Below are 144,179 nucleotides of genomic sequence, written 5' to 3' on the forward strand. Positions count from 1 at the left end.
AAACAGCCAATGAAATCCCGTAGACTCTCCTTTCTTCCCGTCTTGGTCCCGCCTCATGTCACAATTTACTGCCCACTGGAGCTCAATCCCCCCCCCCCCAGCAGCAGGGGATCTACTGTGAGTGAGCGAAACATATGAAAGGGACGGAGGTAGATGTGTGGCACAACTGTCGACCAAGTCAAAATCTCCTGACATGCAACAGCAGCTCAGGACTGAATGCTCAACGTGACTGTGATCAAGCAGTTGAACCACTCTATTGTCTGGTCATCCACTACATTCATCACTATGGCATGAGTATATTGTTGACATGCCTGTGTGGATTTGCTGAACAAGATCCTGTGTGATGGAACAACTGGAAACATCTAAAAGAAACTTAAAGCTTTCACAAATGTTTAATTACAAAAAAAAAAAAAAAAAAGGATTTTTGGTTTTGTGTGTTATTCACAAAAAATAAAAAAATCCATTGTTTAAATCTAAAAGTGAATGTCCCTTTCAAAGAAACACCAGGAAAATAGTGTAAAAGGGAAGGGTGAGTGGATTTTCGAGCTTCTATACTGTCCAGGTACAAAATGTACACAATATACACATGCCAGGACTCCAGCAAGACCAGGACTCAACAAAGATGTTAAATGGTAAATGGCCTGTATTTGTATAGCGCTTTTCTAGTCCCTAAGGACCCCAAAGCGCTTTACACAACCTGTCATCCACCCATTCACGCACACATTCACACACTGGTGATGGCAAGCTACAATGTAGCCACAGCCACCCTGGGGCGCACTAACAGAGGCGAGGCTGCCGGACACTGGCGCCACCGGGCCCTCTGTTAGTCTCTGCTGGCCCTGCACACAAACTGACAGCATAAAAAGAACAGCATAAAAAAACCCCACACTGTACAGTGAATTGAATTTAAATTACCCCCCCAGTTTAGATTACAATTTCTTTTGTAACATTTTTATCCAAAGTCTTCACCCTTATTCATGCTCATGAGTTTGTTAGATACAAAACTGTCCTTCTAGGCGTTTTAAATGTCACACTGCTCATCAGGCGCTGCTTCATGAGCAAGTTTTTGTTTTCATAAGACGCTGACAACTTTTTTTGTTTTTCTTTTTTGGAAAAAAAAAAAAATCATCTGCAATAAGGTGCCACAACAAACTCAGTCAACTTTCTAACTTCAGACAATGTTAATTAGCCCACTATCTCAGGTAATAATCAGCTGTTTGCTTTGGAGATGTTTCTTCGCTCCGTGTTTGTGAACACGTGGTGAAAAGTCAAAAACGTATCTGAATTAAGTTTGCGCGAATTAAAAGTGACAAACAGCTTTACCGACACAGCGCGGCGATTCCAGTTGTTATGTCACAAAGTGATCGTCGTGGACGCTTGTTCATCATCAGCGCTCATGTCTTTACCTTTTTCCTCTTTTAAAAGTATGGACTGAAGATCGGCGTGCTCACCTGCAGCTGTGCGGGGGGTTTGCGCAGTACGGGGAGAGTCAGCCTGCATGTGTTTTTATAAATTGCGCACTGTGGGCATTTTATAAAGTCTATAGGAAGCCGGGACGTGGTCGGTATGGAAGGGGGTGGGGCACTGTGAGACAGACATGCCAATGTGCACGTGAAATGCACAGAGCCCCACGTTTAGGAGGAATGGGCTCGTCCGCTATATGTGCGCTCGTATTTAGCGCTGGAACATTTTGTCTTTGCGATTTATGGATTTGTTTTATGTAACAGCAAAACAGACTGTAGGTACCCGGACATGCCATGTGTAGCATACGCTTCGGGGTATTTTTAGGTTTGAACACTAAACAAACGGAGAGGCTGTAGTAATATATAGGCTGGCTGGTATTAAATTTGTGAAGTAAAGCATAAAAATGTCTATATGCTCAACATCCCTCATATTTAAATTATTTTTGAAAGAACAAAAAATATGACTTTGTAGATTTTTTAAGTGTTTGTTGTCCATACCGTATATGACATTTGCAAAATGTTTAGAAATCAGACTGACATAAAGTTGTTTTGATTGTTTAATGACAGTCATCTTCACTACATGCTGGTTTCATTGCATGTTTTTGTCAGATTAAAACATCTACTTCAGCTTTTGTGACCAGTGTGAAATTTGCTTTTTTGGCAGTGAGAATCTGAACAAGTTTGGATTAAAAGTTTCTTTTTGACTCGGAACAATCACATTGATATCAGGTCAAACACTTAAAAGATCTCTAAACTGGGTACTTTTTGCCATGTAGGTGGACTGAAAATGTAGGTGCTTTTGTTGACATTATGGGTGAAAAATGACCTAAAACACTACAAATGAGGGCATTCAGGAGAGTCATCATATCTAATTTTGATGGCCTTATATCTTGTCACATGAAATATGCATAACCCTTAGAAGAATGTTGGAAACATTTTAGAGATAAGTTGTCTTGATTTGTCTTCATCTGGTACTCAGTGTTTCTCAAACTATAGAGCAGGCCCTACAGAGCCACTGTAGGTTTTATATGGAGTGATATGAAGTCAAATGAATATGACTTTTGAAGAAACTTTTACCAAAAAAGGTGGAGGGGTGCTGATGTTGCTGTGCAGACAGATTTATTCTTTCTTTCTTTTTTTTTTTGCATTAATGATGGATGGAAATTTGGGGGTTTGGGGACTGAATGCTTTTCTGTGTTTGAAGTGGGACATACAGGAAAACCTTTGAAAACCACTGAGGTAGAGAAGGGAAATAAGTCTGATGAGATAATTAGTTCAGAACTAAATCAGCTTTAACATGAAAGCCTGTCTTTTACTGACTGTAGTTAATCACTGAGTCATTTTGGTTAACACAGTCGTATATTTTTTTATGTTACATTATTTTACAATAATGTCATTATTTCACATTATTGGACATAATTAAACTGTAACTTTCTTTCTGTTATGTTAGTGTTTGCAGTGTAGAAGGTGATAAAGTTAAGAAGGATTCAGTTGCATTTGGATTTGAACCAGTGATTTGAATAAATGACCTCCTGTGCGAGGTGGCTGGGGTCACGAGCATTCCCTACCTGGGAGAGAAAGCACACGTCGAGTTACCATGTAATTTAAATCAGTAAGCTATTAATTTACTTCAGCTGCAGGAAAACTTCATTCTCCATCTTTTTGTGTCATATGTGCTCTGGAGCAGAAAAATTGTGTGCTTATCTCATTAAATTTGATTTATAACTTTAAAATGCTGCGGCATGGTTAAATATACCTGTGGTTTCCATTGTGTTATTAATCATCTTCAGTTGCAGTTTAATAAGTGTCGCCCTCTTGTCTAACCCCTTATCTTAGGTGATTTGTTGCTGCCCACTGACATAGTTTTCAAGGCATCGTCCAGGCATTAACACAGGAGTGACATAACAGTTAAGTGATGTGACATATGTGGTTACCTAACAGTGTAGGGAGGCCATTATATATATGACCACATATGATCCCAACAAGCAGATGGAGGGTTTTTCCCTGCATTAACACATTCATTGTATTTTATCTGCTGAAAACAATTTTGTATATTTGGTGATAAACAAGCAAACTACCAAAGGAGACGTAATTAAGAGATAACTAATGGACTTCTTATTGTTGGCCCGGCTTCCTGCAGATCCATGTGGTTTACAGTGCACACTGTCGTTTTGTGGTATCTAACCTACAGTGGCTTGCAAAAGTATTCTGAACAGCCACAAACATGAATCAATTTTATTGGAATTCCTCGTGAAAGAGGTGTACACGTGAGAAGTAGAACAAAAATCATACATGATTCCAAACATTTTTTACAAATAAATAACTGCAAAGTGGGGTGTGCGTAATTACTCAGCCCCCTGAGTCAATAATAATAATAATAATAATAATAATAATAATAATAATAATCAGATGAGGTGGACAGCGTTTGTGAACAGCAGTTTTCAGATCTTGCCACAGATTCTCGATTAGATTTAGATCTGGACTTTGACTGGGCCAGTCTAACACATGGATATGTTTTGTTTTAAACCACTCCATTGTTGCCCTGGCTTTATGTTTAGGGTCATTGTCCTGCTGGAAGGTGAACCTCCGCCCCAGTCTCAAGTCTTTTGCAGACTCCAAGAGGTTTTCTTCCAAGATCACCCTGTATTTGGCTCCATCCATCTTCCCATCAACTCTGACCAGCTTCCCTGTCCCTGCTGAAGAGAAGCACCCCCAGAGCATGATGCTGCCACCACCATATTTGACAGTGGGGATGGTGTGTTCAGAGTGATGTGCAGTGTTAGTTTTCTGCCAAACATAGCGTTTTGCATTTTGGCCAAAAAGTTCCATTTTGGTCTCATCTGACCAGAGCAGCTTCTTCCACATGTTTGCTGTGTTTTCCACATGGCTTGTGGCAAACTGCAAACGGGACTTCTTATGGTTTTCTGTTAACAATGGCTTCCTTCTTGCCAGTCTTCCATAAAGGCCAACTTTGTGCAGTGCACGACTAATAGTTGTCCTATGGACAGATTCCCCCACCTGAGCTGTAGATCTCTGCTGCTCGTCCAGAGTCACCATGGGCCTCTTGCCTGCATTTCTGATCAGCACTCTCCTTGTTCGGCCTGTGAGTTTAGGTGGACGGCCTTGTCTTGGTAGGTTTACAGTTGTGCTATACTCCTTCCATTTCTGAATGATCGCTTGAACAGTGCTCCGTGGGATGTTCAAGGCTTGGGAAATCTTTTTGTAGCCTAAGCCTGCTTTAAATTTCTCAATAACTTAATCCCTGACCTGTCTGGTGTGTTCTTTGGCCTTCATGGTGGTGTTGCTCCCAATATTCTCTTAGACAACCTCTGAGGCCGTCACAGAGCAGCTGTATTTGTACTGACATTAGATTACACACAGGTGCACTCTATTTAGTCATTAGCACTCATCAGGCAATGTCTATGGGCAACTGACTGCACTCAGACCAAAGGGGGCTGAATAATTACGCACACCCCACTTTGCAGTTATATATTTGTAAAAACTGTTTGGAATCATGTATGATTTTCGTTCCACTTCTCACATGTGCACCACTTTGTATTGGTCTTTCACGTGGAATTCCAATTCCAATGAAATTGATTCATGTTTGTGGCTGAAATGTGACAAAATGTGGGAAAGTTCAAGGGGGCCAAATACTTTTGCAAGTCACTGTAACACAGCATATCTCTTTAGAGAAGATGCATGGCATAAACATTAATACACCGCATAGGATGTAGATGAGCAGCCTTCCATTTTCCATGAAAACATCTGTCTCTCAGATCAAAAGCCAGTATTTTGTACAGATTTGTATTCAACAATGAATACTGAGCATTACTCTGAAAAGTGTGGTAATCCTGTTACACATATTTTTGTAATAATTGAAACTAATAAAATCAACTGTACTTTTGCCTTGCTCTATATTGCTTGTTGAGAATGAAAGAAAGAAAAAGAAAGAAAGATTAAACCTGCACCATATCTGAATATTATTATCATTTGCTGCTTTGTCTGTATAGAAGCACTAATACACTAGCCTAAAAAAAGGGATGACATCCTCAGAGATACGTCAGCACCCTCAATAATGCGTCATGTTTGACCGAGTTCAGGAGCTGTATAGGCCAAAGGAGAGGGAGACCCCCGCAGGAACAACGATATGCACCTCATCTCTCTGTGGTGATGTGGCACTGACTCCTGCTGGTGCTATGGAGCAAAGACAGTGATGAGGATATCCAGAGGTGTAAACCCCTGAAGCATCAACATCCAGTAGTTATGTTATGTAAAATATTCCAATTGAAGTGAAAATTAAAACTCACTCCAATACAAAATGTGGAAGAGCAAAGAACAAGCTAAAAACAAACAAAATTAAAAGGTACTTTTAAGGTTGAAGGTAAATGCAATAATTTCATAAATGAATCTGTGACTATACACTGATTATTTTTGTTTATCGGACTTAAGTGGCAAATTTTGTATTCTTTAAGTTTATGTAGTTTTTAGGTGACAGTAATATAGTTGTGTTTAAGGTGGTGATCAAATGTGGCATTTAGTGTATAGCTTTAAGGCGTTGCAGGCTTTTGTGAGATAACTTCCACTTGAATAAAATATTTTTCTAGCGCTCTACATTAATGATTGCTCAAGTTACCAATAAACATTTACACGTCACACTTTGCGTATTTTAATGGTTAATGCAATGAGATCACCTTGTCTTAAGGTTTATTTTTTCTCTCATTATAGTGCTAACAAGTTTAAATATACCCAAAACAGGTACAAAAAAAACACTAGCAGCTGCTTAAAATTTCATTTACATGACAACCTTAAATAAATATTTAAAACCTTTAAGTGCCAGTCCTTGGGTGATAATTTAGTAACAATTTATATTAAATTACAAATTATACCAGTAACATTTCCACATAGAGAAGTGTGAAAATTAACTAGCCTGTTGAAAATAGAAAGCCAAGCCTAACAGCAATACCCAAGCAGTCACAAGTAGGGACGAGACCCCATGGATGTAAACTAAAATGGATGTCCTGCCAAAATGGTGGAGCCTGCAGTTTGTTTATGATGAAACCTTTTCAAGGTCGCTGTATCACCTTTTCAAACGTCGTGTCGCAGCATTTCCATTTTTCTGCTCCTTCATCGAGGATTTCCATTTCAACAGTGACCCCAAAAAGGACATTTTGAAAATTTTTATTCAAGAACATTAAGATCAACCATTGGAGTCAGAAAAGCAGAAAACAGAAACATAACTTAACAGAAGTTTTTATCAGATGACTGGGTTCACATCAGCCATTTTTTTGGGACGCATCAAACTTAAACATTTTTTTTGACCTAATAACAGTATTCTTTTTTTTTTGTCTGTGGCATTTTACATCAACATACAATGTTTTTAAAACATTTGGAAAGCAATAATTTTATTAGTTCAACATTAAACTACAAGGAGATAAGCGGCAAATTCATATTCTCCTGCAAGATTTTATGCTTTAGCTGCCTTATGTTTACAATTAGATTCAAAATCCAACTTGTTGGAAAAGCTGTTACATCTGTTGTTTAGAAGTTTAAAACAAATCTGGATTAGACAAACTAAAAAAAATGCCACGACTACAGGATATGGACGGTATCCGTTTTTAAAATTGATATAAAATGGATATGAATGTGAAAACAAAATTTTGTTACATCAAGTGCAAGCCAAAAACAAAACTATAAATGACATTTGTAATATAAAACTTGGTAAAAAATACTTATTTAAAACTGTACAATCACCAAGTACACAGAGTGAGCACATCAACCACTATTCATTTGGCTTCAGTGGCTTCAGCCTTGGGCTCCTGCGGACAGAAAAACAAAAAACACGCCAACAGCAATGTCAACTGCATTGTTTTAGTCACATGACAACTTATTCTTAATTTTATTGATTATATTAAAAGGAGTCCTTGCAACACTTATCCATTATGAGAACAAATAAAACAGTAACTGCCTCACAGGTTTCCAGAACTCACACACATCATTTTTTTAATATCTAGTTCTTTTTTTACTCATTTAATCTTTAAACTCATGAACAATTAAAGCAAATAAGTTAAGATAACATAAAAAAGGAGAAACGACCTGGAAAATATAAGAACATCTGTTTGATGTAACATTTATTAATTTGCAGTGTAACAGAAACAAACCTCAGCCTTGGTGCTCCCATTCTCAGCGGGTTTGGCTTTCTTTGTTTTGGGTGCCCTCTAGAAAATAAAATGATAGTAACAAATTAATCACAGAAATGAATCAAGCAAACATGTGGCAAACATCTTACAGAGCTGTTCCCCCATAGTAAGTGTGCAAGATTTTGGTTCAATACCTTTGCAACAGCCTTTTTCTTAGCCTCCACTGCCGCAGGTTTCGGTTTCTACAAGACAAGAAAGAAGATATTTAAATCAGTTTGAGATAACAGAATATAGATCCGTGAAATCCTAGGTAATAAAAGCTTATTACAAGTTAATAAACTTCTTGATCATGGGCTACATCCTCATGTCACATTAGGTAAGAGTGTAAGAGAACCTTTAATATATTCTTAAAAAATGTAAAATTTAAATTTAATACACACATGATAGACTACTTCAACTTCAAGTGGTTGCTTCTTACAAAAAATAGTGAACATTTAACAAAAACGACAGGATAATGCACATTAAATATACTGAGTACATCTAAAAATGCTTAATTGTGTTTAAAAAGAACTTACTAATGCCAGCCGTGCAGAGGTTCTCTTAGGCTGTAGAGCCACAAGGAAGTGAAAGTTAAAACAAACAGTGTCTTATTTTGCATCAATATTAATAGCTTTGTTTATACATGACCTTTAAAGAGTATGCAATTGCAAAAAGTAAGTTAAAACAAAAGCAAAAAAAAGAGATGAAAATGGGAGTAGAGTTTGAATAAATATATTAACTAAGTACAACACTCATCATCCTAAATAAGGGCACAAAATATATTATATCAGTGGCAAAAAACATACAAACGATACATCAAAAACAAGCATTTATCCACAAATTCTAAATGCAACTGCTGCATCAACACAATATAAAAATATATTCATTTTAGACAAACCTCAGAGGAAGCAGGTGCCTGTAAGACAAGGAAGGGGAAAACATTACAAACTGAAAAGTAAAACTACATAATAATAATAATAAATACAGATTTAAATAGCACAAAACGTTTTTTTTTATTTTCTGTGTGCACTATTTTACATTGTTTTAATATAAAAATGTTCACAGAAGATCTAATATATATGTTACATTTTTTTAACACTGCTCTTGATTTTTCAAGTTCACAAAGAGCTTTCCCGCGCATATTTGAATTCAAATTTGGGCAGTCCTGTCACCATGACACCGCCTTGGCGCCCTGACAGCTTCCTTTGTTTTGTATCAGTGCGCGCCTACAGACAGCTGTTGGGAAACTGATAAGATTACTACTTTACTAATCTGTACCTACGACAAATGGAGCTCAACGAATGCCTGAAGAGGTTTCAAGGAAGAAAAAAAAAAAAAAAAAAAATCACGGATGAGACTGAGATTTTCATCGAAAAACACCCCAAACAATCCTGTTGTGATAATTTAATTTTAAATCGTTAAATATGCATTTTTTTTAATAGTATGGCCACTCACTGCACCTTAAATTAATGTGTTGAAAATACGATAAAACGCACACAAATGTGCAAAAAAAAAAAAAAAAATCTTATTTTTGTATTTATACGTTTTTTCCTGCTGCGCACTTGCAAACTGCAATCCAATCGCGTTTGACGTTTTTAATAAATATTTACTACTGTTAACAAACCCATTTCAAACGACGATGCAAGAACCAGGCTGGCACATATTATTCAAAACCTGAGCGGAAAAAAATAATAATCGCCACCTCCCCTCCCCCAACTCCTTCCTCAAATTTGCAGCCTGCGTTCGAGCTTATTTTGATTGCTTGATAACGGCGCAGTTCATATTTATCTTCATTAATTCGGATCCCAAGTTATGCATTCAAGCATCGACGCGCAGGTTGAGAAAAAGAATAAAGAAAAACAGTCATTGTCCATATCGAAAGTTTGTTACTGCGTTTACAACAGCAAGATTTGTGCCCTGCCTACTGCCAAAGAGAGGGGGGGAAAAAAGATGGTGTCAGAAATTTTGCACAACGCAATGTCAACGGCTGGACTAACCAGAGTTTGGCGCTGGAAGACAAAAAATTTACAAAAATACACGCAACTGTGCGCGTTTAACTCATAAGAATAATTTAAAACCATGAGCAAAAATTTCAACTTTTGTTTTCGACGAGTGGGAGGATGCTTGCGCTCCTCTCCACTGTCAGACCGCCATTGCTAAAACGCTTGTTAGGGATGATGACGTTCTTCTTAAGCAGAAATATCAGGCGCAGTCTTGTGTTAACTTAATGCTACGAAAACGATTCCAGTGCACAGACTTAAATTAAATTTAAATTCATGTTTTTTTTACCTTTGCTTTGCCCATGTTCTCAGCGGGAAACGAAGAAAAACGTCAGGAAAATACAGCTGCGAAAATGGCTTTTTTCGAAGCGATAACAGACGCCAACCAAGCGCGCACAGCGGAAAATGGCGAATGTATAATGCAAACGAATGTTCTTGTAGTTTATACACTGAAATATAAGAACGAAACCGGTTTGAACCAGTTTTGTGTTTCGAATCTCGCCATTGGATAGAAAGGCGTCACGTGGGTTGGAGGCGCCTCCCATTTGTTAAAAAGGCAGACGGCAACTTGAAGGAATACGGATTATAGTCGCGGGGTGGCGCTGTATGAACGACTGATTCGTTCTGCTGTACCGAAAAAATAAATACGCAGATAATGGCGCGTCAAAGTCGTTGCACCTTTTCTCACCGTCTATCGAATAAACTGAACAATTTTTGCTCACAAAGTCCGCCAGAACCAAATTTTATGGTGTATCTAATATCCCCGCGTTGCAACTGACCAATCACGTTGTTTGATGTCATAGCTTTGAGGCAAAATACGGTCGCGGGTGAAGATTAGACTATGGTGCTTTCTGTCAGCTTGTGGTGGATGAATGTCTATTTGGCTTGGGCATGTAAGACTGTAATTTTAGCCCTGTGTAAAACCAAAAATCAACATTTAGTTATTATTATTATTACCTGAGGGATTGAGGGTCAAACCAAGCGTTGTGTGAAGAAATACTAATACAGACATATACAATTTGTAACTGGTAGATGTTTAGTGGATTTTAAGCTGTCTGACTATATATTAAATAGCTAAAAGTAGGATACCTATTCAACACTAAAATACTGTTCACATGTCTGTGCATTAGTAGTAATATTCCAGAATATTCCAGGACTGTATGCCTGATGAGTAGTATAAATTCATGCTTATACCTATGTATGTGTATATAAGCATATTTTTGTGGGGCAGTATGTTTATAGTATGGTGTTTCTAGTTCTACCAAAGTTTATCAATTCTTCTGTCAGTGTATAGATGATGCAAGTTAAATAAAATTGGTTCCTAGAAGTGTTTCCTCTGGAGGGACAAGATCCAAATATGATGATTTGATGAAGAGATGTCTTGCATTTGAGTTTGTGATTTAAAGACTGAGGACTTCTTGGATAAAATTGGGACATTTTTTCTTCAATTTTTTCCCAAATAAACAAAACCCAACAAACATCAAGCTGGAAAAAAGTAAAAGTGGTTCTTTCCTTGTGTTATACCACCAACTGAGATGCAGAATAGCAATTACAAGCAGTTATTTAAATTTTTGCAATACATAGCGTATTAGTAGTTGATAAGCTTTAAGGCTCAATACTTCCAACAGGTAGCAGCAGAAATTATATCGGTACAGTTTTATGTGCTGAAAGTCATCTACTTGCAAAAACGACTCGTTAATCCAATAAAACACCATCACCAGTTTTCCCCCTGAGAGTCCATATATATCAGCAGCATGGACCACACACATATTTTTTGCTGCACAAGTTAAGACAATAGATAACCATATTTTGGAAGCCAAATGGAGACAAAAGCTTAGACTTGTAGTATGTAAGTACAAAACAGAGAATTTCACATCATTTAATCATATCTGACATACAGTAATCATTTTATTTTGTTCCAGAAAGCTGGTCAAAATATAGTTATGTAATCAAAATCACAGTCAACAAACAACACTTTATGCTTCAACAACAATTTAAAAGTTCTGTGGACGAATGTTTTGGAACCGAAACACAGGATCCGTGGCTTTCACTCACATAAAATGACCTTCCGTTCAACGGCATGCATTTAACTGACAGTTTATACGATGATTTAACTACATCTTGACCAGTCATTTCCACCTATTAGAGTTTTTAAATCTACAATCATAAATAGCAGGATTATTCTACAGCCCCATAGGGGTAAAACTGCCCTCTTATATGAATCAGCAACAAAATAAAACCGCTCCCAGTTACTGCTTGCTCTTCCCTTTTCCACAGAAGCCCTTTTGGGAAGAGGACATAGGAGAGGCTTCGTCCCCGCTTCAGAGGATTTGTTCTTCTATGTATTCTTAGGCCAACAAGGATTCACTGCATAAGTCAGAAAAGAAAGAGTCTCTTTTGTGCTTCAGTGCTTTTAGGAAGTCTCGAACTCGTTCTTCCCGGCAGGAAGTGTAGTGTAGTAGCGCCTCTTGTCTTCTCTGGCTATCGACGGGCTTTCCATTGCTGTGATGCTGCAAGAGCTCTGCTACACAAGCACGATCTGCTTCTAGCTGCTGCAGAGCCTGATGCTCTCGATGGAGGTCTCTAGCTTTCTGTAATAACAAACACACCAAATTAGACATACATTTAAATATATACATAGATACAGGAGTTACTTTAATCTTTCTCTGCCTGTTTAACAACACTGTTTCACAAAGTAACACTGATCTACATTAATTGCTACGGTTAACAAGTGATGAACCTGCAACTCACACAGCCAAAACATAAGCCCTTTTCAGATATGGGATGCATAACACAGCTGCTTATTGCTGCTTATGATTCTCCAAAACAACTAACCAAGTGCCAGCGTGTCACAATCTAGTATACTCATAGTGCTTGTCCAAAAGCTCTGATAAATGGAGGGTTTCATCAGAAAAATTGCAACCTCTGTGCCAAATCAAACATGGGGATCTTTCCATTGTAGTGATCCCTTTGGGGTGGGTGGAGCAGCTGGAAGTTCTGTTCCAAAGAACTCACAAAAATGCAGGGAAGACATGCAGTCATAATCATGCACCGCATCCATGCCCCGTGTCTCACTTGCTTCCCTGTGTTTGCACTTATACTTGAACATATTTGCCAACAAGTCCATACACCTCTTTAAGCCACTGATACTGACACATTTATTCCTATTAAGTTAAATAAATATTTGTTCTCTTTATTCTTCTTTGCTGCGGCCTTTGAGTCAGTCATAACAGCGACCAGGGTGCAACATGGAGCTGACACAGTCAGCTGCCATCACATTAATGAAAAGCAGAGCATGGCCGACAGTGGGTGACAGGGGTCATAACTACAGTAGTACCCAAACAGCTAAGCCCAATTAGGTTCAAAACCAAAAGAGCGGTATGGTTCAGTTATATTAGACATCTGAAAGTACATTTTTGTGCTGCTTCTAAATAATATTATTCTAGTTATACAGGACCTTTAGTCACATTTAGATCCTTCCCAGCAAGGAAATAAAGGAGGCCAAAAATAACAAACATGATGACCCCAAAAACACACCGTATTCTTCGACTGCCTCACTCTACACAGCCCTTCCAACTCTGGGGACAAAAAGCTATGGAGTATTCAAACTAAACACGAAAAACTGACACATACTGTTGAGACTGCACTTCTTTTTTCTTATAGTGAGTTTCACTGATCTAGCCTACTTCGGATCAAAGTGGGCTGTATGTGGCCCACAATGTAAAATGAGTTTGACATCCCTGGTCTAAACAAATAAACTCCTTTCTCATGTTCGTTCCCTCTTTCTTACGTGCACACATGCTTTTGAAAATCACTCTGGGAGAGCACATTTGTTTAACTGGGGCAGTTCTTGGAAGCTGTGACTCAGGGTTCCCTCACATTATAGATTCATCACTAAATGCAGATTTTCATGGAGATAGCTTTAATTGGGAAAAGACTGAAATTCCATGAGTGAACCTGAACTAGTTACTTAACCTAACATGAGTGATGACTCTTGTCAAATGCGCTCGGACACACCGCGTGGCTCACACAGTGTGAGTAAACCCTAATTCTGTCTCAGTATTATCCTTACCTGGATGGATTTGTGATTTAATTGATACTGCAGAATGGCTTCACACAGGTTCCAGAATGAGTACTCTGGCCACAGAACGGACTGAAATACTAGGCAGGAGTGAGAGGTCTGCAGAAAGAGCACACACGAAAACCAATACAAGTTTACAGGGTATCTGAGAAAAAACTGGAAGAACAAAATAAAGCTTTTACAATTTGTGCTGTAACCCAGTCATTAGGTTAATACTGTCTTTCAGTGATTGCACCCCCAAACTGGAAGGGAGACTTGTCACAGGCTTTAAGGAATGTAGAAAGAAAATCTTACGTGCAAATAAATCACTAAAGATATATATAGAAAGATAAGTCAGAGGAGATACAAAGAATTCTCTCGGAGTCTGTTTCAGCTGTTCAAGACTATTTTTTTTCTCGTAAAACCCAAGTACTTACCATCCCTGATGGTCACTAGATAAAAACACTGATAGTGAATTAAATATAAACTGTAACTGTACTCATACAATGAAACACTCATCACAGATTGGTTTCTTTTGGCATCAGACAGTTTTGCTGGATTATTTTCACAGACAGCTTTGAAGGTTAACATCATGAATGACCAATACATCTTGCAAAACAAGTCCAACCACCAGTGTTACTCTGTTCTTAATTCACAAAAAAACATTACTCATCAAGCCCTTTCTTGCGATAAAAGGGGTTGGAATAAAACACACATGTTTATTAAAAGGCCAGAAATTAAATAAAGTAGTACATCTCAATACTTGAGCAGTATTCAGATTTTCGTTTGGAGCCAGGAAAAACCCTGCTCCTAAATCATCATGATCCCTAAAGACTCAACCAAGCATAAATCGAAATCCTACTTTGCTGTTTTCATAGTTTCATAGAAAAACAGCCCTATCTTCAGGGGTAAATCAATTCAAGTTTATATATGCAGCACCAGCTGGCAACAACAGTCATTTCAATGGGCTTTATATTGCAACATTCTCAAATTGGGGACATCCTGACTGGAATTGTTCAAACAAACAATTCCTATGCAAATTATTGCAAATGACTAATTTGTAAGAACTCTTGAGCATTTGAAATAAAGGCCAGGATGGCCTGTAAGTGGCTAAAACATTTGGATTAAGTGAATGCTTTACAGGTAGTAAGTAACTGCAGTCACCTTAGAGCCCTGTGGTACGGAGCCAAATAAATTGATCATATTTAAAAATTTTAAAATGAATTATAACAACAACACCTCACTGAAGAGCTGAGGGAAGATTGGATAGTTTATATGATGTAAGTGTTAGAGTTGCTTAGAGATCAATAGGAGAGAATCAGTCTAAATGAAGATGAGGTTTGTGGGAAATGCGGTCCCAATCAAAAGTTTAAGACCATTTGAAAAATGGCTAAAATATCATATTTTGCATGGTTGGATCTTAACAAGGTTCCAAGTAGAGCTTCAACATACAACGAGAAGAAATGGGAGTGAGACAAAACATTTTTTTTAAGCATGCAACTAATTGAAAACAGCGATTAAACTGAAACAGGCTGTTTTACAGCTGATCACAAGTTTAGGACCACACCTTCAAAAAAAAACAAAAAAACAAAACCACACAACCAAAAAACATAAACTACCTCAAAACAGAAATCAAAGTTCCAAATATGAACTCAGCAATGAGTAGCTTCACCGTTATTATTGATTAATGCAAAAATTTGTTGCGGTATGCTTGATGCAAGCGTTTTCATCCAAAACACCTCTTGTCACGGCAGTAATGTTGGAAACCATCGGGATCATCTTCCACTTGACCTTTGCGTTTCATAACCCTCAGGATCGTTTAAGAAATTCCAAATGACTGTCTTACTGCATCCCACCTTAGCAGCGATGGCGCACTGTGAGAGACCCTGCTTATGCAGTTCAACAACTTTTTGCCTTTGCCATCAGAACGTGACGACAGTGTGACTACCTCACAGAAAATGACAATGAATCCTCATTTTTGCACAGATTTGGCCTTTTAAAGGCATGTGGTCCTAAACTTTTGATCAACTGTAAAACAGCCTGTTTCATTTTAAGCGTTGTTTTCAATCATTTGCATGCTCAAAAAAAAATGTTGTGTCTCACTCCCATTTCTTCTTGTTGCATATTGAAGCTCTACTTGAAACCTTGTTAAGAACTAACCATGCAAAACATGATTTTTTTGCCATTTTTCAAGTGGTATTAAACTTTTGATTGGGACCGTGTATGGTGAACTTTATTAGCTGTTGATGACACCCATCTCACTCTCACCTGCCAAAGAAGGAAGTCGCTGAGGCGCACCTCTCCAGAGGTGCGGATGAGCAAATCAGGATTTGGCGAGTTATTGCTGTACAGACACTCACTTAGCAATGCCTCCGACACATCACTACACATCACAGAAACACAAACAGCTTGTTAACACAATGGCTCTCCAGGACACCTTTCTACAGAGTATTTAACAAAGGATGACAAGATGAACTCATTGCTGTTTCGTTTACCTTCCTTTGATCAGGCCTTGCTCTACTCCCCATGCCATTTCCCTGACTGCATTGGTGATTTCATATCTTGATGTGTAGGCAAAACACACATTGACAAAACACCTACAAAACAAGAATTTGTGGTGCTGTGGTCACTTCTAATGTACAGGATATCATGCACAATGAAAAACACAAGCTACTAAGCATACTTATTGTGATTCCTGGTTGTGAACACGGCTTTGGCAATAAGCTGTTGAAGGTCAAGTGGCAGCATATTCAAGTCGCCCAGCACTCGGATACAAACGCCATGTTTCTCTAGATTTTCACTGCAAAACAAAGCCGAAAGACATTTATAGGAAAAGCATGAAGATGAACAGGATATACAGAAAGACTACTCAGGATCCTGAAACTTGTCTGTCTGCATTTTCTACCCAGAAAAACACAAAGGAGACTCCGGAGAATTTTGAGTACTCAGTGTGTACAGTGGACTTGAAAGAGTCTGCTGTCCAGCACTGTGCAAAAGTGGTTTGTCATAAGGATGTCAATCGTTCGAAAAATAATAACCTTGTATCATAAACAGCCAGCAGCCTCATAAACAAATTTGTCCAAATTTTGATAGACATAATACAACATCCAATAGAAGGGGATTTTTTTTTTTTTTTACAGTGTTAAATTCTTTAGACAGGTTACTCAGATTAAAAAAAAAAAAAAGGAGCAAAACATGGCATTTGAACAAGTGAGCTACTTATACCACAGTCTTGTGTGCAACAAATACAGACTAAAGGGCAATATTAAGCAATGGATTAGTCAGCAAGCTCTTTGTTTTATTTCTCCAAAGTGAAGAAATAAGTCAGCTGTAAAATATTTCATACTTGTGTGGAAACAGAGAGAAATGGCTTGCAGACTAACAGGCCTCCACCTTAGCTTGAAAATGTATCTGCAGCAGTCATCAGCTGCTTAATAAATAAATAGTACATGCACCACAATGACCACAGAGTAAAATGAAAAGAGAATCCACGTTAGTTGACTAGTCTGAGCTTGACATACTGCACTACAGTGAAAAAGTAAGCACTATTGAAGAGACCAGTGGAAATAACAGACTCCCTTGCTTCCTCTTGGCCATCCCACCATTAGCACACTGCATCTGACTCAGTGTCTGATGCATTGCATTAGTAAATGTTTCTGTGTCAACACTGTTGTTGTGTCTGTCTGAACCAAAAGTAACAAACAAACAAATAACAACAGATTTCCATCCAAGCCCACCCTAAAGGTGAACTCCAAGGATCTCGTGCCTCTGCTGGAAACAGGTCGTCAAAACTGGTTTAAAATTGTTTTCTCATGTACAGACCCTCATTTACTTTAACTTCAGATTTATGCTTGAGCGCTGCAAGTCACTCTTTCTAAACTTTACTTTAAGGAAGCAATGAATCATATGATGTACAAACTGTGACCACAAGCAAAGTGGAAAACTCAGCTCGAAACTCACTGTTCCTCCAGCAGCCTTTCAAACTTCTGCCTGGCGAGCTCCATCAAACCATCCACCTCATCTTCGGTGCGCTTGAAGTTCTCAATGCTGAAGGCATACACCGTCACCTCTGGGATGTTCAGATGCTTGCACCAACGTAGTGTCTGGTGTGGAGAAGACGAAGCATTTTGACACACATCATCAATTTGTTTCTGCCCATGTGACATGCATTTCCTATAGCCGAAACCCCCAAACTCACCTCTGCCAGCTTGTTGAAGCCCTGCATGTGTCCTTCCTGCCGTTCCATGTTTTTCTTACGTGCAAAACGTCGATTACCATCCATGATGAAGGCCACATGTTTAGGCATGGGTCCTGCCTGAAAGACAACAGTCAAAAGAGTCCAAAGAAATGCAGAAGAAAAAGCATTAATGCAATCTACGGTAATCCATAAAAGACCAACACTGTCTAATGCTATGTAGATATCTGCTGATATCTTATCACAAAAATGTCACGTACAACTTTTTTTCGAAACATTTCAAATTTAAATAAAATAGCAATTTCCAGATTAAAAAACCTCCCCTCATCACCATCAACTAATATGTTTGCATTTTGAACGATAACTAATAAGTCATTCCCTGTGGCCCCCTCAGGGGTTACAGACAATAGCACCAGCTCATGCCCCTAGATATTTAATTAAGAACTATTATTATTATTATTATTATTATTATTATTATTATTATTATTATTATTATTTGTAAGCTTTTCTTTATGGTATTTTCTGAATCTTAACCTTGTCAAACAAATAAATAAATAGTTTGATGTTTTCTAAATGGCTCAGTTTGTCACTCTATTTTCTATCCAGATACTCTGAAATGACATACTTGATATTTTTGTCAAGGCACACATATTTGGTATACATATATGCATTCGTATAATTCTCAGATTCCCTTTCTTATATATTGCACACCTCTGTTGCTTGTGAAGCCTGCACACAAGAATTTCACTCGTATGCGCTGTACCAGTGTACCAGCACATGTGATGTGACAATAAAAGTGATTTGATTTGAGTCACAGAAAGGCAGAAGACCGACAAAAGCGAGGCTGGAAAAGACAGCCAACTTATAACGTACAGCTTACCTTTAGTATATTGGCAGAAATCTTTTCAAGCAGGGACAACTCGCCTTCTTTTATCCACGACATATCCGTGCTGCCGAAAGACAGAAAGGTTTATTTATAAAAAGGTGGTTGGGGGGGGGGGAATTCAATGAGCACTCCTACCGCACACACTCCCTCTTCCAGAAGAAAAAAAAAAACTTCACCAAGTTTTAGCTTTCACGAAAGGGAAGGCATCTGGTTCCCACATTAACGTCCCATTTTTAGAAGATATTGCATTACATTTGCAGCCACTTATGGATTTCACCGTTAACTGCAAGCCCGGCTCACGAGACCTGCAGGGAACTAAACCGCCGCGAGACTGGAAAAGGACTGACGGGCGCCCTCGTTGCCCAGGAAACACATACAGTGCTTCATTCATTCAAACTACTGAAGCACGAGCTGTTCTACTCACAAACTGCGATCGTTTTATCACATTTCACATACCTTCCAACTCACAGCCTTAACGATGACGACCTCTTCCGTATTGGAGTGAAGTGACGTATGAGCGTGCTGACGACTTCCTGTCAGCAGTTAGTAGATTTTTGAATCATGCGGATGGACGCACGCTACGCTTCAATCAAAGGACTGACTGTGATTTCCTTAACTAAAGGGAAGTGGTCTTCTCAACGTTTACTGAAGTAAAAACACCACAATATGAACTAAGGGATGACAAGTAAATTAAAATCTATTATTTTTAATATCTTTTTAATGTCTTTTTAAAAAAATATTAAATCGAACATAAAAAGCCAAAGACATCAATGGGGTTTGAGAGTGTGTGTGTGTGTGTGGGGGGGGGGGGTTGTAATATAATAATCCAATAATAAATAGGAAAAAATCCAACAAACACCTGACACTGGACCTGAGAGATGCACCTTGCCCTTCAGCTGATCCATTTACTGTTCACTGAGACCTCATCAGCAATCGTGTCAGTGGAAGGGTGGCTGTCAAGAAGCCATTCTTAACGAATGGAAACAGTGAGAAAAGGCGGAGGTGTGCCATATTATATAAGAAGTGGACTGAAAATCGATGGAAACAGATGTTATGGAGCGATGAATCCAATTATAAAATGTTTGGTTCAAATTACTGTCAGTACTGAGGAGGTCGTGAGAGCAGTACAACAGTCTGCAGCTATCTGCTGGTGCAGGCTATAGTTTTAGGCTGCATTGCAACCAGTGGTGTTGGGGATCTTGTCAAAATTGATGCAATTATGAATGCAGAAAAGTACTCTCTACTTTTGAGCCACCATGCAGTGTGGGAATATTTTGACAGAGAACAGAACAAAAAGCAGCCAACATCTTAAGAAGAGCTTCAAAATGTCCTTTAAGAAGCTTGGAGAACTATTCCTGAAGTCTACTAAAGAAATTACATGAATATTTGCCTAACAGAGTTCAGGCTGTGTTGGAAAATAAAGGTGGTCCTACCCAATTATAACTATCAGGCTCATAAACCTGTACAAACTCTTCCATTGCCTAAAGGGCTGGATTTCCATGCGTTTTCCATGCGTCAATAAATCGTTGCACTTATTTCACATTTTCATAGAAAAACATACAAATTGAGCGGTGATTCAAGACTTTCATACAATATTACAGATATAATAATACAGCTACATTATTATATTGATCAAGTTAAAAACAAGGTTTTACGTCATTAGTGGAAAAAATATATATTTGAAATGTCAGCATGTTGAATTTCAACTACCCTAAGTGATTTTCATACCTAACCAACTACGTGTGGGACATGAGAAAAAATATAATGGTTTTTTTTTAACAGTTTTTTTTAACAGTTTTCCATTATATTTTATAATATAATATATATAAAAATATATAAAAATAAAATAATATAATAAAAAAATAAATAAATAAATAAATAAATAAATAAATATCCATTGTCCCATTTAATTCTTTAGATATTCTCATAAATATATCAACCCTTATTGTAATATTGTATTGTAAGAATTCAAATGTTCAATTCCTTTCATTCATTCCTTTATTTCTAGCCCCTAAAGTTTATTGGAAATGTGCACATTTGTTCTTTTTTCCTGTACAAAATAATCAATGTAGGACTGAAAGAATAAAAACTCCATGGTAATTTATTAAAAAATAAAGTATTCTTTCTCGTGCTTTTACTTCTTCTTCTTCTTTTTTTTTTTTTTTTTTTTTTTTTACAAAGGCAAGCCATGAAAGCATTAAAGACTTAGATATAAATATTGGATTAAAGACTTAGATTAAAATATGGTTATTAATGCCTCAAAAAGCAAATATGTAACAGCAATAAAATTTGTAATTACAGATCAATAAATTAATCATTAAGCCCTTTCCTTTACTAAAATAAACATAAACCAAGACAAATGTATAGTTGGCAATACTGATCTGCGACAATTTCTAAAAGAGGATGAAAAAAGACAAGTGAAAGACTTGGTGTTCACATATCAAGCATGTAGGTTGACAAGTTTATCAATTAAGGTTAAATGTTATATTTCAAGATTGCTAATGGCACAACTGCAATAGCTGTTAATGTGAACATGACGAAGCCAAATGGTCCACTTTCTGCTTTGGTTGATGCATGTGATGGAAAGGTCTTGAAGTTGAGAACTCTTTGACTTTCAATCATCTGTTTCATAAAAGAATGTTAGAATAAATGTGTTTCACAATGTTCTTTAACTTCTTTACACCAGCAGATATATAGGTTATTATGCTCTAGGTTGTTATTATAGATAATTTTACTGATCTTCCCCCTTTGAGATTAAACTGATCAAACCCCTGATGTAGCACCTTTAAAATGTACTCAGAATATGTTGGCTGTATTTTTTAAGACGAGTGATCATTAGTTTTAAACCTCAGCGTTGAGCACACAGTCTCTGACACGTGAAACATAATTTGGCTGTATTTGCATATCTGCAGTGTAGTTCCACCTTCGACCTCTGGGGTGTGACAGCAAGTTCGTCAACACTTCCTTCACACTTTCCAATGGCAAAGAAGAAGTTTCAGATTTTTTGAGGGGGGCGAGGGGCTGGCCTTTTTTGTTCCGCTGGAGAGTCCTGCTTGAACGGTGAGCAGGAGCACAACAGAACGGCAAGAAATTACAGCGCTGCGGACCATCGGCTAAATCAGAGCACCGGGAAGGATCCCGCTGCGCCGCCGAGGAAGAGTGGTTTGAAATAGGACGGCATCGCCCTGCAGCTGCGCCGTTACTGGCTATAGGGTCAACGGGCAGACGAGCAACTGGCAGCTATCGGCGTTAGCCTTAACTCCTCTGCGGGTCTGGGGGGGTGTCTGGTAGGGGCAGGGGGGGGGGGTACACCGAGAAAGGAGAAGACTGCACGCCGAGAGGAGGGGGCTGGAAGTCTGAGACGCTTCCAGCCTGAAGGGGGCCGGCGGTTTGGCCACAGCACCCCCCGGACTAGCTAGCTTGTACCCGCGCGGCTAAGTGAATGGGATGGAGCCGGGACCGTCTGGCGCTGGTAGGTTTATTTTTACTTAAGTGGTTTTAAATGCAACCAATCCGGGTCTATACTGCGGGCCAAACTGCAGCTGATAAAACTAGACACTGTAGCTTGGCCTTAGCATCGGGGGGGATGTACGAGGATGCTTGGTGTCAAGCCTCTCTGTTGCATCGAACGTTTAGAGAAGAGAGGGTGTGAGATGGAGAGGAGCTGTCTTGCTGTCTGCATGCACTGCACTCCATAGAAAGCGTTATTATTTGTCCAGATTTATAGCTGCAAATGAGCCTTTTTGGAGTCTGACAATATCCTCAGCCATGCGCGGGGGCAGGGAGGTCGTGGGAATCTTGGTGAGGAGGGACGAGGTGAAGCCCGCCTTCAAGCAGCAGCAGCAGCAGCTGGCTGCACCCGCACGCCCCACGGAACAGACCAGCCTCCCTTTCACTGACAGGTTACGTTTGCTAATATAGTTAAGGTTGTCAAGAGAGAGTTTAGCACAGTGTCCTTAAATGCACACATTAACGACAACCTCGGGCCTACCATCTGCAGCGATAACTGAATTATTTATCTATGTGAAATAAGAAGGAGGGAAAAAGGCTTATCTCCTCTTCCTGTTCGAGATGACATAATCTGCGTTTAGACTGAGAGAAGCATGCAGAGCATTATATTTATGTGTTGCGGTTTGATTCTGTATCTGCAGACAGTGCCAGTCAGATCAGAGATGGGCTTCATTTGGTAGTTTTCTTGTTTGATACTGAGGTGTGGAGACCTGCAATTAAAGCACTCACTGGACTTGACTTTATGCCCAGGTCTAAAGTCTGTTTACTGTGGAACGTCTTGAGTGCCCGGCATTAATAATGCAACCATGCCATGAATGTCTTAAATTTGTTGAAGGCATGGCTTTTATAAAGACTTGTATTTTTAATTGATGCAAAATGTTTTGACATGAACTCGTTAACGATCCCTGAATCCTCTTTGGATATCTTCAGGCTTGTGTTTATGCAAAGCAGGCCCTGATGGTAAAATCACGTCATCATTTCAGATCCTGAACCTTGAAATTAGTTGAATAGGCCTGTTTTAATTTCTTAGGATGCGGGGGGGCTCTCTAGAGGCCCCTTATTTCAACGTCTCCTTTTGTGTTTCAAGTGTGATGATTCAGTTTTCTATTTTGAAAGATTTTTCTGGTTACATTTGGCTCACTGTCAACAGCCAAATACTTGGAGACACACAACTGATTTGGCCAACACAAGTGATGCCTAAATGAATCTTTCTTGTAATTTGTGTACTTGGCTTATAATTTAGCTTATAAGCCAGTATCTTGTATTTTTGGAGCCTAATTGTTCTCTAGTTTAACTTTTTTTGTGTGTATTTGTATAGCATCACCAGCCACACATCTTTGCCATTACCAGCAAACTTAATGTGGAGTTGTTTAAAAAGTTCACATTGAGATCCTTTATTTGTTTTATTTGTTGTCCCGCAAAGGAAGCCAAAACGAAACACACAACAACAACGTGTTATCCCAGGTATGACTTTAAAATAGTCATTCCCATGTGACTTGATGTTATTGCGTATTACGTCATTTAAAGGATTCAAGTAGCGAGTGTCTTCATGTTGTGATGCAGCGCCAAAGCTCCGCTTTAAGTCTTACCGCCCGGGAAAGACTGCTATTGTGTTGGGATATGTGAGAGGGCTGGCTCCGCTTCTCACCATCTGCCTTCACTGGCACGAGGGCGAAGTGTGTGTCATTGTGTGTGCGTGCGCAACAATCAAAACATGGTATAGACACTCACGCATTCACACGCGTACATGCTTTCTTGCACATAAAGTACGTGCGGGCACCACATGTCTGGTGTCTGTGTTTACAGTGCTTGTCAGATGTGTTTTAGGGACTTGTGATTCTACACTTTGATATTCATATGAACACACACACACACACACACACGGATAGGTGACAGATTAAAGGAAAAACCAGAATACTTGACCCCCTACACTGAGGATATTACGTGGTACAGTTGTGCTGCTGGCATGGTTTGTGAGACATTGAAAATCAATATTGATTTCTTCTAAGATATCATCTTAATCTGTTAATCACTGTCTTGACGACAGTGATCTCTTCCAGGATGACAGTACCTACCTTCCGTAGAGCACAAGGGCTCACTGGATAGTTTAGTGTAAAACTGATGTGAATCATATCCTGAGATTTTTACTTGCAGTCACCAGATCTCACTGAACCCCAAATTGAACACCTACGTCAGACCTGTGTTTGAAGTGTTAGACATTGCTCCACCACAATCATTAAAGGGAATATATTTTGAATGAAAGACGTCTAATCCCTTCACTAATCTTGTTAAACCAATCCAGTGATGTATAAAAGTTCTGATGGTCTAAGATACAATGATTTTTACTTTAATCTGTCATATACCCGCTAAGAAGAGAAAACAGTGTTTTATGGCCATTACTCTTCCGATTCCTTTAGCATGTTCTGAATAGTGAACATGTGATGGAGTGGCTATTTAAAGCAGAGCTTTTCCAGTTGAGGATGCCGACGCCTTGCCATGATGTGGGAACATGCTCAGTTCAGGACCACAAAGGCCAAGGTCTCTTCAGCATGACCACAGCAGCACCCTGCCTCTTCTCATCTCCTCCAACAGCCATACACATACACGGGTCCCCTGATATCCATGACAATACTGTGTTGCCTTGGTGTCTCCATGGTGAGGCTGGGAATGTACAGGGGGGCCCCCTGTGTTTGTGTGTATGAGTGTGTTCATCGTAGCAAGGGCGCTCCCTCTGTCGTACACCCGTGAATTTGTGTCTGCGAGATGGAGGCGCAGGGCAGCTGGGGTCTTTGTTTTGGTGAAGGAGGGCTGTTCTCTGGGGACCCAGAGGTTAAGGCAGTGGGCCCCTCTCAGGCAGGAGTCACAGCAAGCACCCAGTTTAGGACCCCCTCTATGTTAGACCTCCTGACTTGATGAGACTTTAACTTTGAAACTAGTATGGGCATAATGTATACTGTTAAAAAGACTGCTTCAGGCCTAGAATATACAAGCTGGAGCTAAACTTAACCAACTCGAAAGGAAACTGGACATGTGAAGTGTCTCTTGCACACAGGCAGTAGTTTTATTTTGAAAGTAAAACCCACGACCATTAAGATGCTGGGTGTATTGGTTCAAATCTTACTATAAGTGCAGTGCCCTCCTGGGTAGTGTGTAACTGATGTTAATAAATGTGATCTATGTGTGTAGTAGATGTAGTGAGTGAAGAACAGACAGACATGCTTATAGAAATTTCTTTTATTCTCTTATTATAGAAGAAGAAGCAGATAAAATATGCAAATAGAAAACTGGAAGCTAAGAATAATTGACATTTTTCACTATTTTTTTTTCTTGCAGAATGTCTAAAATCATTGATTCTCAAAATAGCTGCTGTTTATTTCCCCCTTGCTACACTAATCATTTTAGTCACATAATTAATCTCTTTTCCCCCCAATTTAGTACTTTTATTAAATGATATGCATATAGCATCAAATGTGTGTTCACACAGGGATGCTTCTGAAAAATTTAGACGAACCCAAACCCCCAAAATACAGATTTTTACAATACAGAATTCAGCTAAAAAAAATCTTAAACATAAAGAAGCTGGATGACTCTGATCCATCTAATTGATTATCATAGTTCATAATTTGCATGGTAACCATGTGATCAGACAACGTGATTTCGTGATAACTGGTGAACAGCAAAATTAAATTAAAATTAATCATATTTTCTTTTACTTAAGGAAATATTTACTAATTTATTCATGTTTTTCTCCCTTTCTCCCTATTCCCTTTTCTCTTAACCCCCCCACCCACACCCCATATATGACCTCATGTGGCTGCTCTTACTGTTGTTAATGTTCGATCACACCTTGCTGTACATACTTCTGTGTCTCTTTCTTTGCTGCCCCCAAATGCACAATCTGCCTTTTAATATCTTCCTTGTTTATTTTTTTTTAACTATCTTCCCTCTACCGGCCTTCCTGTCCCTGCGAGTGACTCTTGTGGTGTTCTCCTTTCCCCTGCCTACGCTTCCTTCCTGGCTCATGCCCTCCTTGCCCTGTCCTCTGCTGTTCACCACTGCTTCCTTTGCCACCCCCTCACAACCGTTGATTCTTTGCTTTACCTTTGGTTTTTTCCTGTGTGTTGCTTTGTATTTGTGCACTTTTCCAACTTCAAACCCTTTTTGCTCTGAACCACATTTTTCCCTGTTACCTGTCTTTGTCTGTGGCTGCCTATGTTGTATCTGTCCAGTGCCCATGGGGGTCTTCCCCCCACCCCTGCAGCAGGTGTTCCATGCCCCTCGCCGGCCAGGCATGGGTACCGTGGGCAAGCCCATCAGGCTGCTGGCCAACTACTTCGAAGTGGAGATCCCAAAGATGGATGTCTATCACTATGAGGTGGACATTAAGCCTGACAAGTGCCCACGACGAGTCAACAGGTAACATATTTCAGTCACAATATTTCTCTGCATTTCTTTTCTTTGATGTCTCACATTAATGGAAAAGATCAGCACTTGTCAGTTCTCATTTGTTATAAGCAAATAACAAAGTTACTCATTTGTAACAGTGGGTTTGCATTGAAGAAGTCATCAAGTAGCTGAATTGCCTCCTGTGTGGTAATTGGATAATGAAAGCCCAACAGCCACCAACCAGTAATGTGTGTGTTGTCTTTGAAGAGGCAGCGATAACAGCTACTTGAAGCATGAAAAATGTATTTCTTTGCAACATCTATTTACGATGATTAATTTGGGGTTCTTGTATTGGAAAAATAATAAAGTGTTGCCAAAGCAACGCTCTTTTAATTTTAACATCACCTTATGTGAGAAAAATCAGTATGGAGTTGTGGTGCATATAAATAGATATCAAGTTAAAAAAAATTGTACCTGTTTGCATGTGTCAGATATTTATATAACTGACAGCACATACATTAACAGGAGGTTGTGCTGCTATGTAAGTCATTTTAACTACAACTCTGAGGAACATGAAGAGCACAAAAAGTAATGCATCTGTGTAAAACTGAGTAAAATATATAATTTACCGTCTTCCCTGGATGGGTTTCAGTTTTATATTAGGCAGAAGACAATTTTCCTTCCTGCAGTAGCTTTACCTTCTTTACCTGCTGGTGACTGGACAGATGGTTGAATCAAAACTGAAACCAACTTGCTTGAGCTGAATGTTGTGCCTCCTGATGCAGCTTAAAGCCAAATGATTGATGCAAACATTGGAAGAATATCACCTGTATAACACCTATTTAAATTGGAGTAACTTAGTTTACTTACAAAGTATTTGTATGCTTTAGTATTTTTCATGAAACCTGTAGTCCCTGTCCATGTTTTTACTGGCCCTGTTTTTAGTTATAACAAAACTAATGTGATTTGTCACATTCATTACTTTAATCCAAGAAATAAAGTGTACATAAAAAATATATATATTTCAAAGTTGAGGAGAGAAGTGTGCTCTTTCTACCTTGCAAACTTTCCATGGCTCAGCAAAGAGCTGCTTCCTGTGAACGGTCTGTCTTGTCTCTGCAAAGAAAAATGTCACAGTATACATATGTTTCATTATGTTTGATCCAGGTGACTTCATTCTTTTCACAAAGGCCTGTTTTTTTGGGGGGGGGGGGGGGGGGGGTGTTCATGTTGCATAGCGATCTCTGCTTTTTATACCATCCTCAGATGGTGTCATCTGTCTGACTTTGTGCTGGCTGTCAACAAGATGGGATTGACCTTCACTTTCCACAGTTGTCTTATATGTGGAGTCATACATCAGGGGCTGGTTTAAAGCCTCAATCAAATATATGGCTGTAAATGCCAACAATTTCTAGACTGAAAAACAAATTCACTCCATTGTTACATCAGCCTCTAAAGAGGTCACCTGTGGAGTACTAAGCTACTTGTGATCAGAAAGTAACAAACATAACATCAAACCAACTAAATAAAAGCAAAGCCCAACTGCACTGACTTGACAAAGGGAAACTTGTATGCTGACTGATTATACCAGCTTAGAGAACAGGGACGTTGGGACATTGCACGTTCCAGGTTGCACTTCCTGTATTTAGGAGTGCTGAAGTCACAGGTATGTTTGATTTAACACCAGGTGCCTTTCCTACCATAACCCCAAAGGGGAAATCAACATAGCTTCAACAAAGTCTAAATAAACAGAAGTTATGCAAAATCAAAGATTGTGTCATCATTTATCTGTTTGTATTTCAATGCATATCACATGTAAAATATGTTGTCCAAGTACTGGTGCGTGAATTCATGTGGCTTCACATGCAGCCATCACACACCCACTCTATAAAAGGTTTTCTGTGTTAAACTGTGACAGCATTGTTGTTGTTGTTTTCAGAGGTGTGTTGAACTTTGAACTAGAATGGTTGTGTGGCAGACTTCACCAAGTCATCTCTACACTCGTGCCTTTCATCTTGTCTAGTTAGTATAGTGCTTTATGATCACTGTTAGCATTTAAAATGAATGATAGAATTAGGAGAAGTTTGAGTGAAGCATTTCAGCAACATAAAGACAGGAAAAGTGAGTAAAGTTCAGTGCTAGAAGCTTCATAAAAAGGACTTTCACTTTCTCCTACCAATGATGAATACATGGATTACTAGACTTCCTGGGTTGTGCATGCAAGTCTGCATTACAGAAATGCAAGGTACAGAGAGCTTGAAAATGCCCATTTGTACATGTAACTAGCACCTTTCACAGCAACAATAAAGCTTTGTAGTAGTTTCAAGAAATCATGGGAGGACTGGCAGATAAGCAGAAGCTACAGGGATAAACCAATTGTTCCCATCTCCAATCAGATAGAGCTGTTCTTCCACTTTTTATAGTCAGATGAATCATCAACATTTATATGAAAACTGGCACCTCTAGCATTACCAGTCAGCAGGTATATGATGGGGGAAAAAAAACCCTGTCCAATCCAATTTTTGGCTCCTAAGAGAATTGTGATTCTCTATAAACTCTGCAGCCGTCTTCTGCTAGGTCTTTACCTTGTTCCTCAAAGAGAGGAGATATGACCTACACAAAAAATAAATATACATAAGAACAAATAGTTAAATATGTAGCCTTCTAAGTTGACCAAAAAAAATTAATGACCCGGATAAGGAAGAGTGGTTGACTTGTCAGGGCGATAAACGTACACAGGTGAGCAATCAACCCAGGTGTTACCCATGGGTCTCAGCGAGCCACTGCACAGATCCCAGCAACTACAAAATAAAAGAAAATGATTTTGGTAAAGTTAAGTTATTTGGTACTAACTCAGTTTATGAAGTTCACTATTTAGCGGTGACTTACTTATGTTGTCAGACTGGAAACACTCCACATGCAGGAGTCTTTCCTGGGTTGTGAAGCTAAACGCCTCTGCAGGGTAACACTAACCACTGAGTCACCATGTTTTCCTCATAATAAGCCTCCATCTATCTGACTGAGAAAAAAATATTTTTGCAACTCTCCTTTTAAGGCCTCCATCCCTTTAAGCCACCTTTCTTTTGATTGGCAGGCCCCTTGCAGCAGGTGGGTGGGGCTTCTTTGATCACAGCCACAGCTGTGTGCCGGACATGACCATATTAAGATATCCCCTCTCACTGATGTCACACGGTGCCCAGACTAGAAAAAACCCCCACTGAATTGAATATTTAGAGCAGCCTCAAATCTTTGCTTTTGACTCATAATTACATACACCAAATGTATTATTTGAAACTTTAGCCACGATTAATATGATCAGCCACTACACTAACAATACATATGACAGAAAAATAAGAAAAAGCATCAAAGGTTCACCTAAGTACAGTCTCATACATATGAATTAATTTTGTATGTCTCCTAATAGGAACTTTGGTGATCTCAAACCTAAAATACATTGATAGTTTTTACTTCTGTCTGCTAAAACATAATAGTACCCTCATAAAATGTTTGATTACACAAATGAAATTTTGTTAAAATCCTCAGCACAGGCCGTCTGCGGAACCCGGAAAGAGAGCCCTTGAGCTTTGTTGTCCTTCAATTTAACAAGGTCATGGCCATAAACAGAAATAAATGAAGCAAATTGGTATTTTTTTTTATTAGTGGTAGATCCTCAGAAAATCCAAACTCTAAATGAGGATCCCTGAGCACTGAGTGTTCTAGTACCATCTCCTCTGATATTAAGAGAGGATCTTTTAGAATCAGAAGGAAATGGAGCTCAAACACAAAGGGTCCAAGAAGGCATGCAAGGGTCAAGCCCTTCGACCTTTCCTTTTAGAAAGACCTCCTCATCCCCCACACTTGAGTGAAGGTCAAGGCACCATGCATTCAAAGATAGCCCCCCCACCACCACCTGCACCCATGCTCTTTGTCCTTGCTTCTCCCCCTGTGACCACCAGATATTGAACTCACCAGCTGTATCCTGCCTACTCTATATCAATATCTCAATAACTGCACCTCCTCGTGACAAAAGCAGCATCCTGATGAGGGAAGAGGTTTAACTGGCAGAGGGGGATTTGCTCTGGCTTTATTGCACATTAATCTCATGTCATGTTTGCATGTGTTGCTGCTTACAGAGAGGTGGTGGAGTACATGGTGCAGCACTTCAAGCCCCAGCTCTTTGGTGACAGGAAGCCGGTGTACGATGGCAAGAAGAACATCTACACAGTGCTAGCACTTCCTATTGGGAGTGAGAAGGTAAATGTTTGGAGTGTTTTTTTGTGTTACACAGTCACTCAGTGAAGTCTCTCCTAAGCCCTGTTCAGCTGTGATATATTGAGTTTTTTAACAGGAAAGCAAATATTTGAATGACGGTAAAAAGATGCCGTGGTAAAGCAGGATAGGTTGTCCACTAATAGCAGGGTTAGTGGTTCGATTCCTCCTCATCTGTCCGTGGGCATGACCCTGGCTTGATTACCTGAGAGGTTAAAAGTTTCTATAAAACAGCAAAGCATTTAATATGTGTGTATTTGTTGTAATTAGTCATGTTATTTTCTATACTTAAAGGATCTATTTGATTAGGAAATGTGCTTGGTTGCCTTAAGTAAATGAATTAGAAGATATCTGATGTGTAAAGAATAGGGTCAGATCACCTGACTGCCCCTGACGGGCAATTAGAAAAACATCTTTCCAAAAGCATCTCTGGATCTCGTCTGTGGTAATAAGACAGGAAGTCACTGCTCCTTCCCCAAACATAGTCCAGCATTTTTTTCACTCACTTTTTAACACTGTAATGTGTTATTTAGAGAAATTTAGGATTTTGCACTTCTGGATACAGACAGCCCAGCTACCAAACTGCTTTGTATATTTTTATACTTTCCATACAGGTGTGAGGAATTGTGTCTCCAGCTATTGCCTAGAAAGTAAACTTACATACAACATACAACATACAGTCACACCTACAGGTATGGAGACATGCAAAAACTATGCAAAGAAATGTAAACCATACAAGCGCAGGGTTAGTGAAATGTCAGCTTCCAATAATATATTCTGCAGTACCTGAAAAGGGCTACAGTTTACTGCAGAGCTTGAGGATTTCATTTTGTTGCTACAGGTGTGTCTTTATTTCATTTGTTCTTTACCTTTTGCTCTCTCTCTCTCTCTCAGGTAGATTTTGAGGTGACGATTCCTGGCGAGGGAAAGGATCGAATCTTCAAGGTGTCCATCCGTTGGCTGGCCAAGGTGTCATGGCGCCTGCTGCAGGAGACTCTAGTCAGTGGCCGACTGCAGGTCCCCCTTGACTCAGTTCAAGCCCTGGATGTGGCCATGCGTCACCTGGCCTCTATGAGGTCGAGTATATCAAAGTTTCTCTTATAGGTTCATAACAACACACACCAGTATTTACAGTCTGTCAAACAGTCTGTTCACACAGATAATCAGCTATTTCTAAGAGTTTTGTGCATCCTGAAAACATTTAGTAAAATTACAGGGGTTTTTTTCACATTATTTTTTTGTGATATTCTAACTTTACAGCTTAGCGGTGCTTACTGAGTCCTTCCCTCCACAAGCATCAGATCATCATCGCTCCAGGCATCAGAATTACTAAATAAAAGACGTGTTAGTTGACACCTGTGTGAAAGTGTCCACTGAACAATGCTAAGCAAAGTAATAATGATAACTGGCTTGAAGACTTAACCTGAAAGTGCTCAAAAGGAAGTCATGAAGCCACAGATATTAGATCAGAGATATAGTATCCAAAGAAAAATAGCCTTTTTCCTTAAACCTCTTGTTTGGGTGTTGCAAGTTTTCTGCTTTTCTTGAGGTGACCTGTTCTGAAACATCCACATCACTAGACATGAACTCATGCTGCGGTCGTGCCCTGAATCAGAACATTGATTTCCACCTCTTCACCCCTTCTGATTAGGTACACACCAGTGGGCCGATCATTTTTCTCCCCACCTGAAGGATACTACCACCCACTTGGTGGGGGAAGGGAAGTTTGGTTTGGCTTCCACCAATCAGTGCGTCCCGCCATGTGGAAGATGATGCTTAACATTGATGGTGAGTCACTGAACACAGGCTCACCAGAGTGTGTAGTCAGCCAGTGATCTCAGTGGGTTTTACCGACATTGTGTGACTAGGCAGAAACATGGAGGGTGGGGGGGTGGGGGGGTATTTTGAAAAGAAAAACTTGTTCTGTGAGAAAAGATGAGCCATGAGTATCTTACAAAAGTTAAGTTATAAATTTACACTGCTGCTTTTGTTTCTATGGCTGTTTGTAACACTCATTTAGCTGTGAAGAAAAAGTGGCAGTCTTCTGAAAGTTACAGATTTTAATAAGAACCTGTTTTTTGGTACTTTCTTCTGACTTATTTCTGCTCTCTGTCTCCCTCTAGTGTCTGCCACGGCTTTCTACAAAGCCCAGCCTGTAATTGAGTTCATGTGTGAGGTTTTGGACATTCGCAACATTGATGAGCAACCCAAAACCCTCACTGACTCACAAAGGGTCCGCTTCACCAAGGAAATTAAAGGTGGGCTACTGAAAAGTGTGGAAGTACCTTCCGAAGAAATAATGAAAGTAAATGGTAAATGGCCTGTATTTGAATAGCGCTTTTACTAGTCCCTAAAGACCCCAAAGCGCTTTACACATCCAGTCACCCACCCATTCACACACACATTCACACTCTAGAAAGTACTTTGATACTTCTATGCATTTGAAGTATAGACTTGCTGAATACACACAAGCAGATGGGTACACTGTGGTCATACAGAGATGGACATGGTCAGTAAAATGTTCAAGGAGACTAAATTTAGCACAATTTAGTACTAAAGGACCAAATTGTGCTAAAATATTCCCCACACCATTACACTAGCCTGAATCGTTGATAAAGGCAGGATAGATCCATGTTTACATGTTGTTTATGTCAAATCAGAATTTGACATCTATCTAAATGTTGCTGACAATGTTGTTAAAGCTCATTAGACGAGGCAATGTTTTTGCAGTCTTCTATTGTCTGTCCAATGTTGGTGACCCTGTATGAACTGTCGCCTCGTTTTCCTGTTCTTAACTGACAGGAGTAGCTAAGAACAAGAAACCAGGCCCATCTACTATATCAGCCCATTACAGGCCATCTGCTTCATGCTTTGACATTCAAAGATGCTCTTCTGTGTATCTTGGTTGTCTTCCTCTTCTTCTTCCAACCTCCATCTCACCAACCCTCTGAATGTCCTCCTTCCCTGCAGCTCCATCTTCAACACTCTTGTCTCAGTAAATCCATCCCTCTTCTGCACATGTCCAAGCCATCTCAGTCTTTCCTCTCAGCCTTTTTTCATCAAACTGCTTAACATGAGCTGTCCTTCTGATGTACTCATTTGTAATTCTATCATTCCTGGTCACTCCCAGATAAAATCTTAACATCTGCCACCTTCGGCTCGGCCTCCTATCTTTGTTGGCAGTGCCACCATCTCCAAGCAATTCATCACAGCAGGTCACACATTAAGCTCTTCCTTTCCGACACTTTTATTTAATATTTGTGTTGCCCCGCTTACTGTCGGCAGGCCTGAAGGTGGAGGTGACCCATTGTGGCCAAATGAAAAGAAAGTATCGTGTATGCAATGTTACCAGACGTCCTGCCAGCCACCAAACGTAAGACTTTGCTTTTGTTTTTGGCATAAAAAATACACAAATTTATTTCCCAACTTGACAGCGTCTTGCTATTTTATTTTATCCTATTAGAGTAATACATTAGAAAATATTAGGTATTCATCCTTATATTGATGTCACTGGAAGAAAGTACTTTTGCTTAATTTTGCTGAAGTTGTACAAATGCAGCAATCACATGTTGGACCAATCACCAAAATTTGTCCTTGCTTGTTTGGAAAGCAATTAAAACGGTTCTAGAGGAGCTAAATTAATCTTAGTTCTTTAGCTTAAATGTAGGTAAATGTTCCTTCCAGGTTTACAGAAGGTTCTTGTTCATCTGTAAAGTTCCTATTGTAGAAATGCTCTATGATAATGGTAAAAAAGTCCCTCCTTATGCATAAACATGTATTTCTAGTATTTCGTTGAAACATTTTTTTAATGCTGAAATAATGATTTTTAATCATGTTTGAAAGAGGAGTGTTTTTCTTTAGAATAAGAAAAACCTGCTATTCTTTCCTCTGTTTATTATGAACGTAATCAAGTAGCTTAAATGGGAAATCTCTTACTGTTTTTGACAGTGAGTGCACCTTTTCAGGTTTGGTCAGAAATAACAGACAGAAACAGACAAAACCTGCAAATGAAGAGCGATCGGGTGATGACACTGACATGATGCTCATGTTCTCATTTTTTCTGTACCAGGTTTCCCCTTCAGCTTGAAAGCGGGCAGACAGTAGAATGTACAGTGGCTCAGTACTTCAAGCAGAAGTACAACTTGCAGCTCAAATACCCCCACCTACCCTGTCTACAGGTGGGGCAGGAGCAGAAACACACCTACCTGCCTCTGGAGGTGAGGAAGTGTTCAGTGATGTTTCAACTATGATGCCAAAAGTTTACCATTTAAAGTAGAGGATGACCAGAATATCGGTTTATCAACACTAGCTCATCATGTCTCTGTCTGTATTTGTGTGTATTAATAACTGGTATTCCTCCAAAACTTTTTTATTGGGGTTTTTAATAGAATCCCAACAAACTGCCCACGTGTACATATGTAAAGAATATTGGCAAATACATCAATATCAGAATACATGTTATGTTTATGTACTCAAAAATCTGCCGACATACCTTCATTTAACCTTCAAGTGACTGAGTGGGATCATCTTTGAGTCTTGAAATAGATGTGTGTTTTTTACTATTAATGTGGGCTTGATTTTATTGTAATTTTGTACTTCTAATCAATAAAATGTCACATTTGGCAATAGACCACGGCTAGTTCTGCTGAAGTAGTAAGATTTACTGCTGCAGAGGCCTTGAGGCATTTACTTAATGCCCAGAGTAGCAAGGCAAACAGGTCATGGGTCATTAATGGACACGAGCTCCTTTTTGTATAACAATGGTATCTGTCTTCGATAAAGAAAACAGTAGATGGATCATAAACGCAACTGGAGACATAAAAAAGTGTTACTGTATAAAATGTAAAGCTTTCACATTACGTTAAATGGCCTATCATTTTAGGCCCTTAAATAGCTTGGCCGTCTGAGGTGTATCGATATATATATCGACATAGAGGGTATTAAAAGATAACACAACCATGCACACAGACTAAAAACCTTCTTTCATTGGGACAGCCAATGTTTACACATTAATGACTGAATGTATTCATTCCAGGTGTGTAATATTGTAGCCGGTCAACGATGCATCAAGAAACTGACAGATAATCAGACCTCAACTATGATTAAAGCCACAGCTCGCTCCGCACCGGACAGGCAAGAAGAGATCAGCAGACTGGTGAGTTGCAGAGGGAAGTGTTTGATGGAGGCCGTGCATCATTTTGAAATGACTGATTTATAGTACAAGGTGGAGACGGTGAGATATAATACAAGTCCTTTACTCTCTACAGATGAAGAATGCCAACTTCAACCTGGACCCGTACATTCAGGAGTTTGGGATCAAGGTGAAGGATGACATGGCCGAGGTGATGGGCAGAGTATTGCCAGCCCCTATTCTGCAGTACGGAGGACGGGTAAGGCACGGTTCATTCGTCAACCTGAACATATCGACTTTTATGTTGTCAAGAATGCAGCCATTTAGTTGTGTGTGTTTCACACAGAGCAGAGTGTTGACAGATTAAAAGACAAGTTTGAAAGCTTGACTCCTTTGGTGAGGGCATGTGGTGGCTCTTTTGTGATCTCTGTGTGATTTGCTTATATGGTTTGGATGAAGGGTTTACTGCAAATCAATACAAAGAGTGATCGCTTTTATCCTATAAAGAGGCGCAGATTAGAGTGATCTCTTTGATGATTATAGGGTAGATGGGTAGAGCACAAGGAGTGATTGAATTATTTGATGTTTATTAGTCTATGTGGATCATATCCCATTTCCCAACTGAATACCGATGCAGGATTTTGAGAATTTCTGAGACAGGGCTTTCCACTTTTGGAAGAATAGTATCCTTTATCTCCAGTCATGCTTCAAGTGGCGCTCACACAGGAAGAGACTCGTTTTGACATGTCGATCACAGACTGAGGAAAATGAGTGAATTTCTGTAACTGACTGTTAGTTTGTTAGTAGACACACTAAGCTCTTGACCTTGGAAACTCTGTTTTTGCTTTAATTTGTCATCTCTCTGTACTTTTGCTATAAATGTGACCTGATTTGGCTTAAACTGTCTCTCCCGGTCCTTTCTTTTTTACAGAACCGTGCCATAGCTACACCCAACCAGGGAGTGTGGGACATGAGAGGGAAGCAGTTTTATAATGGCATTGAGATCAAAGTGTGGGCTATTGCCTGCTTTGCCCCCCAGAAACAGTGCAGAGAAGAGGTGCTCAAGTAAGTACTAATGAGCACAAGCAGATGATTTTGTCGAAGGGGAGGGGGATTAAATAATTTCTGCTCATGGCTGTTTCTTTCATAAGGTTAGTTATTTTTAAATGAGCTTTTGCACAGAAGAAAAACAATCCTTCTCTTATGTTGTTTATTCCTCCTATATGTAATATCCCAAAGACAGAAAATAATAAGTTAAAAACGTTATCTCGGAGATGCTTTATACGCTCATCTGTTTGTTCATTTCAGGAACTTCACAGACCAGCTTCGTAAAATCTCAAAGGATGCTGGGATGCCAATTCAGGGCCAGCCATGCTTCTGTAAATATGCCCAGGGAGCGGACAGCGTGGAGCCCATGTTCAGACACCTGAAAAACACATACTCTGGACTTCAGCTCATCATCGTCATCCTGCCAGGAAAAACTCCTGTCTATGGTAACTTGTATTTGATACATGTGGTTTGCCATAATTTTCTCAAAACAAATGAAATACTGTTGCTCAAAGTAGTCAAAAAACTCCTGAAGCATTTGGTCAAATGGGAGTATTAAAAAGCTCCCAATAAACTAGAATCATGTTTTGTTTTTGTTTTGTCGTGTGAGTAATTTCCAAACTTTTTCCTTTAGCGGAGGTAAAGCGTGTGGGTGACACCCTCCTCGGCATGGCCACGCAATGTGTCCAGGTTAAGAATGTGGTGAAGACGTCGCCGCAGACTCTGTCCAACCTCTGCCTCAAAATCAATGTGAAGCTGGGAGGGATCAACAATATCCTGGTGCCTCACCAACGGTGAGCTTCTGTTTGACCCGTTTTTAATTAGTTGCACATATTTATAGTATCTTGAGTTAGGTGATGAGTGATGCTGACACATAGGTGTAAAGCGCTGACAGTGGTAGTAGACTTGAGTTTTCTATCAAAATCCTGCTGGATGACATGGTGATCGTTTGAATACGTTTCAGTAATATGACTCACCAACAGCAGCCCTTCACTGCCTTTATGAGTCTGTGTAATTTGCATCACCTCCTCCATTTGCTGTCTCAGGTCAGCAGTGTTTCAGCAGCCGGTTATCTTCCTGGGAGCAGATGTCACACACCCCCCGGCTGGAGATGGCAAGAAGCCCTCCATTACTGCTGTAAGTCTCGGAGATTAGGCCTTCATAAACGACACTAGATGATTTTAAATACAATCTCAGGAAAAGGAAGGGAATGTGCAACCACGGTGTGTCACAAAGCCTGGCCACTTTTCAAATCTAGGCGTGCAGGTTAAACCCATGGGTGGGCAATACTGGTGTGCTTTTGGCTCTGGTAACTTGTGAACAGCCTTTTTCATTGTTACTGGCTAAAGTTGCTTACTTGATGAAAAGACATTTGAGTTATTTAAAAATGTGAATAAGTATAATGAAGCACTAGTTTTTGTTTGGAGAAAAAATAGACTTTCTAATTAAGCCGATAAGAAATGTTCTAGGTTTAAACTATAGCATTGGTTGTCATTTGGTGTAGATGTAGCAACAAGTCAAAGTCATACACAGAATTAATTGGCATTAATTAACACTATATACCTGCATTTAAGGACAAAGACCTTTAGATAACAAATGGATTTATACTTGGTCTTTATTATTCTTAAAGCCACTGGTTACCTTGTACCATATATATTGACTGTACAGTAGTTGCTAAGTACTCTAGTAGCTAAAAGTCATAAAAAAATGTAAAAATGTTTCTCTGGGATGTGATGGCAATCCAGCTGCTTTGTTGGCTTCGACACTCCTTTTTTTTAGGCAAATCAAAAATAGCAAGGGCATGTAAATAATGCAAATGACCCCGAGATGCCACAGGGAAAAAAAAAACGCACGTTTGTGGTTGCTTGGTGACAGTGGGACTCGATGGCCACTGTGCTCATTAATGCTGGTAAGAGAAGAATACCTCAACATTAGGTAGTAGGTTCAGAATAGAAGAGCTTAAAGCTAACTAGTTTTTACATCATTGGACAAAAGAAAATCTGTAATAACATTTCACTATATTGTAATTTAATTTGAGGAGCCCTTCTGAGGTTTGTTTTGTGGCTTTAGTAAAGTCAAGTCTTTTCAGGCACATGTTCTCACGGTTTGTGGGTTGAAAAAAAGTTTTTATTGAAACAATATGCAACAGCAGCGGGCTTCGAGGTACTTTTTCTCATGTTTGCTCGATGTGTCAGAAGTGTAACTCAGTCAGCGGGGATTTGCAATGTTAAAAAAGGAAGTCCAGATGGTGCATCAGCTGCCATAGGTGCAATGCTTAGGTAACAAAACTAGGTGTTTAAAGTAACCCTATTTTTCTATAATGAGCGATGTGAGTGCTATAAAGTGGTGTAATGAAATAAGCGTGCACATGCTCTGTTCTCAAATTTCATTTTTTATTTTCTGGATTTCAGCCGACTGCTGTTTTTGATCTTTAACAGATGAACACTTTGAGATGGCTGTGACACAAACAGGCTTATTCAGTTATGTTTTGGCTGTTTGATAGGGCTATGGTGATGCAGGGTTTCATTCAATGGTTCTCTCATAGTACCGTTTGCTTCAAACTCCACCTGTATGCACAGCCCATTTCATCAAAAGCACATAGCGCCGATATGACGCTTTGTTTGGACTTTGACGCACAGCACACGAGGCCGAGTGAAGAGAAAAAAGGAGGAGTGCGAGAGGAATTAGTGAGGTATAAAGGGAAACAAATGGCTCATCACTGACTCACATTCAAAAGGAAATGACGTCAGCTCTCGTCCGCCCTTGACCTCAGCTCGCCTATGGTTGGCTGTGTTGTTGCCTAGCAATTATGACGAATAATTGAGTCACGAGGACAGGAGAGGAAAGCAGGTCTGCGTTAACAGTACGAGCTGAGAAGAAAACTGGTGAGAAATGGTCATTGTGGTATCGTGTAAGGATTTGAGGGAAGGAAAATAAAAGGTTGACGTTGAGCTTCGCACACTTCCCAGCTGCAGCCTTTAGGGGATGCTAATGCTCAAATATGCACACGACAAAAAATGACTCATGTCTGTGAATCAATACTTCAACTACTGCACAGATTTTCATAAAGTAAAAAGTCATGAAGAATGTTCAGTGACAAAAGGTGTATTTATTTGAGAGATGACTTTAGTCAAGGGGCTCAATAACCTAATGCTCGTTTGTTGCAAGTCATATTAAGAGTGAAATCAGTGATCCACACAGTATCATGTTAAATTCCTTTTTCAATGTTTCCTGCTCCCTCTAATAGGTGGTAGGCAGTATGGATGCCCATCCCAGCAGATACTGTGCCACAGTGCGCGTCCAGAGACCCAGGCAGGAAATCATTGAAGATTTATCTTACATGGTGCGTGAACTGCTGATTCAGTTCTACAAGTCGACCCGCTTCAAGCCCACCAGGATCATTTTCTACAGAGACGGTGTTCCTGAGGGACAGTTGCCTCAGGTAGGTGGGACGTTGCGATCTTAATGACACAATGCCACCAAAATCCATTTTAACATGTTTTAATCTGAGTGCTAACTGTTACACACAGATTCTCCACTACGAGCTGCTGGCCATCAGAGATGCGTGCATAAAGTTGGAAAAGGACTATCAGCCTGGTATCACCTACATCGTGGTGCAGAAACGTCACCACACACGCCTCTTCTGTGCTGATAAATCTGAAAGGGTAAACTTTCTTTGTTTTCCCTTCAGTTTTTCTGTTTCCGACTAAGTTTTCATACTTGCTTACCTGTTTTTTTCCTTGTGTTATCTTTGGACAGATTGGGAAGAGTGGGAACATTCCTGCAGGGACTACAGTGGACACCAGCATCACTCATCCCTTCGAGTTTGACTTCTACCTGTGTAGTCATGCAGGAATACAGGTATTTATAATAGATATTTTATTGTTCCATAGAAATCTCTATTATAATATAATAAGAACAAATCTGTTTGACTTCTTTTAACCTTGCAGTTATTTTACACAAAAAAATTATTGTTATTTTAATTGCCCTTTTCTCCTCGGTCCTCAGGGTACCAGCCGGCCGTCTCATTATTACGTCTTATGGGACGACAATCGCTTCACAGCTGATGAGTTGCAGATTCTAACCTACCAGTTGTGCCACACTTACGTGCGCTGTACCCGCTCAGTCTCCATCCCTGCCCCAGCCTACTATGCTCGTCTCGTGGCCTTCCGTGCCCGCTACCATCTGGTAGACAAAGAACATGACAGGTCAGTGTGGCTACGAAAGATAGACTACGCATGTCTTTATTCTTGGTTGGTTGATGTTTGTTGGGGGGTTGGTAAGCTTGCTCCCTCTGTGGCCTCAGTAAGCACTTTCTTGACTTTCACAGTTGGTAGTTTCAGGTCAAACTGACGTTAATTTTGTAAATTATGGCCATTCTTAGAGGCAGAATTAACGATTATCCAGGGTGTGTGCACTGGCTAATGATTTGTCAATCACAAGTCATTCACAGTCAAGTCCATCCCTCCCTAGTCATGCTCAGTTTCAAAACACCAAGATAACAGGACTTCGCTAACCAGTGATTGACATCACAGTTTTTACATACATCTTTTATACTGTCTACAGTTTGTCACTGACAACTCCTACGACCAGCAGCAAGTGGGGCTGTTGGTGTGCTGCTGCTGCCAATTTTATTCTTATCAAGACATGAAATGTGTAACTCATCTTTGCTCGCTCTCTCATCACCCTCTTGTCTCTCTGCAGTGGAGAGGGCAGCCATGTGTCCGGTCAGAGTAACGGTCGGGATCCCCAGGCGTTGGCTAAGGCTGTTCAGATTCATCATGACACTCTGAGGACCATGTACTTCGCCTGAGCGTCACCAACCATCGCCGCCATCGTTCCCTCCCACCTCATTTCTACCTGAGTGGGCAAACGGCCCACCGGCACCACCTCATCCCCATCCCTTACTCCCTACAATTGCCCACTACACATACTTCACAGCAATCAGTCACTCAAATCCAAGAAACACAAATCCCCTCTCCTGTAAAACACAGGTAGACTCTGCAGCCTCATGCACTCAAAAGGTTATGAATATTACTGTTATTTTTACTTTACCGGGACTATTGATCTTTTTAAGTTGAATTTTTAAATCATGGGTATTATGTAATTGTATTGTATGCTACCTTCACACTCCTATGTATGTAAGTATGCAATACGGATGGGAGAAAAATAGAAAACTAGGCGATAAAAAGGAGAAAAGAAATCCTAAAAACTTTTTTAACTGCCACCACGATGCTGCCTCTACCCATCCAAATGCCGGATGCCAGTATTGCAAGCCCCTTGTTAGATGGGATCCTCATTAGAGGTGGTACTGGGCACGCACACTTACATGTATCATTTTAATGTTATCATGAACTACATTCATGTTTTTTAATGTTTTTGAAAACTGTTTTTTTTAAACAGCCTTGAGGAGTCCGGGGTATGGTACATTAGCACTTAGTGTTAGCATGTAGGTGCCACCAGTCCTGCACATAAAGAGTTTGTTAGTACATGCGAGGCTAGCCCTCTGGTCTTTATATTATAGCAGACAAAGAAAGAGCAGGTGTAGCATATTGTAGATCCAGGACAGGAGTCCTGCCACACACTCTGTCCTGGTTGGCCAGTCCCTTAGAGATTTCGCCTTTAGAGGCAAGTTTAGCGTAACAGTAGAGGGACCATTTGCATAGTGTGTATCTAATATACTTGCACCCCATGCACCTAAACCAGCATTGTTAACCAGCCAAAAGTGATGCCACCCTATGGAAAGGGGGCACTCAAACAGGAAGATAATCTTTTATTTCTCTATACATCGCTCTTTTAGAATTTACGAGGCACTTTTTAAACTTTACTTTTATTTTATTTTACTTCAAAATGGTGAAACTAGCCTTTGGCGAGACTTTACACTCTACATTTGAACGTTTCACACCCACACTTTCGTAGCTTTCAGAACAAAGGCAATAGGCAAGGTCAACACTATTCTGTAGAGTTAAAAGCAGGCAAATATAGTCTATGATCACTTAAGTGCTGCAAAGCTGAAGTCGCCTTCAGCAACTGACCTTGCTCCGATCCGTCTGCACATTCCAACGTGTATCAGTGGAAATGGCGCCAAGCGGCGCGCTCCACGCATCCACCCGTGCTTTTCTTTGCCTAACTGTACCAACCTATCCTGCGCCTGTCCCGCTTTTACACAGAGCTCTTCCCCTCTGCAGGCATTTACAACAGAAGCACACACATGTCTGCGCTCTCAGTCTCCTTCTCAGCATGCAGAGACATAGCTGATCAAATGCACTTGTTCCCCCCATTCCCACGTTAAGCCAAACTCATCAACCTTTCCGCCATCACCTTTTATCCTTGCCGTCTGTTCTCACTCGTCGCATAACACACCTGCAGCATCCCCTGCCCCAATCCCCTATGTTGTGTTAGCCAATCCCTATTGGTGCTCTGTGTGCGTGGGCAGCACAGTTAGGGGATTGCTACATTTGACAGGGTGGGCCTCTATCACGACTATTTAACATGCCCTGCCTTTACATCTAGTCACTTTCTGGATTTATGGAAGAAAAATGCATGTAATTATTTTTTATGACTGGATATTCTGAGCCACCTTACTTTGGTTTTCTTAGAGGTAGGAGCCTCGCGCTCACCACTGCCTGTCAGTCGTTTTGCCTCGATTGTGTAATGGTTATAAAGACTGCTTTTTTCCTTTGTCATTATTATTATGAATATTGTGACTAGTGTCAGAGTGTATCCTCAAGAGGGCACTGTGGAGACGGTCCCAAAATTCCACCTCAGTTGCCCTTTAAGCGCCTCAAATCTTGTCTGATGGTCAGACCCCCTTTTGAGTCGAAAGGGATCAAAAGATAAGAGATCAGATGAGTTTGATTTTTAAATCATGTTTATGAACTTGCATAATCAAAATGCCTTTGTACACCGTTTTACTGATCCTTCATTGTGTCCACGGTGATTTGTATATATGAATATATAATATTAACCTGTTATGTATTTTGGCCCAGCAGTTGAGGGGCTTTTCACAGTCGGGGCCAGTCTTCTGCCCCTCATTCTGCGTTTTAAAAAAAAGAAAGAAAGAAAGAAAGAAAGAAAGGAAAAATATCAACCTGGGGGCATTTCCCCAACACCACTGAAACCAGATGCAGTTCTTCACTCACTGAAGCCACAAAGCACCTTGCAAAGGGGGGAGACGAAATGGCAGTCACCCTGGAAATGTATCATGTGGACACGGGAGAGTCCGTTCCCCCTCCACGCAGCCTCACGGTCTGACTAAGCAATATTGAAGCCACTGATCAAGAACAGTCCTTGTCATAGCACTTCCCAATAGATTTGAATGAAAGGACGTGGAAGCATATTATTTTGGCTCTGTATGTGATAGTATGGGAACTCTGTTGGGGAGGGTTATTTTTTAAAGAAAATAAAATTGTTTTTTATTACTCTTGTTGCGTTTTTTGTTTGATTTTAGTGTGCGTTTAATACAGCTTTGTCTGAAAAGTAAGTCATGGGATTTATCAAGGCTTACTCTCATAGCATCCTGAAATCCACCTTAACTAATGATTCTTAGATATTAATGCATGGGTGGATGAAGAAAAAAATGCACCTCCTAAGTCTCAAACTGTAATTCATTCAAAAGGTGGGGTTACCTTTGGGTGAGGGCGGAGCTGGCGGTCTGACGTCTGGTGACACGGGCCCACCTCTTCCTGTCGGTGTCAGAAAGGCAACTTCACCATATTTAGCTGGCTTGCCGAAGCCTTGCAGAGTTGATCTGTCAACCAGACTGGAGATCGTGACACTTATCGGCGCATACATCGCGCTGTTGACAGCTTTACTTTTGGCAGCTGAACGCATACTACGGAGGACGACGTCGTGGGTGTACGGCCCTCGGGAGAAGGGCCCGTATCAGCAGCTGTTTTTAACGCAGGAAAAGTAGCCGTCGTCTGACAGAATTCCAACTCTCCGACAGCCTAGCTAGTCAGCTAGCTAATTAGGGTTGCTTTCCCGACATTAGCTTTGCTGTAGATACGAATTTATGACGTCTCTTTTAATGATCAGATATCGGTAGGGATTCATTTGGACTCCGTGACCCCGCTGTGATGATATCCTGACAGCTCCTCAAACCACTGTCCCCCCCCCCCCCACTCGAGCCTGGCTAGTGAGTTAACTTGGCTAACTAGCAGGTTTTCACTGCCACAGCGCCGCGTTGAGCAGCCAGCAGCTTTCGCCGTGGCAGTGAAATCCGATTGGATACGTTGACCGAGTGCAAACGGCGGTTTGTGGAGACTCTGAAGACCCTCGGCCGGCGAAGTGACCGTGCCGGAGGCCCCCCCCCCCCCTTCCTTTGACAGGACACAGAGAGACCAGGACCCTCGGCCACTCAGCGCTGCAGAGGCGGTGCACAGCCGAAGGAGACACCGGATTGAACGGAGGAAGAGTCCCAAACGTTTGACAACTGTGATCCGGGAAGTGAACCGGGCATTGACCTCATGAATGGAAATCGGAACTACAGGTAATTTATTCTGTCCTTACTGATTCGTTTGGTGCTTCACGGTAGTCGTAGGAGTCGCGTTTCCTGAGAAACGTAATATTAGCTAGCGTCGGTGAAATGAAACATCGGGATGTGGGGCTTTCTTCAGCCGAAGGCGTTTAACCGTAACCAGGGAGTTTTTCTTTTTGTCCGCCCTGCAGTTAATTTGCCTAAACATGCGTCACAGTTGAAATGGTTTCATTGAAAATCGCCAGTCATACCAGGCTGTATTCACAGGTTAAATACTGACCTGTCCATAACACAGCTCTGCCGGGTGATGAGGAGAGATCTCAGCGCAAAGTCATCAGTCAGATGTGGGGACAGCTGCTGAAGATGAGTCTCTGCATTATAGAAGACTTCAAATCCAGTGTGGCTTGTGGCAGAGGGTGAACTCTGGCCTGGCCTTCCACCCCCCGGTCTTGGTCAACAACTGACCCCAAACTGACCTCGGCATATTTTAGGAGCGGCATCCTCTTCCTGCATCTACGATCTAAAAGATGTGCTTTGTCATGCCCCATATTTGTGTATACTAAAACATTTTTAACCTTTCCTAATGAGGGAGTTGCCAAACTTCAGTTATGGCTGTTGAGCCAGAGATAATTGTTTTAAATTGGCCTTAAAGACTAGAAAACTGTGTTATAACACATTTTTATCTGTGACCTTATGTAACATTGCACACTTTTGAATGTCGCCGGAGATGCATGCTGTCACCTGGCTGCATCCAGGCTCTTTCTCTTGGTCTTAGTGGCAGTTAAACTGTCTGAACCACCTGGCCTTTGTCTCATCTGTAACGGAAGCTTTCCACTTATGTGACCATAAACTGAATGCTAGGTACTCTTGATCAGCCACTGACACATGATACAGCAGTTGGTTCACTGCCCACCTCCTCCTCTTCAGAGGAGATCCCTCTCTGCTGCCTAATGTCTCATTATCATCTCAGCTCCTCTCAGGTGGGACACTTCCCAGCATTGCTAGTAGAAGGGACCACAAGGTGTTTTCCTAGTAACCGAGCACCTACAGTAGAGTAAAACGTGTATGCACAGTGTGCCCTTTGAACTAGAATAAACTTGGCGTGTTCTCACAGGCCAAATGACTAGCTTGTTATCTCCCAGTTAAACAGGATGTTTAATCTGCCTCTTCCCCAAAAGAAGAAAAGTTAGCCGATTTGCAATTTCATGCAGAGCATACTGCTAGCCAGCCTAACATTAAGTGCATTAAAGAGCGTGCTTCATGCTTTCACTTTGGAAAGCATTAATGCATTAATACAAACAAATAAACAGAGGTAGTTTTAATGTGCAGGTTTGAGGCTTCAGGGTATTAATATTATTGGTCTTCATACTGGTTCACAATCCCATATCACTGACGGCTGCAGTCAGCTCTGTCTGGGTGAATAATTGAAAGAGGGTCTTCCGTCAGTCAGTTAGTCAGTGGCTTGGAGAGTGGTGTGAAAATGCGAATGGATTGCCTGCTGAATTAGAAACTGATAGCGACTCTTCTCTCCAGAACTGGTCTGAGCAGCAGCTTATGTGGTAAGGAAATCATGGCTCTGGGGAGCTTAGCACCAAGGGTGTAATGAGTAGAAGGCTTTTGAGTTTTAAATAAATCAAATCCATTTTGATGTGTTAACTCCACAGCGTGTCCCCAAACACTTTCTCACTTGTTATTGAAGTAATATTACATTATGGCTGAGTTTTTAAGCCAGAACTAGTGATAATGTTCAAATCACGGGCACAGTTATATAGGACTCGTATTTAAAGTAATCTGTATTCTTTTGACACGCAGAACGCAGAGATTTGAAGGTTTCAGTGGCACTGGGGGTGTGACACATCTGAAACCGAGACATCAAACCGCAACACCAACATCTTCCCGTACTATGATATCCATGTGGAGCTGTTAATACCTAGCTCAGATGTTTCACAGATTATATTTAAAATGCATCAGTATGATGGAGGTTTTTCTTGTGTGGCGCTATACAAGAGAGCCTTTAAATAAGCGGTGGGTATTTTGGGAAATACGTTGCTTTAGTGCTGTGATTTGTTGTGCACCCTCTTGTTTGTTCTCCAGTCATCAATCTCTCACGTAACTGTTGGCACAGAAGGAAATAATCACATCAAACACATTGCTTTGCACCTAAATTTTGCTCGCAGCAAATTGAAAATAGCAGTTCAGTCTGCTTCAAATGGGATTAATATATTAAAAAAACAACAACAAAATCCGCAAATATGACACCTGTCACTTCCAGCCGTCATCTTTCTTCTCATGCTTAATGCTAGATCAACTTCTATGAAGGTAGCATTAACCTGATCTCAGTAATTTCCACTGTGTTACTGATTTTTAACAACATTATGTAGTGTGTAGTAGTATCCTAGTCAGGAGGGATGCTGAAAGAAGGAAAAAGGGTGTGGAAGAGTGAGGTGAAAGTCAAGATGAAAAGAGGAAGACCACAACGACAGCTCATGTGGTGAAAGAGGGTGAGGGGGAGATGTAGGCAGATGATCCGCTCTGGTGTCCCGTAAAGGGAACAGCTGAGAAAAAGGCTGTCCAGCTGTTTGGTCTGTTTACCTGCATTAGCCAGTGTGATCCAACTTGACGGTTCCCCAGATTTATTCTGACCCTTCTCTAGAGAAAGAAATATTAATTAATCTTATGAAGTACATGGACCGGTTGTTATATAGCCCTTTTTTCTTTTTTTTCTACTGGAGCACTCAGAACAACATACCTCATTCACCCATTCACACTCGGGATCAGGTCAGTATCTTGTCCAAGGATACTTAGGCACGCAGACTGGAGCAGCCAGGGATTGAACCACCAACCTTCCAATTAGTGGATGACTTCTCGACCTCCTGAGCTACATGCCAGAATTTGCACAGTAAACTCATCAATTTGTGGAATTCGGTGCCAGCTGCATCAGAAATTTAAAAAGCAACTCTCTGGCTATAAACTTGGAAATGTTGACGCTCTCAAATAGATCTCCAAAGCCTACGTTAGTTTCTCTGTGAGATTAAAACATTTGTTTGCAAATAAACATAACCTGCTTCTGACTGTAAAACATTTTATGAGGAAATGCAGAAAACTCTGAATCTTTCTAACCTTTGTATTATTATAAAAGTAATGGCCTTTATTGTGTAGGGGCTGATCAGGCTCAGCGGAGTGCATTAACGACGCCCATTCAGGAAAACCCCTCATATGAAGGTGTTACAGCTCGAGGAGAGCAAAATGATTAAGTCTGTCATTCTGAAAATCCTAAAGACTTGTTGCTCATAGGGCTGCTCGCTTATGGGGGGAAATTATCTCAAGAAGAAACTTGCGTTCAATGAAATGAATTACCTTTAAGTCAAGTGAAAAACTAAAGAAATAGATCTTCGTGGACTGAAGTAATCCTGCCACAAAAATAGATAGTCTTTATGAAAAGGTCAAAACTACAGGGGGGGAAAGATGTGCTGAATAGGAAATCAAGAGAGTTACTGCCCTGCAAAATAGAGCATGGTAATGGGTTTATCTTGGTTTTCTCACTTTAATAACTGCAAAAGTAGAGTTTGAAATTAAAGATTGATTCCTTGAACAGCTTTAGTGGAAACAACTGTATATATAAACATACTGGGCATATTGAAAGATTTACTGGAAGACAATGAGACGGCACGTACAGTACAGCAGGGGGGGCTCCCCCACCTTCCAGCTGACACACTACACCGAGTAAGCAGGTGGGATTTGAGCTGGCTGGAGATGAGTCAGCTTCACATGAAAGGCATCCTTGGAAGTGGGTTTTACTGTCCATTAACACATTAATGGGACATGAACTAGTTTAATGAAGAACGACTCTGGAAAATGAGTGTTTGTTTGTCGCACCACCGTCTTGCTTTTGTTCTCTTCGTTTCGTTCCCCACTTGTTTTTCTCACACTCGTGCGTTCGTTTCCCGCTCTTTTTCTTTTCTTTTTTCTTTAAGTTCACACAGTTACCACCCCCATTCCCTCCCGGGTTACTGCTTCTGTATCCTTCTCTGTGCCCCAGTGGGAAACTCTGCCTTCCCTGTCATTCTCCTTGTACGTTGATTCTCTGTGGATTTTCAGCAGACAGTGGGGTCGGCTTTGAGGGAGGGCTTAGTACTTGATTTGCAGTCTCTCCTCATAATGCTCAGTTCATTCAAGCAGCCTGCTGACAATAGGCAGTCCCCGTCTAAAACCCCAGCCACCCATAATGTTAACATTGGTATATTGTTGCTGGTTTCTATGGAGAATGCAATTTAGCATTGCTTTTTAGTTGTTTTGTAGGGATTTTTTTTTTTTTTCTGTTGTTGTTGTTGTTTTATTGACCAAAGCTTCCTAAAAACATCTTTCTTTATTTTAAACAGAATATAATCTCTTAATGTAATATGGAAATGGTAAGTGTTGGCTGTTGTTGGAACATTTTAACGGAGTTGAGCGTCGCCACCGCTGCTGTCTTGGTTACAGAAAATAGATGCGACGAGGAGGCTTAGATCTGACTGTTAAAAGATTTATAAAATAGGTTTAATTTGACTGAGACCATAAACTCAGGAGGAAAATGTTTAGAGGTCAATGCAAATGACTTTTTTTCCATGTGCTTCTACAGGACAGAAGGTCTTTTTGTAGCCATAGCTGTTTCCATCTGGTGGCATTCAGATAAAACACTGGTTTAAGGCACTTCTGCTTCATTTTTGCGACCCGGAAGCTAGGTCTGTTTTTGGTCTGTTCATTCCTCAACTGAGGAGAATAAAGGTTGCTGTACTCTTGCCTTTTATTGTTGCGTTTCCCAAAATAAAATCTGATAAATAAGCTATCAGAACCATTTTAACATCATCCCTTAAATGCTGTGGTCCTCTTATTTTCATTGAAAAAGTGTTAGTCATGTGTTGCAGTAGTATACTGGGCGGCAACTCTGTATGACACATGTTTTGGGCTTGCAGCTAGTGGGTGTGCATTTTGTGAAAAGCTAGAGGTCTGTGATGTGTCACCTTGCCCTCTTTTCCACCTCCACCTTCCCCCCCCCCCCCCCCCCCCCCCCCCCCCCTTCCTGAGATCTGTTTTTGGGGGGAGCTCTAAGGGTCTCATTTTTCTTTGGGGGGGTGATATGGAGAGGAAGAAGGGGGCGGGTGGTGACTGAGATAGGGAAATGTGTCTGTGTGCTTTGTTTTTGAGCTCACTGGAGAAAAAACAGAAGTATATTGGTTAATCAGTTCCAGCAGACTATCTTCATTATTATTCCATTCGGCATTGACAAGAGAGCTGTCAATAGGCAGTCACGTAAGGTAGAGGTGCATTTGTTTGGAAAAGAGGAGGTTGATTTAAATGCTTCTCAGGTGATGTAATGACAGAATAATTCAGCAGAACCAGAGGGAGTCATTTAAGAGGCCAGTGATTCCCTTCATTTCTACCTTCTGCTGATATGTTAGAGGACCACATCAATTTTTCAGTACGATCAGAAGTCAGTCATTTCTGATTGTTGGCCTTTGGCCTCAGACATGTATTTAGTAGATCTAAAACGTTAAGCTGAAGACTTTAAACAGCCATTTTGAACTCTCTTTGTATAAATGTGGGAAATTAGACTAAAGGAAAAGCGTACATGGCCAGAGGCTAAACGATACGTTGATGCTTATTTCATTTGTCTCGGTTGTATCAAGGTGTTAACTGTGTAAATAATTCAAAACCTTTAGCTCTAATTATATTAACTATTATTTATTAAAGTCCAGTTTTAAAACAAACTTTTAATGTAAGCCGGTTCTTATTAACACTTTAACACAACATCAAGTGTTGCTCTGTTTCGGTTGTAGTTAAGCTATTAGATTGCTCCATCCACTTTTCCACTCAGCCTGGACTAGTAAAACGGAAAGCCCCATTTAGCCTGCCTGAATAAATTCTCCCGGTCATTTTAACACAGCTAGGACTTTTTGTGTGTAAGTACACACATCTATCTACATATGAATAAATGTATGTATAAAATATGCGTAAGCTGAGTCAGTAAGACGGCCTAATGCCAGTGAGTCAGAAGAATTTTCTCATAATAAATGATTCCTGAGGGGTGAGGGGTACTTTACCCTGACCTCTTCTTGGAACAAAACCAGTTGTTACAGTTTTGAAGGTAAATTTTTAATTGTTGCTTAATAATTTTGGGCCTTCGTGTTTATGTATTGATTTTTTTAGTTTTCCCCCTCTCTTTCAGTTTCATAGTTGGTGAATGTTATCAGTCTGTGACCTTTCTGAACACCAGCCAGGCCAGTTTGGCACGGAAACTCTTTCTCTGCACATACTTGGTATGCAAATTATGTAGTTTGGTATTTTCTTGCTGATTTTTCTTGGAAAAAATGCGTCACGTAGATGGCAGCATATGTTACCCTAAAACCTGTACATCTTGATATTCTGGAGGGAAACCTTCAGTCTTGGACCTTCAGTCCATTCACGTGGACGTTACTTTGGCACATAACACCCAACTAAACACTGTTGCACACTCTTACCAACAAGGCATTGGCACCCACTCTCCCTTCAAATTCTCGAGATCCCAATTTAATTGAGTTTCCCCGAGTTTAGCTTGAACAAACTTGAGCTACATCCACCAACAATGTCCCAGCCACCACAGAATACAGTATCTCTTGAGGTCAAAGCTGTTTTGAAGATACAAGAGGAACCGTTACTATGTTAGGGAAGTGGCTTAAACGCGGTTGGTTGGTGTACATTGTTCAGCGTTAATTGTGAATTCACAGTTATCCACGTGAACCTCCTGATCTCCTTGTCTTTCTTTGTTGAGCTTTCAGGCACAGGGAGAAAATTCAGGCTCCACAAAGAAATGCCTGGAGATCTGGTAGAGCAGGTCATTCACTGATCAGGCGGTTGGTGGTTCAATCCCTGGCTTACTTGCCCTTCTAGTTTGCAATTCAAAGTGTTCTTGGGTAAGATACGCAATGCCCAGTGCATCCACTGAAGTGTGAGCACGTTCTTGATGGTTACATTTTATTTTTATTTATTTATTTTTTAAGAGCACTGTATTTATGTGTGAATTGATGAACATAACATGTATTGGCTTTAATGCTTGGAGTAGAAAAGTGCTATGTAAGTGCTGGTCTATTTAGCCTTTTACTCTGACTTCCAAAACATGCATGGTAGCTTATTCTAAATTAGTTGTCAGCTTGAATGCAAGGTGGATTGAGCACTTAAGTACAGTTTGAATCTCTGCGAAAAGGCAAAATGTGGCTTGTAGTGTAACCTGCTTTGAGTGGTCAGATTAGAAAAGCTCTGGATAAACTCCAGTCGCTTCATTTTATTCCTCCACACAGTCAGGCTCGTAAACTGTGCGCTGATAATGAACTGGATGGTCTCATTCCTCTTTTACCTGGAAGATTTTGCGTCCGTGATTTCCAGAAAAAAACCCTCAGATTTTATTACTGACTGTTTGCAGAGGAAGTGATGTGTCTGGAGTATATTTGTGTATGGTTTGTTCTTTGCAAGTTTGAATTTTAATCTGCATTTGTGAATGTGAGGGTGTACCTTGCCTTTCACCTGTGACAGCTTGAATAGGCTCCAGCACTCCAATGATCCTGAATTGGATAAGCAGAAGAAGATGGATGGATTGAGTGATTTAAAAAAAAAAAAAAAAGTTGGTAGTAATGATTGAAATCCATTGCATTCTTGTAATAATTACTTTAATTAATAAATTACTTTAACATCCACTCTTTAGCTCACGTTCTGCTTCAGTTTGTTCTCGTGTCTGATCAGGGACTCGTCAGCCTGTCAGTATGTGGCATCTTGTTGGTGTCTATCCGTGGTAGAGAGTGGCAGCGACTCCCTTGGGTGCCAAATGCAACACTCTTGAGATTGATGAGGGTGGAAGAAGAAGGGAGGAGTCTGGCTGTGAATGGTGTGCATCAATCCTTGCTGTCAGTCTTTCTGCGTATGTCTGAGTGTGTGTGTGTGTGTGTGTGTGTGTGTGTGTTTCTAGGATCTGGGTGTTGGGACTGACGCCATTGTGCCTGGCCACTGAGCACTCTCCCTGTTCCCACAGCGCTGGCCTCTCCGGATTAGAAACACAACAGCTGTATTGTGTGTGTGTGTGTGTGTGTGTTGGTGTGTGGACATGTGCACTCGTTAGTAGCGTGGACGTTTGTGTACTGGGGGATGTGGCTGAGGGAGTTAGCAAGGACTGGATGTCAGCCGAGCTTCTCACCAGCTAGTTATTCTGGCTCTGAGCCCACTGTGTACAGTGTGACTGTGTGGTGTTGCAAAGCAGCGGAGTGAAATGAGTTCACATTGCTGAGATGTTTCTTGAAAATATTCATACTCTAAGAAAGGCATCTCAATTATTGGTTTGTGATATAATGTTTACTTGTATCTTATTCCATGTGCACCACTGCAGAGCAGTGTGGCACTGATGGCTCAGTAGGGTTGTTTACAATTAATAAAACCAAATATCTTCACTTGTCTTTGCCAAAGGTTTTCTAGTAATACAAAGAAGCCACTAAGGCATCTAATTTAATATCAATGACTGCGTGTGGATTCTTATTTATTTCATCATGATGTGACGATGTAAAAGGAGGCAGAAGTGCTTTTGCGTGAGCTGAGTTGGGAACAAATTAAACACGTTCAGAGAAATGCTCACTGTAATCTTTAATAAGCTCTTAAATAGGTCTAAATTCAGAGGAAATGGAACCAAAAAAACCAGGTTTAATCTTGATTAGTCGATCTGTGTTAATTGGAAGATTAGCTTAAGTTGTAGCAACATTTCACATAAGCCAATTTTACACATGAACCCCACATAATGTTGGCAGAATCGGTTTAAGCAATCGTCCTGTTTTCTTCACTCTCATGTAAAACAAACATGGAAATTGTCACTGTGACCAAGATTCAGTGTTCGACGTGACTACACATTACAAGTGCCACATAGTGCTAAAGTGAAGATGTTAAAGAAGTATGAATGAGAAACTGTTAAAACTATTTAAAACATGATAATGATAAACGATAAAGACGTCTGAATGCAGCGTGCTTTACATGCAAGAGATGAATTGTGTTGCAGAATGTCTGGTGTGCAAAGAAATGAAAAATAAAGCAAATGTTCTCTGAAAGCTTAAACTGTCAAGATTCACAGCTGTCTTTGGAACTTATTATATTTAAACATGGTGTAAATTGTGGATGACACATTTGTTAATGTTAATCTTTCAAAACAATATTTAAAAACTTATGTCATTGAAGAAATCTGCTATCAGTGAAACTACGGTAGATTAATTCAGGTTCTGAATTTTTCAAGCACAGAAAAAATGGAAATGGTGGCCACTAGTATTTCTCTTAAATGTGGAGATGCCTAACATCTCAGCCCTGTCTCTGGCCCCTCATCCCAAATAGGTCGCAGCGAATGGCTGCTACTCCGTGAGCCTGGTTCAGCCAGAGGTTTCTCTCTGCTAAAAGGCAGTTGTTGGTTTTTTTTCTTGCCACTGTCGCCAAGTGCTTGCTCATAGGGGGTCATCTTGGGGTTTTCACTTTATCATTGTAACGTCTTTACCTTACGATATAAGTGCCTTGAGGCAACGATTGTGATTTGCCGCTACATAAATAAAATTGTATTATGGAGCTTTGTAAGATTTGGCAACATTTTGGAACCTCTTAAATGGCAGTCCATCCATTTTCTTCTGTTTGTCTAATTCAGGGTTGCAGTTGGGCCGGAGCCTATGCCTGTCATAGGGCAAGAGGTAGATTGGTGACCTGTCCAGGTTATAATCTGTCACTCTCACATTCACACCTAGAGCCAATTTAGTGTTGCTAAGAATAACCTGACATGCATGACTGTGGGAGGAAGCCATAGTACCCACAGAGAACCCTCGCAGAAGCACGGCGAAACTCTGCACACAAAGGCTCCAGTTGATTTGAATCCAGGTTTGTTACCCAGACGAAGCCATGTTAGCGAGAAAAAATACAAATAAATCCAGTCTTTAGCATACTCATTGTCTTAAATAACTGCCCTAAAATTAAAACAAATAACTGATCCCAGGGCTTAAAAACCTTTTTTTTTTTTTTTTTTTTTTTCCTTTTTTTTTTTTTTCTCAACCAAAAAAATTAAATACATGAATGAACGTAGATTATTATTTTTTTGACTTTTTGACTTTTTGCCCTCTTTTACTTTGCACATTACAGCCTGGGGGAAAACATACTTATAGATTACATCTACTCTCTTCTGTTTAAGACGTCCTTCCTGTAATTACCTAAAAGTGCACAGTGCACAAAAACACATGCAGCGTGGTATTTTTCAACTTGCGGAGGTTTCCTCGAACGCTTACAGATGCTGAGTCTACAAAGACTTGGTAACCGTTTTGATGTACACGTCTGTGGTTCAGATTTCACTGTTTGTAAAGGCAAACTGTAACAGGCGCTCCGCCAGCAGTCGAAGACTTTAATGCCCTCTGCATATTTTGATTATCATTTCGTGTTTTTTCCTCTATAGATGTTACTGTAAATTAGTGTATCACGCTTGCGTGTTGTGGGTTGTACAGCTTCCCACACACCTAGCAAGCCCCAAGTGTCCCCAAGGTTTGATTGTCAAGGTCTGAGTCATCGTATAAAAATATCAGTACTTAGTTGTCATGAACGTCTTGCTGAGAGTTACCTCTAAATCTTTTATACTGGTACTGTGGTTTTTAAATTTTTTTTTTTTTATAACAAAGCGTGAGATTTGTACTGCTCTCACGGTCACTCCACCACCATCTTCAGTTAAACTTTCCTCTCAGGCCTTCTTGTTCCTGCTTTTGTCGATAACTCCGTTTGTTATGTCTGTCTGTGGAGGGAACTGAGATGCAGCTTTCAGGAGAGAAAGATGCAGGGAGAGATACTTGGCCTGTTGCTGAATGATCGGGGTCAGGGTGGCTATTTGGAAAATGCTGTAAAAACACATCTGTGTGCCATGCTTGGTAAATTTTCAGCATCACAGCATGGTGCCTGCCATGCGCGTAATGTTGTGAGGTCCCATCTATGTTCACAGCAAGCAGTAATCGCTGCAAATGCATACTTTGGCAGGTTTTATTCATCTGCAGAAATCTAAGTAGATTATATAAAAGGAAAAAATCTTTTGGTTTCTTTTTGCTGTGCACAAGAAGTTTGGGGCTTAAGGAAACTTAAGTTTTTTGAATTGTTTCTGTGGAGATTTTCACTTTGCATGCACCATTACATGATCTCAAAACATTTGCAAAAGTGACAGACTCGCCCATAATCGCGATTCACAGGAAGCTAAAGAATGCAGAGGCCGTCTAGCCAAATACCACAGTGATGGGACCGGTGTTTTGATTACAGCGGCACAACTTGTTTCGATGCCACGACGGCATGACTGCAGGAGGCAGGTTGATGGGACGTTTAGCTTCAAAGAACTAAACGTTTGTTTCAGGAAGACGTGACATTTGTGCGAAATGCCAGAAATGGTAACTAATTGTGTAACGTGGGAAATATAAGGCCCTTCTTTCAGCATGCCGGTGCAAAACCACAGCTACAAATTACTGTACATCCGTGTGTGGTTTTCATATCGAAACAAAAGTAAGTGGTAGGGGTGTGTGTCTGTGTGTGCAATGCCACAGCTTGTTGCTCTGTGGTATGCCTTTTTTTTGTTTTTGTTTCTTCGTTTCTTTTTTCTTTCTTTTTTCTTTTATTCACTGCAAGACCCCATCATTGCTCCTGTAATTCACTCACTGCATAATCCAGGAACAGGATGCTCAAGTATGTGTTTCTGTGCCTGTGGTGGCTCTGTGACTCACACTGAATGGAAGTCAGAGGTAGATGAAAGCTAGAAAAAGCCAACTCTGCCTACTATAATCCTACCACTCCCTGCCACCCCTCTAATACTTCCCAACCTCACTGGGACCGTAACAAAAAAGAAGCGTTCTTATTAATGAAGAGCTTCTGGAAGTTTGTATCAAGGACTGGAATTTGTGGAATTGGCACACACCTTTTCTTGCTTTCATTCAGACTGATCAGCATGTCTTCCTCCTCTTTTCTGTTTCGCCTGTGTGTCTCAAATCAGGCTTACCTCACAAGTTTCACTAAGGGGCCCAAGGGAATTACCATTACAAAGTACGTGTGCACATAGTTTTGTGTGGGAGAGACGACCACGACAGGAATTCCAGACTTCTCTTTTTCAGCATTTTACCCCAGCAGCGATTTCAAACAAGTGGCCTTTACCCTCCATCAACCCTGTTAGCCTTCACTCCAGAGCCCACCAGGGGAGCAACTGAAAAATTGAGCAGGGCAGAGAGCACCAGCTTCCAAAGCCCGACTGTAAATAAACAAGCTCACGTTGTCTGCTGATTCGTCACAGAAGGTTTCTGTTTCTGTTGTGGAGAGGTTTTTATGAACTTCCCTTCAGCTGGGCCCTCAACCCCAGTATCACCCACAGATGTCAGAAATGTGCAATGAATCACAAACGTAATATGACTCATGTTTCAGTGACACATTGGGGGCAGAGCCCCAGGCATTGAAAACTGAAAAAAGTGGTTGTGAAGAGGCATGCATAAAGCGAGTCTCTCTGGAGTTTTTGTGTAAAAGTGTCTCTTGTATAACAATATCCTAGTGAACTGTGGCATTATAAGTTGAATCCAAACAGTGCATTGGCACATCAGCATAATCGTTTGGGCCGTGTGAAGGCAAGCCTCAGCAGAGCCAGAAATAGCCCTGACATGAGCGTGGTGCATTAAGTTGAACAGAACGCTCCGTTTCTGGATCAAAGTGACTCATGTCAAAGACATCTCATGGTCTTGGTGTTGGTGTGCGCATGTTCTCTTAAGACCAAATGTGTGATCTGTGTCGCACACAGGTCAACTGCCCGACACGTGTTTTTCGTTCTCTTAGTGCTACACAACTAGCCTTCGTTAATATTGCGCGGTGCTGTTGTAGTTCCAGGAGAAAGTTGAATCATTGTTTTTTCCTGCTCCTCCTTGAGTTGGCAGATCCTGTTAAAAGTCATCTGAAATGTGACGACAGTCATGTCGGAGGGATGTGAAGTCACAACATTGAGTTTGTTTATTTTCTTTTTCTTCGCGGTCTTTCTGCTGTTTGTTGTTATTTGGATGAGAGATTTCTTATGATAGAAGCTGTTGTCTTGCATCATTGAATATGTTGGTCATCAAGAGTATTTCATCTGGTGACTCATGCACCTCCTCATTCAGATTCTGTATATAGTTAAAATGAGGCGGACACATGTTTCATTGTGAGTCGATGTGTCATGAAGCACATGTCAAAGAGCTTACATGTCTGTGGGTTTTTCTCACTCTTTTTTTTTTTTTTAAAGTATGACAGTATTCAGTACACAGTCATTACTATTTCTTTACTAGATGTTTCCCTGCGTATCTGCATCATCTCTAGACTTTCCTCTGTATGCAGGATTAAGTTCTAAGTGTTAGATGTGGTTTCACTGAGTGTAGCATGTTTGTTTATTAAAAAACATAAAAGTACCTTTTAATTCATCGTGCATCTTCTTTCTTTCTTTCTTTTTTAAATGAATAAATAATTGCTTGTGTCAAAAATGAAACTCCAAGCAAATAATGTAATATCTTCTAAGGAGTATATTGCTAAATCTAATCACCTTTTAGACTTTACTGAAGATAAACTAAAGGTCTGAAAATGCTAAAAGTTCCAGGATGTGTATCAACCTCACATCATCTTTTAATTTACCCCCCCTCAGGAGCCGTTGGGGCCCAGTCCCTGTTCTCCATGCCTCGGCGGCCTGGCTATGGCACCATGGGGAAGCCAATCAAGCTGTTGGCCAACTGCTTCCAGGTGGAGATCCCCAAGATGGATGTCTACCTCTACGAGGTGGACATCAAGCCTGACAAGTGCCCACGGCGAGTCAACAGGTAAGATTGATTCACTGGCTGCTTTCTGGAAAACCTCTCACATGCAATATTTACATTAGCTACATTTCTCGTTCTAATCCATCATGAAATATTGAGCAGCTTGAAGTGACCTAGCACTTGCCAGAGCGTACCTGAAGTTGTTGTACACAGAAGATATTGTTTGTGTTGTACAGGAGGGGCACGGGATGAAAGCAAAATCTAATGCTAGCTTTTTTAGCCTGGCTTATAGCTGCCAACTGCCGCTTCTGTCCAGTGGAGAGCTCACAGCACACAGTGTAAAGTTGTGCCTGTTACTTCTGTCGGCATGCACTTTTTACAAGAGACAGAACAACTGCAAATCCTTTGTGTTCATCTTGTGCAGGGAGGTGGTTGACTCTATGGTGCAGCACTTCAAGGTGACAATCTTTGGGGATCGCAGGCCAGTCTACGATGGAAAGAGGAGTTTGTACACAGCCAACCCACTGCCTGTGGCACCCACGGGGGTGAGCTGCAGAAAAGACACAGACACAAAGGAGACAAACGCTCCTTTTTCTTCAGTGCAAACTGAATGTACTCAGACACACAATCTCAGCTGCTCATTATCACCTTAAGTGAGAAACGATGCATCCCTGCGGTTGTTAAAGAACGTAGACGATGTTCAGAGCATCAATCTGTCTGCACTCCTTTTGTTTTGGCCCACAGGTGGACCTGGATGTCACTCTCCCAGGAGAGGGAGGGAAAGATCGGCCCTTCAAAGTTTCCATTAAGTTCGTGTCTCTCGTCAGCTGGCACATGCTCCACGAGGTGCTGACTGGCCGCAGCATGCCTGAACCCCTTGAGCTGGACAAGCCTATCAGCACCAACCCTGTACACGCAGTGGACGTAGTACTGCGAAACTTGCCCTCCATGAAGTGAGCTGCTTATTGCTGTCATGTTTTGTTTTTTGTTTTTTTTCTTGAATGATTTCCTTATAATACCATGTAAGATAACTGGCAGATAAAGTTATGGAATGAACTTAAATTAGGAACGTTTTCATCCTTAATTTACTTTTACCTTCTGTACTTTCTTTAGCTTCATCTTCAGTCACCAAACACAGACATTGTAAAATCCAATCCCTGAGATACTCATAGCAAATACAATGTATTTATTTTGTCCTAGTAGCACTAATATCAGCACTCCGATCCCAGCGGAAATCAAACACGGCTGATACGGTCGCTCACAAGCACCTTACCACCTTTCATTCAGTATCGCTTCCCTAAGGCTCAGCAAAAGCACACTTGAACACAATATTGCCAGAGCTGTAATGAAAACCTTTTTCAAAGCATTATTAAAAAGTGGTAATATCGACACCTTTCATTTAGCTGTGCTCACAGGTTCTGGCAGCCCGGTATTACATTGGCATTTTGACACATTGCAAATGTAGGATTTGCAAAGACAAATGAGACCTATATACAATACATAATGAGTCTTTTTGGACGGGTAATAGGAGGTTAATGGGTCCGGGCAATGTTACCACCCTCTCATCTCGCTGATGTACTTTCAGGCCATATTGAACAGCAGCTGAATGTGACTCCGCATAAATTCATATTAACCTACATTCTCAATTCAAGCTAATTTTACTTTTTCCTTCATCTTCAACACAGATTTCTTTTGCTCCTATTTGACCTTTTGTTTTTCAGGCATAGCCGTGAGATCATGGTATGCTAATCCATATGAGCCAAAAATTCAGGCTGCTCTAAATGCTCTGCTTTAGGACTCTTGATGATGTAATTGAGAGGGGATATCTTAATATTGCTATCTCAGGTACACAGCATTGGCCTCAGTCACTTACTTTTCTAATCTTCTGTTTGCAACTGTCAGCCAATCAGAAGAAAGCTGGCTTGATTAACAGGTGGCTTAAAGGGAGAATTGCTAAAACACCTCCTTACAGACACGGTCAGTCTGCATCAAGCTGCAGATTTATATACTGTTAGTCATATATAGAGCTACTCTACTAGAGCCCAGAAAAAAATTGTGGAGCTGGAAATGAGTATGATTGGGTTCCCTTTAATATCAAACTTATAATTCCCCGTTTTCTGCATCTAGGTACACTCCAGTGGGCCGATCCTTCTTCTCTGCTCCAGAAGGCTACGACCATCCTCTGGGAGGTGGGAGGGAAGTTTGGTTTGGTTTCCACCAATCTGTGCGCCCTGCCATGTGGAAGATGATGCTAAACATTGACGGTAAGAACAAAAACCCAGTGTTTTCCTTGCCATCATTTTTTTTTTTTTTTTTAATTCTTGACTCAAAAACAAAAGAGTAAAGTCCATATTCCTCATATTACTAAATATTGAAAAATGCCCAACACCCACAGCCTCTTCTTTGTAATTCAATTTTTGGTTGTTTACAGTCACAAATCAATTTTGCCGTTTCACTTTTGCAGCTGGGGAAGCTGGATTATAATATCAAGTCTCCATGTTACAGTTTTTATAGAGTTTTTGCACATGATCTTTCCACTTTTTATTTGAAGAAATGTAATGACTTTATTGGACAAAACTTTGACATGCTTCTTAATAGATGCATGTCAAACTTTATTTGTTTCAATAGCAATGATGGGGTCTGGCAGGCTCACTTCATGCTGTACTGAGGGCCTAATGTTTTCATGAATACCTTCTGTAGTCTAAAGAGAAACTTAGGCCACGTTCACACTGCAGGCGAAAGCGCATCAAATCCGACTTTTTGGACCCTATGCGACCCATATCCGATCATGGTATGACCGTGTGAACCGCACAAATCTGATATTTTAAAATCCCATCTGAGTCACTTTAGTATGTGGTACTGAATCCGATACATATCTGATGTTTCAGAAAGCGACTGCTGTTTGAATGGTCATGTCGCATTAAATCCATCTTTTACGTCACTGACACAAGACAGACGCCAATTATCAGCGCCGGAGAAGACATCGTGAATGTTTCCTGGCCATCCAGTGTAGATGTTAGTGAAACTGTTGGGAAGACAACATTGGAGAAACGTTAACATTTTATTTGTACTGTATGATCTGCAGATTCTGACAGAAATCTGCAACTATCCTTTGAAGCACCGCTCCTCTCTAAAACTGCAATAAGGATCATTATTAGGCCATATGTAAATAACAAAATAACTTTATAACTTAAAGCAAAATTGGGAAACATAAAGTCAGGAACAAGTCTTTATATTAAGGGCCATCAGTCAAACAATATTTTTTGGTCTGGTCTAAACAGAGTGCGTTGTGTGTGACGCCTTCTTTTGCGCATGCGGGCCGCTTTGAGGGTTCACACTAGAGCGCGTTTGCTGTCACATTTTATTTGTAGTGTGAACGAGCAGACAAAAACATCGGATTTGAGCATTAAGACCTGCAGTGTGAACATAGCCTTAAAGATGAGCTTTTTGCTCTTGTGTTGTCACGCAACCAACCTCGAAACTCCTGCTGTTTTATGTTCAGTCACCGGAAAACCGATTCGATTTGTTAGCGTCGAGTTAATTCTGTTGGCTAAATGTGGGTTGTTTGGAAATGAGTAGAACTGTTGAAAATCGAAATCAATAATTGGCTCTAGCTTGAGCTTCCTATCAGTAGAGAAACATAACACGAGACAATGCACTACAATTTCAATCTGTTGTTATTTGTGGAAAAATATGTGGCAGAGGGGATGGCAGAGAATGTGTCCTGCCATATGCACACCGCAGGAGGCTTGTGGAGATTGTGTCTGGCAGGGCTGCTGATAAGAGAGTGTGTGAGTGTGAGCGAGAGAGCGCCTAAGGAACACGGAGGAAAGTGGGTTCTTGGCTGGATGGGAACTGACTAGTTTGTTGCTGTGGAGACGGAGAGAAGCATGTATGTGTGTGCTTGTGCTGTTGTGCCTACATATATGAGACTAGTGGGTGTTTCTGGGGTCAGGAGGGTAGCTGTGTGGAGCGTTTCCTTGAGACAGCTTTTGTTTAGTTCTAAGTGCTTGAAGCCGCTGTCTCTTTTGGAGCATCTCTGCTGCTCTCTGATTTTTTTTGTCTTCTTTGGCCTCTTGTACAGAACACTTGGCCACCTGAAGTGTCTTGTCTGCTCTTCATCAGCAAACTAGAACTCCGACTCTTTGCAAACCATTCACATGCTGCATTGTATATTTGTAAAGCAAAGTAGTAAGCCTGCCTTAAATAGCCAAGCACGAAGGAAACTAACACTACCTCCCACAGTCTGCATTTTGTGCGTGTAAGTACTCTCAACAGCTACTTCATTAAGTACACCTATTCAATTGGTCTTTAATGTTAAAAATCTAATTGGCCAAATACATGTCAGCAACTACTTTAGTCGTGGTCAGAACGACCTGCTGCGGTTCAAAATGAGCATTAGAATAAGAAACAAATGTTATTTAAGTAACTTTGAGTGTAGTCTGACATCAATGGAGCATTTACAAACTGCTTCAAATCAAATGACTCAAATAGCTACTCTGTATGCAGAAGAGCACCTGTGAAGACACAACACATAGAATCTTAAAGTAGATGAGCTACAGCAGCAGGATTTTGACCCTACCCCATGAATGGAGGTAGGGTCAGAATTTGGTGAAAACAACATGAAGGAATGGATCTGTCCTGCCATAAATCCTTGGTTCAGGCTGCTGCAGGTGATGTAATCGTGTGGGGGATATTTTCTTGGACTACAGGAGTATTGATGCTGACCATGTCAATCACCACAGTATACTTCTGATGGCTGCTTCCAGCAGAATAGCATGCCATCTCACGAATCTCAGATCATCTCAAATTGGTCTCTTGAACATGACGATGAGTTCACGTATATCTCAATCCAATAGAGCAGTAGGAGATTCGCATCATGGATGTGGAACCAACGACTCGGCAGCAACTGTTTGAAGCCATCATGTAAAAATGGACCACAATCACTGATGAATGTTTCCAGCACCTTGTTGAATCAGTGCTGTGAAGAATTAAGTCAGTTCTGAGGCAAAAAGAGGGTCCAACCCGATACAAGCAAAGTGTATTTAATGAAGTAGCCAGTGAGTGTAAATGAAATTATTTTAATTGCAGAGCAGTGAAATCTTTTTAAAAGTTTTCTTTTACTTCGGTGACTCAGACACTTCTGCGCATAGATAATGAAAACAGAATGCGTGGGAAGGTAAGCTAAGCGTCATAGATGTGCGTTTTTAGTGTTTTCAGAGACGATGTTGATGACAACGCATCACTAGATTACTTCTCAAGATTCTCATCCTCACCGCCGCACTTCTCCATCTCCCCGTGTCCATTTTTGGGTTTCCTTTGATCTGGCTTTTAGTTTTGTCATACCTGTTCTTTTTTTGTTTCCCCCTCTCTCTCATCTCACAGCTACTTTTATGTGCTTATACACAAGGTGCTAATGCAAGGTAGCCTCCACATCCCCTTCTGCATGAATCATGCTTCCTGCGCTGTGTGGTTACCATGCACATTTTGAATGAACATCAGGAATACACTTTGTTCCTTTTGGAGTCTTTGCTGTTATAGCTCAGCTGGTCTTTATATGGTGATTTTGGTCCTTTACTGTCAGGTTTTGACTTAAGCTTTTATTTATTTTTTTATTCTTATCTCTACTTGAAAACAATTTCTTTGGGAAGTGCTGCGAGTGTCCCATTGGCACATACCTCCACTGCCTGCTAACTGTGCACTGAAAAGGCAGAAGTGTCACCACTTGTTCTACTCACGAAATTTGGTTTCCTGTGACTTCTTTCTCTTCATCAAATTGAAAGTGAATTTGAACGCTGGTGTCATTTTGTCACCTTAGAGGAAATTCGGTGCAGATGATGAGCTTTTCTTGACGTCATGAAACTTTCGAAATCGCTGTAAAAATGGTGGCTGTACTGGATGTTTTCCATGGGTGCACCAGAAGACGAACTTGAAAAGGGAAATTGGCAAAGAAAAAGAAAGTAATGCTAAATGTTCTTTCTGTTGATTGGACAGCCTTTTATTTTTTCTGATGTTGATTCCTGTCCAGTAATAAACAAAACATGATTTTTGACTGGATATAACTTTTTTCTCTTTCTCTCTCTTTCAGTTAGATATTGTTTGCAGTGCGTCATATTCATTTTTCTTTTTTTTTGTTGTTCCTAAATGACACTAGTTGTTTTGCTTTTTTTGCCTTTGCAGTGTCTGCCACAGCCTTCTACAAAGCCCAGCCAGTGATCCAGTTCATGTGTGAAGTGCTGGATATTCACAACATCGACGAGCAGCCTCGGCCTCTCACAGACTCGCACAGGGTCAAATTCACCAAAGAAATCAAAGGTGACGAGTTGAGTTCAAATCGGATTAAACTGGGACTCCACGAATCACAGCTCTTCATACAAAAGCAAATACTTAATGGTAACACTTTGTATTATTCACCAGGTTTAAAGGTGGAGGTGACGCACTGTGGAACCATGCGGAGGAAGTACCGCGTCTGCAACGTGACCCGTCGACCTGCCAGCCATCAAACGTGAGTCAGCCTCTGGGGCGGGCAAGGGAATAGGAGCCACTGCGAACAGTGTGCGAGTGAGATGAAGGCAGGGGAAACCAGAGGATGTGTTCACCGAATCACTACCAAAGAAACCAGATAATGGCTGACTCATCCGACAACCATGCGCTCGATGTTAGTCATCCCTTCGTGAGGCAGCTGTGTGGCTGCAGTGTCGGGACTGAACTGCTCTCTGTGCCATGACTACAGTTTGATTATTTTTTTTAAAAGGGAAATTATCTCTGTGATTTGTCAGTTTAAGCCCGACAAAAACACATGTGGATCTAAGCTTGGTAGTTATTGCTTACTTCCCTAAGCCATTTCTTTCATCCTGAAACTGACAATAAACCAAATATCTATTTAAAAACAAATAAAAAAAATATGTTAAGACTTTTAGCAGTTGAATAGCTTTGCATTTGCAGAGGGATGACCTTCTGTCTGTCACTTGCACATTAAGCAAATTAATAGCGAAATAATGTGCGGGGCGCTTGACATAGCTCACATCAATTAACATTTGCATTGCTCTTGACAAAAACTCTCCTCTCTGCAGGTTCCCTCTGCAGCTGGAGAATGGGCAGACTGTAGAGCGTACTGTAGCCCAGTACTTCAGGGAGAAGTACAACCTGCAGCTCAAATATCCACATTTACCCTGTCTACAGGTGGGCCAGGAGCAAAAGCACACCTACCTGCCCCTAGAGGTGAGAGAAAAGAAGCTGCATTTCCACTCAGTTATGGGGGGGTCCGACAGTAACTATTAAATCAAGCATGATGGTCTGGTGGGCAGCTCCCAGAGCAGCTGAAGGAAAAAGCTCCGGTTTGCCCGGGGGGGAAGAAAAAAGGAAAGCCTCTTATTTGCTTTTGTTTCCTTGCAGGTGTGTAATATTGTAGCTGGTCAACGGTGCATCAAGAAGCTGACAGATAATCAGACCTCCACTATGATCAAAGCCACAGCTCGCTCTGCACCTGACAGACAGGAGGAGATCAGCAGGCTGGTGAGTTCTGGAAATGCCCTCTGAATACGGCTCTCCTGTCTTCTACATGCACACGGTTTGAATATAGGAAATTACAATAAAGGGCTGTGTTTTAAGAATTGTCTGTTCAGTAGAGAAGAGGGGTGTCAAACATAAGGCCCACGGGCCAGAATTGGCCTGGCAAAGGCTCCAATCTGGCCCACTGGACAACCTTGGAAAAATGTGAAGGAAGTTCTAGATTTTGAATTTTTAGTTTTATTCTTACAGTTTATCCCCCCCTCCCCCCACCCAACACACACTACATTATTATTAAATAATAATATTAATATATTTTAGTGATATAATTTAACACATTTTGTATCGGTTTATCAGGCAACGGTAGCTTGAAATTTCATTCAGTAGCATATTATTAGTAATACTGCTGCATGTATTGCTGATGTATTTATGTTTACTGCTGTTAAAATTAAACCAGCAGAGCATTTCATCCCTCTGTAGTGCTTCAAGAATGCATTCCCAGTGGTTGAGTTTAGAGTAGAGGTCAAAAGTAAGAGCCTCTTTTGGGGGGTCAGGGGTGACTGGGTGCATTGTTAGGCTTGTTGATACTTGGTTGCTGTACCGTTCACTTTTTGTGTTAAATTACGGGTCTTATAAGCTCCTCGACTACATTCTCATTTTATATTGTGAGCAGAGGCAGGTCTACACGTTTCTATATCACATCTGGTCACTGCAGGCTCAACAAAATGTTGTAATCTTAATAGCTTTAATGTGGAGCTACTATAGTGTCTGCGGCATGCTGTTTAGAGAGAGGATGACAAACTATGTAGTGACTCCCTCTGGCCACGGTCAGATCAGCAGCACACATGTAATACCTGCCCTCACCTTATTAAACCCTGTCTTGCTATCTGTTGACTGTGGAGCAAAATGGCCACGTTTGCCCACAGGAAATTATTGTCGATGTCACTGCGCCGGCATTTTCATTATACGCAACATTTCTCGTAACTGAAAGAACACGGTGGTTGGAATAACAGATTGAATGTTGCAGGAGCACAAAACAAGCAGATAATCTGTGTTTGTCAGAACTACATAATGGATCCTGTAATACTTTTGGTTATTGTGGTCATGGGTCCTGTTCTGGACAGAAGTGCTGACATTTGACATTTTGTGGCATGTCAGTAATTTTCATTTAGTCTTTTTTTTCCTTTTGCATCAGCGTCATATGAGCACTTTAAGACTAACTTTGTTACGGCTCTTCCTCACAACCAGCTCTTCGAGGTTGGTTGTGGATAGCCTAGTGTGTTTAACACTTGTTTTTATATTAACACATTGAGTATAAGGTTTAAACACTGAGCTTTAAAGGCAATCAGATTTTGTTACTTCACACAGATCTGTGTATCCCCTTTGTTTTCAGTCATCTTCAGGCAGAGTGGTGGTGATGTGTTAATCATTTAAAGGCGAGAGAAAAATATGTCATTTTAATTGCAGATTTTTCAAAGGTTACTTTTAATTTGCAAAACCCCCCATAAGTGTGCGAGCAGCAGCAGAAACTTTGGGAGAATGATTGTCTCTATAGCACACCCTCACAGCACTGCGGTGGCTTTTAGTCATGCTGTCAAAAGTTACCTTAGCCTGACCCTGCCTAATTTTACTACTCTTTGCTTCCAGGTGCGCAGTGCCAACTATGAGGCAGACCCTTTTGTGCAGGAGTTCCAGTTCAAAGTGCGTGACGAGATGGCCCACGTGACGGGGCGAGTGCTACCCGCCCCCATGCTGCAGTACGGCGGCAGGGTGAGCACAGAGCACTTTATGGTACCCTTCCTTTAAATCACGCCCATTCTCTCTGTTTGTCTGACACGCTCTCCCCTTCTGCAGCCTTTACTCCACTTTCTCTATGGGGGAATTAACCCACTGGCTTCTGTGTGTGCTCCATGATGTCACCGTTTTTGGTCTTTGTGGTTCAGTCTCAGTAGTGCAGCCTTTTATTTCAATTTTTAGAAACGTTTAATAAGTTCACGATGTTGAGGCGGTCAATTGGACATTTTAACTTTTTAATCATTTGCAACAAAGATTATTTTGAATCCAAAAGATCACCCAATTCATGATTGGATCGCTCCTCAAGTACATTGGATACGGAGCAAACAACATTGCTAATGCTAAAGTGTAGAAGCGGCTTATTGAGCTTGAACCTCAATGTTGATTAACATCTTTCTGTTTATCTTGGAGGAAAGCACCAACTGTAATGTAATAATGAAACCTTTGACACAGAAATACACACTTTACTAAATGTTATGCACACAGTAAATTACATCTTAAATGCTACAGTCTGCAGCACACAGTACAAATGGCTTTGCAGTAAGATTTCAAGTTAAGATTTTAAAAGTTACATTTTACTAAAAAGCTTGTTTTTATGTAGTCTGTGTTTGTCAAAATGTGAATTTATGTACAAGTTTGGTGTGGGTCATGGGTGCGTTTGGACTGTGTGGATTTTCCGAAACTGCGTTTACCTGTATGTGGTTGTTGAGTCTGTATGAGGAGCGTGAATGTGAGTGTTTTTCTGCATAATCGCAAATACATCGCCTGAGATTGTAGTGTTGTTTCAGAACCGCACTGTAGCCACGCCCAGCCATGGCGTGTGGGACATGAGGGGAAAGCAGTTCCACACCGGGGTAGAGATCAAGATGTGGGCCATTGCCTGCTTCGCCACACAGAGGCAGTGTCGAGAAGAAATCCTCAAGTGAGATCCTGTGCTAATATATTTTTTTTTCTCATCCCAGTGGTCTCCTTTGTAGGTTCTTTTGTCTCACTGTGAATATGGTGGTGACGCTCAATCACATCACCGTGCAGTATATTTATAATATGTCATCATAAACATTTCTAAATCATGTCTTTTTTTGCCTTTCTCATTAAAATACTTAAGTTTGTTTTGAAAAATGGTTTAAATCTTCCAAAATTAACTAAAACATACACCCTAATTTCTGATTCTGTTGGTGTGTGTGTGTGTGTATATGTATGTATGTGTATGTATATATATATATATATATATATATATATATATATATATATATATATATATATATATATATATATATATATATATATATATATATATATATTATATGTGTGTATGAGCTAGCAAAAGTTAAAAGAACGGCAGCACCTTTTAACACACAAACTGACAAAACAGTGCCCCCTGGTGGTGAAAGAAAATTCAGTTAAAATTTTAAGAGGGTGGTTACAAAAAGTACCTTTGAGCTGCTTTGATGTTAGAAATGAGCCAATTTGTTTACGGGTGCCTTCCCAAACTGCAGAGCACAATCAATTCATAATTTCTGGTTCAAATAAAACCCAACTAGAAGAATCAGATCATCTGAGCAGAACGCGGATGGCCATGTTGTTTGTAGAAGAGGCCTTATGTTTCCTTTTGATGTCTTTGTTTTTACTAGTGGAACAGTGCATGTTCTGTTAGACAGAAGCAGTGTTTAACTCTCAACACTAAAATCCCATTCCTGTTATTATCTAAAAGCATTTTAACACCTACTTGAGAAATTACAGTGCTTGTGGAAACATTCCAGCTGGAGTTTCAAGTACTCAGATTTGTTCAGGCTTTCAAAATGCAGTTTTGAGACACGAATTTAGGATGAACAACAACATAAATAGACATTAGTTTGATTTTGGGCATTAAGACATAATGACTAAGCTAACTGCCTTCAATACAATATTCATGTTTTGCAGAGAAAACTTGGCACTGTTATTTTCTTTTTCCCCCTGAGCTCATCTTCAGATGCTACATTCTTGGAGCTCTACAAAAACAGTTGTCTTCATTGTTTACTCTTTGCTTGCTTCCGTTCTTCATGTCAGGGGTTTCACAGACCAGCTGCGTAAAATCTCAAAGGATGCTGGGATGCCCATCCAAGGCCAGCCGTGTTTCTGTAAATACGCCCAGGGAGCAGACAGCGTGGAGCCCATGTTCAGACACCTGAAGAACACCTATGCCGGACTGCAGCTCATAATCGTCATCCTGCCGGGAAAAACTCCTGTCTACGGTTAGAAAACTGCTTAAAATGAGGCATTATATTTGAGTCGAGAGCAGTGTTGGGTACCGACAAACAAAGTCATTTGTTACAGGTTTTGCCTACTTATAAAAAGATTACTTTTGCATTCCCCAAAATAAACACTGCAATTAAATTCCTTGCAGATGTTAGCTTTATAGATCAGGGCACGTGTTGCCTACTGCCCAGCTACCTTTTGATTGTGTTGCTTTTATCTCATTTCATAGTGAGGTAGCGTTAGTCTCATCTCCTCCGCTACTTTTCCAGTAACAAGATCTTTCACTTCCTGAAATTGACAGCTTAACCGAAGTAGAGGCTGGCCATTGCCGTGTCTTTATCTCCAGCATCACTCTTGCTATCAGAGAGCTGTGTATCCATCGTTTGTGTGCTGTGCTTGGCAGGCACCTATTATCAACCGAAGTTTATAGAGTTTGCATCTCACTGTGATGTTTTTTCCTTTTCCCCTAAAAATTCAAAGTAATGCAAATAATTCTGGGAAGTGAAGGCTGTTCTCTCTAATCTTATTTGCTGTGGTACACGTGCACACTGATGCAACCGTACGATTTGATACTAGTAGGCATAAAAATGTCAGTGTGTTGCTTTGGAATTTTTTTCTTTTTAATGGCAACAAAAGAAACAAGATAACATTTTAACAGTAAACTACGATCTGAACCCACACTTGTTGGTCTTAATATTAGTAATACTGTGACTGGATGTGGGAGTTATGAGCCCTCTTCTTTGTCTATCAATTTTTCAGTTGTAATACAGATTTGAAATCTTTGCGTGGGGTGTGTGCGTGCGTCTGCCTCTGACTTCCTGTTTTTTGCATCACTCACAGCGGAGGTGAAGCGTGTGGGAGACACTCTGTTGGGCATGGCGACTCAGTGTGTTCAGGTTAAGAACGTGGTGAAGACGTCACCACAGACTCTGTCCAACCTCTGCCTCAAGATCAATGTGAAGCTGGGAGGGATCAACAACATCCTGGTACCTCACCAACGGTGAGCTGTGGTCTCCCTCTTATTATATGGCAGTGTTATAATGCTATATTAAGACGTCTTATTAAATAAAGTCTCACGTTAAGGGTTAGGGTGACATGACACTTGGTGTATTGTTATTTAACTACCTCAGTGTTTTTGATCCTTTTTTCTGTCTCTCGATCCACAGACCATCAGTGTTTCAACAGCCAGTTATCTTCTTGGGAGCAGATGTTACACATCCACCAGCCGGAGATGGGAAGAAGCCTTCTATTGCAGCAGTTAGTTTCTTTATGTCCCCCTACTGCAGCAGTTAAATATATAAATTGTAGTTTTTGTTTTGATAATATTCCTCTTCTCTGATGGGTGTTACAACCCCAGCTCTCACTAGGGGGCGACGTGAAAGTAGTAGTAGAAGATGTAATGGATGAAGGCAAGAGTGATAATCTTTCAGAAAGTCAAATAAAGTCTTCACAGACAATAAATCCAAACACTTAAGAGTTATTTTGGGCTTCGATCCCACTCTGTGCAGAATAAATATTTAACAGAAGACTTGCTGTAGCCCTAAACCCAAATGTTAATAAGCAGACACATTCTCTAAGTGTGAGTGATGTTGGGGGTGAAATCCTATTGGGAGAGAAAACTAAACATACAATAGTAAACACCGCTGAGTGCAAACAGAAAAGTAATAAAGACATGAATCAAGTTACAGATTTAGCAAATGAATGGTCACACTTTTGTAGAAACTCAGAGACGCATAAGAAGACGTTAAATTTCAGACACCCTGACTTACAGCTCAACTGATCTTTTGAGCTGTGCAAAACAATAGTTTGTGCAATTGGAGAAGTGACAAGTCAAGCACAGGTACAGTGAGGGGACAGGACTGGGGAGGCGGCAGAAAGGGCTAGTGGAAGCACTGACCCTGGATCAGGGCTGAAACGTACTGATCTGCATGCAGAAAAACATTCAGTGGGTTAGTAACGCAAAGAGAGGAGGAAATGCTGACACTTCTATGAATAATGTGTCACTTTCCCTTCCACATAAAATCCATTCCCCTTTAATAATGGCTCCTCTGCTCCAAACTCTTTGTCAGGTGGTAGGTAGTATGGACGCCCACCCCAGCAGGTACTGTGCCACCGTACGAGTCCAGAGGCCCAGGCAGGAGGTCATCCAGGACCTGGCCTCTATGGTGCGGGAACTGCTGATCCAGTTCTACAAGTCAACCCGCTACAAGCCCACACGGATCATTTTCTACAGGGATGGAGTTTCAGAAGGCCAGTTCAGACAGGTATAGTCCCACTTTTTTTTTTTCTTCTTTTTTTTTTTAAATCTTAAACTCAGGGTTTTACTAAAGATGTGAAAAAAAAGACTAAACCAGGTAGAATTCTGCAGTATGTCATTTTATTGTTCAAGACGTTAATTGGCTTCTTACTGAATTTGGGTACGTTATAATCTTTGTAGCTGAGGCATACTGGTAAAGAACATGTTTGTGTATTCCATAAATACTTTTAATCACAAATGAGTAAAGTCGGTAACAGTATTCCCAAATTTCTTAGTTGTATAACTTTTTTTTGAAGTTGGGTCATATGGCAGCGCACACAACCAAAAATGATATTTTCATATTATTGTAATTGTCCTCTTCTTCAGGTGCTGTATTATGAGCTGCTGGCCATTCGTGAGGCCTGTATCAGCCTGGAGAAGGAGTACCAGCCAGGCATCACCTACATTGTTGTGCAAAAACGCCACCATACACGCCTCTTCTGTGCCGACCGCAACGAGAGAGTGAGTCCTCACCGCACACCAGCTCATGCTGTTGCTCTTTTAGTATGACGTTTCCGCTTAAAGTCAACATGGTGTGTTCATGTGTTCATCTGTATTTTTTTTTATGTTCTATGTTGGAACATTAACTACTGAAAATGGGCCTCTTTAATTACCTTTTTGTTGTCATTTCGGCTGTTCACCCTCCTGACTGCTGTAATTACATTCGATTAAAGCATTAGGGCCCAGTGCAAACCAAGAGCTCTGGAGTGGCACTCAAGGCCCAGAGAGTGAGACCCAGCCAGTAACAACCTTATTTTCAGCGCTCGCACTCTTCTTACAGAGCATTAGGCTCCCTGGGGCATTAGGCTTTTAATTGGTTGTTTCGAAAGCACTTGGCGAACCTTTGCCTGGGTCTCTCCATCAGCTAGTTCTTCTTTTCAATCATCAGAAATTTTAGTTCCCGACATCATTTAGTGCATTAAAAGCCCTGCTATATCTGCTTTTTTTTTTTTTTTTTTTTTTTTTAATGGCGAAAAAGGGGGAAAACAAGTTGAAAGTCAAAAAGCATTAGTATTGAGGGTAACTGAAATTAATTTTGCTTTTCAAGGTTGGACGTAGTGGAAACATTCCCGCTGGTACTACTGTGGATACGGACATCACGCATCCCTACGAGTTCGATTTTTACCTCTGCAGTCACGCTGGAATACAGGTCAGTCCAACCTCTTCTCCATCTCATATGTTGCTGTTTGTCTACAGTATTTCATCTCCTTCTCCTTCAAAAAAACATAAACGTCTGCACTTTTGTAGATAAGTAATAAATAGGATTCAGGAATAAACCAAACACAAGCGGTTTTAAAGTTTATGATGCAATTTCAACAAACTAACATGAAGCTTATAGCTGTGCGGTTTGTGCAGTGGAAGCTCCTCAGCATAGCAAAGCACATGGGTGGACAAAGAGTGCACAGTTAAAGCAAATAAAACTTTCCTTCTCAAACGTTTTGACTATATTTGAGCTATTTAGTTTAGGGGTTTGCTAATCCAGTACCTCAGTAGCTTATCAGCCCCCCTTGCATGGCAAATCGTGCAATTATTTAACCTAAAGTATCATGTAAAAGAGCAGCAGCTGAAGCTTTGTCCAGGAAAATGTGTTATTAACAGCTTTGGTACCTAAAATTTGCTGTCTGTATATTTAAGATGGCGTGGAACCATCCCATATGTCCCTTATTTCAAAACGTGAAGATTAGACTACAGATCTGTAGACGCAGAAGCTGCTTGAGTTAGCTGATTTCTACTTGCAGCATTAATGTTTTATGTATCTATTTTTTTAAACACATATCTCATATAGCTAAGCACAGTTAGGTGATGTTCCTGAGTTTTCTGGGCTGTATTTCCTGTCAGCTGTGTCCCAGTTCCGTATTGAATCTTACTTAATGCTTACCTCCCTCTCAGGGCACCAGTCGGCCCTCCCACTACCATGTACTGTGGGACGACAACTGTTTTACCGCTGACGAGTTCCAGCTGCTCACCTACCAGTTGTGCCACACCTATGTGCGCTGTACCCGCTCAGTCTCCATCCCTGCGCCAGCCTACTATGCCCACCTGGTGGCCTTTCGTGCCCGCTATCATTTGGTTGACAAAGAACATGACAGGTAAGGAGAGCGTTCTCCCCATTTAAACTTGCTCTGTGAAGCTGCTAGAGTTCACATGTGCTGGATGAATTGCCCTTTTTTTGTCACTCATCTTAACGGGTCCTTTCTTGTTCTTTCTGAAGCGCTGAGGGCAGCCATGTGTCTGGTCAGAGTAACGGTCGGGACCCCCAGGCGCTGGCCAAAGCTGTTCAGATCCACCACGACACCCTGAGGACCATGTACTTCGCCTGAGCTACACCAACTCTCCCCAACCATTGCCACTCTTAACACACACACGCACACAACCATGCACACCTGGCATGCCAGTCAAGGGATCCTCATAGGTGCAAGTCCCAGCCCCCCCCCCCCAACATGCCTAATCAAAAACGGACCTGACACTGTGCAGAGGAAAACAGGGAGGAGGGAGGGGAAGAGGCACCCCCACACTGGACTGAGGATGCAAAAGCTGCTTTAAAAAAAAACAAAACAAGAGAGAATCTCAGCACTATTATGCAATATTAAACCAGCCAACTAGTTTATTTTCACCCTTATTAGGCCCCCTCTCCCCTCCGGTTTTCACTACCCCGCCTATGTGTTCGTCCCCTGTTTTGTCTCCTTTACTTGTGGCCTAGTTTGTGGCTGTTCTTTTCCTTTTCTTTGGCATAGTCTTTGATAAATCTGCTTCTTTGCCTTCTTCAGTACCTCAAGTCAGTTTGAGCAGCAGCACTTTTACATTCTGTCAGTTTTTGTGTAATTTGTCTTTGATTTTTCTCCTATTTCTTTTTCTTAAGTTTAGGGGCAGAGAGAAAAAAAAGGACTCAGACTCTGGAGTTATTAAGAGGTGTCTGATGTAGTTTGAAGCATCAATTCATTGACCAGAGGTCCTCCCAGTTTGGTCTTTTATTTTTCCTCTTGTTTCCTTTCTTGTTCTGTCACTTTTCACTAGTGTGTGGGCACGACACCACCAGTTGCTTGTACAGAGCTACATGTTCTTTTGAGCACACTGCCACCTATTGGCAAAGAGGGATATTGCCCCTTAAAAGTCACAAAGAGGAGCCGTTTTGGTGGTCTCAGATCAGTTTCGGATTTATTCCTGAAGGTTAGCTGTCACATTTAAACGGAGGGCAGTTTATATTATATATCAATTTGCTGAGTTGCAGCCATCCATGGATTGTATTTAAAGTATTATTGACACGTTTATTTGAGTCTGGTTGCTATATTTCTTCTACATTATGTGAAACATTTTAAGAATCTAATTCTTAAAGAAAAGAGAAGATTTAATCGTGTTAGCTTTTGTTTTTAAATCGCCCTGCATTCATTTCTCTCAGTGCTTTATCTTGCCTTTCCCCCCTTGTACCTAAGACGGTGGCTAAATACAGATGATGTCGATGGTTTCCTCTTGTGCAATAATCAGTCGAACGAAGGGAAGAGGATTTTTAGGGGACTTAAGTGACTCAAAAGTACAGTTTTCACATTTCATATGAAAGCGAGTGTCCTTGAAAGGAGAGAAGTTTGCCACTTGCAAGGCACTTTCATGTGTCGCTCCTCTGTGAGCTGAATGACCTGCATGTTGTATGAGTTTGCTCTCGCTGTTGGGCAAAAAGAAAGGAGGAAAAAAAAAAAAAGGTGCAGTTTTGGTGATTTTTCGTGTTTTTACTTGAACTAAAGGACTTTGTGCGTCTCTGTGGTTTGAGAATACTTTCGGATCAGTGGGCATGATTTTAGAATTCCTGATCGTCAGCTTGCTAATGAGATTGATTTTTCTTAATTCCTAAGAATTACAAAGCTTTTCACTTGACAGCAGCAAAGTGGAGTATAAAGGCCATAAAGAGGTAGTATTCAAGTGCCTGTTGGAAGTTAAGTGTGTAATCGTCAGAAGCTGTATGAGTTGTTTCAGTGGGGTACAATGATCAAAGAGCGTACACCAACCAGACAGCGTGAAGCAAGAAAGTTTCACCCGATGCCTCTTATTCTTCTCAATAACCGTCTACTGACTTTTCTATACATCTCATTCAAATTAACCTAAGATCAATATATTTATTGTATTTGCCTGTACGGCAGTGTTAGCTGTTGGCTTTGCTTTGGAGCAGCATTCAAGCAAAGTAGGCCAAGTTGTCTTTTTGCCTAATATTCACCAGACATGGATCCAGCTGCTACAGTGTGTTTGTAGGCGATTGGGCTGGCTTCGTGGGCACAGAGTTGGCCTTCTCCCAAACTGTTTTTCTTTTTGTTTTAGATTGATTAGAACCCTAAATCTGAGTTCGGGTTTAATTCCTGCCCACGCGACCGGCCCAAAGTTGGGACTGGCTTCAGAACAAAGCCTAGGAGTCAAGTGGACGACCTTTAGTGTGAAGCGTGTGTCTGGGTAACGGGTCACCACGTAGCTGCTCTAATGCTGATGACCTGAAGTTTGCTCGGGACGTGTTTTTAAAAGTTATCTGCACTAACAGAAGCATGTGTTTCAGGAGTGAACACAGGCGCGGTGCTACTCTGAATTAGAATTTGAAGCTGAACCTCAATGCGAGACTTTAAACGAGCAGGCGGGATATGTAGGCGAGGGGGGGGAAAAAAACTGTAAACCTCACTCACTGAAGGACGAGAAGGCTCCACTGCTGCGGTTGTTGAGGGGAGTTATAGATTTATGATTTTATTTGGGATAGATCTACTCTGAGAACTTGTAAGCGGTACAACGGCAGACGTGTGGTCCTGCCTCTGCTGTTGCATTCGACTGCCTTTCACAGGCTAGCCTTTCAGTGTGGAAGCCAGTGGGTTTGAGCCTTCATGATTTCACTAGTATCTGAAAGCCTTTTTAAAAAGCCAGATCGAAAGTATATTTGTAGATTTTAAATTATGTAATGCACACCACTTATTTTTGCTAACAGAAAAAAATGTAGTCTAATTATTAATCTTAGTAATAAATGTATCATGACAAGTAATGGTTTAAAAAAAAGAAAAGAAAGTATAACAAAGTTTTATTATCGCAATAGACTGTTGACTTGTTCTTGTGTCACTGTATAACGTATAGTGTATGTGTGAACAGTGCTGGGGTTGTTGAAACTAGTTATGTGTGTTTGGACTGTCATACTGTTATTGATAGGGATGTGGACTCTAACCGCCTCTTGCTTTGATGTTTGGAAAAAAAAAACTTGCAAGATGTTGAATGCTTCTTCTTTTTTTCCTTCTTCTTTTGTAGATGATCAAACAAAGTTTTTCATAGAGAGGACAAAGTGTTAACATGCTATATCCCGAATGCCTTTGTTATCGCAGTTTTTCACAATTGCTAAGACTCTTTTCTTAAAAGGATCCCCTGTTTTCTCATATTGTGACTGAACAACATTCACAAAACCTCTGACTCCTCTGGAAGTATCAAACAATAACCTCAAACTGTAAACCAAACAATGTTTGTAGATCATAGACTCAGTCAAACAATGCTGAGCATTCATTACGCTACATCCAAAAATCCAGCGTTCTGGCTGTGTAGCTCCAGGAAAAAAATTCCAATAAATGCATATAAAAAGCATAACTCGAATAGAGTTTAAATACTACCCACTGTAAGTACAAGCAGTACAGGATTACACAGTGTCTGTGGATAAAGTAGGTCAAAAGGCTAAGAAACAAGCACATAACAGTACAGCGTGAGTGTAACTGAAAGTGAACATGTGATCTGTTCAGCTGTGTCGCGCCAGAGTGAAAAAGAGATTTTTGCAACTCAACCTGTTGCATGTGTATTTCTGGGAGTTCCTTTTTTCGAGACGCAAAACATTGGGAGGAGAAATCTTAGTGCGCTGATATTTAACGCAGAAAAAACGGGTCACCTGCTTAACCAGGTGAGCTATGCTGGTGCCCCAGATCCTGCTTATTTAAAGCTGAAACTCCAAATTGACGTCTAACACGGTGCGTTCGAGTGACTAAACGGGTGCAAAACATGGACCGTTTGGTTCAGAGAACGGGATTTAATGTCTTAGCAATTCAGAAAAGCTGTGAGAAATTACAAACCTATTGTAACAACAAACAGTAGACTAGGAGGGGGAAGAAAAAAAAAAAAAGGCGATTGATATGTTGAGCTCCTGCTCTTGAATTTTCTCGGGTTTCTTTTAACTGGTGCTGATGCCTGCTCCTTATCGAGAGGAGAGTAAAAGGAATGGGCATGTGTTGTTGTTTTCTTTTAAGTCTTGGTGATCCATTTCAAAGACACGTGTGATCAAAGAATAGAGAAACAAGGTTTAGTAGTTCTCCATTCCTTTGTGTTTGAACCCTGGGGGGGGATTTAGATTGGATTACAACCACCATTGCTTTCTTCAGACTGGTTTCCTTATTCGAGCCACTTCACGTGCACACAGATACAAAGACGTAAGTCTGCGACGTGGCAAAGCCTGTTATCTTATTTTAGCGCTCTTTCTTTTTTGTTCCAAACATTTACTCCCCTCGGTCTACATTCCACGGCCGTACAATCTCATCCAATCCCCCAGCAAGGTGTAAGGAAGGTTAAAGCTGAAGGACAATACTGAGGGATATAGTGTGTGTGTGTGTGTGTGTGTGTGTGTGTGTGTGTGTGGGAAGGAATCAAAGCTCATCAGTGAGAACTTGGTGTGGCAGGTTATATGGAAGTTGGACGTGTGTGTGTGTGTGTGTGTGTGTGTGTGTGTTTGGTGGCTGATTGACTCACTATATCTCTGCTGTCTGTAATAGATGTTCAGGTGGTGTATAAACTACACCCTCGAGGGCAGTTGAACACATGTTTACATAGCAAATGTGTTTGCCTCGCTTACATTTGAAATGTCATCAGCTCGGCTTTGCAAATATTAGCTAGCAGAGAAATGACCTAACATGAGCGAGACCTTTTAGGGGCCTGTGGAAGCGAATGCTTAATGGGATACAAAGATGTTATTCATGCAGCCGATTTTTCTTCAACACACAGCCGTGCTACACAAAAGTGGGAAGGTTTCGTTTGTCCTTCCAGTTCTGCTAGAAATGACTCGTTATATTTGACTTTAAACTAAAGGTACACTAATCTCACGACTGTGTCCTTTTAGCTCTCACTTAGGGTCGCTACGACGACTGTTTATGAGAGCCGTGAATTGGCGTCTTTAGCTGCCTGGTGAAGAAAATGTAACAAATTAACTTTAAAAGGCCGGTGCCTCAATTTTTAACCGAAGTAAAGGTGTATTTTGTCTCGAGGCTTCAATCGGTATTCCTCATTTTGGTTGCTCTATATTTGCAGTGGAAGGTAGCGAGAAAAAGTCCACAGAAAGTGCCTTTCCTCTTGATGGTGCTGTAAATTGAAAGATGAAATGTAAAAATCAAAGACGTAGAATCTCCTTTTGAAACACACATTGCAATGCAGGAGTTGCTGCATTTCTCTCTCACACACACAAACACACTCACAGTAAATGGTTTTTGTTTTTTGTTTTTTTGAGATGGCAATGCAGAGTTGTTTTTCATGTATTTAAAGATTAAGCCTACATAGTAAAAGACATTATGCCAAGTAAATGGTTGTGGTTGAGCTCTTGCTTTCTAGTGCATTTTTAGTGTCTTGGACCAATGGTGTTGTTGGTACAGTGGAATGTGTGTTTGGGTGGGTTGGCGGAGCCAGGTGGTTGGGAGTGACACAGCCCAGCCCACGAATGGCAAACATAGCACAGCACTTTAGAGACTGCCACAGTCTCTGTCCCTCCAGTCCCCTTCTTCCTCCCGCCCAGGAGGAGGAGAGGATCCAGACCTCAGCGTAAACGAGGAGACGACGAAGGGATGCGCGTTACCAAACGAGGCAGTCGGTCATTAAAAGTGTGCCTCATGCTCTTGTGACTTTAATGGCTCGGTAGAGTCTGCCTGCTCTCAGGTGGCGTGTTCTCGTCAGGACTGCCACTTTTGACACTTTGTTACAGCTAGGGCTGGGTGTCACAAACGTCACTCATCAGTACCTCCTGGTTTTTTGGAATTGGAGTTTCGAAGCAGGCTAGAACTTTCTTTTTCTTTTTTCTTTTTTTTTTTTTTGCACTGAGGGAAAGCAACATGCGTGAGGAGGCAGAAAGGTGTCTTATTTTTTTTTTAAACATGTGGTTCAGAAATGAAATGAACAGAGCCAGTGTCAGTATTGAGACTTGTCTCAAGATGCCCAGCCCTAGTAGCAGCCCCATGGCGTTCTTTCATCTTAGAGCAATGCCCTGCCATGTGTCTTGTCCCTGTCGGAGGGAATGAGTGCCCAGCAGTATCCTCGTCTTGAGCCGGTAGGGATTCGACTGAAAAACCGAGTATGGTCTGTAGTTCTGTGGGTACCTTTTCAGTCCAGGGGGTGAAATCTTTCTATTACAAGAAATCTCAAAAAACACTGCACCTCACTTACCTTGGTATGCTGCATATGTTATACTACATGAAAGAAAACTGCAAATTGCTTTTATGATATATAATGCTTGAGTAATGCCTGATTGCGATATTCTTATACGGTAACTATTTTAGATTCGAAATAAGTATAACTGTAAAAGATTCTGTTTTGTCTTAACACTTATCCAATTTTGAAATATTGTTCTTGAGCCGACTTTTATTTTGTTGTCCTATTTAAATGTGTTGTTCTTTAAATATATATATATATGAAATATATATATGCGGAATATTTTATGGTGTATTTATTGAGTCCGTTCGAGCGGCTGGAGTGTCCGCATCAATCTTGCAGCGTGGCGGGGGTGGAGCCAGGAGGGAGAAGCCTTGAGCCCCTCCCCTTCCATGTTGACGCCTTATTCTCCTAGACACGCAAGCACAACAATATGGAGGGGGGTGCGGGGTGGAGGAAAGGGTGGCGGCGGCGGATTTTGACTTGTTCCAGGTCGACTTCCTCCTCCTTCCTTTTCCAAATATTCTTAACCCTCCCATCTTCTTTTACCACCCGTGAAGGCCAGACGCCAGCCCCCTACATGTTGCAGCTCATCTCTGACGAAGGGAACCATTTCTGAACCACACTGACTTGTGTCGAATAGCTGACTTTTCATCCCAAGCTGCTAAATTGGTACGTTAGCCATGTAAATTCCCTGAGCCAGTACAGAGCAAGTAGTAGAGTGTAAAATAAGTTTAAAGAAAAATACGGGGGGAAAGAAGGAAGGATGTTGGAAAGGCAAAATTCATTGAATTACAGTGAAATGTTTTAGCAAAGGCGTTGCTTCTTTCCTCTTTAAATGTCTCTTATTTTGTTTTGTTTTGTTTTTCCTTGTGCCAGAATATTTTACAGCAGGACCAGGTCTCATTCCACAGGAAAACACATGCCTCAGCCTTAAGTGCGTCCTTACGTAATAGAAATCCGTGTGACTTTTGCAATGCCTGTGCTGTGTCGGGTGGCCTACCAAGAAAACTAGCCTACGTACTTGATCTGCCCTGATATCTCCAACTGGCATACTCATCTGTTCTCGCATGTAAACCACTAACATTGCTACACAACGTAGAGCGCTCTGATGAATGAACATTGCTCTGTTTAATATGTACTGATGTCAGAACGGGAGCCAGGTCTGGGTCAAACTGCCTTTGGAAACCCTTTTCAGTATTTGGTGTTACCTGTTGAGCAGTGCCTACAGCCCGAGGGCAGTTTGGATATGTACGTATGCTCGTTAGATTTTATGCACTTGCCTGTATTTTGTAAGCTCGTTGCTCAGTTGACACAGCTCATTGTCGCTGATTGCAAATCCAAAGAAGGATCCAAAGAACAGTTTGACGCAGGCCTTACACGAGAACCAGGCGGTTCCCCACTGTGCCGGATTACAGAGACCTGTGCCTGTACAATGAACCAAGGATGAATTGTGTTGTGATGATTTTTTTTTTTTTTCCTTTTAATTATCTGTTGGTTGTCCCTCACCTCATCGGAGGATCAGAGACATTGACCTTTTGAGTGTTGTCAATCTTCCAAAGCAAGAAAAGCCCTCTGTCCTTTTAAACCGAATGGCTTTTGGTTTATTCAATGTTTACCGTAATGTTTACTCCCATGGCTATCTGATGTTGAACCTGTTTTCATTACATTAGCATTCCAAAATGACTTCAAACCAAAAACTGCTGAAGAGATTAGGCTCCTGACGCCGTTTACCTTGTATACACTTAATGGTTTTGAAGACAGATTATTTGAGAGTGGCCAAGGATATCAAACATTTTGGGTACTCTGATTGTTCCGATGCATCGTCACTCTTCTGTCAGTCTTATTTCAAACTAAAGATCTTGAGCTCTGATACCTCTGAGTGAGGCACCAGCAAACTGACGTGTACGTTGAACCTTCACCACCAGATCATCCATGTCTCAGCCTCTGTATTTTTGCAAAAAGCTGTGTTGTACCAACAGCTGTATTCCTTTCAGTTTTAATTGTCTTTCTTTTGTTACTCTTTCTCTCTTATAGGTTGTTGGCCTTTTTAGTGTTGCTTTGCTTCAGTTTGAAGTGTATCTTTGACTAATACTTGCAATAAAAATGCTTTGCTTTATCTTGGTCGTCTCACTGGGGAAACTTTTTTTTTTTTAAATGTGTAATAAGTGGAATTGCAGAAAATGCTGTGGGTAATAAAAATCACATATTGCCACCATGTGCTTTAGAAAACACCGGGCTGCTGCCGAAATGTGTAGGTCCCTCACAGCCTACACATTATATATTGTTTTATATTTTATAGAGAAGGATGAATATAATCTCCCTCCCTCAGCCAAGTTTGCTTGGGACCAGCTCATTTTTTATTTCACTGGTTGAACCTGCTCTGCAGCAGCTGTACCACACCTCTCCCTCTGGGAGAGCTTTGAGGCCAATATGAGAGTGCAAATCTTTTTGCCATTCAAAAATGTGAAACTCTGAGGGGGGGGAATCAGCATTTTTCCTCCCCTCAGCATATGGGTTACAAAATTTTCATGACCATCTGAGGGAATAAGATGGTGGAGTGACTGAAAAATTCATAGATCTTTGCTTCTAGTTTGACCAAAGTAGAATATGTAACAATACGAACACACCACACCACCACCCTTTTCCCCACTGCTCCCTTTAGTGGTCGCTACAGCAGATCATCTGCCTCCATCTCCCCGTGCCCCTTACAGCCTCCTCCTGTCACACCAGTCCTTCACTACATCCATGAATCTTCTCTATAGTCTTCCTCGTTTCCTCCTGATCTGCAGCACCATCTTCAAAATCCTTTGTCTGATACAGTCTCTATCCCTCCTCTGCACATGTTCAGACCATCTCAACCTTGCCTGTCCAACTTTGTCTACTGAGCTGTTTTATTCATTTCTAATCTTTTCTATTCTGGTCACTATGATTGAAATTCATAGCACCCCCAGCTCTGCCACTCCAGTTTGTTTTTCTTCTCTGTCAGTGCCACAGTCTCCAGACCAAAATAACTTTTTATTGAATTTTTAAAAAAACTTTCCCCCCAAATATGTTAATTTTTTAAATGTGTCGACAAAAGCCAAATTCTTTGCCTTTTCTCATAAATTTTCAGTATTTTAGCAGAAGGGCAGCAGTCAGGGTTTTGTATTTAATACCAAATGAACAATCTGCCCTGGAATGAAAAACTACACACTGGTAAACAATGACAGGAATTCCAACACAAAATGAAAATAAGTAAAATCGCTACATCTCTGCAAAAGCACCAGCATTCCTACTGGGTATATAAAGATAATTTCACTTTCACTGCACAGCAAAACTTATAAACTTTGCTCTGAAATGCTGTTCCCACTAACAGGCTGAGAATTTCATGAGGATAAAAGTGAGTGCCTGAAAAACACTGTAAACAGGAAGGATTATTGACAAGCCTTCCTGATGCCTCTGCGCAGCTATGGTAACGGAGCTGCTATCACTTACTCTCTCTGATATCTGTTGACGGGAACAAGCTAAAAATCTGATTGTGTGCTTCCCCTGACACAAATTTATGTCTTTATAGTTAATGTTGGTACATGACGTTTGATCTCACGTAATTCCCAACAGGGCAGCCCTGCCTGAGCAGAGGTATAATTAACCACAGTGACTGAAAACACCTGTGTGGGAATTAAAGCAGCACCCTGCAAACTCACTGAAATGCATTCCTTCATGCAGACGGTTTATTTTGTTTTATTTGATTTATTTATGCATGCATTTATTGCACCAGCCTTGGAACTTCAGTAATCTGCACATGCAACCCTTTTTGCATTTACTGAGATTTTCCCTGTTAGCTGTAAATGATGAGCTTGTTGGTTTAATACTTTTGGTGGGGAAAAAAAAAAAATCCCAATCAAGTTTTTACTTTTTTTTTCCCATTTTACTTTGTTCTGGTGTCAAAAATGCACAGTCTGCATTAATTTAGAGCAACACTGAGCTCTTGTAACATTAACTATGATTTTTTTTTTTTACTGCACATTTTCTTTTATGACAGCAAGAATTTCATTTATTTGTTTGATTGGTATTTGAGAAGTTGTCATTTATACCCATCCTAAACTACATAACAAATTTATTATCATATTTTTTGTTTCTTCACATTTAAAACTATAAAAAAAAAAATTGTTGGAAGAAACTGGGGAAGCATTAAGCTACAGCAGCCTGATGACAGAACAACAGTAAAACAGAAAATGATCATCTCTGAGCCGCAACATCATTAAAAACATGGCGAGATGGATTCTCTGCAAGAAATCAGGCGCTCTGCAGGGTGGGACTAAACACTTATTATGCTCACATCCTAACTGTCAGTCCCTGTGCGCCCAACTATATCAAATCGACAAAATGATGGTGTTAATTTCCGTATATCATTTAAATAAGGCAGAGCCGCCGTTTAGTCAAACAGACGCCCCTCTGCGGGCCTAAATGCAGCTGTCACACTTTCTCTCCGCCTGAGAGAAAACACATTCATCTCTTATGATGTTACAGCAGGACTGTGACAAAACCAACTGTTAAAGGCTTAATTGACACTAAATGCCAACCAGAAAATCCTTCTGTATTTTTTTTTAGTCAATCGGTGATCCCTGTGTTCCGTATCAGGCATCTGCCAAATTAGATTTAGGGTTAAACTTAACCTGAGTGTCAAAAAATGGTCACAACAGTTTGTTTTCTGACCACATGGAAGCAGCAGAACAAGCCAAAAATTGACAAAAAAAGCAGATAAAGGATATTGTGAACATGTTTGCCAATAATTACAATGCATCACCATTTGAGTTATGGATCTGGCTACCTTAGCTTCCTTAATTTAAATTTATGTGACAGTGGATTGTAACTTCGATCCACAGAATGCTTCACAGACCTGAACTTTTGCAAGTCCAGCAAAAAATATGGTAAAAAAAATAAAAAGGAGAAGAAGAAGAGAGGATCAGAATGACACACCTGACATCCACGAGATAATGGAAAGATCTCGGAGGATGTTGAATAAGTTACAGTCCGGGATAAACTGATTTGTGGAGGTTTGTGGAGGGGATGGAATTTCTCCTCAGACTGAGTTAGTGTAGCACTGAACTCCTTATGCTCCACGATTTTTCACCAGCCTCTTGCTGACTTTGTAATTTCTCATAAATGATGGGCAGGTAGTGGAATTTTACAGCTATCTCTGAGAACAACATACTGTAAACCTGATAACAGTGTATGAATTTTGTACGTGTGTTAGACATCTTGTAGTGCAGTCACTTTTTCTTCCAACAATCCAGAAACTGCAGATTTAGCAATCTAGATTTAGCAGTTTCACTAAACGGCAGTCGTGCTCTTTATCAAGTGAAATACTGATTGATTTTGCACTAGAAACAGCTCCTGACAAGCTTACTTTTGCAGGTTCTTTGATAGAGTTTGTCCATTTTAACCTAAAAATAGGATAACTGAGGCACTGTCACCCAAAAAGATATTTTGGATGACAAAAAAAAACAGTATTTTAGACTCTTACAGGTTATAATTCTTACATTTTTGACTGTGCAGAGCCAACTCCTGATGCGCCAGCAATTTAGCACTTGATTAGAAAGTGAGAACTATCAAATAAGCTCCATAACAGATTCTAATGAAAAGAAATACCAACTGAAATCAGATGTCAGTTTTGATAAAGCCCTTGATATAAATTAGTTTACAGGGAAATTAAATGCAGAAACAGTCTGACTGAACCACCCTGGAGCTGCACTGATGCTCACTGAATAACTGAATAAGATTTACACTCTTCTTTTACAATATATCGCTTTCATCTTTCTTATCATTAACGATTGTTTTGACTAAAAACTTTGGAATAAATCTTTTTTTTTTTTTTTTGTTGCCCTTTGCTGGCATTTCGCTCGTCTGATATTCTTGTTTTTCTAGTTTGCGTCTTTCTGTCTTCACACCAGGTTTCCTTAATCACCTATCAGTGATTAGATGCTGTTCGTAACACCTTGACCCAGCAGCTAAAAAAGAAAGAAAAACAAGGTTTTGTTAGAAGTGTATTGTTTTCTTTTTAAAAGAAGCAAGCCTGCTGATGTGCTTGCTTGGTAAAAAATGATGTAGCACATGGTGTGCCACAAAGGACACAGAAAAGAAAAAATGGGCAGTGTATACAAAACCTCTCCAGTGTGATGTTTTGTCTAAAAACAGTGAAATGAATTGTGGCCTAACACTTAAATGTAACACAAATGTTTTTGTCTGAGGAATGAGTGTCACTAATATTCCTTTTTGTTCATTTAAAACACACATTGTTGGTCTTCTTCAGGGCAGCGACTGTATGAGGAAATACGATCCAATACCTCGAGGATCCAGTCTCAATTGCAGATGGGACTTTACTAATCATGTCTGTCCATCTTCTTGTTTTGCATTCATCACCAGCTTGAATAGAATCTACCCTGCAGTTCCACCTCTCACCAGAAGTGGGAACAGTTCACCAAGGAAAATTCTGGTTGGCTGAGAAACAGATGGAGAGACGTGTTCACTGCCAGGGCTCATGCAGAGTGTACAAAAAGGATGTGAAGGTGGTGTCTGTATTTGTTCGAGGTCAGACACTTGAAGGAAACCGGGGCGAGGGCTGAACCAGAAACAAAAAAGAATACACAAGGATGTGCAGACATGTGGCTAAGACCCATATTTACCATGATTTGTAAAGTTCTTCCTCTTTCTTTTTTTAAAATATCACATCATGTTGACATCTATTTTTCAGCGCTGTATTTTGAGTGTTCATTTTACCTCTAACCTCCCTCAGTGCTTCTGTTAGGAGTGTGTACGATGTGCAGGGAAAAACCATTTGACTCCCAGACCACACACCAATATCTACTGCCTCACAAATGACAAACGACCTGGTAGCGCAGGGAATTATCAGAAGTCAGCCTGTGAAAGAGAATCAACAAACTGCAGAAGGCCATCCCAGCATGAGATTTGGCATCTGCGCTGTCAGCAGCAAATATTGATTTAATAATACTGCTTTACTATCTTTGAGTATGCAAATTGACTGTCTGCCCAGAAACCTTTCTTAATAGATTTTGGAAAGGGAATAAGTAATGTAGATCAATTTTTATGCACTTTGATTCACTGGACATCTCTTTTTAAATTGGAGCCAAAATGATAATTGGGAAAATGCATTTATTCGCTCTGAGCTGGAAGACAGATCTATACCACTCTTCTGTTTGTTTACAACCAGCAGCTGGTGGTTTTCAGTTCAAATGAGGCAATTTTTATTTTTGTACTTAGCTGTGTGAGTTGTTATTTTTTCCGCTACTTTTTGTAAATTTTAATTATTTCTGCCTACAAAAAGTAAGGCTATCACTGCGAATCTGCCTTTCACCTTCCCTGATTAGAATGGTTGACACTAACTTGCAGTGACGGTCAAGGCCCAATGTCATTTTCTCTTCAGTGGAAAAATAATCTGCTGAAAACCTTAAATGCATTTTTATCTAATGCGCTGTCCTGTAATCAGGTTATGGTAGAATTTAACTTCATTTTCAAGGGCAAATTGACAGAAAGACGCATGCAAAGCCTAATGAAGTCTGCCGACCCACCTACCAGGACCTATTAAGCTGACTAAAGAACTCATATCTTTATAAAAATATTTAAAAAGTGCAAGCTTTTCAATGAGTTCTGCGCAGCTTCCCTTGTTCTCTGGATTCATATTTACTTTGCAGATATGACAGTGCTATCAGTCTTCTTATCTAATACTCAGCAAGACATCAAATAAGCCTCTTTCCCTAAAATGTCAAACTGATGTTTAAAAGGTTAAGAAGCTCATAGCATGCCTAGATTATAAATCTAGGCATTGGCCCTTCACTGGCTGGTCCCATCTATAAACATGAATGTGCAGAATTATGGAAAAAAGTAAGAGTAACTCGGCTGGAATTACAGATGTTTATTAACTGGGATCAACAGAGGAAACTGGTGTTTGCATGTGTCATGATGAATCTGTGCACTCAGCCGTCAAGGATTAGTTGTTTCGACTGAATCAATTCTGTGAATAATGACCACTTAAAACTTTCTTTCCAACCCTAATTTAATTATTTGCAATGTGTCATTGGTCTGTATAGGTTGTCAGTCATCCACATTATGGCTTAAAAAGAAGGCAGCTGGATTGTTTCATCTCTAACCCAAGAGGCTTCTTCAGCTTTAAAACAACTGGTGCCAGCCTTGGAAGTGGCCTAATGGCTCGTTGACCCACTATTGATTACGTGATTACGTGAGCGATTAAGGGTCACACGAGCCCAGGGTTTGTGGGTCATTACCATCACAGCGACTGAGGTTTGAATGCTCTGTGCAGACAGGTGGACCACAGATGCACAGCACCCAACGCTCAACGGGACAAGAAAGGACACGCTTGATGGTTTTGCTTTTTATATGTCCCTTCCTTTTCTCCTCTTTCAACTCCTCCATTCCCATGCCCTCACTATAATATGTGCAGTTTGGAGGGATCATGTGACAAATTAACGAACTATCGAAGAAACTGCACTTTTCAAGTTTTGGTGAGTGTAATTCTAGTGTTTTATTCATCACTAATGTGCAGATATGTGTGCCTGTTTGATGCAGTGTCGCAGCCTCGATAAAGAAGCTTGAAAATTTTGTCAATTCTTTCTCCACCAAAAGCCAGCATGACGGCAGCCAAAATGTTAGAACAGAAGCAATTTTATTATAGTTATTTTACAGTTTTCCATTGGTGATATTTTTTGTTTCCTCAACAAATTCCATAAAGTCTGTTTCTGTAGCGTCCTTTTAGATGTGCCTATTTTTGTCTCTCAACCACAAACCTCTTCCCTCTTACTGAAAAGTTTCATCATCACTAAGAGGAAATCTGAAAATGGATTACTAATTTATACCTTCAGTAACAAAAAAAAAAAAGAAACACCCATTGACCCATTTTCAGCCACATTTATCAGATGACCTTGTGTGATGGACAAATACAGGAGCAGATTTAATCACTGAAGTAAGTGGGTCCAGTTGTTTGGAGGATTATGGCTATAGAGGCAGTAAATTGATAAATTTATGATTCACTTTTTAGACAACATTAAACTGTATGATACATAAAGATTTATCTCCCAGGGTAACTTTTCTTTTTCCTTCCTTTTTAAACCTTTCCATTACCTTTGGATCTATGCAACCTTGAGGATGTCTTGTAACACATTCACTTTTTGTACATCCAGCTTCAGCTTTGTAACATTCAGGTTCTCTACTTGATGATGAATGTGCCTCTCCTGCACCTCCATCTTCTCTGTAGTCTAGCGGGAGGGACACGAATGCAAGGTAGCACAGGGTAGGCTAACAGTACAATGGAAGTAGTGCTAATGAGTTAGTGACAGACGGGATTTTAGCACAAATCTGAATGAGAGAGCTATTTGCGAAATGTTATTCCTCCGTTTTGTGCACTTATATACACTCAGTGCTCCTCAGATGCATTCTCTGCACACGGGCCAGTCCAGTCTATTTATGTAGACTTCATACATTGGGTACATTTGCATTTCGCAGACTCTTGTGAAGCCTGCATTTCGGTTTCATGCAGCATGGCATATTAAGAAAGCAGGTGCACACTGTCTGACTTCAGCAGTGTGATTTGTATTCTACACTCGTAACTCTGGTTTTCTTTCCATTTTCATAATATGTCATCATTATCTTTTCTACCTCTGGATATGGCTTTAGGGAGCTGGAAGCTCTAATAGCTAATATCCCTGTTTAAATTTAGGATTTAGCAATACAGAGGACTTTTGTAGAAAATTGAATGACTTTTCTTTGATATTTTTGAAATGTTCAGGGCATAGAAAGCAGAAACTCTTTGGCTAACAGTCCCAGAGGCACACCTAAACTTTCATGTTGATGTTCTGTTGCGTTTTTTTCCTCCCACACCCGATAAAACTTGTCCTCCTCTTCACCTCTGGCTCTCTGGTTCCTTTTCCTTCAGTGTGACTCACTGTACTGCACGGCAAAAACATTGCTGGAGGTTAGAGGATTTTAGCGTGATGGGTGTACCGTGAAAGTGATTATGTGTCCACAGTGTTATTTTGCACACACAATCAGCTTTCTGGATGAACACCAAGAACACTTCATTCAGCCAGAGGAAGAAAAACAAAAACAAAACTGAACCTAACAGGAATCCCAGAGGATAAATTTACTCTCCTAATCACACAAGTTGAACTCATAGTGGGCTGGGACCTCCACTGGACTGAATGCACTGATTCAACCTGTGTTCACTACCTAAAATAAACAATCCAGAGGTTTCAAGTTGTCTCTTGTTAGACAATCTCATATGTACTCATCAGGCTTTTATGTTATTACTATTTTACACTTTTATCATCCGTTTCTTTACATGACGTCTTCTTCGTGACTTCTTTTCTGTTCCACTCACCCCCAATCAGTCATGGCAGATGGTTGCCCCTCCCTGAGGCTGGTTCTGCTAGACGTATCTGTTAAAGTGGAGTTTTTCCGTCCCGCTGTCACCAAGTGCTAGCTTATAGCAGGCTGTCTGATTGTTGAGTTTTTCCCTCTAAGGTTGCAGGTTCTTCACCTCGCAATATAAAGCGCTTTGAGTGGTGTTATATAAATAAAACTGAATTTGAGTGAATTTTGCTTCTTGGTTACTTTAATAATAAATTTGTGCATAAATATGTGTTTGGTTTAATAAAGGCCATCCATCCATCCTCTTAACCACTTATCCTGTTAACCAGTAGGCTTTCAGGGGGACTACGTTACTGGTTAACCAAACATGTCTTTGAACTGTGGTGGAAAGTGACAGTACCTGAAAAAAATGGATGAGTCACATGGAAGAAGTACACCTCTACCTTTATCACACCTTCAAACACATAAAGGTATAATCAGTGCCCCAGATTATGTTCTGCTGATTAGAATATCCTTAAGTAGTGACAGGTGGGACCTGTTTAATTTAAATCTCACACTGATATGGTGTTCTTTTTGTTGTTAAAATGTGTAGAGCGTGATCATGTCATGATATGGAAAGCTCTTCCCTTAGCCTCTTAAAAAAAATTGTAGATGGCTATAAGCTTGGCAGTGATTTTTGAAAAAATTAATTTAGGAAAATCATCTACAGCTGGCATAGATTTCAAACCACAGCCGGTTTGTCCAGTCACGGCTACCTGAGCAATTTCAGCCCCCAATTTCAGTTGTAACAAAAAAACGAAACGTGATTTTCATCTCAGGATCTGCAGGTAACTCTCGAAACTGCTGGCATCATTGTAGGTATTTAAAATCAAAAAATGATTGTACAAATCTGACCTGTATGGGAGGTGTGCCAAGCAAAAGATAAACTGCAGTTTGACAGTGAGAAAAGACCAGGCCTTCTGGAATAATGTGCTCTGGACAGACAAATCAAAGATAAGAGTTGTTTGGTGCAGACCAAAGACAGCCTCTCAGGATAAGAACCATGAGGCATCTATGAAGTATGGTCCGGAGTTGCTTTGCTGTCTCGGGGACTGGGCAGCTCATGGTCATTGATTCAGCTCTAAATTCTACATCATATTAAATTGCACTTGAATAAAATGTTAGCCCATTTGCCTGAAAAATTAAGCAGCAAGTAGGTATTTTGGAAGGATAATGATCCAAAGCACACTAGCAAGTCCACCAGGGAATGACTCAAAACGAGGAAATGGAAGGATGTGAAAACCACAAAAACTGCATGAAAACTCTTAAAGATCTTGCCTCTAAAGGAATTTTGCATGGAAGGCGGGTAAAATTTTCACTAAGCTGATGTCAGAGTCTGGATAATTATGCAAAGAAACCTGCCAGAATGTATTTTAGCTAAAGGGGGTAAAAGTAGCTTCTGGTGCCAAGGGCTTACTCTCTTATTCCACAGTAGAACATCACATGGATTGAAAAAGATATTTTTGTCTCTCGGTGTTATTCAAGTAGAGTTTTTATTAAGTATCAAAGAGGATCAAATGTTTGCTTCTCCAAGTATTTCAAACAAACCAAATACTATTTTTCCTCAAATTAATAATCACATGACCATCAGTGATTACAGTTTTCATTCACAGAGTTGTTTGTTTTTTCATAAAGACGCCAAATCCTGCTTTCAAACTTTATTGGAAGGCTGATAAGCTTGTTGCATATCTGTGAAAATACATGCTTGAAGGAAATAAAATAACAAAAAGCACCGTTAATTTAAACAATCTTTGTGATCTGTTGATTTCCATCACATTACGTAGAGGGATTTCAGCATAAAGGCAATATTTTACATCATATTTTAAGCATACAGCTTAGTTAACACAAGGTTACAAAATGAATGCTTATTGAACAGTTTCAGGTAAAGCCCAGCGGGAGGCAGTATAAGGCTGGCCCTTCAATCCACATATCCACTTTTTTTATATATATATTTTTTATCTGTCCAGAAGCGGTTCGCTCTTCACATTGTTTCAGTGCAGTGAAAGGTCATAGTGCTCACAGGACAGGAAGGCCCTCCCCCATAGGCCAGTGCTCTTCCTGTTCTCCTCTCTGAGACACCTGAGCAGCATAATGTGGCTCAGGCACTTTTTTTTTTAGATGGTGTCATCTAAATGCTCGTGCAGCCTTTCTCCTCTGTTATTGTGCCTGTACCTCCTGAAAAGAAACCAAGTGTTCAATTTAGTGCAGCAACAGTGACAAACTGTACACTGGCTCGAGTAAAAATGACAATTGTTTTGTCAGCAGACGCAGGCTGGCCTGTCACGCCTCATGTTTGCACAGTATTGTGTGGGAGGACACCGTGTCACATTTTGCTGTTTCATTCTGTACCATCACCTTTTTTTTTTTTTCCTTGTCGTTTTCTAAAGCATCCACTACCAGTGTCTTATTTTCTCGCTGCATATGGCTTTATCAACTGAGCATAGCCTGAAATGAGATTTGTGCTTGTGTCTGCCAGTGACTGTGTGCCTTACCGTACCTCCACAGCAGAAATGCGAGCACTCCTCCTAAACTCAGCAGGAGCAGGAGACAGACTACAGCTGCCGTCGCACTTCTGTTCTCGGTCTCACAAGGTGCTGTCAACCAGGAAAAAACAGCCGATGAGAGGAGGAACAAAGAAAAACAAACCCAAAGAAACAGAAAAAACAGAGGTCATCTAGCATGGCTGTTCTTAGAGGGCAAAGAGGTCCCCTGCAACAACTCCACACAGTCACTAAACTGACTGGAACACCAAGGGATAACAGGAGGCATCCTAAAATACCCTGACTGTCGCTGGATCATCATGCCTCTTGGCAGATACGAGGAATTGCATTTGTCTTGCCTGTTTAGCAGCAGTGGTAGCGGCAGTGGCAGTAGTGTTGGTAGTGATTTATTGATTGCACTCTGGAAAATCCTTTATCACTGAAACACCACCGGTGATACAATACACAGAACAGAACAGAAGCGCAATCAGGACACAGCTTCAATAGACACAATGCATTATGTACAGGAGTCCGATTCCTGAATATCCATGACACAGCACGGTGGGCTTTAAATAAAGTGTCAACAGGCGTAGCCACCTTTACATCGAACCGCCTGCTCCAGCCAAATGGGGATCAAGCATTGAGTTTTTTAATCTCATGTGGAGAAATGTGGATTTACATCCCAAGTAAATGCAGTATGACCATGAAAAAAGTGCTGCATTACAAGTCAAAGATAACTCTGACTTAAGTCCACGAGAGTATATTTTTATATATAAACACAAAAAGTAAAGAAATTTGTATTTGGTAGATTATTTCTTGCCAATAAATCGTACACCTTGAAAAACCTGCTTATTTAAATGAAGCCATGTTTGTAAGGAAAATGCGTTTGTGGGTTGAGCAGCAGAGTTGAGTATGTGGGCTGTGTCCATTAAAAACTTTCCAATTTTTCTCTTGCCAATCACAAACAGCTCTGACAAGTTTTTCATGGCCACAACCCACATACTCAACTCTGCTGCTCAACTCTGCTGCTCAACCCACAAACGCATTTTCCTTACAAACGTGATGCCATTTAAGGGAAAGATTTGTTGCCAAGGAGCACTGTTACAAAAAAAAAATAAAAATCAACCAAACACAAACCTCCTTAATTTTGTGCAAAGTTTATCAAAATTATTGATAAAATCTGAGTATTACAAGCATTTTGTTGACACATAAAAAATCAAGTGGTCTACTGCAACGTGAGTCTATTGCATGATGCATTATAGATCATGTAGCATTTGTAATATCTTAAAAAATGTTTTATTCACACATATGCACAGCTTGGTACTAGCCATAGATGATTTTCAATTGCTTTATGATAAATTTATGCATGTCTCAATTTGCAAGATAACAAGACAGCGATCAAATTAATGTAGAGGATTTTTAAGAGAAATGTTCAAGTAAATAGATCCATCTCAAAATTGTAAAACCAACTCCAAAAAAAAGTTTATAATTAGAATATTTTAAGAGTTCAAAAACCCAATGTTCACACTCCTTTTTAGACCTCTTATGGTCTCCTTTATCCATTTAGCTGCTAAATGCTGGATCACATTTATCAGCTTCACTCTGACTTTGTGTGTCTGTCTTTTGATGTCAGACAGGAAGAGTTCAGTGTTTTTTATGACAACAACAGCTGGAAATTAAGTCAAGAACAGTGACAGTGAACCACAAAAGCCAAGCTAAAAAATAACCCACAGACCCAAGACGTGATAATTATCAGTGGCTTCATCCCTGTGGGGGGGATATTTCCCTTTACACTTCCACTGTTAATGTCATAAGTGTTGATTAAAAAAGGTAAAGCAGTACCTGCAGTGTAGGTGGCGGAACTATGGCCGAGCTTGTTGCTAACAATGCAGGTGAAGTGGCCACAGAGTGGAGAAATGGTAATAATTAATATTGTTCCATTGTTGGAGACTTTGCCCACCGCCTTGGTGATGTCGGCACTCTCGTGGCGCCAGCTGAATCTGGGATCAGTCCCCCAGGCCTCGTTACAAACAAGCAAGGAGTGGGACACGTTAATGCTGACGGAGACGTGGTGGACTGCCTCTGGAAAGACAGACAAACAGAGGTGAAATATGGAAATATGTGACAAGTATGTAGGTAAAGAATGCAGCGCTGGATGGAAACAAGAGGATATATGAAGTGCTCAGCCGTGGGCATCTATCTGTTATAGAATAAGAATAATGGCACACGGCTGTCCAAGAGGGTCTCAGACAAAGAATCATGAGAGACATTTAATGCTGTCAGGAGAAACTGGCTCAGTTTCAGAGACAATAATGAGATCAGAGAGAGAGGCATAATGTTGGAGAATGGGATGATGGAAAACCCTGGAAGCCGAGAGAGCAGATGTAGAGAAGAGTGGAGCTGATGAATTGATACTGTTAGGGCAGACAAATGAGAGTAAAAGCACAGAAGCTACGGGGAGACTGGATTCGTCTAGAGGGACAAACGCAAAAAGAAAGACCGGGAAAGTGGAGCCTGTAGGCAAATTTAATTCCAAGTGTTACATTATTAAATGAGACATCTACCAACAGAAGAAAACAATGCTTTCTACTGTGAAATTAAAGCGCATTCGTTATACTGTTGGTAATTATTGGAGTTAACACTTGAAAGGCCACAACAGAGTCAGCTGGAGAGTATTTGATGTATTCTTTCTTTCATATAATTACTCAGAGAGATTCATGTAAAGAGGCCAAGTTTTACATAAACTGCCGCAGCAACATATTCAAATAATTTAAAGCAAACAACATTTATATTCATATTTCAACTAACTGTTGGTATATTCTCCAGCAGCCCCACTATGTAGTAGGACCTTTTGTTCCCACGTCTTTACACTGGGACGTCTTAATGTTAATTTACTGCTGCTTTAGCATTTACTGCTGCCGTATTGAACCTTTAAACAAGTACCAGGTGGAGGTATGACGCATGGATGTAATTACACCATAATTTTACAATCAGTGGATATAACCATCAAAACGCTTCTAACTTAATGATTTATACTTAAAAATTCATACCCTCTCATGAGTCTCTTGTCTCTTGTTAAAGGCAAAATAATGGATTACACAGTAAAAAATGTACAGTAGCTTGGTGGTAATATTCTTTCCTCAAAGTCATCAGTGTTTAATTATCTGCATTCATTACTGTGCAAAAACTTTTGTTGTGTATCATCTAGAATTAGGACTGTTGTTAATGAATATTTATTATGAGATAATCCATACACTTCTTTTTGTAGTTAACCTATTGCCTGTTATTTATAATGTTTCATTGTGCCCACCATTGTTGTCCTCAAGCTGAACAAAACCAAAGCAAGATATTTTATTTGGGCAACCCAACATGTTAGATGGGTATCTCTCTGCTAATTGGTCTTATAGCTTCTTACCACTTTGACAGTGCTTCAAAATTTGATAAACAGGTGAGCTCTGTTGCTAAACTAAGGCATCTCAGTAAGGTGAAGGCCTCTCCCGCTGCATGACTTTGAGAGAGTAATTCACACTTTTATTACCTCTCTTGTTTAAACTATTGCAATTCTTTATATGTTGACTTTGACCAGTCGTTTCATCATCGCCTCTGGGATGTGCAAAATGCAGAAGTTTGCCTTTTGACAGAACAGAAATGACGTGATCACCTATATTCTTGTTACACTTGCTCCTTACACAGACTTCGAGATCCAATTAAAATTTTTATTACATGTTTCTCAGTCTCAGTCATTTAGCACCACCTTGCTTAACTGAACTTTTGCAACCCTACAATCCTGCCAGAGCACTGACGTCTACGAACCAACTGCTTTAAGATGTTTCCGATTCAAGCTTAATAGCTGAGGTGATCGAGCCTTTTTAGTGGTGGCTCCTCATCTTTTGATCAACTTAGCTTACCAGCCTCTCAATCGTTTTAAAATGCTGTTAAAAACCTACTTTTTCTAACTTGCTTTGGGTCTAATTGAACAAGATACCTCAGCTTTTATTATTCAAAATTGTTTTTACTCAGTTTGAACTTGTGACGCTCTCCACTTTAGAGGATGTGGTTCACCATATTAAGCCCACAGGTTCCCCTCGGGATCCTTTTCCTCCACAATTTTTTAAAGACATTTTTCCTAGTATAGGGCAGTATGTCCTTGAAATTATTAACAGCAGTCTGTCTTCTGGTGTGGTTCCTGCAAATTTCAAACATGCAGTAGTGCAGCTACTGCTTAAGAAACCTGGCCTTGATCACAGTTTTAGCGAACTATAGGCCTATTTCCAAGCTGCCTTTACTTTCCAAGGTTTTAGAGAAAATCGTTTTTAGTCAACTGAAAGATTTTCTAGATGATAATGGCATCTTTGAGGTTTTTCAGTTAGGTTTCAAAACACTTCATAGCACAGAATCTGCATTATTAAGGGTTTTTAATGACATCCTTCTGGCATGTGATTCTGGTAACCATGTTGTCCTTGTCTTGCTTGACCTAACTGCTGCTTTTGACACCGTAGACCACAATATTCTAATTTCTCGATTAAGTGATGTAGTAGGTATTGGTGGCACTGCACTCAATTGGTTTAAGTCTTCTTTGTCAGATCGAACTTTCTCTGTCAGCCTTCTCGGTTCATCTTCTGCTCCTCTGTCATGCGGTGTCCCACAGGGCTCAATTTTAGGGCCACTACTGTTTTTACTGTATTTATTGCCTCTGGCTTCTATCCGTAGAAGGCATGGGATCGCATTTCATTGTTATGCCAAAGACTGCCAAATTTATTTGCCACTGAAGCAGAAGGGTGGCATCTCCATAAAACCTCTCATGACATGTCTAGATGACATTAGAGCTTGGTTGGCTCTAAACTTTTTAAATTTTAATAAAAAGAAAACAGAGTTGTTGGTGTTTGGACCCAGTGGTCCCTGTGAGTCCTCCTCTGTAGATTTGGGACCTCTGGAAGTTTATTTTAAACCTGTTGTTACTGATCTTGGTTTTAAGTTGGACAGTGATTTTAAATTGGACAACCAAATCAGAGCAGTGGTGAAGTCCAGTTTTTATCATTTAAGGCGACTGGCAAGAGTAAAATCTTTTCTTTCGAGGCAGCACCTTGAAATAGTGATCCATGCTTTTATTTCTTCCCGCCTGGACTACTGTAACGCACTTTATGTGGGGGTCAGACAGTCGTTGCTCTCATGTCTGCAGCTGGTTCAAAATGCTGCTGCACGACTCCTAACAGGAACTCGTAAAAGAATGCACCCCTGTCCTGGCCTCACTACACTGGCTGCCTGTGTCTTTTAGAGTTTTGAAATTCTTATGTTTATTTTTAAATGCTTCACAGTCTTGCCCCGCCTTGCCTCTCTGAGCTTTTTCATCTCCACACACCCTGTCGGTCTCTCAGGTCAGCTGACCAGCTGCTCCTGGAGGTACTGAGATTGGTAGGAAGTCAACTTGAACCTGAAGTTTTATTTATAAGCTTCCAAATGACAACATCAGACACTTTAAGGTGCTTAATATTGTAAGGTAAAGACTCTACATTAGTAGAGAGGAAACCCCAACAACTAAACGCCCCCCTTTTAGCAAGCACTTGGCGACAGTGGGAAGGAAAAACTCCCTTCTAACAGGAAGAAACTTCCGTCAGAACCAGAGTCAGTGAGGGGTTACGCGACAACCTTTAAATGCTCATAATTTGAATTAAATGATCAACTATAGTAAATATAGAGCATCTTAACACTCAAGCAGTTGTTTATCCCTGCACTGTACCAGCAGTGTCTTTAAATTTCTCCATAACGTCTGTTACAACAAGCCTTTGTGGAGTGGGGACCTGGATAAATGGACAGCATACTAAAGTGACTGTGCACATATTTTACTAACAAAAGGGGATTTATCTAAGGCTGTCACAATAAATCCTCTCACGTGCCGGTCGTCATACTGTACCGTATTCCCTGACGATGCATTGTGTGGAGGTGTTGGCTCCTTGGCGATCTGTCACAGTCAGAGTGTACACGCCGCTGTCCGCTGTGGTGTATCCATTAATCTGGAGTGTCGTCTCCTGCTGCTCGGTGCTCACACGGACATTTGGCCTCGTACCAGCACACTTGAGACTCCTGCCAGAGCACGTGGCCAGTGTCACTCTCTCAATATTAAACCCCGTTTCCGGCTCGTGTTCCCAGGTTATTGTGGAGATGTCTTCCAGGTGTCCACGCTTGATCTGGGCTTTCAGATCCAGGCTGGATCCGGGGACTACATACACCGGCTCTTCATTGAGGATGTGCACTGACATACAATGGAGCCCACATGGCACTGAGAACAAAGATCGCACTGTTCTTTATTACATCGTCTTCTGTGCCTCTTTCACTTACGTGACTCATACAGTGCATATTTCTACTGCACTGGCCATGAAGACCTGCAGTATTCAATCAGACTTTTGCCTCTGGAGTGTTTGCATTGTACGAACAAAATAGAAAGCTAATGAAACAAACAATAACATAATATGTCATCGCCATCCTTCTCTGTATGCGCTTTATGAATATACTATAGCTAGTTGCTGTCAAATAATGTCAAGTTATGATTTATAATGCATGACAGCCATGCCTAATGTGATATCCATCAAACCACATCAATATCCTAAAATCTGTGTCAAAGCCTGGTAAGCCTGTGTGCATTTACCATGAGAGCTATTAATCATGTGTCTTAACTTGAAAGGCAAAGGATGGGGGAAACGTAAATAATGCAAGTGCGGTCATTAACGCAAGAGGCACTTTTGCGTAACAGTGCAACGTCTTAGGGTTGTTTTGATCATTCTTTGTGTGGCTGAGGAACAGAAACTGTGCCACTGTCTCAGCTTGAACAAAGAAAAAAGGGCAAAGCAACATAGCAATACTTTTTCCCTTCTTTGCTATTTTTTTTTTTTTGCCTAATGACAAAATCATTAATATGGCGGGTACAACAAAAAAGGCTTACTCAAGAGAAACAGTGGGGCAACTCTCCAGCACAGGAAATACTGTAGATCCATAACACCTGCTGATGTAGACGGAGAGTAGAGAAAGAGGAATTTGTCCATGACCTCAGCAGCGGCACACAATTTCCTCTGTACTCAGGCAGCAGGGGTGCCACTGCAGCAAGAATAATAACACCACCTCCAGAGAAAATGTGAAATTAAAATGAGAGCAAAAACAATTACAGCCAGCATGTCCTTCTATTAAAAAAATGTAAGCCAAATGTTTAGGGTATTCTTTTTTTTTCTCCCCTCTTAATTTATTTGTGAAGTATCCAAAGAACAACAGTATTGGCATTGCAGACTGCAGTAAAATCAGAAGTTGGAACAAAACCGGGACACGTCTGCTGCCAAAACTAAAATGAAGCCCCTCAAGCACAGCTGCTACAGGAAAACACAGAGAGAGAACAGAGATAACGGTGCAAGAACACAACCCAACCTGCATGCATTAAATATAACCTAGAATTCCCCTTTTTGTTTACCTTGAAGTTATCCACATCAAAACCCTCTGCAGCGGGACTCACCTACCTTTCTAAACCCGAGACAGACAGCACAGTTGAGTCAGAGGTCTTCTGCTCTGTATTGACTTTCTCAGAGGTTAAAGTGCAGCGCAGTTCACCTCAGTGAGAAGAATTATGGCCCAAAACACCGCAATACCTTTAAAGGGCTTGCCATTGTAAGAAATATTCCAGTTTGAAACAGCAGTAAAGCCAGATGTCTTCTGGAGCTTCTCTTCTCTCTGGCCTTTCCCCCCTTCTCGTCATGTCCAACCCTTGTGTGTCACGTAGGCGTCATTTTCTTTTCCAACAGTCTACCTCCCACCCCACCACCACTTCCTGTACAGTCAATGCTCTTTTCTGCTTTGTGCTTTAAATAAGTTGAACTGTCTATTGTAAAACCACCCCCTTTTTATTATAAGCACCACCCTGCTCCTTTCCTGGGCCTGTGTTCTAGCACACGCTCCCTGGACAATACAGCATATTTGATTCTAGATTTTCACACAGCTGCTTCTGAGCTGTTTGTTAATAGTGATAAAAAGAAATGGCTTTCTTTGGAAGGAAATCACTGACAATGTTGAAACGCATTCTTACAAAATAGGTTTTGTACTGCGGGCTTCTTATCCGGCACGAACACTAGTTGCCCTGCAGACACAATGCATTGTTTTGGTGTTGAATTGTAAAGAGGAACTAATACACGATTTACTCTATTTTTATTTCTTCCAATAATTGTCCCTTGCTTGCAACTGAGAAACCTCTTCAAGCATGTTAAGGGGAATGCCAGCGATTTCATTCCCTGGGAAAGTTTAGCTTTGTGTTAAAATCTGATCGCCAGCTGTTTTAAAGAAAACTGCAAGCGGATACAAATGAATCCATCAAACAAGATGATTTGATATGATCGAAAGCGCCACAACAGCCTCCGAACCAGCTCTGACACGAGATTGTTTTGCCACACGTGTCTCTTACACCACTAGAGCACTGAAGCATAATGACATCACTTATTCAGAGGTTAGCTCCACAGTTTCTCACTTTGGGGAGCACATCCTGGGGCACGGATATAATGAGCGATTTAAAAATGATTATAAAACCATTTGTATTTGCAAAGGATTTACGAATAATCATGGGAATCACAGCTGTGGCCCCCACTGAGTCTACAGAAAAGTGCTGTCAGTTGGAATTAACCAGTGGGTGGCACTAATACAACAGCTGAAAAATATCAACACTGTTAGCCCTCATATCAGCTTTTTTTTTTCTTTTTTTCCTTCTTCTTCCTCAGCAGACATCATCTATAAGCTTCTGGCTCCATATGCAAATGAATTACTTGCTGGGGTTGTTTCAGTTTGCTAATGTGTTACTGAACAAGCGAGCAGCTGAATCAAAGACTCAAATGTGTAAAGATGGTGCAATTATATGATTTTATCTGGTGCTCTAGGGGATCATGGCTTCTTCTTTCGACTGCTCCCTATAGGGGTCGCCACAGCGGATCATCTCCTATCTCACCCTCTCTCCCTTACATTCTCCTCTGTCAACCCGTTGCACTACATCCACAAATCTCCCCTGTGGTTTAATTTTTTTTCAATTGCCTGGCAGCTCCATATTCAATATCCTTTCCCTGGTAGCCCTCCTCTGCACATGTCTAAAGCATCTCAGTCTTGCATCTTAACCACTGTGCTGACCTGAGATCACCTTCCGGAAGGAAAATGCCAATGAATGATGAATGTGAAAGGAATCGACTTTCTCCAAATGCTGTCGCTGCAATGCAACAGCTGTTACTTCAAAGTTATTTCCCACCCACTGACCATTCTACCGCAAACAAATGACTGCGTCTTCTTTAAGAAAACAGGCGTGTCCGTCACAGGTATGAACAGAAATGTAGGAAGTAGCCGACAAGTGTTTTCGTCCTTACAGCACAAAACTAATATGTGGACAAAGGGGCTATACAGAGGTAAGCCTATTATAATATAACCTATACTACATACTATATTTAAGATGTTTATGTTTGTAAGTTTATTAATCAGATGTAAACCGAACTAGATGTATAGCCAGCCAGCACAGTAACAATATGATAAAATGTCCACACAGCATTTATTGGAAGAAATATCCACACCTATCCCAGCTACCGGAGAGAATGTCTTTAGGGATTTTTAAAAATATCCACACATGCATACATTTATTGTGTGCATATATATATATATATATATATATATATATATATATATATCTTGTATAGTTAAGGTTTTAATGCTTTAATCTCCCAACAGACTGGCCTGACTGACGACATGAGACAACCTTTGCTCCTTATCAGCTTGTCGCTGGCAGGTAAAACAATTTGCACTGACAGTCACCTCTCCTCATGTCCCGCGTGCAAGGTTCAAACAGCTCACAAAAGTCTGTAAAGTCCAAAGAGTTTCGACTGAGTCTGTGCTGAGAGTGGAGGGAAAACAAGGCTGGGGAAAAGACGCCGTGGTATTCCAGGCACGTTTTAAAACAACTGCATTTCAAGCAGAAAGCTCGCCTTTAACCGCTCTTAAACCTGCGCGGCTGCATTCCCGTCGGTGCGCCGACTGAGTGACGTGATGCCTTCAGGGCCTGCTTACAGGCTCAAACATCTGAGCTTTCATCTCATGATTCAGAACGAAGAGTGTCTTTTTTTTCTTTTAATGGGAAGGGCGAGTCTACAGGTTTTGAAAACAATAATATGAACAATAGGACTACTAGTAGCATCGATACCTGGCTATTGTTTTGAAAACATGACATAAAAAAGCAAACGCCTGCATAAGTCCCAAGAAAGGCGAAGTTTGCTCTTGTTTCAGTTATTTTTATTAAAAAAAACAAAAACAAAAAACTACATTTCCTTTTTTCTGTTTTTCTTGTTGTTTTGTTTGTTTTAGATCTACTGTATTTTAAGAAAAAGAGAGAGAGAGGGAGTGATTCTATGTATTTGTGAAATGTTTTTAAAGATTTATGAGTTCAGCAGGAACAAGTGAGCCCAGAAAAGGTTCAGAGGCAGAATAACACGATTTTTCTTCGCGGGGTTTGTTGATAGTAGCAAAAAATATAAAATAATGCCAGCCGCACTTAGCGCCTTGTGTTTCCTGTTTGTGAAAACCTTTTGCTCAAAAACAAAAAAGATCAGGCAACAAGCTTCTGAAAGCGAATTAGCGCCAGGAATGTAAATTATATTTTAATTTGTTCATTAACTAAGGGCTGTTCTTCATGCATGAGAGATAATTATTAAAGTAATAATCATCAACATTTTCATATGATTAAATATTCATTTTGCTGCTATCGGCAGCTGCTTCTACACAGTTCTCATTCAACCTACACTGCTCATGAAAGCACTTCTCCAGTTCTTGTGCCTGCGGTTTGGTGGATGCGTTTCTGATAAATTCTTTGGTAAACAAGAAGCTGTTTAGTTTACATCTCCAGAAATGTTGTTCAGCTGAAAGTGACTTAACGAGAAGGACTGTCAAAAGAAACCGCCACACCCACTGGAGCAACCCACAGATTTAAAGTCCAGCCTCTTTGGGTACAAGTTTGCAGGTGAAAGTTTCATCATCACTCCGCTTTTGCTGCAATTGGCATGGCCTCTGGACTCTTTGCTGCAGTTCATTTCAGATCCATGTATCCAACTAAATCACTTTAATAGTGATTTATTAGACAGGCTTTACTTATTAAAGTCTAACTCTTAATGATGTCATAAATGCATCTTATTTTAGGTGCCCTTGTAAAAACGGCCTTGTAAAATCATTCCAACCGCACATGAAAGCATCAGCTCTGGGCTGCTTCACTCGTTATCATTTCTCACTTCTGACTCATTAGCCTTTATTCTGACTTTTTTTTTTTTTTTTAAGAAGACAACAAACCTAAAAGCCTAAAACACTTTTGTTGTCTTTAAGAAATCAGTGGGGAAACCTGAATACAGGCCATTTCACTGGTGTCATTTTATTCTCTGCTCTCCTGTGAAAATCGTATAAAGGCAGTCCAGCGAGACTGATCAGGACCATATTGATTTATTCACTATAAATCACTGGCTGGTGTGTTGTCGCATAGAAGCTTTATATGCCAGTAAAAAAAGGCATTGAAAATTCAGCAGGGCTTTTCCAGCTTCAATCTGCAATACTAACACAAAACACACACAGAGAGGAATGGTAGCTAAAGACAAAAGCACATATTTCCTTCTTTATTCCCATGCAGATTTCAAATTGACAAACATGCAAACAGCAGAAGAACTTAAATTCAGTTTTTCTTTGGAATGTAGTTGCTTAAAAAAATCGCTTATGCACCACTGATTTTGTGAAGAGAGACAGCAAATATGATTATGACATGGCTTACAATAAGTCAGGCTAACAAAAACACAAAATAGATGTTTAGTTTGGGATCACTTACAATCCAAAAATCATGGTGTGAAATCGATGAGGAAGGAAAGAGTGTGTACCTTACTAATGGGTTTTTACCCCCTGAGCCCACTGTGTGTATCTATAGATTTTCTCCTCTGCAGTGGTGAAAGATGTACTCAGATCCTTGGAGTAAAACTACAAATTTAAGAATACTATGCTATTAGAAGTATTCCAAAACCCCATATAAGTGAAAATGCAGATGCTTTCTTTTCATTCTAAAAAACATGTAGGTGCATCTCTGTAACCTAAACATTTTTGTAAATACCATTTTTTTTTCAGTTTTCATTATTATTATTTTAATTTAGAAATGTTACCGTTTTATTCCATTCTGCTCCCAAAACAAAAATGCTCAGAGATGTGTCCCACACCTTTCCCCTTCTTATTCACCAATCTGCATTATTATATCGCGGTAACACAAACATGCAGACACACACCAGACACTATGCTAGTACTTGCCTTAATTCTTCAGATTCAGCAAGCTGCTGGAAACATTCCTCAAAGATTTTGGTCCATATTGATATGATCACAAAGTTGCAGCAGATTTGTTGGTTGCACATCCGTGATGCAAATTTCCTGATCTGCTGCAGAGGTGCTCTGTTAAATTGAGATCTGGTTATTTTAATACAGGGAACAAACTATTGCCAGTCGGACTGACCCCCGGCTGCCAATCATCTATTCTTGGAGATGATTTGAGATGATTTGAGCTTTTCGACATCAGAAAATGGGTACACTAGCAGCAATACTCAGGTCGGCTTTGACTCAGTTGGTGCTAAGGAGTCCCCGCATTACTACACAAACATCACCACCCTATTACAAAGAAGAACGGATCCATGCTTTTCTGTTGCTTCAGAAACTGTAGCTCGTTACATCAGTCAGTGTTTCTAATCTTCTGTTGTCAAGTTTGATGAGCCTGTGTGAATTACAGCCTCATTTTCCTGTTCTCAGCTGACAGGAGTTGCATCCTCTGTGGTCTTCTGCCTCAAGGTTTGACGCATTCAGAGATGCTCTTCTGCATACCTTGGTTATAACGAGTCCTTATTTGAGTCACTGTTGCCTTCCTGTCAGCTCGAAGCAGCCTGACCATTTTCCTCTGACCTCTTGACATTAACAAGATATTTTTGCCCAGAAAACTGCTGCTGACCAGATATTCTCTTCTTTTGGATAATTTTCTGTAAAGTTTAGAGATGGTTGTGTGGGGAAACTCCCAACAGATCAACAGTTTCTGAAATATTCAGACCAGTGAGTCAAGCATCGACAACCATGCCATGTTAAAAGTCACTTAAATCACATTTTCTCCTGTGACGTTCAGTTTGAGCTTCAGTAGGTCGTCTTGACAGTGCTTACTTGCCCAAATGCATTGTGTTGCTTCCATGTGATTGGCTGATTAGACATTTGTATTAATGAGCAGTTAAACAGCTGTACCTACTAAAGTGGGAGTGTATTTGCCCATGGACTGTTAATAGCATTTTTAACTTTCAAGAGAATCCCCTCTTTTCAGTACTTGCTACTGTAACCAACACTAGATGCTTATTTTTCTCTTTTTTTTCTTTCTTTTTTAGTTGTTGCTGTAAACAGAACAGAAACCAAATCCAGCTCAGACATAAGTTTGACCAATTTTTCATAGTGAAAAATGACCTGAACATGACCCGTTCCCTTGTGGGAGTATCTAAGTAATGTGGGCTGTTGCAGTGGATGGCCTTGCTTTCGCCTGGCTTTTTGGAGGGTGACTTTTCTTCCCAATAGTTAAACTGGCTCTCCATTTTCAGCTAGGCAGTTGTTTGAACTTTCTCCATCTGTCTCTGGTTTTGGTCGAAGCCACAGCTTCTCAAATGACACTATAATGCGTCACCATCAAAGTATGAGAACCGTTTTGCTGTTTATGTTGGTTTTAAATTACTTGTTTGTTGAATGAACTGATGACTCATTATTGAGGAAGGAAGAAATAAAAAAGCCATACATTGATTTTATTCCTTAGTTTTTTCTAAGACTCTTTTGTCTAGACTCTTCTAATTTCTGCAGAAGGTCACAAAACAAAAACGCTGAGATGCACTGATTTAATTTTTAAAAATACACCGTGTTTATGCTTATCTTTGCCTGGATTACCCTGAAATTTGATGTAAACAGTCATGTGTCCTCAGGTGCTATTATGATGACGGCTAATTTCACTATCTAGTATATTTATTTTCGTAAAAAAAGATTACATTCTTATCAGGTTCTGCTGCACGTTGTTTGAAATATAAAACATTTCCTCCACCCTAAATTGAAATGATAAACATTGTAAGCACTGCATCTTTAATATCTCTCTTTTTTTGATTGTTTGTTTAGTTCTCCTCCCCGTCGGTGTACTGGGTCAGAAACCGGTGGTGATCAATTTCCAGACAAACCCAGTGTTGTCTCAAACTGGTACTGATGTAGTGTTCACATTGCTGAACCTACCAAGTGTCCTGACCATCACATGGTTGTATGAGAACAGGCCTTTGGGCGTGTGGGCTGGAGGGACCTCAACGGTTGAACCACCACCGCAGTTCCAGGGCAGGGTCTCCATCACTGCCAACACGCTCAGAATTGGAAGTGCCCAGCTCCGGGATGCGGGGAGCTACCAGGCAACGGTGCTTCCCACTTCTAACACAAACCTGTCTGTGAACACCGGATCAGTACAGCTGAGAGTGTTTGGTAAGAGATAAAGAAGTGCCCCTGTGAGTTGATTTAAGAGAGAGTTGGGAAGTGGGGTGGTAAGGGAAAGTGGAGGGCTTGTAGAGTGTGTGGGGGGAGAGAGGTTTTGAGGGAAGCGATAATGTTAGGGAGGAATACCAGGGAGTAAAAAGAGAAGAGGGAGGATTCGGGAAGTAAGAGAATTAGTCTGGGAGGTATAATGAAATTAGTGACCCATAGTAGGCGAGGTAAAATTAATGAAAAAAGAGGAGGGGATGAAGCCAGTGGCTCAGGGCTTTATGCTAATTAAAACTCATCCAATATGCAGCATTCATGCTCTTAGATGTTTGATATTATAGCAGTCTAAATGTAGCGTTGCATTTGCATACAGTACATACTGTATTTGCATTCATTTATATTCAGTACTGTAATGGAGCCCGAACAGCTGAGGGTCTCTCTTTATTTTCAGTCAGCTGCCCACGCTGCAGGGATGATGTACAGATTTTCTCAACCTTCTTACCACCAGTGCTAATAGGGTGCCAGAGAGACCGAATTGTTAGAGGCACTAGTCTATTATTGCTGAAAGGTCACATTCTCCAAACTCACCACAGCAAGTTCATGTCATGGAACAGCCGCGTCCTTCTGCACGACTCTCAGCCTCCTACTTACTCGTTCATAGCTTCCTCTTGAAATGAAAGGCAGCCAAAATGCTAAAATATAAATCCTGCTGCTGATTCACAGGTGATCTGCAAAAACAGGAGTGATTAGAGTTATTTAGTAGTTGCTCGAATGTTTTTGTTTGTTTGCTGTAGCTGCTGAGGTTCTCTCTTAGTCACCGCTTCCTCCTCCTCCATCCGTATGCCCCCTCTTCTCCTTTTCCAATTATTTAACTTAGGCTGCTCGCCAAGAGGCATTTCGGGTACCACTCACACCGTCTGCCCCCTTATTCGCCATCTGTGCCTCTATCTGAACGGTGTCCCTTCTCAGCTCTCACTTGCTTTGATTACAACAAATTATCCTCAACAGATACATAAAGCTGCCCTCTATTGTTCTGTCACTCCAACTTTTGAAGTGAGCTCCCTCTCGTTCTCTTTCTCTCTCAAACACTCAGGCTCATACCTATAGTAGTCGTTAATTTTAAAATCTTTTCTCAACATTTCTGCTTTTGCGGCTCTTTGGTAAAGTTTATTTTTCTTCCCATAGATGCCGTAGCCGGAGTGAGTTTGTCTGTGCCTTTAGTACCATTGGAGGGGGGAAATGTGTCTCTGAGTTGTACATGGACTGCTGGGACGGAGATTACAGTCCAGTGGGGCAAAGGAGGCTCAACAGTCACTGCTGACTCCAGGATCACCATCTCCGGTGGCTCTCTCATCATTAACCCAGCCAGACGGAGTGATGCGGGGGAGTACACATGTACAGCCAGCAACCCCGTCAGTGCCCAAACTGCCACAAAGAGCCTCACTATCTACTGTGAGTTTGTAGTGATTAAGACAAGAGGAAGCTAATCTGCTGTAGCCACTGCAAATAGCAGTAGCTTATCTGCTTACCCCCATTGCACTGCATACAGTATGCTGAAGTGCACTCAGAGTGCACAGAACATTGTCCAAAAGCTTATTGTTGTGCTTCTGGCTTTGTTTCGATCACAACAGTAATTCAGTAATTCTCATGTTACAACTGCTATGCTTCTGATCGGTGTCCTCAAAGATCTAACGTGTATTTTTTGTGTGTCCGAAATAAATCCCATCCTCTGTAGCCACAGACGTATTCATTCACAGGGGCTGCTGTACTGTAGACTGATAACAGCTGGTAAAACTGAAAGTGCAGCTAATGATTACTTTCAATGTCACCTTATCTCTTGATTTATTTTTTTTCTCCAATAATTATTCAGGCCAGTTTTTCAATTTCAACCACAATTTCCCAGTTTGGTGAACTGGGCAGTAATCAGAAACAGAAATCAACCATAAATCTGCAAAGCCTGCATGTGGGAAACTATAACAAGCAAATATTTACAATAGTTTCCATCTTTTTTTTAAATTAATGCATTTCTTCAGTTAAGCTGTGCTGACATCAGACCAGCTGAGTTTAGGGTAGTAGTTAATGTTTGCCCACTAACTGCATTCTTGGTGGTTCAGTCCTTTTGACACTGAAGCTGCCAAAGTGTCCTTGGGAATACATGGCGGTTTGAAACAAGCATCATGTGGGAGAAATTCCATCCATATTTCCAATAAACAACATACACAATGTTTATTTAAGTCGTACTTGATTCGTACTAGCTTATAATCATGTTTTAAGAAGAAAAATACAAAAGTTGCCACTTCAGTGAGTGAATTATACTGTGAGGCATGCAAGTCATGCAATACATGTAAAAATAACCTTCAGAGAGAACATTTTCTTATTTTTTCTGTATGGCAAAACTCCATTAGCCGAATAACTTGCAGTCAAGATTAAAGACAGTTCACCAGAGTGATTTATCTTGATGTCTTTAAAATAAAATTGACAAAATGATAACTCCTTTAGCTGAACATATAATCCGTGCCTTTGCTTTTTGAGATATAAAACTGTGCTCATTGTACTTGTGAAGTAAATCTTTCTGGTGCTGATAACTTTGTCCTCTAATAATCAACAAACCAGATGGCCCTGACACCCCTGTGCTGACCAAGGACACCCCGAAACAGTGTGTCGGAGGAGGGGACGTGGTGGTGGGACAGACGGCTCGTCTCACCTGTACGTCTAACTCGCTGCCTCCTGCGCTCTTCTCTTGGCAACTCGACGGACAGCCTATCACAAATAGCCCGCCGGACAGCGGGGCGCTCACCATTCAGACTTATTCGAAAAATCAGAGCGGCCGATACGCCTGCACGGCCAGAAACGCCATCACTGGAAACACGTCAACCCAGAGCACAGTCTTTGCCATCGTGGGTGAGTTATGGTGAACGCTGACCTCTCTCTGACTGATTATGATGACAGTTGGTTTTGGACTCCGTCCTCATATCTGTCTTCACGACAGGAGAGGGACAGAAAGTATCCTGGGAGATTGATCTGCTGAGAATGCGGTCAAAGTCATTCAGTGAACCAGCCCGACTCATCCCTTTATTTTCACTTGTTTCCTCACCCCCCTCTTTCTTTGCAATTACTTTATCATTCCTTTTTTTAGAATCTTCACCTCCTCTTGTCTCATTTTTTTCTTTGCCTCCTCTTGTTTGTCTGAGCCTCCAGACTCATTATCTTTATTAATTCTCCCCCCTGTGACACCATTCCTTCTATTTCAGACGTATGCTTCAGCGGAGGGGAAGTGGCGGGGATTGTGATTGGCTCTTTCCTGGGCATCTTAATCATCGTGCTCCTCATCGTGCTCATTTTCTTTCTTGTGCGAAGAAGGAAGGGTGAGTTCGTGTGTGTGTATGACCACAAACCTTGTGTTTGTCCACTCTTAAAAAATTTATTGTCTATTTTGTGAAGCAAAACACTTTTCATCACAGTCTTTATTAGCATCTTTACTTTAAAAGTAGTCCATTAATTTTTCCTTGCAATGTTGCAATATTATTTGTTTTATTAAAGCATTAAGACAAAGGGAAACTGCGCTGGTTCCAAAGACCAACCCAAATCAAAGGCCTGTGGTAAGCCCCTGTAAAATTTTAACTACAGATCTGATTTATTGACAATTCATTTTTGTTCTCATTCCATTTTTCCTTTTTCTGTGTCTTTCCATTAAGCCCGCAGATCCACAGCCTAATGGTAGAAGGGATTTGGATCAAGGTCCCAACCCTCCCCTCTATCAACACAACTCTGACCGCTTATACAGAGCTGCACGCCAAAGCCTTGACAACCTGCAGACACTGCCGCCAAATGGGCTGCGTAACTCTGACACACGCCAACACAATGGCCATACGCACACAAATGGACTCCTACACAATGCTATTCAGAACACCAATTCATATCCACATAATGGCATTGACAACCCGGCTTTCGTGCAGACCGATGCTCAGAATACAAACACACTCCCAAACACACAGCAGCAAAATCCTAACATTCTCATACAGACTGGCCCTGCCCAGGGCGGCGGCCAGCCGCAGGCGGTTCATGTCAGCCTTAACGCGCTGCCGCAAACTACCCAGCCGAACAACAATGCACAGTTGCCCGCCATTCATGTCAATCTTAACTCGTATCCAACTGGTGGCCAACAGACACAGCAAGACATTTCTTTTCCCTTTACCAATGCAGCCAATAATAACGCTTCACAAATCCAACACAGCCTGATGCCTGCAGGGCAGTCTAATCCCAGAATGCAAAGTGGCAGACCCTATCCTAGTGACCCCCAGGATGCTCAAGTAAACGCATATCAGCAAGATCAACCAGGACTTATTCCGACTGGATACACACATTATAACAGTAATAACACTTCACAGAGGAATGCCAACACACAAACATACCAGGAACCAGAGTCTCACAGGAGGTCTGACAGGAACTCTGGAAGACAAGAGGCCACTCCTAGTTCCTCCCGTCGACAGATGTCTTGGGATTTCCTCAGAGGGACACCAGCGTATCCCAACGGCACGCAAGACAGAGGACAGACATCATCTGAGTACACCAGTGATACTACAGACTATACCAGCCATGCTCCCATACGCGAAGGAAGAACAACAAACAGATCTCAGCCTCGAACTCAGAGACAAACTGCTTCCCGTAGCAGGACTCCACCCAGACAAGATGCATCATTAGCTGACAGACGCTCGCGGCACCACTCGGCTGATTTTCAGCAGGTACTCTCTGGCATTTTAACCCAGCACGAGTCCTCACAACGCACACAGAGAAGCCCCCACACACAAAGGGAAAGTGCTCAGCGAGACATCAGAGGTTCGCCTCGTAGCCAGTCTGCCCCCAGGCAGGAAGCCACTCACAGCAATAACCCCCAGGCACTGCCTCCCACTGCCTCTGTAGGCCACTCTGCTGTCTCACAAGGACCCACCATACAACAGGGACTGACTGCACCGCAGGGTGCGGACACAAGAGCTTTGGCTGATCCTAATCATCTTCAACAGGCACACATGGCTCAGCAAAACAAAACAGCACCAGTTCAAACAGCACCACAAGGCGTGGGTACACAGACACAGCCTGTCACACATGGTGCTGGTCAAGCTCCCCAAAGGGGAACTGCTCCAGCCCCATATCCCTCCAGCCAGCAAAAACCCAGCAATCTAACCCAGGCTGCACTCAAAGCCCACACTGCAAGGGCTCAGACATTTCAAAATCGGAGACAGCAGACCCAGGCTGCCCTGCTTCACCCCGGACCACAGACTCAAGCTCCAGCTGCTGGGGATCAGCACCCACCGACTCCTCCTCCTGTTATCCCCCTCAGAGAGTTTCAAACGCTCCCTAAAGAGCGCAAACACCATAAATCCCCTGGTAGAGCCCCGGAGCCCCCAAGACCTCCAGTTAATATGCCAGTGGCTCAGCGACCTGATGCGCATCGCCATCACACCGTGATGCCTACCAACCATCATCACCAACCTCGGAATGGCCACATGCATGTCACCGCACACAGGCACGGCCACGCTCATGCTCATGGCCATGGGCAGCCTGCCCACTTAGCTCACCAAAGGCAGGTGAGTGTGAGACACAGCACGATAGCAGCCAACAGCTGCCATATGTTTGATATTGCAGATTTCCAGCATGCGGCTGTCTCTGACGTGCACTTTTGTGCCTGTGTTGTCCTGCTTCCTGCGTACTTGCATTTATACGAGGCCTGCTCCTTCTTTCACTGTCTGCTCAACAGTTGCTGCCTCAGTCTTTTTTGAAAGATGCTTGACAGTCAGTCTTAAAAAGTGTTGCAATTTTTGGGTTGACAGTGTTTGTCAGTGCCGTAAAATTGTATTTAGTCTCGAGTGTTTGTGACATTGTGGCAGTTTTTAAAGTAGCATTGTGTGTCAGGTGTCCTGCTTTTTTTTGGTGTCTGTGTGTGTCACATCGGCAATGAAGGGCTTGTTGTGTGTCTCCAGCAACAGGCTCACAGAGGGAGACCAAGATGATGACTGATGTCAGCAAACTACACTCTGCAACTGTCCTGTGAACAAACAGCCGACAGACGAGATCCAATATACCACCAAGCAAGACTGACTGCACGGGGTTTAGCACTTTAAAAAGCTGTCAAATGCTGTCATAACTGACTCCTTGAATCAGTTTTTTTTTCTGGAAAAAAAAAACGAAGACTGGGGTGAGAAATGTTTTCTGAAAAGATATTAGAAATTATCTTAAAGGAGGTTCGAGCTACCCTTTTTAAGGGGAAAAAATTACACTTACTACAAAGCTCCATAATCAACAAACCTTTGGAAATACAATAACTGTGTCCCACACCCAGTTATTGGACTGCTTTGTACTTCTGAAGCACATGTATCACAATTTGCCAAGGGCCTGTTTTTTTTTTTTTTTTTTTTTTTTTAAAGTGCAGTGATCCATAGGACCTGAAGAAGTTCATGTCCTCTCATCTATTTATCAGCAGCACTAAACAACTAAACTGCCCAAATAAAATGCACACGAGGTAGCTGCGTGAATATCCGTGACTACCTGAGCCAGTAATGACAAACAATAAATGAGAAAGGACCCTGCACAAGATGGACTCGGCCCCTGGGAGCAGTCATGAATGATGAAATTAGCAGCAGGGGTGGTCTTGATTTACTTGGAGCTATTTATTTTGTGCCTTCTGTTTACAGATGCCTCTTATGACACTTCTCAATTAAAGGGATTCGCTCCAGTGGTGCTGGGAAATAATGCTCTGCTTACTATGAGGGGGATCCCCCCCAAATGGATGGGCGCCTATTAATTAAATGCTTTTATGTGACTTAAATGACTTGGAAAATAATCATACCCGTGCACGAATGAGGTCAGCACAAAAAAAAAAAAAACCTGAGCTGCCGCACTTTCTGCTGAAAAAGCAGTGTAACAATTTATGGGTTCATAGACGGCTCATTAAAAATGAAAGATTGTCGTTATTAGCTTTTTTTTCCCCTTTTTTAAACTCAGGGTATAATTTTATATTGATGATAAGTTGCACTAATTGATATCGGTGGTGTTGTTTTGTATGTTTTATTTAATACTGATATAGTTCTGTTTCTCCTAACAGAACCAACAGCTCGGGCACTGCGTTGCACCAAATGTGTAACAAAAAGTTGGAAATGAATTGTGTCACATAAATTTTGTGCTGGCTAAAAGTTCAAAGGGTTTAAAATGTCACATCCCGAGCCTCCAGCAAAACCATTTACCGCTAGTATGCATCTGTTACGAGATTTTTTTTTAAAAACAGGGCATGTATTTGTGACCTTTTTATTATTATTAGCAGACAAAAAGTGGATATGTCAATCAAAGCCTCAGGTTAAGAAATTGAAAAGTCTCTTTTCTTCCCCTGGAACTTATTTGGCATTAAGAATACAAATCACAGAATATCCCCAACTCTGTTCTTTAATATTGAAATGAATAAGCTCAGCGTTTGAAACCAACATGAAAAACTACTCAGCGCATATGGAAGCTCCAACCAGACATCTGGAGCACCATAATTCCTTTGGTTCTTGTTTTGGAAAATGAATGCTTGTAAACAGTTCATACAGATGTTCCAAGTGAGATGATAAAAGTACAGTATTTATCATGAGAAGAATGTGTATATATTTGGGACTAATGAACAGATTTGTATTTTTATTTTATCAATAAAAATAAAGATATTTTGCTACTGCGTTTGTCATCTCGCTGCCATCGCGCTAGACAACACTTTTCAAGGACTGTTCACAGCCAAATGCACTCCCACAAACACATGAGGATTTTGGATTTCCAGTGCAAAAATACCTCCTGTATGCATGGATGTTGACAGTAAGTCAATCCATATAAGCGCCTATTTATTCTGGTGTTCTTCTGTATCACAGAGCTGTTTGCAGTCTAGCCATATTTCTGCTCACTGTGTCTATAGTGCTAATTATTCATGGCGCCTGTGTATACCGAGTGCTGTTGTTGATTCTGCTCAGATAAATCTGTTCCTTCGGCTTGCTGTGGAGGTGCGGAGTGTGTGTTTGGATCACAGCTCCATCAGTCTCCCAATCCCCTGCTCCCACTTGTACGTCACCTCTGATGAACAGGCCTGCTGCTCACTATTGGAGACACTTCACGGTAGTCTAGCACTGTAATGAGTGGAGATGGAGTGCATTTGAGTACCTGGTACCAGAATAGGTTACACCATTGCCTACCAGTTCCAGATGAAAGCTGTGATTTATGAAAAGTTTGGAGCGGTTTTACAAATGAAGTACTTTGTATACTATGCTACTCCTGCTATCTTTGGAGGGATGTGTGTTGTTTATTTCCTAAACAGCTCAATGGAAATTGCAAGACATTCTGGAGTCTTCGAACACGCAGCACAGTAAACCTCAAAAGCTTATGTCGCCACCTTCCCTGGGCCAATTTGCATGTAAATCTGCTCGTGTTGTTTTAGTATACTGATTTAAAGTGATTTACTGTGACTGCCGCAAGTAATTGTAATTGTTTACGCACGCCTTTGGTGGCATAAATTAAAGGAAAACATAGCTCAAGTGCTGTGTGTGCAAAGAGGGCATTTTTCTGTATTGACGAATGCTCGTTGTGGAGTGTGTCAAATTGCAGCAGCGAGCTTTCCTGACTCAAGTGTGTAGAGAGCCAGTGTTGATTTTACTCAGGAGACTGCAGTAGATTTGCACAGAAAACCTTAATGCCACAAGATGGCCAATATAATCCTAATCCAATCTTAATTTAAATTCAGCGCAGCTCAGCAGGCATGCATATTTTTTGTATATTTGATGACATTTTATAGTTTGGAAATAACAGGGGAATGGCCATAAAGCCCAGACCAAATTTAGTTCAATTAAGTAACCTCTCAGAGTGAATAAAAATTGATGATACCTCCTTTCTTTTGTTCACAGCATTGATGGTGATTTATTCCAGCACAAGGCGAAAGAAAGAGGCCAGGCACGGCAGTCCTCATAAGACTGTATGATCATTGAGATGAGCTGCAAAGCCCGTTGAGATCAATGCTGTTCATCCCTCTCAAAGTGTCCTTGGGCAAAACACTGAACCCCTGCTGCTGTGCGCTGACCCCTTCGGTGAAACAGCATGTGAATATGAGTGTCAGAGGAATACGAAATGAAACAAATTTATGATTAAACTTTGCACACAGGATAACTGAAAAAGGCTATGAGTCTAAATTTATGACTCTAGACTGTCCCACAGTCATCTATCCTTGGAAAATGTCCTTGACCAGGACAGTGAATCCCCAGCAGTTCACTAGCTGTAAATTTCTCTAGACGGGAGCGTCTAAAATGTAAATCATAAGTCAAAACTGCACTGTGTCAACTACAGACTCCATGCCTCCACCTAACCCACAAGGGGGAGCCATGTGAGAAGTTTTTTTTTCGCTTCTATTGATCGCTTTCTACCACTTTTCTTCCTCCTCAAGGCCTTCGCCATCTGTGCAACTGTGACAATGTGTGCTGAAATTAAATGCAAGCCAAAGGCAAAGTAATTTTTGTCTGTGGTCCAGCTAAGAAAATTAAAACACAATAAAAAAAAAAAAAGCTCAATATACAGCATTAGGAATATCCTTAATTGTCACAGACTTGTTTACAGAAGTATAAGGGTGCCTGCTGCCTTCTGGGATACATATCAAATACAATAACTTCACAGACTTTTGTGTATCAGCGTAATCTTCAGTTTGATCAATTGAGCATATCGTGCTGTGTTTAATATTTTCGCCATGCTTTTGCTATCAAATAAAAGCAGATTGTTTTATTGATATTTTCACAGTAACGTAAATCCAAAACAAGCCTGAATCATTGTAGAAATTCTGTATCTTAAAACCTATTCAACAAATCTTCTGTGGCATAAACAGACAGCAATGAAAAAAAATCTATTTGTCGTGAATACTCTTCTATAAGAAGACAGACACATTCATGGACACTTCCCTTTTTTGAAGCAGAAGTTTCAGGGTAGAAATAACCTATAGTTTAGAGCTTTACCTTAAATATTCATTAGAGATGCTGAGAATAGTGCATGGGTTATGAAACTGAACATAAATGTCACCGTCTGCTAGAATGACACCAAACTTAACGTGTACAAGATTTTCAAATGAAACATAGGTTCCTTGTATGCAAGCTGCAACCAGGAGTGGGAGGTACCCAGAAGTAAGTGCACATTCATCTTTGGTGTTCAGAAAAAGCAGATTCTTCGAGTTGTTGTGCAGATAGTTCTCATAATTAAGTTGTGAAAAATCCAACATCAGCAGAAAAAAAGAAAGATGATTGTGCAAAACTGAGCAGATGCGCAACTCAGTAAAACTACTTGTGAGCCAAGAACAGTGAAACATGCAGCACTGCAGATACTTGCTAGAGAGAGAGCTCTTTAACACAATGCTTTTTTGATCCATATAATTTGTATTTAAAAACCTTTCCAATCATTTTCTAGGCACAAACGCTCCTTGAAGACATACTTCTAGGTGGAATTAAGTCTTCATCGCAGCAAAGAGTGGCTTGAAATATTAGAAATTAGAGTATTTCTCTATTGTTTTGGCACTTTTCTTGAAAGATTTTTGAAGTCATTGGCTACGTGCAGCAAAATACTAGATAAGATAAGCTGCAACCATTAATTCATGTGTCAAAATCGAGTCTTATGTTACTGAATAACTAACCAAACTAAAAAAAAAAGAGTCCTTTTGAGACTGTGTGAACCACGGTGTTCATAATGTTCAGATATTTTTTCAGAGTGACTTTTGTCCCACATGTTCTCTCTGGTAGTGAATAGCTGCGATAGCAGACTATTATTTTTCTGAGAAAATTTTTTTTGAGAATGCTAATGTGATCTACACTGAATGCTCTTCAGAGGCCCATTTTAGGAGACAAAGTGTTATTTCCTGCTTTGCAAACAATGCACACTTGCCTAACGAGGAGGCTAATGAGAATGTTCATACAACACAGGATAATGCCAGAAATAAAAAGAAAATGCACAAAACACTGCATGGAACAAAAGTGTCTAGATCAACTATATTTTGACAGTTAGATGTTGTTTTCTGCATGTGATTGCTTATATTTTGCAGAGTAAAACTATCACGCTGTGGCCAGCATCAGGGATCATCTGAGAACTGAGCCAAAGCAAGTGAGAAAAACTGTAAAGCAAGGCTGACTGTATATATATAATGGCCACAAGTGACATTTGCAGAGGAAAAAGTAAATGCCAAAATGTAGTGTGCACAAGCAGAAAGTAGTCATAGAGTTAGTGAACAGAGTCAGAACAGAAGTTTGCACATGATTTCAAATACATGAACTTTGAGCAAGTTCAACTTTAAGAGAAAGGTTGTGATATTTCTTCTTTCTGAAGAAGTGTCATTCAAAGTATGAGGAAATATATGCAGTAAAATAACACAGATCTTAAAATAGTTCAAATTCAGACTTCCAAGCATACCAGGTGGCGGTGATGGGGACCAGATGATGAATGTGGAGGTAAACCTGCAGCCACAGCGTTCACAGAAGTTTTGTTTTTCTTTCTGCCGTTCTCCATGTTGCACAGTTTATCATGGGATAAGCTGTAAAAATAGAACTCGGAGACTTTGCGTTTTTCTAGCAGATCACTGTAGCCAACTCCTTTGAAAACCAGTGTGAGGTAGGGTACAGTAAGCCTGTATTGCAATAGCAGCGTAATTAAATACAGCAGAGCGGTCTCATTTCCAACTTGTCACACAGCTAACGCAGGCTAAGAATAGTGGTTCAACACTCGGCAGGAAAACTCTTGTCATCCAGGTGGAAGTCCAGAGACTTTAGAGTCTTTATAGTAATTTTCGGAAACTATGTTAATGTAATACTAGTGCTTTGAAATGACAGCAAAAAAGGTCCTGACTATGACTTTGTGTGTGACAATTTGGGAGTAAGAATGTGTTCATCAAGCACGGAAAGTAAAGTCCCACATACTTTCAATCAAAGGGCTGTCAGTGGAGCTTTAAATACCCCACAGAACAGATCCTTCACTTGGTTACTGTGTTTGCATGCTACCAGCTGGATGGACTGCATTCTCCTGGACTGGTTTATGCCACTGCCCTACTTTTCTTGTGACTACAAAGCATGAGTTGCAAACACAACCAAAAACAGGCCCTCCCTATTAACCAGATGCCAGGAAGTCTTTAGACTTTGTTTCTTTAGGTGGTTATTTATGCCTGACCAGTATAAAAGCAATGGGGATTGTTCATTTCGACTTATCAAAGAGTCTTGACGGCAGTTATAATGTACAGTATGTACTCAAGGAAAGGTACTTCACAGCTGCACTGTGTGATATGCTACTATATCAGTTCACGTGTTGGCAGGGAACAATAAAATAAAGAACCTGCTGAACACACAAGCTTAATGATGCCACCGTTCTCAAGTTCATAGAGTTTGTATCCTCTGTAGTTTTACCGCATGTTAACAATCAGACTCTTATGTACATGTATATATATTCTTGTTAAAAACAGCATGTTATTTGATATGGATGTGTTGACCTACTTATTTGGGCTCGGCAGAAGCAGTGACTACTTTTAAACTCTAAATATATCTTTTACACCCACAGTAGGAACCAAGACTGGTCTTGAGTGACAGATTAGTCAGCTGCAATAAATTTATCTGTGTTCCAGTAATTAATTATATATTTCTGACGGCAGTATGCAGAAAGTCGAGGACGATTTGTTGGCAAAGACCTTAGTCACAACTTTAATCTTAAATACAAAACGTTAATGACAACATTATTCAAGTATTTTCTTAAAATGTTTTTATATTGATTTGAACACCAAATAAATAAAAAAGACAGAAAATGTATTTTGTCATATATATATATATATATATATATATATATATATATATATATATATATATATATATATATATATACACACACACTCTTTCTTTATAATAGTAAAAAACATGAGACAGTGAAGTAGGGATCCAGTTTTACTAGAGGGACATGTTGATTTAGATAAAGTAATAAAACATGGCTTCAGGTTACAATGGAGAAAAATCAATAGTGCTTTTAAATTAGCCTACATCTTACCAGTTGTTTGATATGCACCACAGCATACGTCAGTGATGAAACACGCTGCACTGGAAAGGAGTATAATAGTGTTTTAACAGTTGGCTTGGCAACAGAAGAAAGAACATAACACTAGGGTGATACCAGTAGCAATTACTCTTAGTTCAATACAACTCAACCCCTGAACACTACTAATCTTAACCAAGAAAATAAGAAAATAGGTTAGGCCACACAAATGTAGGAGTCAGTGTAAACACCATGTTACTACTTAAAGACAAAGACAAAGCATAAGCTTGTAGTGCCAAATCAAATTGTTATGCTAGCCAGGGTAACCGGGGTTCTCAAGAATTCAATGGCTTCCTAGTAGAAACTACAGCAAATCAAATTACTAACCACCTACATTACATGTAACACATTGAATGTAGAGAACAAAGGGCAGCGAATACCTTCACTAGCCGAGGTTCTAATGCTTGATTTATGGTACCACGGTTGTATCTGTTTACGACGGTATTTGAATATGAAGAGCGTCTGGAGAGGGGTTTTCAACCTACTGTGGAAATAAAAGAAAATACATAATTGCTAACATGGCTTTTATTAGTGGCATTTTATTAAAACTTTTATTAAATGCGTAGTCGTAGTCATTTTATACAGACATTGCAAATGTGCTCATGAAGAGTTGGCGCTCAGTCCAATTTAAGGTCACAAGCTTCGTCTGGCGTGAGTGCTCAGGCCGACATATTGTGTAAGTGACTGAGAGCGCAAGAAGGCCAATGCAAACAAGCTTACAGACACAAATAAGACTAGATTAAGTTTTAGTTTAGAGGAGAGATATATATTTTGCTCGTAACTGCATTTGTGCCTATATAGCAACAGTTCGGACACAATGTACTAAAGATAAGCATAAGAAGTGCAAATCAACAGGAAACATCTGGAGGTTAAGACAGTTGAAATAGCCTTGTATGGTTATATATATATATATATATATATATATATATATATATATATATATATATATATATATACAGTGGGGCAAAAAAGCATTTAGTCAGCCACCGATTGTGCAAGTTCCCCCACCTAAAATGATGACAGAGGTCAGTAATTTGCACCAGAGGTACACTTCAACTGTGAGAGACAGAATGTGAAAAAAAAATCCATGAATCCACATGGTAGGATTTGTAAAGAATTTATTCGTAAATCAGGGTGGAAAATAAGTATTTGGTCAATAACAAAAATACAACTCAATACTTTGTAACATAACCTTTGTTGGCAATAACAGAGGTCAAACGTTTACTATAGGTCTTTACCAGGTTTGCACACACAGTAGCTGGTATTTTGGCCCATTCCTCCATGCAGATCTTCTCGAGAGCAGTGATGTTTTGGGGCTGTCGCCGAGCAACACGGACTTTCAACTCCCGCCACAGATTTTCTATGGGGTTGAGGTCTGGAGACTGGCTAGGCCACTCCAGGACTTTCAAATGCTTCTTACGGAGCCACTCCTTTGTTGCCCGGGTGGTGTGTTTTGGATCATTGTCATGTTGGAAGACCCAGCCTCGTTTCATCTTCAAAGTTCTCACTGATGGAAGGAGGTTTTGGCTCAAAATCTCACGATACATGGCCCCATTCATTCTGTCCTTAACACGGATCAGTCGTCCTGTCCCCTTGGCAGAAAAACAGCCCCATAGCATGATGTTTCCACCCCCATGCTTCACAGTAGGTATGGTGTTCTTGGGATGCAACTCAGTATTCTTCTTCCTCCAAACACGACGAGTTGAGTTTATACCAAAAAGTTCTACTTTGGTTTCATCTGACCACATGACATTCTCCCAATCCTCTGCTGTATCATCCATGTGCTCTCTGGCAAACTTCAGACGGGCCTGGACATGCACTGGCTTCAGCAGCGGAACACGTCTGGCACTGCGGGATTTGATTCCCTGCCGTTGTAGTGTGTTACTGATGGTGACCTTTGTTACTTTGGTCCCAGCTCTCTGCAGGTCATTCACCAGGTCCCCCCGTGTGGTTCTGGGATCTTTGCTCACCGTTCTCATGATCATTTTGACCCCACGGGATGAGATCTTGCGTGGAGCCCCAGATCGAGGGAGATTATCAGTGGTCTTGTATGTCTTCCATTTACTGATGATTGCTCCCACAGTTGATTTTTTCACACCAAGCTGCTTGCCTATTGTAGATTCACTCTTCCCAGTCTGGTGCAGGTCTACAATACTTTTCCTGGTGTCCTTCGAAAGCTCTTTGGTCTTGGCCATGGCGGAGTTTGGAGTCTGACTGTTTGAGGCTGTGGACAGGTGTCTTTTATACAGATGATGAGTTCAAACAGGTGCCATTCATACAGGTAACAGAAAAGCTTCTTACAGAAGACGTTACAGGTCTGTGAGAGCCAGAGATTTTCCTTGTTTGAGGTGACCAAATACTTATTTTCCACCCTAATTTACGTATAAATTCTTTACAAATCCTACCATGTGAATTCATGGATTTTTTTTTCACATTCTGTCTCTCACAGTTGAAGTGTACCTCTGGTGCAAATTACTGACCTCTGTCATTATTTTAGGTGGGGGAACTTGCACAATCGGTGGCTGACTAAATACTTTTTTGCCCCACTGTGTATATATATATATATATATATATATATATATATATAAATTGCTGATAACGGAAACTTGTCTAACTGTTACTAACTGTAACTAATGCATGTTATATTGTTTGCTGATGCGAGAACCATTTTGAAGTGTGCTTTCTAGCGGATATCTATGCTGATGATGCCACGGTGTACATCTCCCCATGCGTGTGTTTAATAAAATCATTGCTTGACTGAACTCATCTGGACCAGTATTTGTTTGTTCTCATCCTCATATAAAAGAATTCGGGAAACTACACAAAAGTGGTCCTGTGCAGTTCTCTTAAACCCCAACAGAAGGTGTCCCAACTGTGCGTCGGCTGATTGGGTAACAGGTGGGCTGGAACGGAGAAGGAAGACAGGCTTCTTCGGTTCTGGAGTTCACCTGGAATCGGAGAAGTGTGAAAAATATGGGATGAAAAGCACAGACAGTGGCTGTAGTAGACACTTGGTTTTTAACATTTGGTTTCACTTCAGTTCTTTGAATAAGTTTGCTTTTTGCTGTGGCTGCCTGATGAACTAGCAGCAGCAGCAGCAGCAGCAAGAGAGGCCTACAGACTAGTTTACCACATACTTTGGACACTGCCGCCATCTGGGAACAGACACTCTCTGCAAGTAAACCAGCTGTCCGTAGCTAATGCACTGCCAATGGAGAACCACGTCGAACCCAAAACTGACTAGGACTCGACCAGTTTTTGTCAGCATTCCTGGGCATCTCAACACTCACATACTTAGCCAGGCAAGCTCTAAAAGGAGAAATCTACCTAATGTGGCAACATCAGCATGACCCTGCTAGCTAACACAGCTCCAGGGCTCACCTTCAAACTGCATCCCAGAGGAACTCTCATTAGGTTACAGCTTGCTCTCTCACCCTCTGTCTTTTTTCATCCTTCACACAGGACCCTTTTCTACCTTGATAGCAAAGAGTGTTAATCCAAATCTACACTGGGGGAAATAATTATGTGATAACCTGCTAAATTTGCAAAACTGATTTGCATGCATTGAGTAAAATTTGAATGCTTAGCAAAACATGACTTAGAATTTGTTGGCTAGAACAGAACTTGATGAACATGGTGCAACATCATCATCTACACAGATGTAAATTCTGGGGCTAAGAATTGTATATACACGGCTCAAAGGAATAGTTTTCAACCAGAGTAGAGCACCAAGTTCACCAAGACCACTCCAGGATGGCGCATCAATATGTACCACTGCCATAAGGTTTGCTTTTTCTCCCAGCACAGTCTCAAGAGCGTGGTGGAGATTTTAGGAGACACGCAGTTACTGTAGGAGATATGGGCTAGGCCTCAAATGTTCTTTAACACCACAAAAAGGATCAGTATCTGCTCCTTTGTGTAAGGAGGAACAAGATGAACATGGCCAGAGAGCTTCAAAATGACCAAACAATCAAAAACAGACTTTATGATGGTGGCCTCAGGGACCAAAGTCCTCTATTGGGCCCTGTGTTCACTGCCCAGCACTTTGGAGCCCGATTGGCATTGCAATAGAATACCAGAATTGTCAGGTCAGCCACTGCCACCATGTACTTTTTACAGATGGACAGCAGGTTCACCCTGAGTACATGTGAAAGATGTGAAAGGGTCTGGAGAAGCAGTGAAGAACATTATGTTGCTTATAACATTGTTCAACAGACAGGTTTGAGGGTGGGTCAGTGATGGTCTTGGGAGGCAGGTCACTGAAGGTATGACCTCTACAGGCTTGGTAACATCCCCCTGTAATTCAGTGTAGGGAGGAAATCCTTGGACTCCCTGTGAGACCCTACCCCAGTGGGTCCTGGGTTACTCCTGATACACAACAATGTTTGTCCTCATGTGGAAATTCCTGGATGATGAAGGCCCCTCCACACTCACCTGACCTAAATCTAACACCTCTGGAACATTATGGTTCAGCCCATCCAAGGCTGACAGGTTGGAGCTCAGAGTGTCCAGGAGTTCAGTGATGCCCTGGTTCAGATCTGGGAGGAGATCCTCCAGAACACCATCTGTTCTCTCATTATGAGCAGGTCCCGATATTATCAGGGATAGCCTGCCGCATCATTTGCCTTTGATTTTCGGGATGTCTTTGAAATTAGCCCTCTGAAGGTTGATAATTTCCCTTCTCATCAAATGATATAGCATCCATTCATTCCCGACACATTAGTTAGTCCGTATCAGTACAGATATCCAGGATGATTTTTCCCCCACTGAGATGTGATGTGTTTTTTAAGAGTTCCTTTAATTTTTTGTATAGTTACTCCATTGACATTACTGTCAGCCTCAAGGACCTCCCAAAGACAAAGAACAGTTGCTAAGTTATCACGCAGGTGAAAATGATCAAAACCTAAATGTTTTGAAGGGGACCTACAGTTTAATGGTTCCAACTGCCTATTTTATTCTTGACCTATAAGAAAACAACAAAACAGGTCACAAAAAAAAGGAAAAAAAGATTTATAAAAATTAGCAGACCCCAAGATAAGTGCACGCACACACCAATCAATATATGAGAGCAGTGCAGGTGGTGTGGTGGACTCTATTGATTGCTTTGGTCTTGCGTCAAAATGATCTTGGTTTTCATTTTCAATAATTAGTTTTTCCAGACTAAGTTAATCACAGACATGACTTCTGCAAACCCATGACTGGCTTTTGTTATTAGTTGTGGCATTTAAAACTAAACGTTTAATCAGAAAAACAACCCACACTGAAAATCAACACTGGCTACACATGTTGTGAGTAGCAGTTTGTTTCAGCTTATTCTGCCTCGACTTTGTGTTGCAAAAAAAGCGAAGTCCCGGGGAATCTCGTAATATCTCTGCCCCTTTAAAATGCCACTGCGGTGCCATGTGACCTCACATTAAGCAGGCCTCTGGGGGAGTTAACAGTGACATTTACAATTTTTTGGCAGGCTTCACGTTTATAAAATTGCTCTCTATCATATATATTTGAGCTGCTTTTGATAAGGACATTGTAATGTATGTTGAAGGTCTCAACGAAGTGACATTTTTCTGACCTACAAAAAGTTCTGTTGTTCTATCAGCCTTCAAAGAGGACGCTGAATAAGGAGCGCTTAAAAGCCAGGAACACTGTTATATACAATATGTTTTATTTATCTTAAATTCTGCAGGGCATGCTTAGAGGCCTCAAAGCCTAGTTTATTTTAGTGGTCAATATGTAATATGTATAAGAGATGAAATTGTTTATTTAGCATGGCAGTGCATTTTCCATGTGGATGCTTCAATTAGGAGTCATTAGTCCATTTATGTTAAGCTGCTATAATCAATATTTCAATATTATATGCCCTGAAAACACATTTTCTAGTGAATGTTATGTTTTCTGTGTAAGTGAAAATAGATGTTCTTCCTTCTAGGAATGGGCATCTCCAGCTAAAATGGGTTTCCATTTTCACTAGAAACGTTTGGGCTATTTTTAGGACTTTTACCCCAAATGGATCTCAAATGACTGCAAATAGCTGTGGCAGAATTTTGACCTCGTAGAGTTTATGTTGACCCTCATTTTTGTAGGTTTTGAAGGAATTTCATTCAAGACTTTTTGATACCATAGGGATCTTTGGCTATACGTGTTTCTTCAGTTTACATATTTTAAATCCCCCCAAAACAAAGAAACAGAGAAAATATATGTTTTATGTCAGAAAGCACTCAAATCTTTGGGGATCACATCCCTACCTGTCATAGGGTGGCTTGTGTGTTACACCCTGGACAAAAGACAAAAAAAATCTGTTGCAGGGCTGACACACTGTCAACCCTTCACGCTCTCATTCACACCTACAGTGAATTTAGAATCACCAATTAAGCTAACCCTGTGCATGTCTTTGGACTGCTGGAGAAAACTGGAGTACCTGGAGAGAACACACACAGATGCAGGGAGGATGAAAATGTATGAAAACTCAAATATTCAAAAATGATGACCATCCTTTGTTATTTTATATGAAAGGTTTTTTCTTTTCTTTGTGCTTTGCTTTCCTCAGATTACACAAAAGTGATGTCACACAGTCCGTGCACCAGTCAGAGCTCAGAACATTTGATGTCAGTGGCCAGGATAGGTTTTTGTAATATATAACGGAGCTACTATCAATAAATTCTGATCAAACATTCCCACAGAGTCCTGATGAAAGAATAGATCAAAAACTAAATCGGTCATTGTTGCTGATTTTGTCCTATTATTGACCTATTATGCTAATTTCCAGGACCATATTTTTCTTTTCTGGGTTCTGCTAGAGTAGTTATGGTTAAAAATAATTCCCAGTTGTAAAATTATTGGAATAGTTGGAAAATAATTAGCGAGGAAGCTCCTGGGATGCTCAAGTCCGAAGTGCAGAGCAATAGTCTCCTCATTGTTGAAATATCTACTTGATGTAACACAATTTATTTTAAATGATCCAAGGACTTACAGGTTTTAAGATGGAACCAGAATCTAGACGCAGTCATCATTTCTTTTTTTCCATGTAGTCTTGCTTTAGGATATCTTTAGTGTCTTCTAAGGTGGACCAAACAAATGTACTCTTAAGAGGCAGCTGAGCCTCTAATAAGCAAAAGTAAAGTAAATTAAAGTAAGTGAAATAAAAAAGACATTAAGAGGTGTCACAAATGGTGGTGGTTACCTAAACAGAAAGTTTTCTTTTTAATTTCCTTCCTCTTTCTCTGGAAACCTGACTTAATTTATATTTTCACCACTTAGTGAGAATCGTGAAGGTGAAGCTCATAGTTGTGTCCACTTTTCTCCATTGTGTGAGCATCTCTAACCACTTGCAGTTTCTCTTGAAAAGGCTGTTGATAAGACAGCAAAGCAGCTCTTGTCTCTGTTGTTCATGTTTGTGCTCTCCAGTTTTAATTATTAGTGCTGGTTTCTGCCACTGAGGAACGTCTTCCTCAATTATATATCAAAATGATTTTCAGTTATGAGTTTTTTTGTGTTTTTTTTTTTTTTTTTACATTTTTTTTAGCCAGTCACCTTTTTTCTAATCTCCTTTAAGAAGCAAAATCAGGCAGAGCAATTATTGGTATTAGAGCTACTCCTTTTACAGAAAAGTGCTGGTGTGAGGTCATCACCAGCTCACTTCTCATCTTAATGCTCCCAAATGTGGCTAATGTTCCCCATGGCGATCATTAAAATTTCATCTCATCTTAACATGGAAGCACAGCTGCTTTCCTGCTTTCTTTTGTATTACACTGCAAATACTCTGAAGAGCGTATTCTCTGTTGTTACCGAGTAATTTTCACACTTACATCCACAAGACTAGTGACTTTCAAGTTTTTTCTACCTTCAAGGATAAGTGTAATGTGTCGGTCTTGTGGCTTTGGTCCAATCGAAGGCTCCTTTCATCTTGCCAATCACCCGCTGTTTGACAAAACCATTGATTTAACTTTCTTCTGCCCCTATAATGAGATGCATTTTAACTACTATGCTTTTTGATCCTTAGACACATTTTTTTTCCGTCTAATCTCTGAGATCCAAGCTTCTGGTCTGAGGATCGGCGTCTTTTCAACATCTAGCTATCCAGTTCAATATGTTTTACTCATTTAGCAGTTTAACAGCTTACCCCTCTTTAATGGAAACGAAAGGACTGAAAGTACTCTGTATTCAATACCTGGATCAAAGCTGAGTAACTGCAGCACAAGAGTAATCAAAGATCTAATTGTACTGTAAATAAAAAGCAGATAAATTATGCTGGCTGGCAGGTGACACAAAGAGCTCAGTTCTTCAAGTTCCATAAATAATCAACAAGCCATTTCCTGTTTTGCATATTCATATCTTTCTGGCTCGTGATGAGCGGCCGATGACGTGAGACCATCAGTGTTTCGAAACTATAAACACGACATGTCTGAGATCTCAGAACACGAAACAACAACCGTTCATGCAGCAGTCTCGACATCAGCTTTACTTTTACTGCCAGCAACAGCAGATAATCCAATAAATGCCCATGACTGGTTTCATTGTACAGGTGTGGGACTTGGTCTTTTTCCCAATAGAAAGAAGGTCATGCTGAGTTATACTGAGAGTTAATAATGGCTTCTGTGTTAAAGAGACTTACACAAAGGACATATTGGCTGAAACATTAATTGCACATGTTTGGCAATGAGTGTAAACTGCACAGCAGTTTGTAATGAGACTACAGAGTTTCCTCTTGGTATTTCTATGTAAAAAGAAAATAAGTGATGATCATAAAAGTGATTAGTTGATATGGATGGGTAGCCAGGGACTGAAGATCTATTTATTTTGCTGTGATACTTGTAGTGGTGTCTATTTTTACACAGCTATTCTTTAGACTTAGTTCATCTCTGATAAGGTTGCCAGCCAAATGGATTATCTTTTCAACATAGCAAGCTTTATTTCATTACTGTATCACTGGGAATTAAATAAGTCCAGCTATGTCGGACCCAAAGTCACTCTTCAAATAGCAATATGTTAGCTAACAGCCACTGAACTCTTCTGCAGAGATGGGAGAATTATGTTGTTATTTTTTCCCTCTGCCTGCTACAAACATAAGGAAGCTTATAGGTTCATGCTCTGGGTATTAACAGGGGGATTAGCGAGGAAGCTTCTGGGATGCTCAAGTCCGTGAAGCGCAGAGCAGCAGTCTCCTCATTGTTGAAATATCTACTTGATGTAACATAATTAATTAATTTATTTTAAATGATCCAAGGTCTTATAGCTTTTAACATGGAACCAGAATTTAGCAGTAGTCAACATTTCTTTTTCCCATGTAGTCTTGCTTCAGGATATCTTTAATCTCTAGACCAAAACAAATGTACTCTTAAGAGGCAGCTGCCCCTGTGATCAGATAAACTGTGAAATTAAGAGTATAATGTGACGTATGTACAGCTGGTTCTCCATTATAATGAAGCTCAGTATTCAGTAGTCTGAATATAGTATAATTTGTTAAAGACACACACAACTATAACCGTGTTGCCTCTGTCTGAGTACTTGGCTTCCTCTCACAGTCTAAAGATATGCATGCTGGGTTAACTAGTGATTCTAAATGAGTTGTAGGTGTGAATTCGAAGGCGGATGGTTTTCTGTCTCTCTGTGCCAGCTATGCAACAGACTGATACCCCATCTCTCACCCCATGACAGCTGAGCAAGGCTCCAGCCCTCCACCTTGATTTTATTCTGACTGCTGGATGGATGGACGGATAGACGGACAACTCTCTGGACTTGTTACAAAAAAAGAATGTGGCAGGCAGGATGAGGACCCAAACTCAGGACTCGCAGACACAGAAGGGGGACGTTAAAGAGGCAGCTTTTATTGCACTGAAGCTGAAAACCAAACAAAACCTGAAAGTCACGAAATCGAAATCTAAACTGGAAACAGGAAGGCTAAGGACTAAAAGAGTAGAGACCAGGAAGCTAGACATTGCCAGGACCTTGAAAAACCACAGAGAAACTTATAGCACACGGGACAACACGACAACGTCCAGAGGAAAACACAGGGCTTAAATACAGAAGGGGGTAAGGAGGGAATGAGACAGGAGGAGAGCACAGCTGGGAATAATCACATATAAGGAGACAAAGGAGAAGCAGAACTCAGTATACTGAACACAGGACTATCAAAATAAAACAGGAAGCATGACCACTATAGATGCAGACAAAACACGGGAGTTTAGCACTGTGACTGGGGAAATTAAAACAGAGACAAGACTAGACACTGAGACCCGGAGACAGGATGACTAGTGGAACAGAGGGAACAGAGAGAACAAGAAACACGGAGACAAGAGTAACTAAACGTGGAACATGGGGAAGGCACAGAAACCATGAGAAATTCTAAATAATAATGAAAGCAAATGGTAAATGGCCTGTATTTGTATAGCGCTTTACTTAGCCCCTAAGGACCCCAAAGCGCTTTACACATCCAGTCATCCACATGTGATGGCAAGCTACATTGTAGCCACAGCCACCCTGGGGCGCACTGAAGGAGGCGAGGCTGCCGGACACTGGCGCCACCAGGCCCTCTGACCACCACCAGTAGGCAACGGGTGAAGTGTCTTGCCCAAGGACACAACGACCGAGACTGTCCAAACCGGGGCTCAAACCGGCAACCTTCCGATTACAAGGCGAACTCCCAACTCTTGAGCCACGATCGCCCCACGATCGAAAGCAAAGACTATTATTAATTCAAAACACAAACCACTGGGTCACCAACCCAGGACCATGACTTATTTCACCAAAAAGAACTTCAAACAAACAAAAACAGGTCAAAAGACAATAAAACAACTATATTTCCTAAAATTTGCAACAAAACAAAAATTGCCTGTTGCATTAATCATCTGATGATCCCACAAACCCTAACCACTAGTTTATGATTACTGAGTTCCACCATAGCCCAACATTCAGCCTACTGTATGACTGTAAAATGTTGTTCTTTCCACCGGACATTAAATGGAAAATGTATTTAGTTCCCACACAGAAATGATTAGAAGCTGGTGGAAAACATTCACAGTCATTGCATCTTAGAAAAACAAAACAGTGTCGCAAACAGCCGCGGTTACCTAAACAGAAAGTTTTTTATTTCCTTCCTCTTTCTCATAAAGACTCCGGAAACCTGACCTAATTTGTATTTTCACCACTTAGTGAGAAACGTGAAGGTGAAGCACGTAGTTGTGTCCCCTTTATTCCACTGCGTGAGCATCTCTAACCGCTTGCAATTTCTCTTGAAAAGGCTGTTGATAAGACAGCAAAGCTCTTGTCTCTGTTGCTCATGTTTGTGCTCTCCAGCAATACAAACACTTGACACTCTGTAACAGCCATGACAATTCAACTTCAAAGTGGCCTTTCCCACTGAGCACAGAGCAGATGGACGCTGGAACGGCTAGTTTATTATCTTAATCATATCACACAACGGTGTGAAATTCAAGCAGTTTTTTTCATGGCTGACAATTATTAAAATCTTCAATTATTAATATATATTAACATCCATATTAGTTTTTTTTCCTAAATTTGGTATAAATATTACAACTTCATCAGAATAAAATAAATCCCAATTTATAATTAGCAGGAGCATTAACACTTTATCACCACTCTGTCTAGTGTACCTCTGGGATACTGCCTCAGAGGAAAAAAAATAGTCTCCTGTGGGTAATTAGCTATTTTATTGTGGTAAAATAATACAAAATAAATGCACAAATAAAAGCTATTATTTTGAGGCAGACAGAGGACTCTGATATTGTTTTTCATCACCAACCCTCGCTAATATAATGCCTGATTTTATTCCTGCTGCTTCAGTCACCACACAGACCGCCGCTCTGAACGCTTTTCTCTGTACTTCGACATTCTGCATCCGAGTCATGTCCTTGTTCTATTTTGTGTGTACTGTCACAAATATCATCCTATTGCATCAGCTTTGTCTGACTACATTCCCAGTGTTCAGAGCTCTGAAAAACACCTTAGGGTTGTGAGTCTGTTGCTGCCATTCACAGCCTGTTTTCACACCACTCAACCTGTCCAGTACCGCTGGGAAAATCCCTTGTTTCCCTTTTACACACATACCTGCAACACCCGCCTGGAACGTCAATGCTTGTTTATTTTGTGGCTTTAGGAGCACACATACCACACCTGAAAGAATGAATCAGCCCTTTTTTTGTTCCATGAGGCTCATCACAGCCCCTGAAGTACACTAGCAATAACACAGCTAATGTGCCTACTTACTGCCTAACTGCACATCCTACCAGATAAAAATAAGCATTATTCAACAGGCTCTTTAAATTAAAGGTTAAAATATATAATTTGTTTGAGCTTAGCACCTTTATATGTTCTAATCTGATCCTCCTAACAATCATCACAGTTACTTCTCTTTTATGATTTGACCTAAGGGTCTGAATGTGGTTTGGCTCAAAGTGATTATTTTTTTTAATGCTATGGTGCCTTCATCATAATGGTTAGACTAATAACCAGTAATAATAAAAGTCTTTTGCACCATCCATCCATCCACCTCAACCCCCTCATTATTCAGACTAGTCGCTCTGTGATAATGTCACCTATCTTCCTCCTTTTCTCCAGTCATAATTACCACAGACAATAGCAGGCTTTGACTGAAAACAGATGTTGATTTGCAGCATTTGCCCACTGATGCTGTTGTTGTTTGGAAAACTATTATGCATTCCCTGTCACTTTATTAGGTACACCTTTTCAACTGCTTGTTGACAAAAACAGTCAATCAGCAGCTCAGTGCAATCAGGCACACAGACACGGTAAAGACCTGCTGAGGTTCAAGCAGACCATGGGAATGGAAAAAAAGGTGATTTAAGGTGACCTTTCTCTGTAGGGTTTACAGAGAAAGGTCAGAAAAAGAGAAAAATATCCAGTGAGCCTGTAGTTCTCCGGGTGAAAATCTCTTGTTGATGGCTAGATTTTGTTGACCTGATAGGAAAGCAACAAAGCAACAACAACATAAATAACCACGCGTTACAACGACGGTAGGTGGAAGCGCATCTTTGAACGCCCATAATGCCAAACTTTGAGGCAGATGGGCTTTATCAGCAGAAGGCCAACCTTATCAACTAAGAATCTATAACCACAGTGTGCTCATCTCTTGTTGTGGCTTCTTCCAGTGGTATAACATCCCATGCCACTCGCTCTTCATCTCAAGCTGGTTTCTTGGACATGAAAATTAGTTCACTGCACTCAAATGGTCTCCACAATCACCAGATCTAAATCTAATAGAGCACCTTTGGGATGTGGTGGAACGGGAGATTCACATCATGGATGAGCAGCTGGCAAATCTGCTGATGCTATCTTGTAAAAATGGACCAAATCTCAGAGAAATGTTTCTAGCACCTTGTTGAACCTCTGACATGAAGAATTAAAGCAGTTTGAAGACAAAACGGGGTCCCACGAGGTGTACCTAATAAAGTATGTAGTTTTCTTTGGAGTACAGTAGTATAGTGTATATGTTCTATGCTGTGGTGTGCTGGGGGGCAGCACAGCAAAGAAGGAAGTGTCCAGGCTGGAAAAACTAATCAGGAAGGCTGGCTCTGTGGTTGGCATGAAGCTGGACACTCTGGTGACAGTGGCAGAGAAGACGACATTAAGTTGGACATTATTGACAATGCTGGGCATCCTCTGCACACAGCCATAAACAACCAGAGGAGCCTGTTAAGTGACAGGTTGCTTCTCCCAAAGTCAAGAACCAACAGACTTAAAGACTTTGTCCCAAACGCCATGAAACTGTTTAACTCCTCGCTGGAGGGGAGAGGGAGGGGAAACGGGGACAAAGAGAGCGCTGTAGTGCCTTTTTCACTGTGCAATATATATATTTTTTAATATATAACGGTGCAATAGACTCACAATAGTTGAAATGTGCAGTTCTCTGGTATTCTTATTCCTATTTATTATATTTATCCCTATTATATACTCTGTATTTATATATGTGTATTTGTGTATATGTGTATTGTGGAGATACAGAAATTATTTTACTGCTAGAATATAACCTGCATTATTAACATTGCATTAATAATATATCCTACAGCCTTGATATTGCATTAAAGATGTTTATTAAAGCTATTGCCACCACGTTAACCTTTTATTACAGGTGCAGCTATGATTATTTTATACACATGCATGTTTGTGCTCATTCAGTGTTGCTGCTCAGTCTATTAAAGAAGGTTTTAAGCTTTGTGAAGCACTATGTCTTCACAATCTATTGTGTGGGTGACTTGGAGCATAGAAGGATAGACGGCATACACGCTTACAACACACATATAATCCAGAAGCCTGCCAGGCCAAAGGCCCGAAATTCATTTCTTCTAACTGCATTTCAGTTTACTTAGTAACAGATGACAGAAGACCAGTTAAGAAAAGGACAAGCCCTTAGAGACCATCTAGGCTTGAAATTTATTGCCATGTACGGAAGGTGTTATAGAAGGAGGAACTTCTGTGTCTGTTTTTAGCCATCTAAGATGTACCATTTACTGTAATCGATGTATTTGATCTGTAATCGACGCAAGAAGGACGCGTTAACCCTGATGTTATAAAATCATTTTCAAGTGTATTCTTAGCACGAGACGTGTGCTGATGTGATACTTCTTCTCCTGCGTGTGTACTAATAAACTCATTGTTTGATTGCACTCTCCTGGGCCTCTGTTGGTTTGTTTCATTGCTCAACATTTTCGAACTCGTGACAGTTTGGCTGAGGCAATAAAGGTGTTTTTGGAGGTGTTCAGGGAGAACCTGGAGGCCAGGAGGTGGACAGACGATCCCGGTGGTTCGTTTGACTACAAAGGGCGCTGCTAAAAGGTAAGACACAAACCTCTTAAACTGAAATTGTGCTGTATTGGATTATAATTCTAAAATTGTAGTCAATGAATTACTGGCTGATGTTTGTCTTGAGTTTTGGGTTAAGTTAAAGTGAAACTGTATATATGGTATATTTCTGCTCACATTCTGCTGTGTTTCCTGGAGGAACCTAAGTTTCATCTAATCTAATGTTTCCATAAAACATATATGGTAGTATGCAAGTGATGCAAGTATTTCAGGACTCATTTCAATAGCTGGGCCCACGTCCTTATTTTAGGTTTAACAGCATTTTAGTAGGTAAAGGTGAATGATTTGGACATGAATTGAGCTGCGGTTTGGGGAACGCCTCGAAGGATACCGGCAGCAGCTCCCGGGCCTGGCAGATCCCCATCTACTAAATAGAAGTGAAGAAGTTAAAGAATTGAAAAGGGGAGGGAGGGTAATGTAAACAAGAATGAACAGCTTGTAGAACAGGGGGAACTTATGTAGAAGAGAACCGGAAGGAGCGTTTATGGAGGCGTGGTCCTACTCCTGAAATTCCAATACTTGAACTCCAGTTAAGTAATTTTAAGACGATTAAGGAAGTAAAATCAGATCAGTATTTGACCACCAGAATTTTGTCATCATCTGTGTGGATTTGAAAACTCACTAAGATCTTAATGTTGAGAAATTTAATTTTGGGAATATTTTTTAAGTCCCCTATCTTCCTCTTTCTGCTAAGAATGATGAAACTCATTATTGTACTCAAAGCTATGATCAAAATAAGAGAAAGTTCAATGACACCCTGGCAAGGTTTCTGTTACAACACTTTTTCCATTGGTAGTGACAGCAACTGTAATATAATAAATAATAATCTGAATATGATTTCATTTTATAGGACAGGAGAGAATAAAATATAAAATAAGAAAATGAAAAATGAAACCAATTTTTTTTTTAAAAATTTGTTCCTGGATTTGATTTGATTTGTTCACCAAGTCAAATTGTCCTCCAATGATGAAACACCACAAAGTGTTACAGTAAACTTTTTGGACAGATAGAATCTTAGAAACTACGTGATGTCACTCTGTAAAATCAGCTCACGCAGCGGGACACAACAGCTTGTGCAACACAGTGTGTCTGTCTGTTGAAATAACTGCACTGCGTGAACCGCACACATTGTTTGTTTGGTCGTTGCCTGGGGTGTACGGAAGTTGAAAGGAGGCTTTTAAATGGGATCAATAGCATCACCAAGACGTAACTGACCTGGTAAAGGGATAAATAACTAACATGAAGTTAGGTCAGACAAAATACCCAAAAGTCAAACGTTGGAGTCAGGCATTTAAGCACAAGTGAAACCGCCTCAGAGTGATTTACATACATTAAGCAACATCAAAAGAAATCTTTGTTCACCTTTGAGTCATTTTAACTTCCAAAGCTCACGTCTCTGCTTCTGAAATAAACCAGTCTTCTCCATTTAAACCTGTTCAATTTAAACTTGACCCTGCTCTTGGATGGTAGAGCAGGGTCAAGCAGCAGGTGATAAATACAAAAAAAGGGCCTCTGACCTCTGATATCTCAGAGTGTTTTTGAGCTGCAGCAGGATACAGAATTATCTCTAAAAGTAAAGCCTTTCCAGTCTTCAAGTCAGCCACGGGTTATTAGATTTTTTTATTACTGTGTGCAGTATATGACTATTCAAACAACATCATCCACATTGCTGTTCTCACCACATGCTGTAAAAGGAGGGACCGCTCTGTCACTGGGCCATCTCCCTTGACCAATGCTTATCTCCACTGACTCATATTAAAGAGGCAAATGTAAAGAAGCATTGGGCATTGATGACTAAATATAGTAAAGAAAACCTACGATCAAACAGCCTGACGGAGTCCGTCTGTACCGCTCATGCTGAAAAAAAGGCCAGTTGTTACCAGGGAAACCATGTTTGGCGAGAGTGGGAGATAAATTGCAGCAATATCTCACTAATAGTCATTTCTATTATCTGCACTGGATGTTTAGATTAACAGGTAAATAGGGGGATGTGCCAAGAGACAGCAGCTTGGAGGTAAGGTGCGCAGAGGTGATCAAACAAAACAGCAAGGAAGACGCACTAGGAGGTAAGCCACGCTGCTCATGAAAAATGCCAAGAATGGGAAGTCTGTTGCAGGAGTGAGGATTTGTGAGCTGACAAAAATTGTCACTGTGGACTTGTCCGAGTTGCTTAAATTGGTGTAAAATCTTTAGTTTCATCACAGCACTATAGAGAATAGTTAGAAAAAAATAGTTCCTCTTCTCAGACACTGGACTATAAGAGCTGAGCGTCTGACACAGATATTCACTCGATGGACGTTGCCCCATAAAGGGTAAGAAACTAGTTTCATTTTAATATTCCTCCAATAGGTTGATTTATAGATTATAAAACTTTCCTTACGCTGTCTTGACTTTCTATTTCCTTTATACGATGATGCAGGAAACAGATACAGATAGAACTGTGTTGTAAAAGTCGTGGCAAAGTAAAGCTTTGAGACGCTAATTTCCCTCGTGTAGTTAACTCATTAAGTTTATGAGGGTTATCATTTTCACAACATGTCCAGTATTTGTGTATACAGTAAGAACAAGGGCTGGGACTTAATGATAAAAGCACTGCTGCACTGTATTTACAACAAGGAACAAGCAATAACACAGTATTATGGTTTGTATACAAACTCGTGTGCCGGGTTAAAACACTGTCTTCTCATTAAGAGATAATACACAGCCACAATCAACTCTGAAGTAGTGATGTGGAAGAAAATTAAGAAGGAATATAGAAAAAACAGAATTACAGCATACTTTGGGATGCCTCCTACCTTTTTTTGTAGGAAAAACATTTATTGTATGAACAGCACATTTTCAAATGAAGTGTCAATTTTATACTCATAGTTTAAAATAGTTTGCTGTGCTGTGTGGTAATCTCTTTTCATTCTTTCTTATCAGCAGAGCTCAAAGCCCTGGAGGAAACGATGAGCTGTGGTTTATTGGTGGGGACAGAAAAACTGCTCTGTCTCGTTGGGTTTGTTCCAGGACACTGAGCCAATAAGAAGCCTTCGTCTTCTGTGGTCGGTGCTGCCCCACAGATAAAACCTCCTTGTTCTGCAGTCTATTCATCCCCGGGGTCGGGGATATAATGTGACACATCTCAATTCTTGACCGAGTTGAAAGATTCACATGGAGCCCACCACGCAGCGGTGCCACACAGCACTTTGTCTCTCTGTCTACGTCATTACCTTTGTGCTGGGCTTCCCGGCCAATATATTGGCTTTCTACACTTTTTGTAAGAAAGTAAGGCAGAAACCCACCCCGATTGACATCCTGCTCCTCAACCTGACCATTTCCGACCTCCTCTTCCTCATCTTCCTGCCCTTCAAGATGCAGGAAGCAATGAACGACATGATGTGGAACATGCCCTATGCCCTCTGTCCGCTGTCTGGCTTTATCTTCTACATGACCATCTACAACAGCACCTTTTTCCTCACTGCAGTCAGTGTAGAGCGCTACTTGGGTGTGGCTTTCCCCATTCGGCACACTCTGAAGCGGCGACCTGTGTATGCTGTAGCTGCCAGCATTTTCTTCTGGATTTTCTCCACCGCCCAACTTAGTATCGTGTTTATCGTGCCCTTTATCCCCACTGAACGCCTCAACGCCTCAGCTCACCCTAGCAGCGATAGCAGAAAACAATGCTATGAGAACTTCACCGAGTCTCAGCTGAACGTCCTCCTGCCTGTGCGCCTGGAGCTTTGTGTGGTGCTTTTCTGCATCCCTTTCCTGATTTCTAGTTTTTGCTACATCAACTTCATCAGAATTCTCTCAAAGCTGCAACACATTGACCGGCGCCGGCGCATCCGAGCCATGGGCATGGCTTTGGGAACCCTGGTGGTGTTTGCTCTATGTTTTGGACCCTACAACGTCTCACACATCATTGGTTTTATAAACAAGAAAAGTCCGGCGTGGAGAGACAAGGCCCTGCTGTGCAGCACCTTCAATGCCTGTCTAGACCCTCTTATTTTCTACTTTTCTTCCTCTGCTGTGAGAGGGAATGTGAGTAGTGTGATGGAAGGGGTTAAAAGCCGTCTCCAGAGGTGCATGTCTTGTCACCTGCTCCAGGCCTTGTGCGGGGGAATTACCAAGACTGCACAAGATAAGGAACACACGCAAGAGGAGATCAATGCTATCTGAGCTGACAGAAAGGGACCTGTAAGCGGCTGCCTTTACTGTTGTCTTATTTCTTCATCCCTGGGAGCAGAAAATTAATGCCATGTTAATGTTTACACATGTGAGAAAATGACTTGGCTTTATACAGTGCAGTGTATTTTTGTTTGATGACATTCCTTTTTGGAAATGAGACAAGACAGGTAACCTTCAGTCTTCCTAAGCACGCCATGCCAATTTTGTATGCAGCGCATCGGGTAAAACCTCAGAGACAGCCTACTTTGAACTGTCACCAGGACATAACAACATTTCTCGCATAGTGTAAGAGAAGTACAGAGACCCTTAAATGCAGGCAGGTGTTGTGGAGCATCGCAGCAGAGACTGTAACAAAATGAATATCTAAGCAACAGCGTTGCACGTCATCTCTCTGCAATTGGAGATTAAATGTTCCAACCAACATCCTTAGTCGTGAACAGGATATTGCTTGCAACAATACGGTCATTATGTGTCAAGCAGTGGTGGTTGAAGAAGAAGTAGCAGAAGAAAGAGAAAATGTGTGGCATCTTCATGCAGATACAAGCATGCTGAAAATAGAGAGCAGTTCGCTTTGTAATTGTACATATGTTTGCATTTGTAAGATGATGGCTGTTCTTATATTTATATGGGATATATAAAGAAAGAGAGATGTATGAATGTACACATATATATGCATAACGGGGGTTGTAATAATATAATAACACATAAATAAAGCTTATTTTCATATTCAAATAAGATTATACATTTTGCATGATGTCTGACTCATGCATTATTTTGTAAAGAAACCACGCCAGCAGGTGTAAACAGTGTTTGTGTGGACACACACGTGTGAGTGTAAATGACGGGAAAAGGAAGAAAGGACTGATGGAAGCAAAAGCAAACCGCACAAACATTATTTTCATAAACAAACTGTACAATAATAAATTGAGTTAATTAATAACCTTAACATTGGCAGCAGACAGGTACGAGGTGATTGTGTGCGTATGAGTGAGTGGAAGAAAAGAGATAAGGACTAATTTGTTTTGGAAAGAAGGGGGATGAGAAATATGAAAAATGCCCGTAAAGACCGCTTGCATCAAGTGATCAACAGTTGCCATCGGCATATCAGTGATATCATATGTAAATGTTTTTATGCACATTTTATGTATTTACACATAAAAGCAGGATGAGTAATAGAAAGCTTACTGAGCTGCCTCTTTGATTTTTGATGTCACTAATCTGATTATACTGAAGATCCATCAGCTCACTCAGCTGTTCAATGTTTATCATTTCTGCCAGTATTTGTTTTTTTTTTATTCTTGGCAGTGTGGGCAGGTCTAAATTTAAAATGAACTTCCTCCAAAAAGTGAATCAAGATCTCACCCCACACGCTGCAAACATAAACAATGCTATCACACAAGCAAGCGCTGGCATCGGCTGTAATCCTATTTAGCGAGGATTAGGCCTGCACAGAGGTTGAGCCGATCACTGTATCTGTTTGACAGGTGGATCGTGCATGAATCATTCATTTTGACAAACAGACCCCAGTGAATGACTAAGACGTGTGGGTTAACAGCCATTGACACGACGCACAAATCCAAAAATCTGCGAGTCAGCATGCCATAGGATAAAAAGTTACAGGGATGAGTCACTTGTACACATCAGCGATTACAGATTATACACTATGAAAGAGCACAGCAGAATATACATGCATACAGATGTGGTTTAAAATCTGGAGAATTTTTCACATGAAAAAGTGAGACGGACCTATGCACGTCATTCACTGATAATTGTTTTTTCTTTTCCTGATGAGTTGAATGTTGTTTGTAAAAGGTTGGTCTGATGAGAAGAGCTCAGCTGAACAGCCGGCAATCCTTTCTCCTTTTTCATTTTGTCTTTCCTGGAACACAATATTTGGTTATTGCATCACTGTTGACTTTTCCTTAATGATGTGTGATAGGTTACAGGGATAAAACAATAAGAAAATCAGCCTTGTGTGTGTGTGTGTGTGTGTGTGTGTGTGTGTGTGTGTGTGTGTGTGTGTGTGTGTGTGTGTGTGTGTGTGTGTGTGTGTGTGTGTGTGTGTGCTTATGTGCGTTTGTCAAAGGCTGAAGAATACAGTACTCACGTGGCAGATTTCATTTTCCCCTCGCCCAGATATTTCTGACTGCTGTGTGGCACACGATTGAGAAAATTGATGATCACAAAAATTAAAAACATTTTTTTTAACAACTACATGCAATGCTAAACAGAATTACTCTTACCATTCAATAAAAACCAAACAGTCGTTGCAGAGAGGAAACACATCTTTGCAATGTTCAAGTATAAAATCAGCTCATTAGGTGGGGCATCTGTAAAAAAAAGAAGAAAATAAACACTGATTAGCACCGACTTATCATGTTATTGAGCGTGACAGATTTAAATCAAGGAGGTCGAGCTGGCTTTGGCTGACGGACGTTCTCCTCCTCCCTGGGAGGAGAGGTGTGTAAGGATTGATTGGAGAAAATCATTAATTTGTTCAAGTATGCAGTATTGCAGGCAATCTGTTGCTTTGGAATGATCAATGTGTGACCCAGATTAAGAGTGAAGTGGTAGTGAATACTGAGCAAGTGACGGGTAGTATGTCAGGACCTGTGGTTCGTGAAGACATTGTTTATTAAAGGGATTTTTCCTATAGATCACTAAAGAAGATTAAAAAGAGATTTGGGGTATTCCAGTAAAAAAAAAGTCTGCTTTGACAAAGTAACGGGACCTGTGGTTAAAGCCCCTCTGAGCCTGTGATGAATATAAAAAAAATCTCCTGATGAATCTTTGTTTTGTAGGCAGAGCTACTGCATTACAAATATCAGACTGATAAAGTATAAGTGTGGTGTGAATGAGGGTCCAGGGATCATAGGTTTGAGCCATTTTATTCAATATTTGTCACACCACAACACACCAACCCCTGAGTCCCCGTGTTTATAACTAGGTGGGCGTGATCAAGGATGCCGTGCAGTTGCGTCCACCCTCCCTGCACGGCACCGCAGACCACGCC

At 40.7% G+C, this 144,179-nt stretch overlaps 6 protein-coding genes and 1 long non-coding RNA gene across 15 annotated transcripts; 5 read left to right on the forward strand and 2 right to left on the reverse strand.

The window, feature by feature from the left end:
- Positions 1 to 11,487: 11,487 nt before the first annotated feature.
- On the reverse strand, positions 11,488 to 19,322 carry dhdds (dehydrodolichyl diphosphate synthase). The gene is made up of 9 exons (XM_026185020.1): positions 19,237 to 19,322; positions 18,775 to 18,844; positions 17,898 to 18,014; positions 17,660 to 17,802; positions 16,383 to 16,499; positions 16,195 to 16,296; positions 15,968 to 16,082; positions 13,712 to 13,819; positions 11,488 to 12,230 (listed from the first exon to the last, which is right to left on the reverse strand). Exons 2-9 carry the CDS (start codon positions 18,835 to 18,837, stop codon positions 11,988 to 11,990), a joined length of 1,008 nt encoding a protein of 335 aa, XP_026040805.1. The 5' UTR covers positions 18,838 to 18,844; positions 19,237 to 19,322; the 3' UTR covers positions 11,488 to 11,987.
- A 2,408-nt stretch (positions 19,323 to 21,730) lies between these two features.
- On the forward strand, positions 21,731 to 44,544 carry ago1 (argonaute RISC component 1). The gene is made up of 19 exons (XM_026185428.1): positions 21,731 to 22,252; positions 26,520 to 26,706; positions 30,810 to 30,930; positions 31,840 to 32,021; positions 32,597 to 32,733; positions 33,069 to 33,203; positions 34,231 to 34,318; positions 35,015 to 35,162; positions 35,981 to 36,100; positions 36,213 to 36,335; positions 37,008 to 37,141; positions 37,385 to 37,569; positions 37,758 to 37,917; positions 38,170 to 38,260; positions 40,371 to 40,565; positions 40,654 to 40,788; positions 40,883 to 40,984; positions 41,132 to 41,331; positions 41,828 to 44,544. The coding sequence occupies exons 1-19, from the start codon at positions 22,228 to 22,230 to the stop codon at positions 41,934 to 41,936; spliced, it is 2,577 nt and encodes an 858-aa protein (XP_026041213.1). The 5' UTR covers positions 21,731 to 22,227; the 3' UTR covers positions 41,937 to 44,544.
- Positions 44,545 to 44,809: 265 nt separating this feature from the next.
- Positions 44,810 to 79,344, forward strand: ago3a (argonaute RISC catalytic component 3a). 3 transcript variants are annotated; one of them, XM_026185426.1, is made up of 19 exons: positions 44,810 to 45,614; positions 59,287 to 59,458; positions 59,820 to 59,940; positions 60,140 to 60,348; positions 61,523 to 61,659; positions 65,576 to 65,710; positions 65,813 to 65,900; positions 66,469 to 66,616; positions 66,791 to 66,910; positions 68,552 to 68,695; positions 69,487 to 69,620; positions 70,745 to 70,929; positions 71,774 to 71,933; positions 72,100 to 72,190; positions 73,003 to 73,197; positions 73,557 to 73,691; positions 74,278 to 74,379; positions 75,120 to 75,319; positions 75,442 to 79,344. In XM_026185426.1, exons 1-19 carry the CDS (start codon positions 45,596 to 45,598, stop codon positions 75,548 to 75,550), a joined length of 2,604 nt encoding a protein of 867 aa, XP_026041211.1. In that variant the 5' UTR covers positions 44,810 to 45,595; the 3' UTR covers positions 75,551 to 79,344. The 3 variants fall into 3 exon arrangements, with proteins under 3 accessions (XP_026041211.1, XP_026041210.1, XP_026041212.1); XM_026185427.1 differs by having other exon boundaries at positions 44,811 to 45,614; positions 68,552 to 68,674; XM_026185425.1 differs by having other exon boundaries at positions 65,576 to 65,900; positions 68,552 to 68,674.
- A 1,352-nt stretch (positions 79,345 to 80,696) lies between these two features.
- Positions 80,697 to 83,749, forward strand: LOC113032487 (uncharacterized). The gene is made up of 2 exons (XR_003273883.1): positions 80,697 to 82,298; positions 82,506 to 83,749. It is a non-coding gene; the product is annotated as an uncharacterized LOC113032487 (long non-coding RNA).
- A 9,773-nt stretch (positions 83,750 to 93,522) lies between these two features.
- On the reverse strand, positions 93,523 to 104,600 carry LOC113032076 (uncharacterized). 7 transcript variants are annotated; one of them, XM_026184739.1, is made up of 6 exons: positions 104,342 to 104,600; positions 101,466 to 101,522; positions 100,440 to 100,805; positions 96,371 to 96,610; positions 94,546 to 94,642; positions 93,523 to 94,223 (listed from the first exon to the last, which is right to left on the reverse strand). In XM_026184739.1, the coding sequence occupies exons 1-6, from the start codon at positions 104,349 to 104,351 to the stop codon at positions 94,163 to 94,165; spliced, it is 831 nt and encodes a 276-aa protein (XP_026040524.1). In that variant the 5' UTR covers positions 104,352 to 104,600; the 3' UTR covers positions 93,523 to 94,162. The 7 variants fall into 7 exon arrangements, with proteins under 7 accessions (XP_026040524.1, XP_026040523.1, XP_026040520.1 ...); XM_026184738.1 differs by having other exon boundaries at positions 101,466 to 101,525; XM_026184735.1 differs by lacking the exon at positions 104,342 to 104,600 and adding an exon at positions 102,028 to 102,279 and having other exon boundaries at positions 101,466 to 101,641.
- Positions 103,831 to 115,451, forward strand: LOC113032075 (uncharacterized). Its single transcript, XM_026184733.1, has 9 exons — positions 103,831 to 103,941; positions 104,258 to 104,315; positions 108,722 to 109,069; positions 110,252 to 110,518; positions 111,680 to 111,967; positions 112,318 to 112,431; positions 112,607 to 112,665; positions 112,762 to 114,651; positions 115,045 to 115,451. The coding sequence occupies exons 2-9, from the start codon at positions 104,276 to 104,278 to the stop codon at positions 115,072 to 115,074; spliced, it is 3,036 nt and encodes a 1,011-aa protein (XP_026040518.1). The 5' UTR covers positions 103,831 to 103,941; positions 104,258 to 104,275; the 3' UTR covers positions 115,075 to 115,451.
- A 23,820-nt stretch (positions 115,452 to 139,271) lies between these two features.
- Positions 139,272 to 142,311, forward strand: LOC113032206 (free fatty acid receptor 2). The gene is given in 3 exon segments (XM_026184949.1): positions 139,272 to 139,308; positions 139,919 to 141,148; positions 141,150 to 142,311. Coding segments are annotated over 2 exon segments (1,029 nt in total). The 5' UTR covers positions 139,272 to 139,308; positions 139,919 to 140,149; the 3' UTR covers positions 141,180 to 142,311.
- The last annotated feature ends 1,868 nt before the right edge of the window (positions 142,312 to 144,179 follow it).

Source organism: Astatotilapia calliptera, chromosome 11 (assembly GCF_900246225.1).
Source record: "Astatotilapia calliptera chromosome 11, fAstCal1.2, whole genome shotgun sequence".
NCBI classification, from domain to species: domain Eukaryota; kingdom Metazoa; phylum Chordata; class Actinopteri; order Cichliformes; family Cichlidae; genus Astatotilapia; species Astatotilapia calliptera.

Excerpts from the sequence above, each read along its gene's own strand:
- dhdds (XM_026185020.1), bottom strand. The coding sequence starts at position 18,837 with ATGTCGTGGATAAAAGAAGGCGAGTTGTCCCTGCTTGAAAAGATTTCT. Across the intron at positions 16,083-16,194 it reads CAAGGCCTGATCAAAGGAAG|TGATGTGTCGGAGGCATTGC; the intron begins GTAAACGAAACA and ends TGTGATGTGTAG. Across the intron at positions 12,231-13,711 it reads TAAATCACAAATCCATCCAG|AAAGCTAGAGACCTCCATCG; the intron begins GTAAGGATAATA and ends TTGTTATTACAG.
- LOC113032076 (XM_026184735.1), bottom strand. The coding sequence starts at position 101,565 with ATGGACAAATTCCTCTTTCTCTACTCTCCGTCTACATCAGCAGGTGTT. Across the intron at positions 100,806-101,465 it reads TGCCCCACTGTTTCTCTTGA|TGCCATGTGGGCTCCATTGT; the intron begins GTAAGCCTTTTT and ends CTTTGTTCTCAG. Across the intron at positions 94,643-96,370 it reads TTCCGCCACCTACACTGCAG|CACCTTGTGAGACCGAGAAC; the intron begins GTACTGCTTTAC and ends CCTGGTTGACAG.
- ago1 (XM_026185428.1), top strand. The coding sequence starts at position 22,228 with ATGGAGCCGGGACCGTCTGGCGCTG. Across the intron at positions 32,734-33,068 it reads GATGATGCTTAACATTGATG|TGTCTGCCACGGCTTTCTAC; the intron begins GTGAGTCACTGA and ends GTCTCCCTCTAG. Across the intron at positions 37,570-37,757 it reads AGGAAAAACTCCTGTCTATG|CGGAGGTAAAGCGTGTGGGT; the intron begins GTAACTTGTATT and ends TTTTTCCTTTAG.
- LOC113032075 (XM_026184733.1), top strand. The coding sequence starts at position 104,276 with ATGAGACAACCTTTGCTCCTTATCAGCTTGTCGCTGGCAG. Across the intron at positions 109,070-110,251 it reads AGTACAGCTGAGAGTGTTTG|ATGCCGTAGCCGGAGTGAGT; the intron begins GTAAGAGATAAA and ends TTCTTCCCATAG. Across the intron at positions 112,666-112,761 it reads ACCCAAATCAAAGGCCTGTG|CCCGCAGATCCACAGCCTAA; the intron begins GTAAGCCCCTGT and ends CTTTCCATTAAG.
- ago3a (XM_026185425.1), top strand. Across the intron at positions 66,617-66,790 it reads ACACCTACCTGCCCCTAGAG|GTGTGTAATATTGTAGCTGG; the intron begins GTGAGAGAAAAG and ends GTTTCCTTGCAG. Across the intron at positions 75,320-75,441 it reads GTTGACAAAGAACATGACAG|CGCTGAGGGCAGCCATGTGT; the intron begins GTAAGGAGAGCG and ends TTCTTTCTGAAG.